This window comes from Prorops nasuta, unplaced genomic scaffold (assembly GCF_024137725.1).
Source record: "Prorops nasuta isolate Cenicafe-Biocafe unplaced genomic scaffold, Cenicafe_Pnas_1.2 PNAS00018, whole genome shotgun sequence".
Lineage (NCBI taxonomy): Eukaryota > Metazoa > Arthropoda > Insecta > Hymenoptera > Bethylidae > Prorops > Prorops nasuta.
In genome coordinates this window covers 18,501-140,396 of record NW_027116815.1, presented here as the reverse complement: position 1 = coordinate 140,396, position 121,896 = coordinate 18,501, and the positions used below count along the sequence as shown (strand labels likewise).

General features: G+C 41.6%; 14 protein-coding genes across 25 annotated transcripts in view; 7 read left to right on the top strand and 7 right to left on the bottom strand.

Moving 5' to 3' along the window:
• The first annotated feature begins 524 nt into the window (after window positions 1–524).
• LOC136779913 (uncharacterized) lies at window positions 525–5,336 on the top strand. The gene is made up of 6 exons (XM_066737856.1): window positions 525–535; window positions 2,397–2,499; window positions 2,595–2,825; window positions 2,932–3,201; window positions 3,272–3,365; window positions 3,620–5,336. The coding sequence occupies exons 1-6, from the start codon at window positions 525–527 to the stop codon at window positions 4,942–4,944; spliced, it is 2,034 nt and encodes a 677-aa protein (XP_066593953.1). The 3' UTR covers window positions 4,945–5,336.
• On the bottom strand, window positions 5,082–19,144 carry Atg17 (autophagy-related 17). 2 transcript variants are annotated; one of them, XM_066737854.1, is made up of 9 exons: window positions 17,480–19,144; window positions 17,177–17,385; window positions 12,124–12,412; window positions 11,110–12,046; window positions 10,821–11,029; window positions 10,110–10,722; window positions 8,681–9,400; window positions 7,606–8,586; window positions 5,082–7,524 (listed from the first exon to the last, which is right to left on the bottom strand). In XM_066737854.1, the coding sequence occupies exons 1-9, from the start codon at window positions 17,545–17,547 to the stop codon at window positions 7,393–7,395; spliced, it is 4,158 nt and encodes a 1,385-aa protein (XP_066593951.1). In that variant the 5' UTR covers window positions 17,548–19,144; the 3' UTR covers window positions 5,082–7,392. The 2 variants fall into 2 exon arrangements, with proteins under 2 accessions (XP_066593951.1, XP_066593952.1); XM_066737855.1 differs by having other exon boundaries at window positions 10,593–10,722.
• Window positions 19,145–23,492: 4,348 nt separating this feature from the next.
• Window positions 23,493–45,272, bottom strand: jp (junctophilin). 6 transcript variants are annotated; one of them, XM_066738573.1, is made up of 12 exons: window positions 44,699–45,270; window positions 40,986–41,529; window positions 40,007–40,218; window positions 35,129–35,424; window positions 34,575–34,745; window positions 33,246–34,259; window positions 33,098–33,181; window positions 32,680–32,909; window positions 32,460–32,603; window positions 31,734–32,028; window positions 26,824–27,033; window positions 23,493–26,351 (listed from the first exon to the last, which is right to left on the bottom strand). In XM_066738573.1, exons 2-12 carry the CDS (start codon window positions 41,291–41,293, stop codon window positions 26,265–26,267), a joined length of 3,051 nt encoding a protein of 1,016 aa, XP_066594670.1. In that variant the 5' UTR covers window positions 41,294–41,529; window positions 44,699–45,270; the 3' UTR covers window positions 23,493–26,264. The 6 variants fall into 6 exon arrangements, with proteins under 6 accessions (XP_066594670.1, XP_066594667.1, XP_066594669.1 ...); XM_066738570.1 differs by having other exon boundaries at window positions 31,734–32,031; window positions 44,699–45,269; XM_066738572.1 differs by lacking the exon at window positions 44,699–45,270 and adding an exon at window positions 43,822–43,839 and having other exon boundaries at window positions 31,734–32,031.
• Window positions 45,273–46,219: 947 nt separating this feature from the next.
• On the top strand, window positions 46,220–50,487 carry LOC136780112 (uncharacterized). Its single transcript, XM_066738224.1, has 6 exons — window positions 46,220–46,231; window positions 46,311–46,395; window positions 46,460–46,539; window positions 46,746–46,822; window positions 47,528–47,924; window positions 50,421–50,487. The coding sequence occupies exons 1-6, from the start codon at window positions 46,220–46,222 to the stop codon at window positions 50,463–50,465; spliced, it is 696 nt and encodes a 231-aa protein (XP_066594321.1). The 3' UTR covers window positions 50,466–50,487.
• LOC136779994 (uncharacterized) lies at window positions 49,404–60,532 on the bottom strand. Its single transcript, XM_066737999.1, has 6 exons — window positions 60,338–60,532; window positions 52,784–53,097; window positions 52,236–52,462; window positions 51,923–52,141; window positions 51,739–51,842; window positions 49,404–51,660 (listed from the first exon to the last, which is right to left on the bottom strand). Exons 2-6 carry the CDS (start codon window positions 53,094–53,096, stop codon window positions 51,531–51,533), a joined length of 993 nt encoding a protein of 330 aa, XP_066594096.1. The 5' UTR covers window position 53,097; window positions 60,338–60,532; the 3' UTR covers window positions 49,404–51,530.
• A 735-nt stretch (window positions 60,533–61,267) lies between these two features.
• Window positions 61,268–67,177, top strand: LOC136779997 (uncharacterized). Its single transcript, XM_066738005.1, has 4 exons — window positions 61,268–61,382; window positions 63,499–63,780; window positions 63,869–64,123; window positions 64,189–67,177. The coding sequence occupies exons 2-4, from the start codon at window positions 63,556–63,558 to the stop codon at window positions 64,309–64,311; spliced, it is 603 nt and encodes a 200-aa protein (XP_066594102.1). The 5' UTR covers window positions 61,268–61,382; window positions 63,499–63,555; the 3' UTR covers window positions 64,312–67,177.
• A 799-nt stretch (window positions 67,178–67,976) lies between these two features.
• On the top strand, window positions 67,977–74,232 carry LOC136779991 (breast cancer anti-estrogen resistance protein 3 homolog). Of its 2 annotated transcripts, none has more exons than XM_066737995.1 (6): window positions 67,977–68,252; window positions 69,371–69,596; window positions 70,611–70,728; window positions 71,141–71,380; window positions 71,449–72,925; window positions 72,999–74,232. In XM_066737995.1, exons 1-6 carry the CDS (start codon window positions 68,210–68,212, stop codon window positions 73,328–73,330), a joined length of 2,436 nt encoding a protein of 811 aa, XP_066594092.1. In that variant the 5' UTR covers window positions 67,977–68,209; the 3' UTR covers window positions 73,331–74,232. The 2 variants fall into 2 exon arrangements, with proteins under 2 accessions (XP_066594092.1, XP_066594093.1); XM_066737996.1 differs by lacking the exon at window positions 67,977–68,252 and adding an exon at window positions 68,642–69,225.
• Window positions 74,233–76,245: 2,013 nt separating this feature from the next.
• LOC136779996 (beta-lactamase-like protein 2 homolog) lies at window positions 76,246–78,270 on the top strand. Its single transcript, XM_066738004.1, has 3 exons — window positions 76,246–76,452; window positions 76,546–77,179; window positions 77,274–78,270. Exons 1-3 carry the CDS (start codon window positions 76,322–76,324, stop codon window positions 77,406–77,408), a joined length of 900 nt encoding a protein of 299 aa, XP_066594101.1. The 5' UTR covers window positions 76,246–76,321; the 3' UTR covers window positions 77,409–78,270.
• On the bottom strand, window positions 77,501–90,102 carry NFAT (NFAT nuclear factor). Of its 2 annotated transcripts, none has more exons than XM_066737994.1 (7): window positions 89,219–90,102; window positions 84,303–84,592; window positions 83,385–83,715; window positions 81,906–82,424; window positions 81,355–81,822; window positions 80,668–81,273; window positions 77,501–80,587 (listed from the first exon to the last, which is right to left on the bottom strand). In XM_066737994.1, exons 1-7 carry the CDS (start codon window positions 89,352–89,354, stop codon window positions 78,849–78,851), a joined length of 4,089 nt encoding a protein of 1,362 aa, XP_066594091.1. In that variant the 5' UTR covers window positions 89,355–90,102; the 3' UTR covers window positions 77,501–78,848. The 2 variants fall into 2 exon arrangements, with proteins under 2 accessions (XP_066594091.1, XP_066594090.1); XM_066737993.1 differs by having other exon boundaries at window positions 83,358–83,715; window positions 89,219–90,101.
• Window positions 90,103–99,887: 9,785 nt separating this feature from the next.
• Window positions 99,888–106,011, bottom strand: stai (stathmin). Of its 3 annotated transcripts, none has more exons than XM_066738003.1 (6): window positions 105,713–106,011; window positions 105,167–105,213; window positions 101,859–102,214; window positions 101,647–101,787; window positions 101,401–101,541; window positions 99,888–101,315 (listed from the first exon to the last, which is right to left on the bottom strand). In XM_066738003.1, the coding sequence occupies exons 2-6, from the start codon at window positions 105,201–105,203 to the stop codon at window positions 101,214–101,216; spliced, it is 777 nt and encodes a 258-aa protein (XP_066594100.1). In that variant the 5' UTR covers window positions 105,204–105,213; window positions 105,713–106,011; the 3' UTR covers window positions 99,888–101,213. The 3 variants fall into 3 exon arrangements, with proteins under 3 accessions (XP_066594100.1, XP_066594098.1, XP_066594099.1); XM_066738001.1 differs by lacking the exons at window positions 105,167–105,213; window positions 105,713–106,011 and adding exons at window positions 102,711–102,800; window positions 103,645–103,932; XM_066738002.1 differs by lacking the exons at window positions 105,167–105,213; window positions 105,713–106,011 and adding an exon at window positions 103,645–103,932.
• A 1,062-nt stretch (window positions 106,012–107,073) lies between these two features.
• On the top strand, window positions 107,074–111,036 carry l(3)77CDf (phosphatidylserine synthase 1 homolog l(3)77CDf). Its single transcript, XM_066737998.1, has 5 exons — window positions 107,074–107,692; window positions 107,770–108,594; window positions 108,672–108,894; window positions 109,014–109,086; window positions 109,301–111,036. The coding sequence occupies exons 1-5, from the start codon at window positions 107,436–107,438 to the stop codon at window positions 109,354–109,356; spliced, it is 1,434 nt and encodes a 477-aa protein (XP_066594095.1). The 5' UTR covers window positions 107,074–107,435; the 3' UTR covers window positions 109,357–111,036.
• Window positions 111,037–111,092: 56 nt separating this feature from the next.
• On the bottom strand, window positions 111,093–115,347 carry LOC136779992 (zinc finger protein 341-like). The gene is made up of 9 exons (XM_066737997.1): window positions 115,051–115,347; window positions 114,859–114,933; window positions 114,507–114,780; window positions 114,155–114,428; window positions 113,871–114,065; window positions 113,212–113,775; window positions 112,851–113,120; window positions 112,576–112,788; window positions 111,093–112,508 (listed from the first exon to the last, which is right to left on the bottom strand). Exons 1-9 carry the CDS (start codon window positions 115,079–115,081, stop codon window positions 112,344–112,346), a joined length of 2,061 nt encoding a protein of 686 aa, XP_066594094.1. The 5' UTR covers window positions 115,082–115,347; the 3' UTR covers window positions 111,093–112,343.
• A 323-nt stretch (window positions 115,348–115,670) lies between these two features.
• fs(2)ltoPP43 (female sterile (2) ltoPP43) lies at window positions 115,671–117,088 on the top strand. Its single transcript, XM_066738080.1, has 3 exons — window positions 115,671–115,957; window positions 116,029–116,286; window positions 116,367–117,088. The coding sequence occupies exons 1-3, from the start codon at window positions 115,796–115,798 to the stop codon at window positions 116,946–116,948; spliced, it is 1,002 nt and encodes a 333-aa protein (XP_066594177.1). The 5' UTR covers window positions 115,671–115,795; the 3' UTR covers window positions 116,949–117,088.
• A 40-nt stretch (window positions 117,089–117,128) lies between these two features.
• Window positions 117,129–121,896, bottom strand: part of ush (Zinc finger protein ush) — a 5,963-nt gene continuing 1,195 nt past the window's right edge. For both annotated transcript variants that reach the window (XM_066738079.1, XM_066738078.1), the window contains 5 exons: window positions 121,506–121,896; window positions 120,044–121,319; window positions 119,695–119,956; window positions 119,330–119,563; window positions 117,129–119,242 (listed from right to left, as the gene is read on the bottom strand). The exon at window positions 121,506–121,896 is cut by the window's right edge and continues 57 nt beyond it. In XM_066738079.1, coding sequence (XP_066594176.1) covers window positions 118,832–119,242; window positions 119,330–119,563; window positions 119,695–119,956; window positions 120,044–121,319; window positions 121,506–121,896 — 2,574 coding nt within the window. In that variant the 3' untranslated portion in view covers window positions 117,129–118,831. The remainder of the gene's footprint in view (window positions 119,243–119,329; window positions 119,564–119,694; window positions 119,957–120,043; window positions 121,320–121,505) is intronic.

Genomic DNA, 121,896 nt, shown 5'->3' with positions numbered 1-121,896 from the left:
AGCGAGTATCATAGCGTGGATACGTGGATGTTACCCTATTTGCGAGGGAGGCTCTCTCCTATTGGCCGAAGCTAGCCCCTCCCAAAGGCGTTACCAGCAAATACCAGACGGGATATGCTCGAGTCAGAATTGCTCCTCACGCTCAACTAGTTCCCTTCGGGCACGCTCCCCAGTCAGAGTCAGTTTACCTGTCCGTCTGCAGGGAAGTGGACGCACACGTTCGTCCCTGTCCCTCGTTCGTGCCACTAATCACGCGATTCTATGCTAAATTACGTCGCTTTATAATTATTTCTTACATCGAGTATTACAATTTTTCTCGTTTTAATTGGTACAAAGTGTCGTTCAACGAGGGAGCACGATAAATGAGCGCGTAATATGAAGATAGCTGCTGGATACGTCGTGAAGAAAAAGTGCAGTGATTGAGATATCGCAAGAGAATAGATCATCGTCGAAGCGATCGTGTACCGTCAGGAAATTGCTTCGTTCTCGAAGCATCGTCCAGCATCATTTACCAAGCATCGACTATGGTGGTACTGTAAGTATGATATAATCAGAGTAGCGATAAGAAGCTTTTGGAGTTGCCAACTTGTCAAATCTGACCCGGGAAATAATTATCGCATCGCGTTCCCGCTCATTGACGAAACAACTTCAGTGATCGACGCAAGTCAAGGGGGAGATATTTGCCTAATTTATCTAATCAGTGGGCGTTCTGCGGGTCTCTGATTGGCCTATGGGCGTTATCAGGAGACTCTATTGGACGAATATCGAATTCGAGTTGCGCGCTTCTCTCTAAAACTTCTCACTCTCCCCAAAAGCAACGCTCTACTTTTCAAAATCATAAAGAATGCCACGCATGAATCGTACACAGAGTTTCGCTTAAATCTTAACAGGCTTAATTTCGTCGACAATTCGGTGGTTACAATAAACTTAATGGACTACGTATATACATAATTGAATTCCGCATATAATTTGCACGTATTTACAATAATACAATTCAACAGCAAATTCTGCTTCGTTACGAGTTCTTATCGAGATTTTCGTTTGGTTCGAGCATACTTATATACATATACAGGGATATCGCGAGAAATTCGCTGTTCGATCCGAGAGGCCAGCGAACATCTGGGAGAATCGAATCTCCGGTTTGCAGGATTAACTTGCTTAGAATTGCTCGGTGTTAATCGCAGTCGGAGATCCAAAGAAGAGGAAGTGAGAGAAACCGGAGATTTGTTTAGTATCCAGGGTAGCTTTGGTGATATGTCAGCTAGCGCGTTCTTATCGGTTTAATATCTGTACAATATATATAGTAGGGGGACGAAGAGCTCTTTCCTCTTTTACAGCTTAGCCCTCTCTTTCCAAACAGGCATTCTTTTCCTCCTCTCTTTTAATCGAGAAGAAGACTCGAGTCCCTCGCGTGAATCAGAAAAGGGCGCTAGCGAGCGTTCGTCTTGGAACGAGAAATCTCGACGGCGCATCGTCCGCCGATGTATCATCTTACGGGGTCCCAAAGGCGATGACTTTATCGTCGATCCGCGTAATCATTCACCAAAGCTTACACACTCCGCTCTCTCACCGCCTCTACTTTCTTCTCAGGCGAAAGAAACCCAGTGTAAAAAGCCTACCAATTCCTCTTTACCCATAACAACTGGATAACGCATAAATTCACGCTGAAAACCAACTTCGGCCTTACTCCTCGCGTACTTGCTCTTACTCTTACTCATTTAACTTTATTCCATAGCGTCGTTGCGCCTGAGGAACGATTAATAGTAACCGTAAGGAATAGTAGTCAAGTTGATCGTATATGTACTCGGTGCACAGGAACAGCAAGCTGGCATAAATCCTCTTTCAAGTGTACACCTCTCTCTCTCTCTCTCTTTCTCTCTCTTGCTCACTCGCTCTCTCGGATATACTAGCACGTGCGAAATCCGTTTCTGCCTCGCGTGCAAAATTGGCTCTGATCGAGAGTCCTGCTTGGATGTCTTATTCCTCGTGGCTTTTCAGCGCCGGGTCATCGTCCAAGATCGATCTGGCGTTTTCGCGATCCTCGCGAAGAAGAATTCCGGAAAGTCGGTGGTGTGTGCGAGAGAACGCGGCCCTTGTCAGGGCCACCCACGGACTCTCATAAGTATGGTGTGCGAGGTAAGGCACGGCACACGGCTATGCTCGCACCATAAATCGGGATTTTATCTCGGCTGGTGCGTCCTCGTGTGGCTCGTGCTGCTGCTGAGAGGCCACGATTGCGCAATGCTAAATTGACCGAGTCCATTTGGATTCGAGCGGAATTCAATTTCGAGGATTCTCCGTTGGCTCTGGTCCCTCCCTCGTAGCCTTTGGAAAATCTTCTGTTCTTCCACACTCTGGATACACCAGTTGAGAACGCTCCGTTGTATTGCTTGCAGGAGTCGCGTGGGGTCGCCGACGATGTCAGCGACAGTTGCCGGCAACCAGCAACAGCAGCATCCTCATCAGGAGTGGGACATTAACGATTCCAACGTACCAAGGGTAAGAGTAATTACAATAGTGGCTGGTAGCTCGTAGGTCTTTTCTGCAAACCTGAAAGGATTATTATTAACAAATGTACCTTGATTCGATCGTAGATCGTGGAATATGATCCTTGGTGCGAATGGGCGGACGGTCACGTGAGGAGGGTCTACGGTGCCGACTGCGAGGAGGCGAGGAGACACGCCTCAGGATGGGCCATGCGAAATACTAACAATCACAATGTCAGCATACTTAAAAAATCCTGCTTAGGCGTCCTGGTTTGTTCCCAGGAATGTATCCTACCTGGCGGCAACAAGGTTCATCTTCGGCCTGCTATTTGCGATAAGGTCTGAAAAATTTAAAAGAATGAGAGAAGCGTCGTAACGTCATTTGTACGATATACGATAAAATGTGATTAGTCCAATCTATAAGATTTTTACTTTACCACTTTAGGCCAGGAAGAAACAGCAAGGTAAACCTTGCCCCAATCGCCAATGCAATGGACGACTGGAAATTTTATCCTGTCGTGGACATTGCGGTTATCCAGTTACGCATTTTTGGCGCCACACTGATCACGCGATTTTCTTCCAAGCGAAAGGACAGCACGATCATCCGAGACCGGAAGCTAAATCTACTTCCGAGGCTAGAAGGAGCGTCGGTACTGGTAGGCGAGTCAGAGGGATTGCGGTTTTACTTGCTAGCGAAGCTGCGCTTGGCTCAAAGGTAAGTTTTACAATCCGTCCGTTACCGATAAATTCGACAAATTTGTAACCAAATACTTACGGGTTTCCAGTTGAACTCCTTGAGAGGTACGAAACGACCAAATTCTGAATCTCTCCAAGTGTCGAGTAGAAATTCGCAGCCACCACCTCTAATTTCCGACAAAGGTACATGTAGAACACTTGCTAACCTAAAAATCCAACACTGTTATTGGCGGCAGGTGAAAAGCGGCTGCTGCGTTATTCGCAGACCGAGCAACGGTCGGTAAAATATACGTGTAGTTGAGTATTTATACGCTCGTGGCGCCACACGCTAGACGAGCTAAACGGTTGCGATGACGTCGAGCAATGTTGCCCCCTTCTACAGTGCTAAATTCGAATGTAGACATCATTGGCAATAATGTATTTTCCGTTCATTTTAGGATATTCCTGTTCGTGTCCGCCCTTTGAGTGCATCTGTGGACTCGAGACAAGTTTACCGTCTTACCAGCAGACATCGTCAATGTACAATCATCAAACATCATCGTCGAACGAGCCCTCTTATTGGCTACAAGAGACCATGGGACCTCAGGAGAGCACTCTCGGCTATTGTCTTCCAAATCAAGTCCCTCAAGAAGCCTCTTATCCCGATTTTCCCCCGTTCAGCAATGAACTCTTCCAGCCAGAAGAGATTTTTCAGTTGGACCAACCTATCAGGCCAGATTTTCCAATAAATTCCCAAGATTCTGCCCGTTCTCCTTCGTCCCTGCTGGATCTGGGAAGTGGGACTATCAAATACGAGGTGAAGCAACAGAATCAACAGGATCAGCAGCAGGGTTACTGGAACCAATTTCTCAGCGAAGATTCCAGCAGTAGTCACCTGAGCATCGCCCAAGACGAGAGGCTGCAATTTCCAGCGTTCGAGCCTGACAAGAACGCCAACGATTTCTCAGGGCGAAGAAACTCGTCGTCGAATTACGTACCTAGCAGCAGAGAGATGCCCCTGAATCAATCGATCAACGAATCGATGAGCTACGATGGCTATCAGAGACCATCTCAGGAGAGCAGCATGAGGAACAATCAGGAGCAACATCCCTATTGGACCCACGAACATCGGAACGACAGATTGCAATTTTCTGCTTTCGAAAGTCAGAAAGCCGAAGAAAGTATCTTAAGCTCGAGGAGAGGTGGCGTCACAGCTGGTGAGGTTAACTGTCAGGCCTCGTTACTGGATTACCAGAAAACGAAGAATTTAGCTGGAGCTTTGAATGACGTGATTCGTTCTAGTCGCAGTCCGATTTCGGAGAGCAAGCAATCGTACGATTTTGACGGTTATCAGCAGATATTCGACCACGTGGATCCTAAAAATGCTTACGTGCATGAGAATAATCCTGAGGCGTCTGAAAGATTATTCTCGAATCAAGGTACCATCGTTGAGTCAGCGACTGACCAACAACAAGTGCAAGCTAGTCCAGAATCCTTTTTCTACCCGAGCAATGATCGCTGTCATTATACGTGCGAGGTTCTAGACACTAGACTACCGCAGATCAATATAAGCAGTTCTAGCCAAGAATCAGCAACAACGGCAGCAGCAACAGCAGCACCGACTAGTATTAACAGTTACGAGATGGGAGATTTGGATATGCCTCCGTTCGTGGATTACACTCTGGTCGGCATGCTCTGTAGCGCTACGGACGAAGGCAATAATTCTGTTCTCCTACCGAACTGTCCTCAGGCCTCGCAAACCTATGTTCCTCATCACCATTAGACGCTAATTAAACTGCTCGTTAATTTTCGTTTTGTACAATAAGCAAAGAAATATATGTATAGCATTATATAGTTGCACCTCGAGAAACGTTGCGATAAACTCATTGATATCTATCTTCTTACACGCGTAGTACTAAGTATGTTATATATATGCTTTATTTTATATTCGTAACAGATTTTCTCACAATCACAATTTTATCTCTTATGTATATATTCAGTAATTGTATATCTATGCATTACACTTTCTTGATTACACGCGCAATATCTGTGATGTTCATTTATCCGCATTATTAAGCTAAGTATTAATTTTATAGCGAACTTACAAAATATAGTACATAGTGTATATATCATATACACATATATAATACGCGAAATAAAAGGTATAAGAACCCATTCAGGTAAATCACAGCTCCTCTCCCTTTCAACGAGTGTTTTTTTTTTCTAATATATTACGGAACTCTTTCTTAATCAAAGAAAATTCATCGCGCTTTATCGTGCACGAAAATGAGAAGATTTTTATACGCTAATCGATATAATTTTCAAACTCGCATTATGCCAAAAGGTAAGGTGAACTTTGTCAACCTTGTCTCACACGTAAAACAAACACATCTTAAATTCTACTTAATGAGCTAGGTGAAAAAGGGTGAATCTATGTTAAATACATATGCATATGTATTTGACCGGTCTACGACTAATCGAACTTTGCTCTCGTGCATCGAATCGATCATTGTCTCTCGGCTCAGCTAAACCAAAGCATTTTACTAAATACGTCATTATGCATTAACAGGCACGTTGTTTTGATATTCAGATTCGTTATTTCTTCTCTATCTCTCTTGAATCCGTTCGACGGGTCAACAAAGTAAACAAAAGATTTACGTTATCCGGTAAGTAAAGTGCGATATCGTGCCTTCGATAGGATCTTGCAGCGTGCTATGAAGGTGACCTCCAGCTTTTCAGCCTCAGTCTGTTCAAAGCAAATATGAGTATGAAAAATTGTTTAGCGTGACGAAAAATGGAAATCGGAGATACATTGGTGTATACTGACAGAATTGATCTCTTAAAAAAGAAATTAATACGATAAGCTCTCCCGCACGCTCCCACAGGGATGTACTTCGTCGATAAAAATGATTTTTACTTCGATAGCCGAAGATCAAGAGTTAAATGGATTCAACGTCGATTCACTTAATTCGCAAGAGGGCGAAAGAGCCTTGTAGCTTGAATCAATGTTGAATCGTTTGTGTTGCTCGTATAGTATATATATATATATATATATATATATATATACATATAAGCTTCTCGCAAAACATCTCTCGTCCATCGTGTGTGCAAGCACTTTTGCTTCCCTTATCATTTATCTCTTCCTCTACGATGGATAATCGAACGCAACTTGCCATCGGGCAAGATCGATAATCCCTTAAATACAATTGGGAGTTTCTACCATCACAGCTACTAGGGGGTGAAGAAGATACAATTCTTCGCGAAGATACAAAATAACAGTACGCTACTTAGGAGTCTACATCATATTCAAAGACTATATATAGGCGATTTTCCTCCTGCGTCGAGGAACAATTCATTCGTATGGTATATAAGTAAGTTCTATAATCATAGTAATTAATAATAACAATATATCATAACCGTAGGACGTCAGTTAACGAATTCGGGTAACTCTCCCTCATCGAAAAAAAGGAAACGAGATTGACACCGTCTCAGCTTGCTTGAGCGTTCTATATATATATATATATATATATATTATAATCGTTGTTGTCTCGTGGTTCGCCTCGTGACGCGTTACCAGCAAAAAGAGAGAAGCGCGAAGAGTTTTACTCGACGCAAAACGCATTAATGCATCGACTGACGAGGCAAACAAAAAAAAATACAAAAATAAAAAAAACGAAAAATAAAATCATAGACTGAACAAACATTCTCACATTTGACTCATGACTCATAAAATTGTCTCTAGAAAGTGATCCATCGCAGGATTCACGCATCTTCTTCTCTCTTTCGGTCAATAACAACAACAACAACATAAAAACAGTCAAACAAGTTAAGAAACAAGGAATAAGTGTCGCTACGTTTCTCACAGCTCGCTACAGCATTTGACAAATATGCTTCCTACATCTTTTGTAAAGATTAGTCGTATCACAATAAAACGCCAGCGCATCCTTTCGTCTCTCTCTTTCTTTCTTTTGTAACCTTCGAAAAGATTCACGGAATTATTCTACGCTAGTCGAATCGACGCAAAGGATGCGTTACAAATTCTGGCAGGTTTTGGCCTCCATCCGAAAAGCCGGCCATTCGTGGAGACATACAAGCAGTTTGAAATTGGAGCCCCACCGATGTAAGCAAAGTACTCATATTCGAGTAATTCTGATACCACAGACTAACAGTTTTACTCTCACTTTCTTTATCGCCCTCTTTCTCCCCATTACATAAACAGAGACGAAGACATTCACTCGTCGATTCGTTTATTGCCTATTCTTCCCGGCACATTCCACAGATGAGGTCCTCGCCAGTGTCCCAATGGTTTCACGCGAATTCTGTAGAATTTTGTGCCTAGTGGTACGTTGTAGCGATTCTCGGACTAAAAACAATGCAAAAACACGATTACTATATACATACTTTTCATCAAACAATCTTTACACCAAGAAAAATGTACAGTTACCTTTTTAGCATGACAGAACTGTTTCTCGGTAACCTCGCCGACGAATTGCAACTGCGACGGGGTGCCATCGTCCTTGACTTTGATCTTGAAAGCAGCGAGGCATTCCGAATTGAGAAAATGCAAGAAGTCGGATTTCAGATTGATGGTAAAGTTACGGTACGCGCCGTTCCAGGTTACAAGGACAGTGTCACCAAGGTCGCAGGAATTGGTCACTGTGGTACCACGGTGGATGCCGGAAGAGGAAGTGGAGGAGGAGGAAGAGGACCTCATCACTGAGGTGGACGGTTCCTCGGACGAGGAGTCTGGGATGACCGCGACTGAGGCGCACATATCCCTGTCGACGGTGCTCTTTGCATTCGTGTTCAGTAGATGAGTGATCATCTTCAGCTTGGTCTTCAAATGGATATCGGCCGCTTTCAACGACTTCACTCTGGCGTCCGAAGCATCTTTGCTCTCTCGAAGCGACTGCACCTCCTCCATCAGTCTTTTATTGTCGTTCTCGAGGATCTCGAGCTTCCTCGCCATGTCGATAGGATCGGCCTTGATCTCGAGGCGTACCTTCTTCGACTCGGACGCCTCAACGTCGGACGTTACCTCCTCGCCAATTCCTATAGCCAAGCTTGCCTCGCTTTGGCTAAAGTACAACGCTTCGTCCTCCGACTCCTCGTGAATTGTCGATTTCTCCATATCAGGACGAGTAAGGTCCTCCGAGTGCTCCATGAACTCCTTGATACTCTTCTTGTACCTCTCGCATTCCTCCAGCAGCGTCGTTTCCCTCACGATACACTCCTCCACTTGAACCTCTTTGTCCCCGACCAATCGCATAACCCTGCTCATCTCAGCCTCCATCTTCTCGCTCCATTTCTGCCTCTCCTCCTCCACCGCACGACGAACAGCCTCAGTTTTCTCCTCGTTCATCTCCCACATCAATTTAGCCAGAAAAGTCTCTTGCTTCGAGGCATCTGCCACGTTACTGGATCTCTGATGAAAATCAATACAATTGTTATATATATATATATAGATGTACATTGAGAAAATTGGATCAAACAAAAACCCTTCATCGCTTCACACTTACCTCCACCGTCTGTTCAAAAGGAAAATCACCAGGACTTTTCTCCAAGGTCGAAGCAGTCATCAATTTAAATTTCCTCCTGAGAGTCTCCAATTCTGTTTTATATTCCTGCTGAAGCCTCGCCGTAGCTTCCATCGCCATCTTATCAGCAGCCTCCATCACCAGTTTATTATGATTACGTTGGTACTCGGCTACGTTGTCCTCCAGAAAGTCGATCTTGTTTTTACTAGATATCAATTTACTGGACAGTCCTCTAACCTCCTCCGACAACTTTTGATTTTGTTTGTGGACGTCGCGCATTTGTTGCTCCAGCTCTTCCATTTCCGACACGGTGTTATCCAGTCTGTAGCCAAGTGACGTAATCGTAAGCTCGTACTCCGACAATTTAACGTCCTTCTCGTCCAAGGACCTCTTCATCGCGTTCATCTCGTTCTCTCGATTGAGCAAGAGCGTCTTCATATCTTTCATTTCTCTCTGGTGATCAACGCTGAGCTCGTGTTCCTTTTCCTGAAGGCAACGATCGCACTCGTTGGAGTACAGTGACAGGGCTTGGCCAACGCGTTCGATGATCTCCGAGAGACCACTCCTATCCTCGTTCGAGCGATCCTTCAGCACAGCCAACTCCTCCCTCAGGGAAATCAACGCCTCGTAAACCACAGTCTTCATCGTCTTCAGGATCGACTGCAACCTCTCTACCTCCTCTCGAGCACTGCTCAGGTTCTCCTAAAAATTTCATTAGATCATTAGTAATCCTATTGACAAGTAATTACAAAACGATTATCGTCGTTTGATGCGTGTGAGTTTAACAGAGTAAAATGGTGAGAGAGACAGAGAAAAATGGAGGTGGGAGTTAAAGAAAAGAAAATAGAGAATTTTTCAGAGGTACTGGATGCAGGATGAGGAAACGAGTGCGACGGCAGCTATCCTGAAAATAAATGAAAAACGCAACGATGTTTCCCAAATTAAAGAATATTTTGTAATTAACATTACAAGCTTCGTTGACTGAAATCAAAGGGGGATAGAGCAAAGGTATATACATGTACCTACATTCAAGGTCTTCAGGATTCAATACAATTAGTACATAAGAAGTTAACTCGAAGAAGAAATGTAAAATAATAAGGATATAAACGTAAAGAAACTCTGAATACAAGAGAAAATTTTCCACGCATGTGAGCACACATTCTGTACATGTAAATACAATGATGGAAGGTTTCAGGATCTGATCCGATCGGTACATAAGAAAAACTAACCCGAAGAGCGGATGGAAAATAATTAGGGTACAAGTGTAAGGAAGCTCTAGATAAAAAATAGAATGTTTGTGTGTAAGTGTGCACGCGTTTTGTACGTGTAGAGATAAAGATGTGGGAAGTAGTGGAACGGTTACGGCTACGACTACATAATCAGTTAGCGAGAGCTGCGAGTCGTCCAGTACCTGAAGCAAGGACACGATTGCCTGATGCTGCTGGCCATCGGCCTGATGCTCGCTGAGGCTGCTCGGCAGGGACTCGTCCAGATAAAATTCGGTACACATAAAGTCCGTAGGACCAAATCCCATTGATGGACTACTACCACCACTACTGGCGCGTTGCTGCTGGCCGTCGCACGTCGCGCCTTGTGGCGCGTTGGAGAAAGGATGGCTAGGACTGGAGGGATTCGGGGCTTGGAACGCGTCATTGGACGGATGACTATTCGCCACTGATCGAACCCCGGACTCTCCTCCGGACTCAGCGCATTCGGTCAGTGGACTCAAGTGTGAGGGTCTCTCGCCACCGGAAGTCTGACTGGGAAAATGATATGAGCCGGGCTCGCTCGATGCGATGGACGAGTGACTCGTTAGATCGGTCATTTTCGAGTTTAGCGATGATACGTTAGTAGACGCTGAAGAAGCAGAGGACACGCTTTGCGAGCCACCAACCTCCATGTCCTTACGACGCGACTCTTTTGCAGAATTGTAGACGATTTTACTCTCTGTCGAGTCGCCTTCCACGATGGCCACGATGGCCACGATGTCTCGTTGCTGTGTTTCTACCTTGGCCACGTACTCTCTGAAATAATTATAATATTAGTGTTGTGTCTAATTAGTTGAATGAGTGAATTATGTATAGTTTTAGGATACAAGGGTAGTAGTGAAAGTGCGTCCAACCTATCAGTCAACATGGTAGTTTCCTGCTCCTTCAAAGGAACTTCCATGGTCATAGAATTAGCCTCTTTGGAGTATTTGTCCTCGTTTCCCACTCCTGACAAATTATTCGATAAAAAGAACCGAGTTATCCCATCTAAATCAGGAATAGACAAGGCGGAAGCTAATTCTGGTAATTCTTCCTTCAACAATTGTATATCCTTCACGGTTAACTGCAAGCAAATAACAAGTGTTACAATAACACCTTGAAGAGTACAATATTTAAAAAGAAAATTAAAAGCCAAGAAAATACTTGTGGCAAATCAGTGTCGAAAACAGAAGGTGCTTCGATGGCGAATGGTGGTGGTACGTCGTTCAGTCCAGGGAACATAGTAGTGAGAAAGTGGTTCTGGAATTTTTCGTCGAACTCTCTCCTTCTCGAGAGTTCCTCGCTGTGAATAAGCATCAATCGACAGGCTAAATTTCTGGCCCACGAGAGGAAGGCCTCCGAGAAGATTCTTCTCCTGACCACCTCTGCAACGGCAGTGAGATATATCTGAGGTGCCAGGTGAACCTGATGGAGGATCTCCAAGTGTCTCTTGAGTCTCCTCAGGCCCTCGTAATACATGAAGAGTTTCGAGTCCATCTCCACCATTCTGTTCTCCACGTGAGTTATCCACTTGAGTCTGTGATAGATGTTGGCTGAGAGTTCCTCTTTGGCCTTGGCGCATCTTCTACGTATGTCCCTGAGATGATTGTGGTTCTCCAGCATTACCTGGAGCTGACGCCTGTGCGAATCGCAGAGATCCGGTAACACACTGGCGTCCCCAAGATTATTGGCACGAATTTGGTTCTGGACGAACCCTTGGGCCAGCTCCCCTTGCTCCTGCACCAGCTTCTTCATCTGTACCATCAGCAGCTCCAAAGCTGAGAGTCTCTCCCCCAGTCCCTTCACCTCCTTCATATCAGCCATTTTTGCAGTCTCCAGAGTGAAATTAACCTCCCCAACCAGAGCATTCACGGTCTCCTCGTCGAACTGCTCCAGAGCTCGATTGCAGAACTCTGCCATTTGCTCGAGCGAGCCTCGATTGTCCCTCGTCGATATCCAACGTAACAAATTCAGCTGTTCGTTGCTGGTCTCTGCTGGTACCTCTGATCGACTCTCCTTCTCGGACATGACTCCTTCCGCGTATGGGAGCAGAGCTGGCAGAATTGGAATTTTCGAGAGGTTCGCCAGGTCTATTTGGAAGCTGAAATCAATATTTTTTTGTAATCAACAAAGCTCTACTATTTTTTATTATTCTTTTGTTCAAGTGTTTTTACTCACTGTCCAAGGAGGTCTAGGTAGTGCTGACGTTCTCTCAGGTAGTAACGAATGCCATCCTGGAGGTACTGAGATCTGGCCTCGAAGGTTTGCGTGATGTCCTCGAGGTTCGCTATCACCGCAGCCCAGCCCTGCTGCTGAAGGTGCTGATCGTGCACCAGTTTCTCGCAGATTCGAGTCTGCTCTCTTGCCATGGCGCAACATTGTTGGGCTAATTGGGCTCGCAGGGAAACAGTGGCGTAGCTCGCTGGCATCGACAGGGAGTTGTCTATTTGGTACTGGAGATCCACGTCTGATAATTTATTAATTTGTTATTAGTGTTGAAGCTGGTAATTATTTTATTTGTGAAAATTTCTATTTTCTAATATTGTTGCTCTAACGTATATTTTACTAATTTCGGTACACTCTGATCAAAGATTTTTTAATTGATAAATACGTTAATTATAATGATAAAAATTTATTTATATAACGAATTATAATTGACTAAAATGTATTTCACTCTTTAGTGGCATACACTGAGAAAAAAATGATTTAATTTAAATAAATACTTTTATGGACACGAGAATCGAGATACGTACTCAGTTTTAATAAATAATTAATCGAATCAAATTAAATTAAATTTAATTAATTAAACTCATGAATATTAAGTAAAAAACCATTAACATGAAACGAGTATTCGTATCAATTATACATCTCGAAGTACGAATCCTCAAAAATAAATATTTAAATTAAAAAATTATTTCGCTTGGTGAATGAAATCATCCAAACATTCTCTTTTTCTACATTTGCAAAATCTACAAATTTCTAAATAAAAATAACTCTAAAAATACACTCCACTTACATCGACGCAGAACAAAATAACGTGGCCCACACGAAAGATTAAAATCTCGAAGATAATTAACATAATTAATACAAAAAAAAATCTGCAATAAATCGCCCCCTTAAAATGGTAAAAATGTGAAAAAATTGTCGTTTCGCATGCATATTCCGCGCAAAGAAAATTGCGATCGGATGCGCAATAGGGTCTCGTCGGTCATGCCGACGACCGAGTGACCTCGTCGATTTGCAAACCGCGACTCGACCGACTCCGACTCTATACACCACCCCCCTCCTATTATATTCCTACTTCTCCACTCGTTAGCCAACTTTCGTGCAACGCTCGATCATCGAGAGTGTTGCCTTACACGCTTTGCATTTTTCACCACATTTGCTCGAGATTATATCGATTCGTGAGTGAATCCTCAAAAATAAACGTCATCGAGTTAAATTCTTTTCCAGGCACGTTTTACGACGTGCGACGATAATTAATTTTTACGCGCTGGTCGTTAATCACGCGGTTACAAACACGAATAAAAGATATATATATATATAAGTACATATAATAAAAAAATTCCAATATTCTAAAACTTTTTTTTCTAATCTTTCGAATCTTTAACAAAATTCGTGAGAATCGAAGGACCGCGCCCATTCGACTCTGCTCGCTCGTTCACTTGCAACTTTCACGAAGAGCTAGATAATCGCTAAACGGTTCCGCTCCCACTTTACTCGACTCTCGAGAAATTCTACCAAACTCGCTCGATATAGCTATATATATATATATATATATATATATATTCACACAGGACAAATTAATGTTAACGGAGATTAACGAAATCTCGTGGTAAGAAAAAACATTACAATTTGCCTAATTTGTGCTATATATATATCGCATTACACACGTATTATGTATTTACAGTACTGGTTTACGATATCCCACTCTTTTTTTTTCTGGATAAGCAGACTTCTCCGAAACCAACAAAGATAATTACAATTTGTTCCGAGATAACTTTCGATACGACTAATTTGCCTGCCTCTAGTGTCAGATTAAAGCAATGTCGTTCACCTTTTCCCAACTGGGAAAGAAACAAAGAAATAATGTCTGTTTTGCATAGTTCTCTCGATCTCATTTGCGAATTGGCACGATTATTATTATTCGGTGGAGGAAATTTGAAAGCCATGTACTGTTGTTTAATAATCGTGCAATCTGATTTAATATAGCCAAGGAGAACAACGAGTTTCGACCTCGTTCGCGGAATAATCAGAATGGCCGAGTAGGTTATTGTAAAATCTGGTAGGAGAACGTGTAGGGGTATTTTGTACGAGCTTTGGTCGTGGTAAGGAAGATTCGAACAGCTGGAGGGACCAGAAACGATGTAACGTGTGGATGTTCGTATTTAGAGTTACAATTCGGTATGATGAGTAGGGTTGCTACCTTTTGGAAAGTTGTGTAAAGAAAATTTGAAGATTTATGGAGAAACACAAAGTTAATGATATGAATCGAGTGTTAATTATGTTGCTTTGTTTTCTACAGAATTAAGTGATTTTTTTGGTTTTGGTAGTCGTGAAGCTTAAAGTATACTTGTTGTGGATAATGTAATATACTTCATTACAAAGTACCAGTAGCTAGCCTATACTGATAATTATATACACATGTGCATTTTTGAAGAAACTAAATTTAATAAAAAATTAATGAAACACTTGTTATGTTTCTTTATGTTACATAAAAATAAACAATTTTTTGTATTTAATATTCGTAAAGTGTAAAGTATGCTTGTTCAAAATTATACAAAGTACAAATGGTCGACCCTATACCAATAACAATATAAACATGTGCATTTTTGAAGAAACTAAATTTAATCCTAAACGAATGAAGCAATTGTTATATTTCTCTATATTACACAAAAATAAATAATTTTCCACATTAAATATTCATAAAGTGTAAAGTATGCTTGTTCCAAATTATGCAAAATACAAATAATCGACCCTAAAACGATAACAATAATAAATTAATTACTCGTTACATTCCTCCATATTACACAAAAATAAACAATTTTCCACATTAAACATTCACAAAGTATAAAGTATACTAGCTCCAAATTACATAAATTGCTCCATTACAAACCATGCTAACAACAATGTACAAATATGCATTAAAAAAAAAAGAACAATATTTAATCAAAAATAAATAAAACCCTCGTTACGTTCCTCCGTACAACACAAAAATAACCAATTCCCCACATGAAATATTCGCAAAGTGTAAAGTGCACTAGTGTTCAAAGTAATAAAAAATAGTCGAAGAATACAAATGGAGCAACCCTATAGACAACTATATATACACAATCTACATAGAGTACGCATGGATTTTCTCGAGCAGTGCACGATAGTGTCGCAAAGAGTGCAACAGCTTAAAGTGTAGCAAGCGATTGCAGCAACTCGTTGGCTTTAAATTAAAGCCAAAGGCATCGTCCCTCGTCGCTGTAGACTCATTCCGCCAGTTGCATATTCTCAGAGCCGCCTGGCTAAATCGATCCATTCCAAGAAGAACGAAATCGCTATTTTTACAATTAGACACTCGCTCGGTCCTTTCGCTACTCTCTCTGGCGAATTTTCACCTTACACACACACACATACAAATATTCGATAGAATTACAGGTCGAGCAGGAGCGAGCGAGCAAAAAGCAAAATATCGGCGTTACATAACGGTATTGGCAAACATATAGCACAGCTATGAATACACGAATACTAGTTCGCATTCCACTTCCCTGTATCATTGAGATATCGTTATTACGGTCGCAGACTCGTGCAATTTTTCGCCTGCAATTTTATCGGCGGACGCAGCGCATACAACGATGGAGAGATAAAAAAAAATACAGTCGATAGGCGCAAGCACACTTTGACCCGAAAACGATCGAGGAAGCCGTACACAGTGTATCGCTTGCGTACAATCGCCAAATACATAATGTGGTAAATATAGAGGTCAGCTTTGTCAGTAACGCTTACTACTTGCTTGTGATTTTCTTTTCTTTTTTTTTCAATATTGATCGTGTCGAAATATTGCCAATTGTGACTGGCTGAGAAACTCGCTTCTTATCTGTGAAAACTTGTATCGCTTATATAGGTGACATCTCGCGTACTTGAAGAAAAATGATCGTACTCCGATATTACGGTTATCAGCCGAGAATTTCGCAAGAACACGGAGGTGAGAAAGCGACTGATGCAACTTCACGCTAGCGAATTATAATCGTTTGGCTGTTTGATAAAAGTTGGAGCAAGACTTTTGATGGAGCAAAGTACTGCGCGCGTCCAGATAAGAGACGACGTGGTTTTTGCAGACTGGCGGCAGTCCGTCTAGAAAATCGCTGGATTACGCGATTTATCCAGTCATCCATTGAAATCTGCACGAATTTGCGAAATAACCGTCATTCGGCGACTCTCTCAAATTTTGAATTCAGCGCCGCGGGGATTGAGAAGGTTTTCCTTTGTTTTGGTTAAATTGTACTTTTAGGGGGTTTTAAGGTCGTATTTAAGTTAAATTTGGGGGGGGGGGGGTTGAGTTCGGAAAAGATATCTGCATTTGTAATATTGATGCGTTAGTTGATTAAATAATTTCAAGATATATTGATTCGAAATAAAATTAGGTATAGTTTGGTACGACATTGCGGCGTGAAAGTTAGTAGTGTCTCGACTTTTTTTCTTAAATTACTGGTCCAAGAGATATACTACTGTGCCACTTGATAGTTTTTAGGGGGGGGGGGCTTGGAACTCCTAAAAAAACCCTTAGGTACGGCCCTACCATTGACTGACATCTGGTGGCCAGAAATGATAACATTCAAATAGTGCCCTTCGGCGTATGTTTATATTATTAGTAATTTGTATTTTTTTGTAAATAATCATGGAAGATGCAGCTATTCATTCACGTAATGTGTTTACAAAAATTAGAAACCTATCCGTTTGTTTATTTTTCTTGGCCTAGTGCATCTTTGCATCTACTATTTTTTATCGAAATTATGCAAGCTCTGTCCACAGGTAATATTTCAATATTATAAGACATTTTAGTACTTCATCCTAATTATGCGAGATTTTGCGATGACAAATACGTGGAAATATTGAAGTAATGTATCTTCAAGTTTTTGTTTTTTGTAGCTTTTTAAGTACTTGAAAGTAATAAAATATATAGATGATTACAGGATGATAGACAGTTAGGTTAGGTCCGGCATTAGAATCGAGAAAAACCTACCGGAACCATAATCGACGCCAGGCTCTGGAGGATTCGGGCTCTCGATAGACGCCTTGCTGAAGAGATAGATAGGATTGGTGTCCGTTCCAGCGGAGTAAATGCAAACCCTCGAATTTGGTTCCAAAGTTTCACCCCCGCTCATCAGCAGAACTTGGTGCTCCGCTTGCATACCACACTCCCTCTCGATGGCCTCTTTTAGCTCAGCCACGCTGCCAAATAACCCAGAGATAATTTTTCAAGAACTGTGTTTATGTGTATATATATACAGAGAGAGAGAGAGAGAGCGCGCGAAGCATCACTTACCTTTGCAGAGCCAATTTGATATCAAAAGTGATAGTAGTTCCTTTGTCGACGTTGAATACGTAGAGCATCTTCGCTCGAAAAAAACACCTGGTCGTCGACAAAAGGTGGCCGCTGTCGATGGTGCTTTATTCCGCGCAAGAATGGGCATTCGTTACCCGTTCGACTTGTTACTTAGCCGCCGCTGCTGCTGCTGCTTCAACGCGAGGGATAGCTATCACAGTCAGCTGAACTGGGGCCGTACCCCACGTTTTGGATATCTCGCGAGGCCGGCCCCCGTTCCTCTATACCTCATCTATCAACGATGCTATCCTTCCTTCCCCCTCCAGTCCAACCCTATTCTCTTCAAGTCCTTTTCCCAAACACGGATTTCCGAATGACAGTGTCATGCAGAACTTTTCCTAAATTAACCTCTTTATATCAACTGTGCCTCACGCACGTTCCTTTTTTCTCGTTTCGTTTCACTCGTTTAGGCAACAACAAACCAAACGAGTGTGCGTATGTATATATATATATATATATATTAGTTTGTGCTTCTGTTAGTAAACAACGCTACTCGTAAAAGACTCGAGTTACTATTATCGTATGAGATCACCTAACCTATTACTTTGGTTAGGGACAATGTTTCACAGCCAGAGTTCCAAGGAACAATTATTCGAACGATATTTCTTGCACTTTTACTGGCCCTGTAGGCCTGTTCGGACGGGAAAGATAGCAAATGTGTGTCTGAAAGGGAAAAGATCCACGATTGCTACCTGAGTCTTCCTTTTCTCCCTCGTTTACCAGCTGCGTGCTAACCGGTAGAAACAAAGGCCGCGTCGTACAATTTAGCTGGTTTCGCCTGATCGTTGTTACTCTCTGCAGCTTTAAAACTGCCGAGCAGAAAGGCGATCGATTGTTGTTCTCTCCCTTCGTCGACAATCCTGCGCTGAGTTTATCACCCTTGGCTACGAAATCGTTTCCTATTTTAGCCGAGGAGCAGAACGATTCTCATAAATAAAGCGATTCGCTCGAGATGAAGAGTGGGTTGTGTTGTGAGATAGAGACAGGTAGGCTATACCGCGACGAATCCAATCAGCTGCTCGCCAAAACAATGCACTCGCGCACTCGGCAAACTTCGTTCGGCTCTCTCTCCCCCAAGCCCACCTCCTCTATCTCTATCTCGCTCGCTCTTTTGTCTATCCTCTCCCTGCCGTCTAACAGTTTCCCTCTCTCTCTTTCTCTCAACTCAGTCGTCTCGTTGTTACGTTTTAGTTTCTCGTCATAATGAGAAAAATTGCAGCGAGACGCACAAATGGCTAGAATGCCTGGAAAGCTCCGTTGCCAAGGCGTCCTAGTCCCGTGTATACGGTACACGTATATGCAGTGTATATCCTGTAGAAGGGGACTGATCCTTCGAACGATCACAACAAACAATGCTGCGCCTCTCAGTTCCAGCGCATGCGCACAGCTACAAGAACAAAGAGATTCCCACTTTCCCCTCGATTATCTCAAAAATATCAAATCAACTGGGATAGTAATCAAGGTACGTGATAAATTGTCACTGATTGGTCTTGTTTCAAAGAGTCTCTGCGAGGTGGTGCACCGTGTTTAAAAAGTACAGTGTCAATTAGCTCGGTGCTGCACTCTTCCTCGACATTTTGCTCCGTTTCTGTGTGTACGAGTCGCGCGGCCAGCTGTTTACTGACTGATTGCAAGGCGACTAGTGCGGCTGCTCGTGCTCGCTCGGCTCACTGCGAAACCGACGAAAGTAGCCGAGTAGTGCCGAAGTCTGGTTCTAGCTTGAGCAGTGCCGAATGTATTGGGGCCCCTGTGAGGTTTAAAGAGCTCCCTCAGTTTACAACACACATAATCAAGCTGCGTAGCTGTTCCCTTCAGGACTGTACCTAGATGGGGCCCTCGCCTACAAAATTCTCTCCTTCTCAAGATAAAAATCATCGTTTTATCTCTTTTGTATTTCCTATCTTATTTCATAACCTGTACCAACTACAATTTTCCAATCAACATAATCTCTACTTGAGACAATTGAGATTTGTCGAAATTTACATACTGCTACTTGCTAATCTCTCACTCTTTGTACTATATACGTCCTTCAAACATTACAACTAGCTCAAATTGCCAATAAATAAAAAAGCACGTTGCACCGTGTCATTGTATTGACAATGCTACGACAAATCAGCTGATCTTTCACAACTCAGTATCAATATAGAGTCAGCAATATTCTCGCCCTGCAGGTTGTTATTATTTTTCTACGCCGTGTTTCCAGATTATTTCATTAATGTTAATGAGGCACGAGTTGTGCAGCAGTATGAATACTTTGTAACAAAAAATTATGAGCAATAGAATAATACTGATTTTCCAGCTTAGAGATAGCGTGTCGAATTAATAGCGCTACCAAGAAAATTGGCGCATGCGTATAATTTATACCGCACGTTCTACAACTATAAGCCATCTGCCATTGTTCCCTTCCGCGTATATAATAGGTACAATATCTCGGCGACCGAGATCGCCTAACAAGTTCTAACACGCGCAAAGCGCGAGGGGAAGAAAAACAAATTTTTCTCATAATGGCAATTTGGAGATGACGAAATCATAGCGTATGCGTGTTACTACACGTTCGTAAGCGTCAGACGCAATTACGCTTCCTAGAAAAAAATGACATTTTGTGACTGCGTATTGGTACAAGCTACACCACAAAGTGTGCCTGGAAAATATTTACAATCGCACAAATGTTTACTCGTTTTGTTTACCTGTTGGCGAATCACGCGAGTCCATTTGAAAGTCATGCCACGCATCTTTGTAGTTTACTTCTTTCGGATGGTACCGATTGGTAAAATCTACGTGCAAATCCAAACAATATTAGAATACAATAACTACCAAGTGATTGGCAGAATGTTAATTTGGTCTGTGACTAATAAGCAGGATAAGAATAAGATCTAACGAGGAGTGGGGGGAGGGGCAGTAGTAGACAGACACAGTGTTTACTACGTCGTTGCTCGATTATATGTATAGTTCAGCCATACTAGACCAAATCCAATACGATGCAGCGCAGTAGTGTACGTAAACAACTACTGCAATGTAATATAGTGTACGTGTGCGTACACGTGGCCGTTGCAACGGTGTGGTAAAAGAAAAAACTGTAGAGCGTGTAGCATTAGTATACACAGTGAGTTTTCCTCCGCTGAGCGAAGCTACGGAGAAAAAGACGTCGAGAAGAGGGGGAAACTCCGCTGCGCGCACAAAAGAGGGGGGGGGGCTCTACGCCGCATCGGGAGACACCTTGTCGCCCAATTAGCACGTTTTCTTATTATCCACGTTAATTTAATACCTGCCGTTGCCTGCTTGCGTCTCTCGACACATCAATGCGTCAGGTGCACACACATTCGTGATTCATTCTATGATTTCATCAGCATAACGCGATTCTCTCGCAAATCACGTCCCATCTACAGCCTTTACACTAGATACGACAAGAGCAGAGCCCTGTGCCATAAACGCGAAAGATCTTGCGTATCTTGCGTGATGCAAGCTTTCCGGTAGCTAACGCGTTTTTATTCGATTATTGCGCACGACGTATATTTTGACCCCGTTAGATAAAGCCAACGCGTGTAAATTCTTAGAGGGGGGAGTTACTGAAAATAGCCCTTTCAAAATCCTATTGATTTTGAAAGCCGAGCGAGGAAGAAAGGGGGAGAGTTTATCGTGAAGCTTTGAGAAGCACCAGTAGGCAGTGTTTACATATTGGTGCGTTGTAAACAAAGAGAATGTTAGTTTGCGTAGGAAACAGCCATAGCAACGCGAGATCTGTTTCGAAGGGGGGGGGGGGGGGACGGACCAGCGAGAGAACTCTGCTGAGGTAATGTGTAATAAAGGTACGGATACACGGCGCGTAAAATGCACGCGCCGTGTGCCCGCACCTCAACACAACGCTAGGTGTCTCGGTGATCACGTTGGAGCACGTTCAGACTCCAGTAACTATATTCCATATCTAGATACAGTAGGCAGCATTTGCGTCCATGCGAGTGGCGCGTGAACGTCCCGAGGTCATCGGCAGCACACGCACGTGTTTGCTTTCGATCGGACGGAACGATACAGAATTGAGTACAGGCTCTCAAGACCCTTAAATCCTCTGGTGAAATTGTAATAGGTATACCAATACCTACGAGTTCTTCACAGCTTATTTCGTAAATACTGTGTTCTCTCTTGTTGTAAACGATTGTTTACCGAAAAGCTCGTTTATGAGAAGTGGCGCATGATGTAACGACGTGCGAGATTTCTGAGTTCGACGACATCCGGTCGTCTCCATTAAAGAGAGCAAAAGTCTGTAGTATAAAGAAAGAAGGAAACAACAACAACCGAGTGATAAGAGATAAGAGGGAGGCCTGTGCAGAGTGTTCCACGATGAGACTGTGTATGAAAGCAAATAGTAGACTCAATAGAGGGAAGCTCCGAGAAATGTCGAGACGCAAAATTTGCTTATCGATGCTAAATTGAAATGAATGAATGCCTGGATGACGCGATAGATAACAGTGCTGACAACAATTTAGATTCGCGATTAGAGTAATCGTTGTTGACAAATATTTAGCGGGGATATTAAGCGTGACGACGAATTAATATGGAGGACACTCAGTTTTCTATTTTCTATTTCTGTGTGTAGAAGGAGCTCTGCACCTGTTCCGTAAACCTATGGCGTTGTATGTATTTTTGGACACGCGATATAAATAGTAATATAGCATAGTCATTATACGCGTGTATTCACTCCATGCATTTCAACACAAACTTAATAAAGTGAGAATGTATAGTTGTGCATATCAAGAGGGAAGACAGCGTCGCGATGGCAAGTACAAAACACACACACACACACACATGTATATACGCCGTCAAGGCGTTACCTAACCTATAAACCAAGTTTTATCGTCCCAATTTTTGAATCGATTTATCTCGGTGAACATGAAATGACATGATTATATACTAAAGTTTACTCTTAAAAACGTTTTGAGAAAGCTTTCCAACGAGTCTTTGAACGTGAAAAACAATGTTTTTCATTAAATGCGCACCACCAGCGCTATCTGTAGCTATGTTGTGTCATTTTGAGCGAACTTGTTTCGTTTATATCAGGACCGTATCTACGTTAAATTTTTGGGGTAGTTTTGAACCCCCAAAAGCCCCCTCAGATACGCGACCATGATGTACGTACATAGTTACACATTTTCGCTCCGTTATGTTTGTGTTGAAATGCACGAGGCGAGACCAGAGAGCGCTCAAAGCTAAACAATTGTCTTTGCTTAAAAAGAAAAAATAAGAAGCGAACCACGATAAATCCGAGAAACACATGTCGTAGATAAAAAAATATTTACTCGGGAATCATTGAAATGCTAAAAATAAGTTTGGGATTTCTTTCGCGAACAGCTTTTATCGATTATTGTATGTTTTGCGTCTTGCGATAAATCATGCAGTTGCACGGGGTAAATCCATTCTTGGTTTTATCTTGAATGTCAAAGAGTCCCTTCTAATAATTGATGAACTACGTTAAATATACATGTTTACTCAAATTACAATGGATCTAGGAAAAGAGCAGTGTTTCTTTTGCATTTGTTTTTTTTTCATTTATGATTCAAGTTTATTCAATCGCTGCTTTAGCAAATCAACAATGACAGTGGGCTGTGCTTCAGCTCTTGTACAATGTACAAAAATTTCCCCACCAATATCCACTTTCAATTACGTCGGTACAATGATGACGATGATGGTAAAATGGTAATAATGGTAATAATCAATAATAGCAATAATGATATTAATATACAATAATAACGAGATATACTAACTGTTATAATAGTCAAGAGATAACAAGTAAAATATACATATGGTAGAATGTATTATTATTATGTGTATATGTAGTATTTATATATAATAATCTTTTATACGGTGCACATATGTAAATACAAATATATATAATAAATATATTTATATGTACATATTCTTTTTGTTCATATATATAGATTTATAATATAGCGAGCAAATAGCAAAATCAAGTTTCTTTATTTACTGAATCGATTGATAAACTTATCAGTACAGAGTAAGTTTTCATTTGACTCATGATATGGATTTCGTGAGAAAAATTAATAACGACTTATGCCTAGGTCAACTGGTCTTATATTTTTCACGCATCAGCACTTTTCTTCTTCTTCCACTATATCATCGTATCCTCTTCTTCGTCTTCTGTTTCTGCTACTTAATGCTTGGTATCAAATTCTACTGTTGCTTTCTTTCTGGTATAAGATAATTAATATACTATGCACTACAGTATACGTATATTTATATAGATATTATATGTCGGAGAAAGGATACAAGATACTGTTACGAATTACGAGTGATAGCGGACGAGAAAGGTAAATATTTGAGTGTCCGATCAAGGTCACTCCACGTGGCACGTGCATGTATAAACGAAGATGGATTTTCAGGCTCGTCGAAGCACGAGGGTAATGTTGTGTGTCTGTATGTGTGTGTGTGTGAGAGAGAGATGATAAAAAAAAATGTGTTAACGGATCCGTCGAAGGACGAGGCGTTTAATGTGACGGAAGGAGTCGGAAGAAGGGAGATTTATCGCCATCAATCGTGTGGAACCTTTCCGACATAAATATATAGTCAAGTAATTATCAGCAGTTTATATATATGTACACTTTTTATGCATTCGGCGATAGTAAACGTACGTGCGCGAGCGCAAATTCAATAATTGCGTATATCAATTAATATACGTACACACACGAATGCAAATTGTGAGTCGCGCGATACAATTCTCGACGCATTGTTATGGTAAACATTCGTTAGTATCTCTCTCTCTCTCTCTCTCTCTTTCTCTTTCTCTTTCTCTTTCTCTTTCTCTTTCTCTTTCTCTTTCTCTTTCATAACCCTGTCACCCTTTGACAAAAACGCGCGTGTTACCGAGCCTTATAATATTCATGTTCCCATTTTAAACTGGAAAATCCCGTTCTCGCTTGAGTTTCTCGTTAATAACTTATGTCAACGACATAGAAAATTTCCTAATTCGAGCTTGTTCCTTTTTTCTCCCAACGCTGGTTCCCCTGCGGGTGAACAACCGACTTGGATAATATATCGTTATTTTATAGACACTTGAAAAACCGCTGCTTTACAATATTTTGACAAAAAGTTTCCTTGGAGCAAAAACGTTGCGTCGAAAAGGATGAAACTATGCGTTCGGTCAGCTTTACACTTATTTACAAATTAGCTATAGATTATATCAAGGTGGCTCTCTTGCCTTCATTTAAAAATACAATTGTTTCGGTGCAAATGCGTCGAGTCCCGATTAAACGAGAAATCACAATTTTTCTTTCTTTTGGCGACGTGCGATTTTGATCGAAAATCTTGCGTAGATCAGTGCGGCTCGCACAATGCAACTTACTAGATACAATGACACATAGATCCCAATATGGGTCGATGATGAAAAATCGCAACACGTCCAACGTTCAAATATGTATAATTAGTCATTACAGCCATCGACGGTTATTCTATGCACTCGTCGATAAGTGATAATAACGGTAAATAGTAGTGATAGTAGTAACAGTAGTAGTAGTGATAATAGTAGCGGTAATAGTACAATAATAGTAGTAGTAGTATAAGTAGTAAAAATACAATTTCATCCAATACATAAAAACCGTCGATCCAGCAAGTCGACGTTAATTTCCCTTGCGATTTACATGATCGAATTTGCTGAGATTCGTCGTTGAAAGAAGTGAAAGAAAAAAGGATTTCAGATCTCCGACGATTCGACAAAAAGTTGGTTTTATTCGATATTAATATGTATATATATATATATATATATATATATATATAATATGTATAGTATATATAATATAGAGTAGCACCTAAGCGTTAAAAACACGTGTACGTCTCGACTAGAATCGAAAAGCTAACAGCTCTTAAATAGTAGGTAAGTTTTTGGTTTCTGGTCAAGGCAATGTGTCGAGATATATGGTATATTATATATAGTATACTATATTTTAAAGTAGCACCAACGACGATGACCCTCCTAGCCTCGGCAAAGCTCGATGCACGCGTCTTGAACGGTGAATCCGACGATTTGCGAACGAGTCGATAAATAAATAAAATAGAAATAAAAAAGTAGAGGAGAGGGAAAACTAATGTTACAGATACACGTATACTATATATGTATATATACGCATCGTGTATCATACTTATCAGATTAGATTGCTGTGTGCGCATCCGCCAGTTCCAACTGGATTCCTTCTCTACTCTTAAAAGTAGTGTCTATATACGTATATAGTCTTATGAAAAGATTTTCGTGTAAAAATAAGTATGGTACACAGACATCCCAAAGAATTAAGGTACACGCTCGTCTAACGATAAAAATGGCTGATGGGATACGTCCAATCCCATTCCAGTAAAGAGAACTTGTTCTTCCTCCCTAGTGGATTGATATATTTTTTTTCACAGAGTTTCTCCCCCCCCCCCCTCCCCCTTGTAGAAATCCCTGTGCACACAGGTGTTCGTTCGAATAACTGCGAATGAAACGGCGCCTCGTCGATAATTAAATTCGCAATCGAGGAGCGAGTTGTCCTTGAAGCTTCCGGGGGTTTCGCCGCGTCCGAAGAAAGCCGTTTTCAGCGGTTTCCAAGCTGCAACGATCTCCTGCACCACGCGAATATCTTCGCAATTTAGCACTGGCACGGTAAGTGGTCTCTGCGTGACCGACCCTTTCTGGCCACGCTCAGGTCACGTCCAGCACGAGTCCGTGAAGCCGATTGGTGGCCGACTGCTACGTCAACAGTTTGAAGAACATCAGGGCCAAGGATATGTTGATGAAGAGCACGAGCATAACCAGTTGTTGCCGGGAAAACCACTCCTGAGGAAGCAATTTTTACTATAGAATCTTATCATCGACGCGTGGGCGGAGCCATTATACAGGATGTACAGGGTGCGACAGTGAATTTTGCAAAACTTTGAGAGTGAATGCAGAACATTATTGTAAACATATTTTGTTAGCAAACTTTTGCTCTCCCGTTTGATCCTAGCTTAAAAAAATGAAAAAACGAGATTCGAGTATTCCACGACTTATTTTGGAGATAAAAATAAAATTCGTCAAAGATATATCTGTGCTGATCAAAACGCAGAAAACGTAAATCATTATTTTAATTATTCCATAAATTGCTTTCCACCAATCAGGGATCGAGTGGGAGAGAAAAAATTTGTTAACAAAAAATGTTCACAATGATATTCTACACAAAGCTGTAAACTTTCGCCAAACATCACAGTCGCGCCCTGTATAGTCACGTGACCACCTCGTTATATCTATATACACGTGTATATATACTCACTCTGACTTGTGGACTAACAAGATAAAGCAAAGGATTTGCCCTGAGTCTCTCGCTCTCGTCTATTTGTCGTCGAATTTCCTCCCTCCTCATGCTGCTAAGGACACTGACTTCCTCCCTGGATAGTGGTGCCGTTGCGGTCAAGTGAATAGGCTGCGCCACATCCGGTAGCGACTTCTTTCGTTGGAGGGGCATCGCCGTTACCGGTAAGGCCTGCATTCAAGAATAATACACGGAACAGAAAAAGCAAAGAGAGAGATTTCGTACACTAAGGGACTGGCATAAGACGAGGAGGGACGGGTGAGGAGAACGGAAAAACGAAAAGGGACAAAAAAAATAGAGAAAGAGAAAGAGAGAGATAGATACATATTACATAGCCTTGAAATTGGACCAGTTCCAAGAAAATCTCAAGCCGCTCCGTAATCGAGCATAAGACGTATACATTTATATATATATATATATATATATATATACATAAGTATACATAAGAACGCAGCTATCTCGTTGCGCGTAAAAGCAAGCTTGTTTATACAGTGCAAAGTATATATTACGAGTTTTGGAAATGTCTACCTCAACAGGGGGGGCGACTATCCAGGATTCGGAGGCCCTTCTGGCCATGAGCGCTGGACTGCAAAGAAGCGCCTCCTCCTCCTCCTCCTCGTTCGGTTGAAACCAAAACATTTCTCGTATCGATTCGATTCCACAGAAAACCAAAAAAAGAAACTTTGTTCGATCCCTCTGGCTTACGGACGAGCTTCTTCCTGTCGAGGAAGCTACACCGCAGACTGAGAACGGCCCTGGTCTCCGCGTACTTCGGTGCACGACCGAAATAGACGGACGACACCCCCTCCCCCCTCCTGCTCGATCCCCCCTCTAACTCCCCCTACAATGAGTAACTTTAATGCGACGCTTTAGCACTCGACCAGTGCACAAGTATATATATATATATATGTATATATATCAGTAAATTATTTAAATACCTCCGGTTCGTATATTATATTATTATGATTAATTATATATATATATATATATACACGAAGCGTCTCTTCAACAATACAAAAGCTACAATAATTTCGACAAAGTACCCGCGTTCGCAACTACTCGAATAAAGCGAAATTCGAAATTGGTCGCGTGAGTCAGGCGTTTGGCACGCGCATAAACGTGCCGAGGTTTTTCTCGCGCGAGTGCAGAATATCGCGAGCCTCGAGGTATTCGCGCCAAGAGGGTGGGACCTCGCGCCCTTGTGGCCGAAGAATTTTTCCTCCGAAGCCGCATGGTCCCTCGAAAATAAGACGAAGCCTCCGCGTCCCACCACGTCGGAATCGATTCAATTTGTCTCTCGACCCTGCTTCGCTCTCCCGCGCACTTCCTTCTTTCCATCTTTCTCTGTCCCCTTGGCATAACCTCAAATTCCAATTATCTTGCTTTTCTTTGTTGCGCAAAGCCACATTTTTGGCGTTTATCCCGATGCGCGGGCCAGACTCACCCCCCCACCCCCCCCCCTAAACCTTGCTGGTACCAAAGAATATTTATCTCGAAATTATTGGAGGAGACCGGATAAAAAATACCATTATCCCCCTTGTAATTGGCACATTTTAATCGGCCATCTCGTAACGGATACATTGTAACATTCATATTACATATATAGAGTTGCTTTCTTAGTAACGATTAATTTTAACATTATCAGAGACGGTCCTCTCGATAAACCCTGAAAATCGTACAGGACCATCGTGAAATATCCTAGTGGCTCGTTTTTCTCTTTAGTCGTTGAAATTACTTATCAGTATATAGTATACTATAGTGTGAAATTGTTATTTTTTTTAATTTGTTCTTTTGGGATTGAGAGTAACGTGGGTATGGACGTTGCAGAGTGGTTTTGATCGAAACGTTGGTTCTCCAAACATAATTTTATTCCTATAGTGATTTTTAATTTTTGCGATGTTCTTTGAATTCTTATGCAAGAGTTTTTTTTGAGAAAAATGAGATTTTTTGGTTAATTTAATTTTGAAAATCTTCATTTAGGGTGAAATCGTCATATAATGTCTTCTAGTTCAGAGGAATTCTTATATCGACATTGCAAAACGGTAGCACTTGCAAGTTGAGTTATGAAAAAACAAGCTATTTAAAGAAAAATTTAAATTTCCCTAAGGAATTTCGAGTCCTCGGAGAAGAATCTTTCGAAGGAAATTTGAAAATAGCGTTATTTTCGAGAACACGTACATATATTTCGAGCAAAACTATTCCGTAACATCAATATTCATCCTCTTATTAAAAGAACCTGAAGAAGTGGTCGCGTGAGAAATATTCACCCTGTACTCGATACATTTTACAAGAAAGGCCATACGTGACGCCTTCTGCATGAACAAATCGTATATAGACAAAGGTACACATATATATACCATTATATTCCAATGGATAATATTCGTTGATCAACAACGTGTAATATATATAAGAATAATAAATGCACCACGGATTCATTTCAAACTCCTTAAATATAACATCCTCGTGTACTTCGACATCTGTATAATAAGCTCAATAAATTTAGGCCTTTGTCAAGGATCCCACGTTAAATTTGTTTAAAAAATCACTTTTCTCCCCCCTCTCCATTCCTGCAAGAAATCCACGAGTTTCAAGTTTTATCGGAGGACGAGGACACTCGAGGTATCCGCCATTGGTCCGTAAAGTTTTTCACAGACGGATTGAGAAGCACTCGTCGTCAGCATATATATATATATATATATATATTCCTCCATTGTAAATATATCTTACGTTATTAAAGAACGCAACTACGTCATAATAGAAGCATGCGTTAATTAGAAAAATAATATTATACGTGTAATAATATAGTATACATATCTGCGATTAAAATACAAGAGGAAGGCGGCGTGGAGCTGGAGGATCAAACTTTCTCGACGGTTCAACGTAAGAGACTGATAGTTTATACAGGTGGAGGGTTTGTTAAAAATAAATAAGGGGGGGGGGGGGAGGTTTGGGAACGAGTTTTGCAAAAGGAAGAATATAATAGACGAGAGATGCTGAAGAGATTGGAAAAAAGAAGATAGCTTGAGATTGGCAAGAATGAACGGTCCCCGCCTCCACACCGCACCACCTTACAGCTAAATTAGTTGGAAATTTTTTCAACGTTCGTGTAACGATGCTTTAACAATTATCATTGAATTTCTGTGCGCGTCTATATCGTCTCTATATCATGTATATATATATATATATATATATATATATAGTATATGTACATAAAGATTAAAACAGTTATACACTTGTGCATATTGTATAATATATATATATAACAGTTTATGATCTAACTCATGAAAATTTGGCTGCACAATCGATAGCACTACTAGTCGTTTGCAATGTTTCTTTGACAATTCGTGAAAAAGCCTTTCTTAAACTCTTATACAATGTTAATTTGTTAACCGGACGGGCGAGCCTGTTGCTGTGCGATGGCTTAAATTTTAATCATGCTTCCTCTATCACCTATACAGTACAAGATTCGTACAACGTCCTGTGGACGTTCTTTAAACATTTTAACACACTTTTCCACACCTCTCTCTCTCTCTCTCTCTCTCTCTCTCGCGCGCATATAATGAAAATACAATTAGAACTACCATCCGTGAAACGGAGGAATTAGTATTGGAGGGCATTTAGTTACTTTTTGCGAAGGAACTGTGCGACATTATTGTTCGTTAAGTGGTCTGCGTGGTATATCGTGTGGAATAGTTGCAGCACGATGAGATTATCATATATATATATATAACAATAATTAAGAAACTACGGAATTTTGCAACTGGAACTGCGTGCGCTGAGGTCGTTAACATTGAAAGATATACCACGAGTGAATTAACAGGTAATTCCGCAGTCGATCGTTCGTACATCGATTTCGTAACTCGCTGGTTATCGTTACAATCGTACTCTATCTACAGCGTTTCCTTATATAGAAAAATAAGTCTTTCTCGGAGATGCAAAAAGGCGAGAAAAGGCTTTGCAAAATTTTCCTCGGTTTTTCATTGGCACGTGCACACTTTGTATATAGTTACACACACATGGAACGAGTCACTCCAGATTTTTCTACAACGACCCTGGAAGACTCTGATCTTCCAACGTGCGAAATAAAGACGTTTGCGAATGGTTCTTTTGTTTATCCCCCCCCCCTCTCTCTCTTTCTCTCTCCCTCTCTTAAGCCAGAAGAGAACGCCTCCTTCCTCATAGCGATCCAACGTTTGCGGTAAAAGCGGTTCTTCGACTGTGTTACGTGTTACATGTTACATCACCTATAGTTAGCGCTTTTTAATACTTATACTCATAGGGTTGCGCGGGCCTTTGATGTTGCGACGAAGGCGGGGACCGTCCGGCTTGCGTCCTGGGATGGCATGCACAGAACACAGCACAAAACGCCACACAGTTACACAGAGAGACAGACAAAATTGGCGATAGAAGAGAAAAAAGGGGGGGGGGGGGGAGGTGATTCTGGGATGGTGCGTGACAATGTTCAGTTTCATCGTCCAACGATAATGAAAAAGATTTCATATATATGTGTCTATATATATGTTTAAAGGATTTACAGGATTGTTCAGCAGAATTTTCGACGTAGCTCGTTGCTACACTGCAAATTACATGGTTACACTACTACTGCAATACTGCTCCAGAAGTCAACTGAGAGGAAATACTAAGGATTCGTATTGCCAAGTCCAAGATAACTTTGTTCTGGTATTGGGGATGTTTCAAGGTACGTGGGACGTTCCCCGTAGATGCTGGGGATGTTCGGACGTGCGATTCGTGTGACGGAAGGGGCGCGCTGTGCCAGATAGAAAAATGAATTGGAAGGTGAGGAGAAGAGAAGACAGAGTTAGAGTCAGAGTTAGAATTGGATCTAGCGTCGTGGTTGGGAGGAAACTCACCTTGGAGACTCCAGCTGATCCTCCTCCCCCTCCACCTCCACCTCCTCCTGCACCACCCCCTCCTCCCCCCACTGCACCACTACCACTACGAGCCGAGGCCACGTAGAGACTCTCCGTTCGTTTAGGTTGACCTTGACTCGGTAGTATATCCTGACCCAGTCCACGGTTCTTCAAAAGAGCGTTCTCGAATTGACTGGAAGTCGGTGGCTGATAAGTCGGTGTTGCTGCTCCACTACCCACCACTGAACCGTTCAGTGGCGTTCCTGTTCTCATCAGACTGGGACCTCTCATTGATCTACTGTGAGGAAAATTTAGTTTTTCAAGTAGTGTGTTTTTGGCTTGGTTTCTTTTTATATGTGTAGGGTGGAATAGTTATGTATATATAGTCAAAATTTAAGGGTTTGTATACAGAATGTCATTGTTAACCATTCTTTCTTATTTAATTTTCCCACTCCCAATTAATCCCAGATTTTTTAATGGAAATTTGTAGAATAATTTAAATAACGATTGTACGCTTTGTTAATAAATTAAAGAGACTTTGATGAACTTATCTTAGTATTTTTAATAAGTTCAGGAATCAAGTTTTGTTTTTGTCATTTTTCTCTTCATCATTGAGAGTCGTATTGCAAGTTTTAAATGTTCATCTTTAAAGTTTTGCACAATCACTATCACACCCTGTACATACACACATATTATATATATGTAAAATACGAGGAATCGTCTTACTTGTCGGCCGGACCAACTTCAGTCGCTGGATTAACCGTAGTTTTATCCACCGATGGTTGTCTCGAACCCGTTAAACGATTGTGGGCTCTGGCATAACGATCCACCGAACTGTCCCTGCTCGGAGGCCTCTTGTAATGATCCAACCTTCAGCACAAATCACTCTTATATTATTACTATTCTACTTGTACCATTTAACAAATTATATATATAACTATCCCACCTGTCGTTCAGAGTTTGACCAATGACAGTAGTGGGTCGATCCTGAGGACTCAAAACTCGACTGTTTCTTCGTATACCCGAGGCACTGGAAGGTCTCTGACCACCATCCGACGCTCCATCGGTTTGATATTGCTCCGGAGGCTGACCTTGACTCTGACCTTGGCCATAAACCTGACCAGGAGGATATTGGTTGATTTGTGGCGGGACGTACTGATTCGACGGTACTGTCGTCTGTAGAAAAAATAATAACTCTTAAAAAAACACTCTGCACTCGATACAATATAACGTATGACATAGGAGAGATAACTATATACATATGTGAAGATCTACACGCTAACTGGACGCACAGAGTTAATGTTAATAAAGGGGGTGAGGGTGGTTATCAGCACGGGTGAGATTTCGACTATTAAAATTCTTACGCCATAAAGCTGTGCTCCAAATTGATTGATTTGCGCGAGGGTCATTGGCCCGTATAAAGAAGCCCCGGGTATCGGAGGCATGATCTAGAAAGAGAGAATCCTCATTGTTTGGGGCGAGACGATCACGAGAGAAATGAGTGTGGTGTACCTGCTGAGGCAGATAGGCTTGGTTCTGAAATTGCCCCTGGTATCCCTGTGGAGGAATATTTGGTTGTTGTTGAGGTTGCTGTTGCTGCAAGCTGGAATATTGATCATTGATCGAGGGATTCTGTGGCTGCTGATAAGGTTGACCATACATCTGGCCAGGATATTGATTCTGATACTGATTGGGTAGGCTGTTGCTGTACTGAGGACCGGTCTGCAGAAGATTAGCCGAAGGTGGGACGTTCTGAGGATACGGTGGGGACGTCATCTGCTGATAAGGATTCTGATTGGGCAGGCTCTGGTTGTTCTGGACAGGCTTCATGCTGGCTCTTCTGATGGACTGCATGAGGTTGCTGGCTACGTTGCTGGGTGTCGACGTGACAATCGTGTTGGCCAAGGTCGAGCTGCTCTCAAGGCTCGTGCTGACTGGACTCTTCATGGGCGTCGAACTGGAGGACTGGTCCGGTTGATTGACGCTCTTATGGAGGATGCCCTTGGCCGGTAAACTGTCCTGGGGAGGAGGAACGTACTTTGGAATCTCGCGGTTCCTCAGCCTCTCCAGACCAGGCTGCTTGAAGTCCGGAGCGAATTGTTTGGCCGTTTGCTGGGCCAGGTCCGAGTCGTCCCTGGCGTGTTGAGCAGCGATGTCTGCCAGTTCAGCTTTACCCCGAGCTGTGGCCGTCCTCGAGATCGCTATGTCGGCCTTCTGCAGGGCTATTTTACTGGCTCTCTGAGCCGCGTTCACCGAGGCTTCTATCCTCTCCCGAAATTTCGCGGACCTTATCAGGAACAAATGTTTCTTCTTCTGGCTGGTTATCAGCACGTTGTTCTTGTACTTCCCCTCCTCCTTGGTACCATCCCTGAAGGTCGTCACTCCGTAACCGTACTTCCGGTTGTTGAACCATTCACCCTCGTACTTCAGTCCGTCGCTGCGCTCGGAAATACCGAAACCTGCTCGCTTATCGTTCTTCCACTCGCCGAGGTAGGTCTCGGTCACAGAGGCGTCCATTTGTTCATCCTGAAGACACAGTTCATTGTTAAGGAGGTGTAAGTAAAAATCGTTTCTTTAAAAAACTTATTTTTAATATAAAGAGAATTAGTAAGATTTTAAGAACAGATTTTTTTCATGTTTCAAAATTGAATTTACTCTTCATGTTCTTGGGTTTGTTTTAGGTGTTATTAATAATGTTGTAATTATGATTAATTTAATTAATTTTCAATCAGAAATTTACCAAGTGTCAAAGGATTTTTTGATTTTATTAATTTCTACTTTGTTTTCTCATTGTTCTCTTTGGTTAATATTTCTCTCTCTGAACACTTTCTTGAATTTTACCTCGATGACGAAGGACGCGTTGCTATCGGTATGCACAGAAGCTGAAGCCTGACTCTGCGAGCTCTCCGTAGACATCCACGAGGCGGAGCTTGCATTGCTCCTAATACTGCCACCACCGGTCCCACGTTTCTCCAGATCACCGGTGCTCCGTTGTTTTCGAATTTTTAAGCCCTGCACACCAAAAATTCTCTATTAAATTATAGGAAGCGTGCGGCAAATACAGGTACAGTGGGATGAGAGAGTGCAACAGTGCACATGTATTTTTCTAGCAGATATATATACAGTTATACAGACTCTCGGTTCGCTATCATATTATTACTATATAAAGTTCTTTAAAAAAAACATCGGTTTCCTATCGATACAAAAAATACAGAGAAAAGAAAAATTGCAGTGGTGGATAAGCATTTATACGAGCACTGTCCACCAATCAATTTAATAATTTATATAAAATATCCAGCAGACATATATACAGTTATACACTTTCTCGCTTCGCCGTCACAATATCGGTACGCAGAGCCCCAAAAAAGAGAAGCAAATCCATCAAAGTCCCCTACCGACAGAATGCCCTTTTTGAGCGTCTTCTCGGTAAGACTTTTCCTCCTGGCCGGAGGGTCGTCACTGCGAGCTTTGAGGACGAATCCACCACGGCTGTCGTCGACCCTTCGGTCCCTCCTGTCGGTCGGTTCAGGCGTCGGTGCGGCTGCAGCACCACCATCGGCGCTCCTCAACGAAGTCAACGATGCCCTTATTTGTTTCGTCGGCTTGTAGTGGCTGGCCAGGCCAAAGGGGGCGCTGGCCCTCACGCCGTAACCGTGTCTCATCCCCCGAAGCCATTGACCTTGATAAGTACCTGCAAAAATTCAATTCCGATCATCGTTCCTGTCCGGAGCGCGCGCTTCGATCATAATAATAATAACGGTGTCTCCAGCGAAAAATTTTAAATATGCTCGAACGTTCATCCGAGAAGCTCGCATTTGAATCAAAAGATTCACGCGCCCACGGGTAGCTTTCGCTATTCAGGTCACCTCTTGCTCGTCTCTTGGAAACGGCTCGTCACAAAAACTCCGTCCACGTCCCTCGGACTCCCCCCCCCCCCCCTCCTCCTCTTCCCCTCCTTCTCGTGACTTTGCTAACCGTACGAGACCCCGACCGAGTCAACGAGATTCGTGTGTACCTTGTTACTCTGCGACTCTTTGAGAACCCCTGCATGGGTAGAGTTTTTTATATACATACATATATATATATAGCTACATTGGATTACTTCTATATAGTTCTTGTATGTTTTTTTCTTCAGCTTTATCCCCCTCCCCCATCTCTATCGTACAAACACACACACACACACACACGCATCATACAAGCTACGTCAGAGTGTGGGTTGATCGGCGCACGGTCCTCTTCTTTCGCTACAGCTACATGGCACTGGCTGATCTTCTCGAAATAGCGCGGCCAACTTCCAAGATGTTGGTTAGCTGCACGTGCATTGAGAATGAAATTTGTGTTGGTGAGAATTGGCCATGCGAGTGTATTTCGGTCCGCAGCTTCCACCAGATCGCCTCCGACAATCCCAGAGACCTGTCGTCTGTCCGATTTCTCTTTCCCAATTGTCTTTTTTTGCAAATCGCTGCACCAATCATTTCTTTCTTTTTTATTTGCTTTTTCTTCTCAATTCAATTTTCCTATGATGTAGTTCGACAGTCTCTCTTCATTTTGTGTGTATATATATATATATATATGTAAATATAGGTATTTCTGGTTATTAAATTCCGTCCACGAGGACGCTAGTAAAGAGTCGAGAGCCTCGCAACTCCCCAGAATCGAGGCTACGGCATAGCCGAGCAAATTTATGACTGACGCTACGACCAAGATTTTTTTCAATCCTGTACAACACTTTAGAGTAGTGTTTATAGTGTACGATTGTTCAGAGTGATTCACTATGCACAGTAGAAAATAATTTATGAAAAAATTAAGATTTTTGTCAATTCTATATAACGCTTTAGAGTTGTGTTTATAGTGTACGATTGTTCAAAGTGATTCACTATGCACAGTGCAAAATAATCGACTGTAGCTCAGAGTGATTCACTATGCACCGTGGAAAATAATTGACTGTAGTGCATAGTGATTCACTATATACCATAGAAAATAATTTATATTAAAAATAAGATGTTTGTCAATTGTTTTTAACGTTCTAAAATAGAATTTACAGTGTACAATTGTTCAGACCAATTCACAATGCATAATTGAAAATAATTGACAATAAAATTAAGATTTTTGTCAATTATATTTAACCCACTAGAATAGTATTTATAGTATACAATTGTTCAGAGCGATTCACTGTGCATAATTGAAAATAATTGACAATAAAATTAAGATTTTTGTCAATTATATTTAACCCACTAGAATAGTATTTACAGTATACAATTGTTCAGATTGATTCACTATGCATAATTGATAGTAATTGACAATAAAATAAAGAATATTATAGTTTGCAGATAAAAAAAGGTTTTTCCAGCAGACTGAACAAAATTTGCTCGATTAATATATCATTTTGTCCATGAATACATACATTGAGATTATACACACTTAATTTTAACAAGTAATAATTGGAATCAAATCAAATTTATCCCCACAAATTAAACTCGCTCCAATACCAATTAAATAACTATCAACCACGAATAAATATTCATTGAAATAAATTAAATATTTCAATACCCTTATCCAAAGAAACATTAATTAGAACTAAAAAAATTCTTTTTCTCAACGTACAAGTAATTCCTAGTGATTTCACTGTGCAAAGTAGAAAATGACTAACGATACGACCAAGATTTTCGCAAAACGTGCACCACGCTCCAGAATAGCATTAACGTACACATATATATAATACAATCGCGTCGTGAGTGTTTTCACCATGCACAGCGGAAAGTTTGCCGTCCCTCGGGACGTTAAAATTTCGAGTGATTGATAGACGCGCGGCTATAAAATTCGGCATCTGTCCGAGATTAAAGCGAGCAGGGATTCCTATGGCTCGAGCATCGACGGTATTTAACTATTTATAAATAAATGCGTCGGCCGCGTGCCACGGCTCAAATGGAATGGAGTTTGAAGTGCGGCTTAACTCTCGAGATGCCGCGTGGATAAGCGAAAAGGCTCGGTTGCTTTCTCGGGCGTGAAATTATTCTGTATGAGAAAGAAAAGAAAAGAAAAGAAAAAAGAAATTCGATACAAAAATATCAATTATTGGATTAAATGGAAAAATCTTGTAAAAGGAGCGTAGAGGGGGGGGGGGGGTAGGGTACTCGTTATCCCGTAATTAATCACCGTGTTTACACAGTGCGCAAGAACGCTGACACCAATGGGAGGCTGAATAATTCAAAGTCGATTGGAGGCAGAGGAAATTTCGAATGACCTTGACCCGCAGTGAATATATATACATACGCTATAGGGAGGCCGCGTTGTCACGCGTTTCTCGGTACCTTTGTCTCTCTCTCACACACGCGTATACGTGTGTGCTTTTAATTTGCACGCAGCACGCGAGTTTTTTCCTTTTCTTCATTATCGCCTCTCTCTCTCTTTGCCCTGCCACCGTATATATATATATATATATCTATCGATCAAGCATATCGCTCGGCTACCCGAAGAGCTTCCCATTATCCTCGCCCAGTTTGTCCCTCAATTATTTCACTTCGGAGAGCAAACAATACCACTAACCCTTTCCACGTAATTTCTAAAGAGAGTGAGAAGATAATTATCCCCCTGGATACTGACCCAATTAAATATTTTTTATGCTTATCACACACACACACACCCGTATACTCGATTCTATGGAACAGAACACTGAAGAAGCAGACAGAGGGGTGGAGGGTTGATACAAAAGACTTGGCAAAATATCACGATACATTTAGGATATCCACGAGTTCGGTGGCGAATGCTATTTTCACGTGCAATGCGATATAAATGGCAAGCTATAGATGTGTGACGTCATATCCGTGTTAGTCATATTTCTCGTCGATCGACTTTCGAGTGAAAGAAGGAAGAGGATGAGGAGGAGTGTGTCGAGGGACTTTCGGGGTTTTATTCGGCGATTCTTTGATCTCTCAGAGGAATCGTCTCTTATCTCTCTTCGGCGGGGTTCGTTGTTTGATGGAGGGGGGGGGGGGGGTGGTAGCCGGTTACAACGGACGAGATAAACCGCTGGGTGAAAACTGATGGAGTTGTATTTTTCTTGGACTTTACAGACTCGTGAAAGTAAATGCGTCTCGGGAAGTACGTCGAGGAGATGGATAGATGGATGGATGGATGAACGAGGGGCGGAGGGATTCCGAAGGTCGCATCGATTTTCAGAAACGTCGCAATTGCTCTCTACTCCATCTGTTCCTACCTCCTAACAAGTGTATCGCAGACTTTGCTCCGGAAATCGTTCACAATTTTCCGACGGTTTTTTTATAAATGAGTTTGTTTGTCTTTTACTGTATTGTCAGTGTACGTCCAGGAGACGTAGTAGTATAGCAGTTTACTATACCAGGTGTACCATGTAAAATATGTTCTAATTTTGATCTTTATTCCATTTGTTTTTATCTCATAAAAAAGTTTATCATAAACTTTGCTCCGGAACTCATTCAGAATTTTTCTTGATTTATTCTTATCATTATCAGCATACGTTCCGGAGACATAGCCAATTTGAAGACTACTGGATCACGTGTACCTCGCACGAGACGTCGTAATTTGTCTCTTTGCTCCATTTGTTGCTATCTCATAAAAAGTGTATCATAAATTTTGCCCCGGAACTCACTCAGAATTTTCTTATGATTATCAGCATACATTCCGGAGACGAGCCAATTTGGGGATCACTGAAGCAGGTGTATCTCACACGAGACGTCCTAATTTTTCTCTTCATTCCATTTGTTCCTATCTCATAAAAAAATGTATCATAAACTTTGCTCGGAAACTTATTCAGAATTTTCCCTGATTTTTCTCATCATTATCAACATGCGTCCCAAAGACATAACCATGTCATTCAAAGTCCTCTGGACCAAGTGTACATCATACGAAACGTCATAATTCCTCACTTTACTCCATTTGTTCCTATCTCCTAACAAGTGTATCACAGACTTTCTTCCGAAACTCATTCAGAACTTTCCTTGATTTTCCTCTTCATTATCAGCATAAGTCCCTGAACAGTAGCCATCTTGAAATCCATTGGACCAAATATCCTCGTACATTGCAGCAGAGATGCCAGTAATTTCTCTTTTACAACCAATTTGAACCCAAAGACAATCCCGTATTACATGGATATAAATTCGCCGCAATAGCTCTCTCTCTCTGCTCATCATCCCTTCCAATCTCCCAATACACTTATCCCAAATCTTGTCCCGTAACTCATTAAAAAATCCCCTCCATTTTTCTAAAATAAATATAAAAATTAATTTTTATCTTACCACTATCAGCATACGTCTCGGAGCCGTAGCCATCTTGAAGTCCACTGGCCCAGGTACCCTCGTACCTCGCAGTGGACGTTGTCGACTGTCTAACACCATAACGTCCTTTGAATCCCTGAGTCCATTCCCCACGATAGAGCCAGCGGCCTCGAGTCTCCATCCCAAGACCATGTCTTTTGCCATTTTGCCATTGTCCCTCGTAGGCAGCACCACTGAAAATTTCATCTCGTTATCCTTGAACCCGCTAACCTCCTTCGATCGCTGGAATCAAGTGTACTGTGTACGTGTGCATGGCGGACCAGGAAAAGATACAGACGCCGTCCCGTAGGAGAACCCTCGGAAACCTTGGCCCAATTAGACGAAAATGGCTAGGAGCTCTCTCGTTGGCCTAGATACGACGCGTTACTTGCTCAACTGTGATCTTACAGTACTACCGTGCAACGGAAGAAAGTCGCATTATCAGCGAGAAACACTTGATCGAAAAAATCTCAATTTATTGCAATGATAAAACTTTTCCCATACGAACAAGATTTTCAAAATACATCAGGATACTTTGTACTAGAAATTTAACAATTTTAGAGGTAATTTAATTTTCCGGAGCGTTATCACTGACAAGGATTTCCTCCATTATGAAATAACATTAGATATATCATATACAAAGCATTTTCTAAAAACTATGTTGTTCGAATCTTTTTTCTGAACAAAGAATAATAAAAGTGTATGCATATATATATATAATAAAAAAAAGAGTGAACCAAAGAAATTTGCACATCCGCAAAGAATCCTCTCGGCAAAAATTGAAAATCAATGTCAGGAGTCCCTGAGCTGGTTCATCCTGGTGACCGGGACACGTTGTCCTTGCACTCCGTGACCCAGTTTTCCCAGTGGAGAAATATCCCAGGCTTGTGCTTAGGCGTACGTGAAGATGTCAAGGTCGACGGATAGGGGAGGATTTTTTGCGGGTCCAGCGCGAGCTTACCTCGGCCAAGTGTAGATTCCGGAGACTTCGAAGCCGTAGTGCCAGCTTCCGGAATAGGCGCCTTGTCCTTTGGGACCAGTGCAGACCCCGTGACCATGGGCCTTGCCGTCTTCCCAGCCCCCGCAGTAGGTGCCACCGTCGTCGAAATCGAATCTTCCGCCGTTCACGTGGGCCCGGTTGGAGGCTGAGCCTGAACTTCCGGCGGTACCGGAAGTGCCGGCAGCTTCGGAGGATCGATTGAGGCCGCTGCTTTGGGGCATCTGGGCCCCACCGGCTACACCGTTCGGGGCCTGTTGTTGTTGAGACATTCTCACTGGCTAACACTGTCCCTTCAACCGGCTCTTCTTCTTGCCCTTGCCCTCTTCCTTCTTCTCTTCCTCTTCTTCTTCTTCTTCGCCTTCCTCTTCCTCCTCGTGGTTGTCGTCTTCGTCTTCGTCTTCGTCGTCGTTCGTCGTCTTGCTCGCTCGTCACCAGCAACGGCTGCCTCCGCGTTTCCTCATTCTCCTGCAGGTCCTCTTCAGCTACTCTTCTCAACCCCGATTTCCTGCAAGTTCAAATCCAACGCTTCATACACCGCTCTATCCCTCCGTTCGACTCATCCTCCACTTGTTATATCCCCCTCCCTCTGTACTCTCCCAATACACCACCAAACTAACAAAGATAAACGAAAACAATCCCGGAAGCCTCCGCGCGGTCCCACCGTGCTACCAGTTGCTTGACCTTGAAACAGGAAAATCAATGCGAGAGGTACGGATCGCGGCTGAGGATGTACTAACCGAAGAAAAGGAATTTTGGGACGCAGCATCCGGGGGGAAACCGACAGTTTTCTGTTTTAGAAATAAATCATCCATGGTATTAGCGTATAATCTCGCGAGACTCTTTACTCCACGATGAAAACTTTCCATGGAAATTCTCCGAGCTTCTTACACACTGTCACCAGCTACTCCTATGGTTTTTCATTCTTGCCGTGTTCAATTTCCAATCGGTTCGCCACTTTACTCTCATTTTCATTTTTCCCCCTCCCTTTGCTTCCCTCTCGCACACACATACACACTCTATTCACACCAAGCTCCTACCACGCACAAAACTCTCGGTTCCTTGCACAGTAAAAATGCTCGCGATATTCAACACTGCAAAATCACTCTTGTTCCTTTGCAACGACACGTTCGAATTAAATAATTATTTCCATGTACGATAATTAATCTCAATATTAAAATCACTGTATACGTGTAATCGGCGTGTAAGTGTGGAACGGCAAGTTAAAAAAAAATATCTCGTACGTATTAATTCCAATATTAAAATCACAGTGCGCGCGCGTGTGTGTGCAAAGAGTGTAACAACACACTATATTCATAATTATGTGGAAAATCACTGCACCCCCCCCCCCCCCTCCCTTGGTTCACCATAGCATAATTGCGTCACGCGAGAAAAGAAACAGAGTTTTCGTGATGTAGGTCGCAGCTACAGGAGTTTGGTGGAGGCTGCTGAGGAAGGCAGAGGCAAGCAGCAGCAGCTTCCCTCGAACACGTCGAAACTCGAAGGTGACGGTTTCGCCGTCCGTCTGACGGCGTTACGCAACGCTTCTATAAGCATCCGTGATCCGCTCGGAATGTTTCTCTCTCTCGCGTTTCACTCTTCGATCCCGAGAGTTACCGCGAAATTTTCATTCTCCGATTCGAAGCTGTAAAAACTGTGCTTTTACTCCTCTTTCGCATTGTCAGCTATATACATATATATAATGACACAGTGGAGAGTATTTTGGTAAACCGCAATATATATATATATATATATATGCAATTTGAAAAGCACATCGAGGTTTTTGTCATTGAATCTTTGGGGATTTCCGGGGTCGAACGCGGAAATTCGAAGGAGGTCGCGTTTGGTGCTTTGCTCTGGGGCCCTCTGCCAGAGTGCTCCGGCGTCACCGGCTACATCTCTCTCTCTCTCTCTCTCTCTCTCTCTCACACACACACACACACACACACAAATACACGCGTGCACGTCCAAGATCCTCTAGACTCGTGGCGATACCTTAGCTAGCTGGCTAGGAGCTTCTATTTTTATCATGGGGTGGCAAATTGTTCCCCACGCAGGCAGCCACGAGGCAGCCGCACCGTTCGCCAATACGACCGAGTTCAAATCATTTATAAATAGTAGGAGTTCGCCGCGTGAAAATCGCCCCTGATACTGGATACAACTAGACCGTTCGCTCGACACGAGCCTCCGTTCACCGTGAAAACAACGAAACTCGAGGGAGCGGAGCTTCCTGGAACGTGTCTGGAACGCGTCGTTGAGAGTTCGATGCGTCCATGTGCCGCGGAGCGACCGGAAGTGCATCGCTGATTCAGGGATGCCGGGGAAAACTTGCTCGCTCCGACGTCTGACATTAAAATCCCGGCGGGGGCTGGAATTCCTCGAAAGCGCCCGCGCGTGTCTGTGTTTATTGAGGGAAAACCAAATCTGGATCCTCAACGAGTTACACACAGCCGCATTATTAAAATAAACTTTTCACGGATCTCTCCCCGATCCTGAATAGGTGACACAAACTGCTCCAACACGTTGCAAAAGTTGTGTCTCGCGGAGAGACGAGGAGCTACGCCTGAATTTATAATCGAGAAATGTTCCGAAGCTATTTCGGCCAAGTTGTTGAATGAGATGAGTCAACGCGTTGTGGACCGACGCTGGGAGATGGCTATAGAGCGAGGGGGGGGGGGGGGGAGGAGGAGGTGGAGGCACGAGAAACTAGCGAGATTTTCCACCCTCGAGCTCGAACCCGAGTTCTCGTTTTCCACGCGTCAGTTACACTCGCTGTTCTCTGCGTGTGCCAAAATCCTACTTTTCTCTCAAATATCGCCAAATCGGGCCATGGATGTCCCCCACTCGATCATTCCGATGTCACGTTACTCGCGAAAGTTACTCGGACGCAGCGAAACCACCAGCTGTCGAGCACCACTTGATCGATACTCCACAGAGGCTCTCGCGAGAATTTCCAAGAAAGAGAGAGAGAAAAGAATAACAGAGCGAGAAGATAAACACTATAAACGAGAGCTTCATAGAACTCTGTAATAACACAGGCTTCGCGTGCTCGGTCGAGTCTAATTCCCTATACACATATATAGGCCACAACAAACATTTCAAACACGTTGCTACCACGCAATATTTTTCTACACTGCACACACACGCACACGTAAAATACACACACATACACGCGTGTAACCTACTGACCCCCAGTTTCAGCACAGTCTCGTGATATTTTAATCGTAATCGCTGTACTTTCGTACAACTCGATTAATTGATTTTTTTTCACGATCATAGTGCTACGGTGAATCAATTATCGTGGCATATGTGGCGTGTACACAGTAAATGCAGGTATTGGTGAACGCGAGGCAGCACTTCCGGCCGAATCGATTTTCGTGCACGTGCAGAGATGCGTGAGCGTGCGTGAGGGCACACGCAGCACCGTGTTGCGTACGCGAGGCACATTCCTCCAGTTTAGCCGGTAGGAAATTCGCGTAGAGTTGAAAATCGTATGCGGATCGAAAGCGATGGGAGGGGGGAGAAGGGGGAGACAGGAAGTAGCACTCTCGCGCACACGAATTTGCGAATGGCGCAGCTGGACCTGCACACACTCTCACTTTACCCCTTTTTATATAGAGATACACACGCATACACACACACAGCTAACTCGAATAGCGAAAATGAAGATGCTGTACCATCGAACTGGATCCAGATGAACTTAATTCTATTCTTCCTCGAGATTCTATCGACCAGGACACCTCGGAGCTTGCTATACTGCTGCTGCTGATCGTTTATTGGTCCAAGTATACTCTCTCTCTACGTTCCAACCTCTCACTCGTCGTCGTCGTCGTTGTCGTCGATGTTGGAATTCGTTCGTTGCTGTTTTACGCTTCGTGCTTGATTCTTGCCAATGATGATGATGATGATTTTAATGCTGAATTAAAAGTGTTAGGATGATGATGATGGTGATTGTGGTCAGTAGTGGTTATGATTATGTTTAGTGCTAAGAATACGGTGAATGATCAGGATGAATGACGGTGAATGAAGATGGTGATGAAGATGATGATGATGGTGGTGGAAGTGATAACGACGACGATAAGCTTTTGGTGAAGTGTCTGGTTGGTTGGCCACCGCGAGCTTCCGTTTCGACGCGACACCGTGCGAAAGAACCGAACCGGGAGGGACGAACGAGCGTCAGGGTGGTGGCATGATTGCGACTACCGCCTGGCGCCTCCACCGTCCGTCGACGTCGGCGCTGCCCTCGCCAAGTCGCCAAGTCGCCACAGACACGACGCCGAAACATCCGAGCATCCCTTCCTCGCCGATCGACACATGCGCCTTTTATCCGGAGAAATCTCTCTCTCTCTCTCTCTCTCTCTCTCTCTCTCTCTCTCTCTCTGATTTGCATTTTTTAATCTAGTTGCCTTTAAACAAAATAAACGTACAAGGGCTAATAAATTTAATTATTTTAATATAAACTTGTATTGTTCTTTGTCCCTTGAATTTTCACTACAGTTTTCTTTAATATACAAAATTTTATAGTTTTAACTAAATTCTTATTCTTTACCTTGTATTTATTAATGTATTTGTTCCTAAAAACAATAGACATAGAAATAATAATTTTAATAGTTTTTATATAATTGTTTTTTCTCTACCTTGGATTTTCAACTCTAAAATTACTCTAAAAAAAAATAAACACAGGAATAGTAAATTTAACAGTGATAAAATGAATAAAAAAGCCGACAAGGAAAACGTGTGATTATAGTGTTACAGTATATTTCTCTGTACAAACGATCACGAACGTCCATCAGTTATACAAGATTCCTTCCATTTCGGTAAACGCTAGCCTTGCCGATAGGTGTTTTAGAAAATCCACTCCAATTTTTTCTCCTCTGCTCAGCAGTTACGAGATAACATCACCGGAAGATGCGAGAACTATTACCGACGGTTACTCTTCGACTCTGTAGGTAATATAATTCTAAACATATCACGCTACTAGTAGAGAACGTAAACACAGACACTCTCCGAACTCCGTGACATTGTGGATAAAGTAGGAAAACACTGAAAAGCGTATTCCCTCGACTCGCAGTATCGAAGCTCGACAAGACCGACCTTGAAAATTTTTATCATCGGCGCATTAACGCAGTGGGAGAAAAATAATTGCTCCTATAAGATTAAACGTATTACGACATGATCGCATGCAGTATAGATAATATATGCTTTGGATTGTGCCAACTCGATTGAATAAATTCTCACTCGCGATTATTTTCGATAATGCGCTAAATAAGATTTTATTTATTGGCGAAGGAGTCAGTGTCAGCGGGTAGTTCCGAAGAAGATTTCGGCGAGTTCGCGAGCATGAAGCAGCGCAAGAGTTCACGCGAAGCGAACAGTGGGATAAAAGCGGATAAGTTGCTTCCACTGTAGTGACACAGTATTTTTAATGCTCTTCGCAGTATTTCTCAAGTGCGATAGAAAACTTGCTTTTTTTCACCTGGATGTTCAATATATATGTATGTACGATAAAGAGAAGAAGGTGATTGTTTATTAGAATTATTATTATATATATATATATATATAGACAAAAAAGAAGAAAATCCAGAAGCTGCAAATAGAGTCGAGAGTCGAAGGCCTCTAGGTCTCGGATTACCTTGAGTTCGATCACCATCGCACACCGTTACCTCCACCAGCCAGCGTGCATCGGGTTTCAACCGGTAATACAATTATTATACTTTCCTTTAGGAAATTGATTTCCCATTCGAGCCTCTCTCAGTACAACCTACAATGTCCCTTGAAAAACAACGTCAAGTGCAGTCTTCGTACGTGTTTTGTTTTTTATACACACACATATATGTGTAATACACCTGCATAAATTCGAAAATCCCTTCCTGTAATCTTCTCCCGTAAAGTCAATAATAACAATGATAATAGTCTAGAGAAACGAACAGTGTCGTTTGAGTCTAACTATATATATATATATGTATATACGTACGTAAGCCTCGATAACGAGGAGAGGTCAGAATTTCACAAGATTTCTCGAGCAACTCTTTTATTTACACTTTTCTCTCTTTTCCCACCTATACTCCCCCTCCGTTCGGACGAACATTAATTTAATTAAGTGAGAATGTACACTAGTGCATACGCGTACTATCGGCACTATGTATACAGTGATAAAAAAATAATTTGATTAAAAGAAATTTTGCTTGGTTCATTCGCAATAAAATTCTTTACTCTGTTGCAATAAATATTGCATCCCGTAGAATTGAATTTTTTCGCTTTAAATTCGAGTGGATTCTGCTAAAATAATTATGCATAAAAACAAAGTGAAATTATTTATCGCAAATGTCGAAGAACAAAGTTTGTTTCAATTAAATAATTTTTTTTATTTCTTCACTCATATTTTTTCACTCCGTATGATCTCTCTCGTGTACGCATTCAGTTACACATTCTCACTTGCGTCATGTTTGTGTTGGATTTCGTTATGCGAGCTATATTTGTTAATAAGATGGAACAATTTTTTTTAGAGGGAGTGGCACCAGCGGAGATATGGATCTCTTGAGTTTGAGTATTACGTCGATGGGTTTGGAGGTGAAGAAGAAGAAGGAGCTGGAGAAGAATTTTTCCTCCGAGAGAAAGGATGTGTTTGAAAAAGTGCCAATTATCAGTTTGGACGAGGTTGCCTGGCACGACACTGCCGACGACTGCTGGTTGGTTATCTACGATTACGTCTACGATTGCACGCAGTTCTTGAAGAATCATCCCGGGGGTCAAGACGTTCTGCTGGAGTACGCGGGAAGGGACGCTACGCTTGCCTTCATCGGCACTGGACACTCCAAAGCTGCCAGGAAGATTCTACAAACTTACCTCATTGGCGAACTTCCTACCTCGGAGAGAATCTTTCGGGCACCTGGTGGCGTCAAGGTCGAAGATTTCTAATCTCTTGTCTTTTTTTAATATTTATCGATTACGTCTACGAGTGCACGCAGTTGTTGAAGAATCGCTTTCATAATCGCTGGATGCTCCAAAGTGGTTAGGAAGATTTTACTATCTGACCTCGTTGGTGAACTTTCACCTTGGAGAGAATCTTTCGTGCACCTGGTGGCGTCAAGGTCGAAGATTTTCAGCTTCTTGTTTTTTCTATTATTTATACGATTACGTCTACGAGTGCACGCAGTTGTTGAAGAATCGCTTTCATAGTCAGTGGACACTCCAAAGCTGCCAGGAAGATTTTACAATCTTACCTAATTGGTGAACTTTTTACCTTGAAGAGAATCTTTCGTGCATCTGGTAGCGTCAAGGTCGAAGATTTTTAGCTTCTTATTTTTCTTATTATCTACGAGTGCACGCAGTTCTTGAAGAACCATTCCGGATGTCAAGACGTTCTCCTGGAGTACTCGAGAAGGGACGCTGTACTCATCTTCGTAGGCACTGGACCTTCCAAAGCTGCCAGGAAGGTTTTCCAATCTTGCTTCATCGGTGAACTTCCTACTTCCGAAAGAATATTTCATGAACCTTGTGGAGTCAAGGTCGAAGATTTATAATCTATCATTTTTTCCCCTCTTATCAACAAACGCGATTTTTCTCATTGGCTACTTTGTGCAATCTGCTATGTTTAGTAGATTTCTTCATTCACCCACTTTTGAAAGAGTCTCTCGTGCACCTGGTGGCATTAAAATCGAGGATTTCTACTTTTGATTTTAGTCTTAATTATACTATTATTATTCTGCTTTTTTCTCTTTTATCATTATTGTTACGTCACACCAATCTTTCGAATTTAATCAACGAGCGCGATTTTTCTCCTCGACTACTTTGTGCAATCTGCTATTTTTAGTAAATTTCTTCAACCACCCACGCTGGAAAGAGTCTCTCGTGCACCTGTTGGCGTCAAAGTCGAGGATTTCCACTTTTTTTCTGCTCTTATTTATATTACCATTATTATTGTTGCTACGCTAGACCAATCTTTGGAATTTGATCAACGAACGTGATTTTTCTCCTCGGCCACTTTGTGCAAACTACAATTTTTAGTCGATCTCTTCGACTACCCACCTCGAAGAAAGAACCTTTCGTGCACCTGATGGCAACTTCTGAGAGTCGAGGACTCGCAATCTTTTATTTTTCTTTGTCCCACTCGTATTATTATTATTATCGTAACACCACATTAACCTTTCGAATTTAATCAACGAACGAAGGCGACTTTTCTCCTTGGCTACTTTGTGCGATTGAATTATTATATCTGCTCGATTTTAAGCTTGTCAGCTTACGAGCAACAAAGTTAGACCTCTCGGATAACCTGCTGTCCGACTGATAATTAAACCGTGGTCTCTCTAATTATTATAATTACTCGTGGTTTCTAAGTGTGTGTTCGTGCGTTCGCGTGGATATCGAAAGAAAAAGAAGAAGAATACAGTAAGCTTTTATTTGGTTGGTCCTCTAAACATTTATGTTATACACAACACGTATAATACGGCGTAATAGTATATACTTTAGCTCGATCGTGATACTCGATTATAATATATCATATATATATATATATATTTGCATCTTCGATCACCGTCGCGGAGTCGATTTCTGCTCTCGCATAATCGGCTTACATACAAAAATACACGTCTTATACACTCGCTTTATCATCGACGCTCCTCCTATCTTCCTTAAATAAATTCTTTTACAGACCGCGCGTGCATTACTTATACTCTCGACTTCGCATTTGATAAGTTTATTTAGAAAAAAAGCGAGCTTTTTTCTCCTTCGCCAATTTATGAAATTTATAGTTATCGAATTTAATCGAGCAACCGCCTATACATTATATATATATGCACGATTTTATCGACTCGTCTGAAAACTTTGCAGCAATGTTTATTTTATTTTATGCGATTCATTGGCCGGTAATTAGTCCAAGCCAATTATAGTCAACAATGCGTTTCGTGTGTATATATATGTAGAGTATTACAGAAGAGTCGTCGAAAACTTGTCTTACTTGGCTCTCGAGCGATCTTAAACGTTCGGTCTCTGTATTTACAAAAGCTTTTTAGAAGTTTCGCGCTCCTGGCAGTCCTGGCTTTTCGTCTCTTTCCAGATTGTTCCATGATTCAATGCGCAACCACTTTGCATCATCATTATTTTACGTTATTATTCTACTTTTATATATCCGTTTACCTAAAAATAGATCTATACTCCTTGTTTCGTCGTTTATGCGATCAATCCTGTGCGTTTAGACGTAAAGTGTGTTATTCGAGGTCCTTGCTTACGGATCCTCGGCTTTATTAAACGCATATATAAGTGTAATAGTCTTATCTGTACAATTTGTTTCCACTTACGTCGAGTTTCATAAAATAAACTAGTCGTTTGACAATGTACCATGTGGATAGAACATTTTCTTCACTTTATCCACAATTCCATCTAGATCCATTTTTTTTGCAGGATGCTTTCAACTCGACAAGATGCAGAGGATTTCTTACAATCTGATTCGATACAATTCTGCTGATCGAATAACGGGACGTTCGAGTTTTCTTTTTTTTTTTGTTTTTACAATTAAATTATTTTCGTTAGACTGCACTCTTGCAACTCTCTCCCTCTCTTTCTTTCACACACACACACATGTGCTCCTCTGGATTACGTCAAAATTACAATTAATCTAAAACTGCAGAGGTGACGCTCTACATCACTATAATATATATCTATAGGTGGTCCTTTATAATATTCATTATGTACTATAACCACCACTACGTGATACGTTTCAACATTGACATTTAAAATATACACTCTACCTCTTTTGCACGATTAAGCTAATCGACAAAAATTTCCTCTTCTTTTTATATATATACTACATTACATTTGATTTTTCTTAAAGTATTCGTATCGCACAATAAATCTATCGCTTTAGTTTCATCCAGGAAATCGTTTTTTGTTCGTTATATATATATATATATATATATATATATATTCTTCCACAATTACAGTAATTTCTTACCGTTACAACTAAACTGATTCAGGAAGAGAGATAGAGAGAGAGAAATTGTGCAGTGTACACAATGAAATGTTTACAGTACAATCTAGCTAGAATTATATCGTTGGTAAGCTTTCTTTAAAACATATACATATATATATTTAGAGATAAAGATATTATAGCAACGATACACGAGCTATAGATCATTCATTCGTATTAAACGTTCGTGAGAAAAATAAAGCTTTCGCACAGGTGAAGTATATTGGTAAAGGAAAATTCGTCTGACTATACATCTTCTCCTCCCCTTTCTACGTTTTAGAAATCTGACTTTTAGGTGCAAGCTGTGACGAAGCGCGGAGATCGCGCAGCAAGGAACTTTTGGCCGTAAAAAATTCTTTCCTTCGCAATGTTCAATAATACATAAACAGTAGAATGCAGCAAAAGCAAAAATCATGGAAATTCTTCAGCATTGACGGAAGAAGAGTTATACCCTCGATCAGCAACGAGGGGAAAAAGAACAGCGATATGCTATATATATATCGCAAAACAGGATGAGAATCATATCGATCTTCCAGCTATCTCGTTTACATCAAATTGCAGAAAGCCACACCGTGCTCGATTGCAGACTGAAGAGCTGTGGTCTCCATGCAGAAAGCTCCATCCTCGTACATCGTTGCTATTCGTTGCTGTTGTGCTCGTGTTTCGCTCTGTGACCTGTGATAAATAAAATAAAAATAAATAAATGTTTAAATTCCAAGTAATAATCGATCGGCAAAAATTAAATAACTCGACCTTGAAGTCCTCAAACGTGGCAGCGACCTGATCTGCTGTTGCTGACGTTGTTGCTGCTGTTGCTGCTGAGGGTGGTAGGAAGATTGAGGGTTGCCACGATAAAGCTTTATAAGATAGAAAATTAGAGTCGTTGTATAGAAATATAAATAAAGAAGCAATTTTTTTTTTCTAAAATTGTTTATACTTGTTGCTGGTAGCGTTGTTCGCCAGAAATTGCTAGTTCGGCCAGGTAATCGCGCAATTCCGTTTGGCTAAGCAAATCTCGACGGATCTGGTGGGAGCTCGTTGCGGCTGACATCGTGTTCGAGCCAGAGTCTGACCAAGGTGGTGGTGGTGTGTGCGATCGCGAGAGCATCGCGTATTTGTGCCACAAATACTCGTCGTACGTCGGTGGTAGACCGGACTGTGGAAAAAAGTTTTTTAAGTGAAAAAATCAATAATTAGTCAGACGTATCATAAAATGCATTAAAAAATCATTTTGAGCAGGGTGATCTGACCTGCCAGGTTTTCGCAATTGCCACGTCGTAAGTGGGGGGTGGGGAGGTCATCGAGGGAATGGCGTAGACGTGTGGCGAGTTTCGATTTGGCAAATAATTTTGACAATTGCTGGATGTTTCGTTGCGACAAGTTGCTGGTGCATGTGGTGTTTCAGGAATAATGGCGTAGATGGCCTCTGGCACCGAATTTTCTACAACTCCACCACCCAGGATACTCGAACCCGAATCTGTAAATAATCGTTGCAGTTTTGGGAGCAAATCATAAAAAAAGACTCGTACTGTATAGTTTATGAGTATAGACAAATATTAATATTCATAGAAAAATTTTATAAATTTATATAATCGATTAAGTATTTCAACTCTCATATAATATTTAATTGTAAATGGTAATTTGTTATCGCATTAATTAAAACTTAATTAAACGAAGAAAATGGGTTTAAAGAAATCTAGATTTATATTTGAGATACTATAATAAAATTGCATGTTGTTTCGTATGATAATTAATTCTTCTCTCGTATATCTATATATGTATATGCATATGTACTCACCTATATAAGTATAATGAGACTCGGGTCTCTCGGCGCTTCGAGCTCTCCGCGAGTGCTTCGAGCGTCTCTCTTGCTTGGTGCTCTTCGTCGCTGGCCTCGACTGCTCCACGACGGAGCTGCTGCTGCCCATTTCAGGACTCGTTCTGTTCTTCGGGCCCCTCGCATCCTCCTGCTGCTGCTTTTTCGAGCTCCTTGCTTTGGACGATTTTGGAATGAAAATCGTGAGTTTTCTAGTCGACAGGGAGCCTCCTCGAGATTTTTGAAGATCCACCACTACGCCGCAGCCACACACTGGGGTGTTCTCCTTAGGCATTCTACAAGAGTAACATATATATATATATATATATATATATACATAATAAAATCATGTAATTAATATTTACTACGAAATAGGGTAGAAATTAGATTGGACCAGTAAAAACATTATCGAGTGATTGCCATTAAAGGACCATTACAGGCTATAGTTATTAATAGACCGTGGCACACGAGGTCGATAACGTACGTCGCGGACACGTTTGGTAGAATGCATGTCGCGCACCTGCACCGACACGTTTCGACCAATCAATTTAATCCCCGTACAGAGCTCGCACTACCAATCTGTCAACGATTTAAAGTCAACATATTCTGCAGAAACACGAGAAGTGATAAATGGTCCTTGCTAGTAGTAATATCAACCATATACGAGACAAGCACAGGGAATCTCCAACGCGACAATTAAATTAAGTATCTTCTGCTGGAGGGAACTGTGGAATGGTCTCGGTGGGATCTTTCTTGCATTATGGTTTAAAATTGCACGACAATGACAAATGATCCTTTCTACACCGCAGTGTACGAGACACTTTCAGTTGTAAATAGAAAACCAAGCAGAGAATTGCAATGTGAAAATTAAATTAATTATCCCCCAGCCGAGAGAGTTGGGAACTGGTCACCGAGGAATATTTCCTTCCTCTTGTGTTTCAAATCAAATTGTCTGGCTGTTTTCAGTAAATCAAAAATTTCCCCTTTGCACATCTTCTATCAATTTTGCACAATTTTATTTTCCACAAAAATCATTCATATATCCCTATTAATCGTATATCCTCGTCGAAACTCTCTCCTTCCTCCCCTCCACCCAAATGCATTTTCAAACTCCGCGAGAACCCAGCATAATCTCAAGGAGCTCTCGGTGAGGTACAGCTAGGTTGCTCAGGATAAACGATATTAATTTATGAAAGTTACTGTTTTGCCTCGCGAAGATTATATTCAGTCAGAGTTTCCCGGCTTTGAATTTCAATAGCTATATATAGCGTTTGTTAATCGAGGAGAATATTTTCAGGAGTACGAGTAAACGCGTCGAAATTTTTGCGAGTGGGAAAGCTCATCGGTTTAATTCAGCAGAGAGCTAATGGGAGTATCGGGATGGAGCGATTTGGAGTTATAAACAAGCGTTCGGTGAAAGGGGTGGGGGTGGGGGGGGGGGCGACCAGAAGAAGGATGAAAGGTGACCTAGTTGGCGAAGGGTGGTTCGTGGTGGGCCATCTCCGGTGTCACTGGATCCTGCCCCGGCGTGACCCGGTTTTACCTGGTCCCCCTCCTCTCATACTCTCTCTCTCTCTCTCTCTCTCTATATATATATATATATATTTACAAAACCACAGTATATCAAACCCTCCCCCACCCTTCGAGCATTTAACACTAGCAGCACCGATTGAGCCAGCGTCCCGTTGAAATTTTTAAGTAGAAAAGGACACGTGTGGCCCTCCATCCCCCCTCCCGATACATAACCGAAGCGTTAATGGTCGAGTCGAAGTAGCTCGAAATGAAATTATTCAGAAATTATGCGAGGCAAGTGCGGAGGTTCCTCGAGGCTTAATTACTGACATAAAGCTTTGTAGCCCTGCCTCATCAGCAGCTTTATTTCCCCCAAAGAATTTCTCACGTAGTGTAACAGTAATTTTATACCTATACGTACGGTATATGCAGGAGGCTAGAGCAGCCTGCAATTGCATTATTCATTAGAGCCTGTAAAACCCTCTGATGAAATTATTCATGACGCGAGTAATATCTTTGACGAAGTTGCATAAGTGCATTGTGAAATTTCGGTACGCTTATCCCCTCTTTCTGGTAAATCTTGTAGGGACGTCGGTGCAGCCCTCTCCGGGAGCTGTATATATATATATATATATATATATATATGTACATAGTATAGTACAGTATACCAGTAGTACAACCAAAGCGAAGCCTCCAATTTCCAGGAGAATTTCACTGCAAACACCGAGTCAAGCAGCAATCACTCCTGAGTGACGTGGAACTTGCTGCATGCCTTCTTAGCGATTATCCTTGGCTCTAATGAAATTTCTCCGGTGAAAGGTGCCTTGCTTTCCTTTTTTTCAACACTCTCACTCTTTAAACGCAGCGCTTTATAATTTATCTTTATTCCGACTCTCTCGGCGAGGTCCATGGTTGTGAAAAGTTCGCGCGGAAGCTTACGGGGGGTGAGGGGGGGGGGGTGGCTTCATTGCTAGGAAAAGTTGCCTCTTTCACCATGACTAATCAAAAGGGATCGTGTCGGATTAGGAACATTGGATGATGAAAAGAGAGGTCCTGCGAGAATACTTATGGCTCGCTTCGGGAAGAGTCCTTTCATACAACTTTCAAGCGTCCCACGCGGCGTGGAAGCTAATATTTCAGGATTCTCTGCATTGAAATCTTTGTCGAAGCTATTAATTAAATGTCGAGCTGGTAACTATGTATATTATTCGTGTTTCTTGCGAAATTGGCTCCTTCTGAAAATTCGCCTTAAAGAAATAGAGGGAGTGGGGGGGGGGGGGGGGGTGGCAGTGTGTACTTGGGATAATCTTGCGAGGGCACGATGAGTGGTGTAAACTTTCTTTCTGGTAATAGGAGAGGACACGAGTAGAATCCGAGAGGGTGCATCCGTTTCTTTTTCTTCCATTAAATACAACACTATATACGTATATATATATATAGCATTGTGTTTATCTCGTTCTCTTTCTCTCTCTCTCTCCTTTGTCCAGCCAAGTAGAAAACTTGGCATCGAAAACTCGTACAATCCTTCGCCTTCACAACATGTCCATTTCTAATTCCGAGAGCTTCGAGAAACTTACCGGGATAAATAAAAATCAATTCTTAGAAGTCTTTCATTCACTTATCAGAGCGATATAACACGGTATACAAAACTGATTTGCTCGACCTCGTTTCCACTCCGAACTTTTTACCTCTTAATCTTTTTCTTGAACGTTAATTTATCGCTTCTCCAAAAATATCGCAACGAAAAGGTAATGTATCAAACGTGAAATTGATAATGCGTAATAATAATATATATATAGTACTGTTATATAATTATGAAGTAACGTAAATCTTTCGAAACGATATCTTTGAGAAACCAGTGTAAGAAATTTGCCCCCCATAATCCCCCCCCCCCCTCTGTATATATATATATATATATATATATATATATATATATGCAACCATATCAATTTCCTTTATTAAATTGTGCAAGCTAAATTTCCATCAAAACAATTTCGTATCAGATTCAATTAAGTCACACGTGTGTAAGAGTATAGTACGCGAGCATTTTATCTTAATCTTTTCGCGAACGTTAATTTATCGTTTGTCCAAAAATATCATAATGACAAAATAGTATAATAAATACAAAAACTTGATACATTGCACAATAATATTACACAGTTATACGACAATGAAATAACGAAAATTTTTCGAGACGATATTTTTTAGAAAGCAATATAAACCATTTATCCCCCACAGGTCCCTCCTGTATGTACTATATATATATATATATATATATATATATATATATATGCATTCATAGCAATTTCTCTTGTTAAATTGTGCAAGCAAAGTTCCCATCAAGCCACTCTGCTACCATATTCCATTAATACACACCCATATATTTATATATACGTGTATATTATAAATTTGAAAGAAAACAGGAAAGGGATGGAGCGAGTTTGGAAAGTAGGGTCGTTATATCAGGAGTGGAGTGGTTGACTTTGAGATTTGACTCGGAGCCAATTGAACCGATGAATTTCAGAGTGTTTCTACGAAGCGGATTATTCCAGTGAAAATTTCTCAAGGGGTAGAAAGAAGTCGAGAGATAAGATTAAGTTGGGATAAGATATAATAGGGGAGGAGAAGAGCCTAGTATAGATACAAGGGGAAAGGGAAGGTGGTGTACGGGCGAGTCGAAGTGGTATAGGCGTATATATGAACCGACGGGGGAAGTGCATACGCGGACGAACCGATATGAGAGGTCGCGGTGAGCGTGGTGCGCGATGTGCTGTGTGCCAATAGTGGGATAGCGGATGGAGTGGTGATGCCAGTGCTGGTATTGGGCTGAGAAGGTGGACGGACGGTTGGTCGTGGGGGAGGGGGGGGGGGGAGAGGGAGGAAATCTGAAATTGGGTCTGCACCCGGCTGCTGACGCGGTGTGCACATGCGGGAAGGGGAAAGTCGGAGCCCTCGCGAAACCAGGTCGCCGCTAGGTCACTGAGCTCCATCACCGGCAAACAAACTCTCTTTTGCTACGCCTGCGAATTTTCCACTACTCACTCACCGCTAATTCTTATATCCCAAACTCTTAATTGCAGCGAGAGTGCTGTTCATCGCTGGCTGCCCATGCATGTCTGTAATCACTCGTCCGTTCAATTCAATTAGTTTTATTTTTTATATATATTTGTTTGTTTTATATATATATAGGTATTTACTGGAATCTCTCTGGCCGAGAGCGCAATGAAAAAACTGTTATTATTATGTTTCCCAGTTATAATACCACGAGATTTCTAGCTGCCAGAAAATCCCTCCAGATTGAATTCGGTGATGGTGAAAAGAGAGCTGCTCGGAGGATCTTGTGCATGCCGATAAAATTGAATTGACGAGACGAAGAATAGACAGAGGAGTCACTTGTTCCATTCTAGGGATAAATCGACGTTTTAGAAATCCATTTAGGCGATGGAAAGACGTTCTCGTTGCAAATGCATCGTAGTAGTGTGTTCCCTTAATTTTCATACTTTAGTTTGCCACTTTTCTAGCCTCCCACGAAGTTTACCTTGTTTTCTCCTTTCGTGCATGATTATTACTTTGGAAAGTTGACGATGATGCGTAGATTTTCAAGTTTCGAAGCTTTGTTTAATTTTGTGGAGCTGGCCAGTATAATAATTGGGATACTCTCATTTTTTTCTAATTCGTGCATGATTATCACTTTGAAAAGTTGGCAATAGTGTGATATTTTCGACTATAGAAGCTTCGTTTAATCTGGTAGGACTAGCTAGTATAATGATTAGGATACTTTCATTCTATTCTCTATTCATGCCTACATGATTATCACTTTGGATAGTTGGCAATAATGTAAACATTTTCAAGTTTTAGAAGTTTTATTGAATTTTGCCGAGCTGACCAGTATAATAATCAGCATATTTTCATTTCCCTTGATATATCCAAAGTTGTTATTATTACACCTTCGTCTCCCCCCTACGTATGTATACATAAAGGTATCTAGACCTTGCAATGTCTGGCATGACGTTGATTTTTCTCCTTTTCTGACTCTCGCTTTGATTATATTCAGAATTCCAGCACCCTAGCAGAGTTATGCCGGATTCGAGCCAAGTACGCTTCTTGGGAATTCCTGTCCTCGCTAGGAAAATCATTTGCCGGATGAGACTTTGGTAGAAATGGCGAAACGAACGTAGAAATTTCTTGAGGGTAAAAATAAATTTGTTGGTAAAAAGAGGAGCAAAGGCTCGAGGCAGCCTCATTAAAACGTAGAAGAGCCAGTGCGGTACTTTGAAAAAGCCTCTGTCACCTGTGTGTGTGTGTGTGTGTGTGTCGTGCACGTATACGTTCGAGCAGACGCAACCGAGTCTCGTCATTTTTTCGACCGAACGATGAGACTGCACGACGTAAGAATAATGACGCGTAAACAGAATTAAGTCAGAAGGATCGAGATGTAAAAGGAAAAAAAATTAATTGATTTTTCGAGAATTTTACAGGACTCCAAGCTTTCGATATATTTCTTATTCCAATAACGGATGCCATCGATCCAAAGTATTCACGAGAGATATACTGATTTCTCGGATACTGTAATTTGTTGCCACGTGTAAAACATTCCCCTCCCCCTCTTGAAATGAAAATTATGGCAATTGAAATTTCTCGAGTTTTCTAAATAAATGGAGAACACAAAAGTGCGCGTGGAAGGAATACGAGTGAAAATATCAGATTATTTACCGACTTTTGAAGCTTTCTGATTTAAAACCCCCCTCTACACAGGATGGCATCACTACGTGCCTAATTAGTACTGCTTTTTCAAGAACAAGAGGAAGCTACTACCCTCTTATACTGCAAACGTGGCAGCGACGAAATGAAAGTGGTTAAGGATAGAAACTGCAGCTTCTCCCTCTTTCATTTTTACGGAGAATTGAAAGAGAGCGCGAGTAAAGGGAATAATAATAAGGAGAAGCTAAAAGAGACAGGTTTTCAAGGGATGCAACTTTATGTATAGCCAGACGTAGGAGTCGTGAATTATTTCTGCTGTTAATTCGCAATAATCCCTGCAGACTTTACGATTCACCAGTTCGAACTCCGATCGACAATTTGACCTTTCTCCTCTCGCAGCCCTTTTCCACTCCTCGTCAATTTCTGTGTCTCCTGTTTGCTCATACCATTAGTCCAAGCTGTGAAAAGTTTTCGGAACCAATTTGCTTCTTATCGAATTATGAAACGGTAGAGAATGAAGGGAATGGAAAGGAAAAAAGAAAGCATCGCGGGGATGAAAGTTGAAAACATCGGAGCTCTCGGGGTTGTCTGATATTATTTCATCAGTAGTATAACTCGGTTATAGGCGCGTAACTAACTTTGCCTTCTCGCGGAGCAAAAGCGTACAAGTTTTTTATACAGAGAATTGGCCAGGAATTTCTCATCTGTATAAATCCCCTGGTATGGATTTGAGTCTGAGGGGAATCTCTCTTATTATGCCAGAGCCCGCGACCACGCGAAAGCAGAAAACTCGGCCTGACGCGAGCAAGTAGAAAATTCTCAATTTGGCGAATTCTTCGTGTCCCCTCCTTCGGAAGCAAGAGGAAAATCTGAAACTTTCGTATTTTCTTGTTTCTCGCCAGCATCCGTCACAAAGTTTCTGCCAGTTTCGCTTACATCCGTCTGTCTATACTCGCTTTTTCCCCTTGCAATTATTTATCCAATCTTCCAATCGATATACATATCTCTGTCATAAATCTGTCCGATAAATATCCAACCTCCGGATTCTTTCCGACAGCTCCGTTCTATTTTGGTTTTCAATGAGAGTTATACTGGATTAAAGCTACTACATATGTATATACATATATATATATATATCAATCCAGGCTGGATTTTCCTCGCAAACTAAGCGCTAATGAAAGCCAGTGGTGATTGGATTGCCATCGATTGGCAAAAATATTTGTTATGGTACGACAATGCTTGGATAAACCAAGGGTTTATTATTGTTATGGGGTGAATAAAGCAGGGGGATGAAATTTGGATTTTCATCCAGGCTGTGTTTACCTTGCGATAGTGCAGAAGGGTGATCCTTGAGCACATGGACCCGATCGATCGACACTTTCTAATTAACTCGGGGCTTTTAATTGATAATTTTAAGGATAATTAGGACGATGATCCTGCGTGCGTACGCACGTGAACTCGCAGGACCGAGTGGGTGAACCGAGCTTTGTTCGAATGAGACGGGTCGAGTCGAGCCGAGTCGAGTCGAGGCTCGTGACTGAGGAGGCTGTGTGACTGCTGAGGGAAGCCAACCCCCTCCGAAGCCCCTCTCGTGGCAACTTTGCAAGAGCTCACCGAACGTGCTGGGTGGGGGCCCTGAATCAAGGGTAGGGGACTCGAAATAGCAAAAGAAAAACGTAGTTTGGCGACAGGAAGGAAGCTTCTTCAGGAAATGACAATAAAGACAAAAGCACGCAAGAACAGAGCTTATTCAACTAGAGGGAAAATTGACAAATATCTCGAATACTCCAAAATCCAACTTCTTTCTCTCTTTAATCGAATAACGATAATCTTACGTATATACGGTAATAAATAATGTTTAAGATAATCAAATTTTATCAACATACATATATATATATATATACAGTGTATAGGATTAAAGAATTGATTATATATTTCATCCTCCAAAATTGAACCAATTTTGCTATATATATATATATATATATATATGTCTACCATAAATAACTAATTATCCTATCACAATAGAAAATAAAGCATCGGAAGCTTTTCTTAGTCGGTGCAATGATCAAGCGTATTTCATAATGCAGCAGCCAAGTAAAGCTTAATAAGGAAAGGGATATAAGAGTTTGAGTGGTTTTGGCGCAGGTCCATCGAGAGGAGGAAAGTGTGAATGGCTGTGAGAGAGGGAATGAGGCAAGGGGTGGGTGGCAGGTTGGGTTGCCTCTAACTGAACGGAGAACCGATCGAGGGCGCTACAACATGTGCAACATGGCCGCTGGAGTCTGTCACAGTGTGGCGTCGTGAGTCATCTAGCCCTCAGGATTTCCTCTTTTCATCTTGGTCGAGCGATCCTTACGAGAGACTCGCAGTGAGTAAAAAACACCATTTACCATTTTTTCCATTCGTCGTTGTGGTTTTCAACAGTTTCGAGACGGCAGCTGGCCGAGAACGAATAATTCCAGTGATAAAAGTTAGGAGCGGCTGATGCGTAAGTGGAAAAGGTGAAGCGTAGACGGACCAGGCCGGCTCGCGGTTAACATTGACGATCAATAGAACGATGGCGTCTGCTGTGTTTTGACTGGATGGTGTGCGTCTGCATGTACATGTGTCGTTCCGATAACTAATTCTCGTATCTCGTAGATGGTGGAAAAAGTATGTCGGAGAAAACTCGTTCTTATACTACTGGCTCTCGAAAATCGCGCTATATCCCTTGGAATTCGCAAAAACGCATTTCCGGAGAGTCAAACTTTGCAGGATTGCTCGATAAATAAAAACTTGCATGGCTTTTTCTTGAATTGACATTTTCTATATGCTTTTGTAATAACAGTGAATTGTTTGACAAATCCACAAGTTTTTATGTACGTTCAACAGGATATTTAGTAAATTATGAGGAAAATTCTTATGAATCTAGAATATTAGAGAAACGATAGCTTTTTCTAATTTTTTGTTTCTTCTTTTTATTAAATTCACTCAGACTCTAAATAAATAATTTGCACTGTTTATTGGTGATTCGCTATAGTTTTTCTTATCCAGTGTTTATCGATCGAGGGTCAAAGGGGCATTTTTTTTCTTCGTGTATATATATATATATATATATATATATATAGTAGAGTCGAGCGGAAGTGCCCATTCTTCGAAGGCAGCCAGCTTTGCTCAATGGTTTAGAATTTCTCATCGTTACGAAGCTTCGAGCCACGTACCTCCCACACCATCCTGCAGCTTTTCGAGCTTTTTTTCCGGATAAGATATTTGATTCCCCTCGCAAACACATCTCTCGATTACGAGATCCGGCTTTTCCAATGGGCGAAATTGACAAGAAAAAGTAGTTCGGGAAGAAAAATAGTCAGGCAGTGAGAATAGAGTATATATATGTATATATATATATATATCTTGATAATAGCTTTAAAAATTCCTTTTGCAACAAACTATGAGAATTTACGAAACAAGAAGAGGACCATTTTTCATGAAATTGCGCGCTCAATCCAAAAAGGTTAATCAAACTTCTGCCAGGATTAGGTAGTCCTGGAAATTTCAGGCCAGAAAGCTTTTTAAAACCAAGAGGTCCCCTTGTGCAATGACGCGACAGGTTGGAAGCGAGAAATAAATCTTCCACGCGGCGTAACACATCCGTCCTGGATCCTGATATCGATTAATCACGCAGCAGCAGCTTTCCAATAATTCCTCGGGAAAATGGGAAAAATAGGGTTTCCCTCGGCTCATCGAGAGACCCTAAAGTAAAGCTCGAGGGTCTGACCAAATACGAATTTTTCTCCTGCTTTTTGAGAAAAAATCTATGCAAAGAAACTCACCAGAGTGTTTCACTTAGCAATTACCACCAGGCTCTTATTTTTTCTAAATATCAATTACCAGTGATGAATAGAGCCAAGAGAGCGTTAGAGCGAGTGTATAGAAAAATTAGGACAAAGATGGCTGACTTATTAACACATCGTACTACTGAACAGAGACACTGATTCATCGGATCAGCCCATTTCTCGCGAGTTTTTCGGTTGAACAGCAATCGAATCACAACTGTGTTCGCCTTTATTGGTACACTATATACATATATATATATATATATATATATATATATATATATATAAACCGTAGCCCGAACGCTTTATTCGAGCAACAGAATGGTTTGTGCACGAGTGTATTATAGAAATAAACATGAGTGGGAGGAAAGGGGGAGGGGATGAGAGAAGCGAAGAGGGAAGAGAGATTCTGGAAATAAGAGAAGCGTTTGTGCCCATTTGCAAATGGGAATCCGGTCAGTAGGTCAACGACAGGCCAGCCCTCTTCGCTCCTCGTCCTGATGGGGCCATCGAGCTGCGGCTCCCTCCTTCTGCTGGTGTATCCGCTTTATGCATACGTGAATTTCAGTATTTAGCTCACCTGAGAAATGCACTCCAAGCAAATTTTATGATAAAAAAACTCGTTTCATCGATCAGTCCAATTTCTTTATGAAACGGTTTTCATCCGAGCAGATCACGGGGAAGAAGAGGTTTTTCAAGCTGGCGCCGTTCAAGCTCCGTTTCTCCAAGATGAAGTCTCGTAGCAGCGGGAGCAAAGGCAGTCGGGACAACAGCGTGGAGAACGACTCTGAGCCGATAAATCCGGCAGGTTTACAGGGGATCGAGTCGGTGCAATCGTTGACTAGTTCCACTGTACCGGAGACACCGAGCTCGGAATCCAACTGCCTGGCTATCAGGGATGAAACGAGTATTCCTAGCTCCCCACCTCCCTCGTACGAGCACGTTTTGGAAGAGGTTGGTTTATTAATTAACTGGGACGAGTCGTACGTAGAAATTACATCAAGGTACATAAACGTTACATTTCTGATTGCTGATTTTTCAGACTCGTTTGGAACAAAACGAGGATTCGCGCGAGGATGAGGACGAGGAGGAGGAGGAGGAGGAGGAGGAGGAGGAGGACCAGAGACGACCGGACAGGGTAGTCAACGGTGGACAAGCGGGGGGAGGGGGGGAGAGAGTTCCTGCGAAAGGACCAGAGATTTTGCACAAATCCAGCAAAGAATTTTACAGAGCTGTGGCTAAACAGTGGGGCATCACTTGTAAAATGAGCGATCACTGTAGATGTCTCGACTGTCAGGTAATTATATATATACAAGGTGTCCCTTAAAAAACGATTACTAATCATTTTGTCCATCGTCCCAGAGCCACTATTTCGACTGCGAGTACGAGCGAGAGGAAAATGGCAAGACTGACGGTGGCCTCGGAGCAGGAACCCCAATGTTCATCTCGGAAGTGATGCATGGCACCGCTTGCGCTTTGCTTTAAACAATCGCGAAGCGAAGGGTCTATTTGCGCACAAATCGGAAGAGACGCACGCGTTGTTCGAATGACAATTTTCCATCGCTCTCGTTTCGAGATGGTCTCGCGTGAGGCAACTCCCTGAGAAAGAAACGACGAGTGGAGAACGAAATATAATGCGAGCTATATATATTTATACTTTACGGAGCGTCGTCGCCTAAATAACGGCCAATACCGGAAATCGTCGATAGGCGAGCAGGAGAGAAAGCATTTTCCAGGATTTAGCTGGAAAATTGGAGAAATTTCTTCGTACTCGAAATGTCATCGAAGGGAACTGTCTGTACTTCCGGTTTGACCTTTATTCGAGAGACACCCTGTATAATATTGCATTTATCGTACCACGGTACTATCTATTTGTGTATAACGACGTAACGCTAACATCCCTTGACTACGTATAATGTACGTTATTTTACCGTTGGGGCTTTGGGAGTTTTTCGTGCTGCACAATTCTTTTCGGATCGGTTTACTATATATATTATATATATATATATATATATATATATATATATATATATATATATAGCCCTTGCTGCTCCTTAAACAGTGTGTACTTTGCGTTGCGAAAGCGCATGGACGTTTTTCTCTCGACCGACCCAACTTCTTCCGCGGGATCGCCGGTCTACCGGAAATCCACTCGCGAACCATTCAGTCTCGTGGCGAACGCCGCAGCTTCTTCTACTTACATTTCCAAGGACACTGTGTGCATATATATAGACATATATGTATACCGTATAAGTTTTATACATTTCACCCTCTCCAAATGTCCAGAGACCATCGTTGCAACGACGAATCATGGCGCGAGCGAAATGCAAGAAAAAAAAATATCGAAAGACAAAAATAAAGATGGCCGTGAAATGAGCCGTTGTACAATCGAATTTAACGACCCTCTTCCGCCCTCCGTATATTTCTCTCGCATAAAAAAGTATCGATCGACCAAGCTGCGTATCTATGCGTGTGTGCGTAAGTGTGTGTGTGTGTGTGTTCCCAACGAAGGAAGTCGGAAGTGGATCGAAACGTCGATAGAATAGAAGCGGTAGGGGAACCGAGCTGAGTAATAAAGGAAAAAAAAGAAAAATTAAAAAAAAAGCACGGCTTTTACCCGTCTATAGAAAACGAGACGATATCCTTATCAGACGCCTAATAGACAAACGGCGATATAAATGTTACGTGTGCTCTAATAACAGTGCCTACCTGTTTTCACACCCGCTAGTTCAATTAAACGATCCACGCCCGTAGCGCGACTGATCCAAACTCCCCGAGAGCAAAAAGTGTTGTAAAGAAAAAAAAGGAAACTTTTGAAACTGTCAAAAGATACACCGAGTTAAAAGCTTCACCGACGCGAATCTATGTAACACGACAGAGAAAAATGCAGTCAATAATTCTATTATTATATATTACTATACTCGTATATGTGTAGGTATACGTATATCTATACTATATCCACTTTGAGAAAAATAGCGCGTGTCCCATTTCGAGCAACCGCGCAAATATTTAATATTAGACGAAAAATGAGAAAAGGTTATTTTCAGTGAATTTTTTATTCGGTGTAATAAGAGAATAAAGATAGAGAGAGCGAGGAACAGGAGGAAGCTATCCCTTTCCCATGTTGTCCCGTGAGAAGTAGATAGGAGAGAGCGCGCGTTTAGATAAAAATAAATCAACGATTAAGCTATAGTGATTTTCCGCGAAGCAAGTTCGAGGAAATCGAACTCTCGAAACACATGAAAGTATTATAGGTCAATCGTCGAGCATTCGCTTTACGTAAGGCGGGTTGTGTGTGTCGTATCGTAAACAACCCGCATTACGAACGATCGCGACGCGTACATTATTATTAATTTTAGGCTAACTCGATGTAACCTTGTATTTATGAACGGCTGGTCGTAAAGTCGGAGAGCAGAAGAATTTATTCGTCTCTTCCCGAGGTTAGATTGATCGACGCGATGCTACGCTCCAATCTCGCGTCGATTCCACGAAGAAAACAACATGGAGGAATTAAGAGTCGGCTCGGAAATCAATCGTCCGAAAGATTCAAGCGAAACATAATATTGTACCTGCCTAATTGTCCTTTCACAAAACTCATTTTTGTACTCGTTGGTAATGTGTATAGATGAGACACGAGGCACGTACATAATACGTCTCTTGTGTACAGTTGTACCACACTTTCATTGGTTCCCAATGCCAAATAAACACTACTCTTTTTCGAACGAATACGTCGGATGGCGGTTGACGCGCGAGACGTAAATACCGCTGTGCTTACCGTGAAATCTTGCATACCAGAGTGGAACAGAGAGTAGAGCGTTATACTTTTTTAGCCTTCTGTGTCTATAGTTCCACTTTTGGGTTATAGTGAAGAAATTAACGCAATAAATATGATGTAATATTAAAACGAAAGGAAACGTCAACAAGCGCGTGAGAACGCTTCTGCTTATCGTGAATTGAAACCAAAACAAAACATCAGCTTTTGTCCCGGCGCGTTCGTCAATTCTCAGAATTTACCTAGGCTGGGATTACTGAGCGCGCGGAGTGGCACCCCGCAGGCACACGGTGGCTACAGGCTGGTGAGAGGAACACGACGCGACTGACAGTCGAAACGTGTTCCACTCAACGTTCAACACGAGTCAAGCGCGTCACTCCACGCGCCGTGTAATTCCAGCCTAAACGCGCTGTTTTGCAACTCGATGATATTATACTCCAGGCGTGTGTAAACTTTCCTATATAATGAGATTCTTTATTTTTAAGAGCTCGTGTACCGATTTGTAGAACGTACCAATTTTCAACTTTGTTGCGTATTTTAATGGATAATAAAATACCTGTAGAGCAGTAATACTAAACCTCATTACGAAGATTTTTCTATACCAGATATTTTGTGAAGCCACGCTGTAAAACCAGAGCCGATTGTATATGACTTCGCTATGCAAATTCTATCACGTGTAGTAAACAACTGCAATATAATAATATCGAGAGCATTTTTGGTAAATGCTGATCGAGGTTTAACGATCTTGTAGAACGACCAGCACGCTTCGTGCTCGCATTTGTCATGTACATAATATCTATTCTGTGTATGTACGGTGTAATAACAAGGCAGCAAAATAATCCGACGAAACGATGTTGTATAGCGAGTATGCGATTGTAAGACTCGATGTAACATAATGAGAAAAAAAAACACACAAAAAAAACCAGCACCAATAAAGAAGGCCTAAGTCAGAGAAGGATGATTTTATAAATTATTTGTATCGATGAGATGTGTAAATTGGAATATGTATAAAACATGAACTATAAGCTTGCATTGAGAGGTAAGGATGCAACAGGTGGCTTTTATATGAGAGAGAAAGAGAGAGGGATAATGTAGAAGAGCCTGTATAGCAGCCGAGACAGGCGACCTTGAGCAAGCCATTATTTTTTTTTCTCTTTCTCTCTCTCTCATTCTTCGAGCTAAAATGTTACACAGGCGTTTAGATGACGTCAGAGACTTGGGATCACGTGCACCGTTATAGAATAGCCGGTGCCTGAGAATGCAAGAGGAAAGCAACGCGAAGTAGCGTGGAATAAGAGAAAGAGAGAAGGAGGTACTAGAGTCATGGAGAGACTGACTCGGCTCTAAACGCTACTCGACGACACTGAACAGTCTCGACTCGGCTCGACTGGACTCGACTCGGTTCGGCTCGACTCGCTCTTTTGCTCGTTAGTACTGCCATGCTCTCTCGCTTCAACTCCAGTAGCTCGGTCAGCAGCAGCACGGTGTCAGTCGTCAACGCATAATGACGAGGTTCTCTCGTTCCATCGCTTATCGCACTCCATCGCCAAACCACGAAAAAACTCTGAAGCAAAAGCACCGGGTTGTCGGAGGCATGCCGCCAACGAGAAAATGGGAAAAACGGCCAGCAAACTCAAATCTCGTCGAAGCCAAAGTTAGTTGGACCAATTATATTATCAGACATAATTCTGTGCTAGTTGACACTTGTGCGGTTTTTTTTTTAAGCATTGGCTATATTTGTATATGCTGTAATGATAAGCGATCAAGAAAGACACAGTGTAGGTGCGTGTATCGTGGTCGATGTCGTAATAGGCCATACCTGCCAGGAGAGAAAAGTTGAAAGAGCGCGAGAGAAACCGGCTTTGGTTTGTTCGGATTTCGAGCGATCTTTAGAAAGAGGGGGGAGGTAACGGACGATAACGATAGTGAGATAACGCGATAGCTCTAAAATGTTCAATTACTAATGTAATGCGCGGGGATTTAAGCAACATTTTGATTTATTCAACGAGAATATTAAAAGTAGGAATTTATTGGAAAAATATTCGAATAGCGATTTTCTCGCGTGTATATATTTATCATTGGAATAGAGGACGAGCGCAACGCGAGTTATCACGTTGCGCTGGCAACGTGCGCACACCTGCACACTCCAGCACTCTGTGACCCACGCATACACACAGTCTTTCGGTACTTGGAATCTGTTCGATCGGCCTTGCTTGGTACAGAGAAATAATAGTGTAAACGAAAGGAATAAATCTTTTCTATCGCTGTATCTCGCTTACATACCTATGCCAATTGAGACCAGGTTATAGATTGTATGGGTTCACTTATCATGGGTATACATCAGGTATACTACATAGTATTGCATGTATATAAAAAAACGTAGTATATTAGAAAGTGCAGAAAGGCGCCGTAAACACCGAAGCGAAATAATTTTACTGCAGGATGAAAATGCTTTTGCAGAGAGTCACTCTGGAAACTCTCATTCAAGATGTTCACATGGTGTTGGCGAAAGGGCCTTTGGAGAGGTGGGAAGGGCTTTTTGACGGTACTTAAGAATGCGGAACTATATAATAGGGCCGCCGGAGGGTAGCTGGCTCGAGGGAGGGCTTCTTTAGGTTATTGTGCAGGTCAGAATATGCTAAATAGCCTGGCACACGCACGCACGCACACACACGCATACACACAGATTGCCGTGGAAGGAATACTTTTATGACTGCTTCTGGCTAAAAGAAAATACAATTAAAAATTTATATTGCTCCCGTGTTCATTCAGGTATAGCATGGAGTTTTCGATTTCCGTCAATGGGCACTCTGCACAATCTGAGCGCCAGTGGCCGACGACGAAAAAAAGATGGCATCTCTTCATCGGTCTCTTGCAAGGATCTTCGTCCAAACCGGCATACGATTTATCTCCAACCAGAGATTATCATTCACAATAAGGAGCCTTGCCTCATCGTTACACCACCTTCACCCGACGATCTCACTCGAAGGAATCAATGGTAAGAAAACCTACATAACCTGTACAAACACAAACCCATTTATATACGTACCATCGAACGACTATAATACTCATTATCGCAATTTTACCAACAAATAAAGTTAACAGAGACGATTTTCGTCGTGAGAATGATCAATGCAGTGGCAGTGGAACGTTCATCCATCACGATTAAAATGTGCGAACAATGCAAAACACACGGTACTACGAGCGATACGGCACGATTATTGAGCGAGCCTACGCGCATGCGCATCAGTCCCCAACAGTTCCCTCTGCGTGGAGAATCAAACCTCCACCCCCTTCCCGAGCAGATCAATAACCCCCATATTGACACGCCATGACCCCATGCAACATCTTTTGCCGACTTTACCACTTTTTATACAACTGTCGCCGTGTCGAATAGACGGAAAAATTCCCGGTGAAATAGCGTCTCGTGAAACGATCGGTTTTTGCACCGTCGGTTACTGCGAAGACTCTCGAGTGTTGCCTATACAGTCAAAGATTTGTTTTGGTTCTCGATAACGGAGAAGCTGGTTTGTTTGCTCGCGCGAGAAACGTGCAGGGATCTATTATAACGTGTACGGACTGGAATGAAATGGGATGGGCGGTTGGGGTGGGGTTGCGGCGAGCGTGCTACGGCCCTGGAACGCGGAGCAGAGCAGCAGAGTTCTTCCTCTTGAGCCACACACCAGTGTAGTGTTTTGTTAGTGGGGTGTGCGCCCGCGCTCTCCGTCAACAGTCAACATTGGCCAACGCGAGAGAGTGCGAGGAACGTACACAGAGGACAAGGACAAAGAAAAGCAAGCCTCGATACGGGCGCTGCTAGTGCATGAGTTTTGTGCTGCATTCCGTAAGTCGAGATAGACGCGCGAAGAGCAAATTTTCGTGGCAACTGCCTTTGACGTATCCACGACAGCCTCGGGACTCGCCGGCCGGCCGGCACGTGCGCCGATACAGCCGCCTCATGCATCCTCCAACGCTCGAAACTCTCTAAAGCCCAGCAATTATTTCCCAACAGCAGCTCCAGCTCCACTGTATCCTCCGAGGATCGGGAAGATCCTCTTTACGACGCCTCCACCCAGGCTGGGACCCCCGAGAGGACGCTCAAAACTGACCTCGACTCGACAAAATCGATGGTAAGAGTCAAAATGTACTTGGCATGCTATTCTTCAGTGAATTTTTCGTCTTTGAAAATGACACCCAAATGACTCATTTACGACCACTTTAAGTTTAATGAATTGGAGAGGCACACGGATGTTGTGTCTATATTGTATATATACTGCATGTGTATATAGTATACGTGTAGCCTATGTACTGTATACTTATTGCGCGTACGTAGTTATATTTCACTGCTTGATATTTCAATAAGCAGTACTCTTTAGCGCTCACTTGATAATTTTCTTCGAGCGACGTTAATGGGACAATTCTCTCAACAAGATAATGACGCTTGGGAGAGCGCGAGTACTCTCTCTCTCTCCCTCTCTCTCTCTCTCTCTCTCTCTAAAGTCGTTGGTGGAACAGCGCGACACTGATTGGTCTTCTTTGCAGGAAGCACCGGAGGATACAAGCCGTAAATTATTGGAAAGGGAACTGAGATTTTTGGATCCACGAGACTTACGCTCGCACGCCTGGTATCATGGGAGTACACTGAGGGGCGGGAGAAAGGGCGCGGAGGCTCGAGTACCCGACGATGGAGATTTTCTTGTACGAGACTGTGCATCCCAGCCTGGTAATTACGTGCTCACGGTGCGATGGAAGAGCCAGCCACTGCACTTTGTCATCAACAGGGTGAGATTTTCGAGGAGGATTACTCTCCACAGAGATGGAAAAAACGTTAACGAAGACATTTGTTTTAGGTGGTGCTTCAGCCGGATACTGTATACGAGAGGGCCCAGTATCAATTCGAAGACGAGGCCTTCGACACGGTAGCCGATTTAATAACATTCTATGCGGGCAGTGGTAGACCCATAAGTCAAGCCAGTGGTGCAAGAATCGTTACCCCTAAGCCAAGATCAGTGCCACTGAGCTGCGCAGCTAGTACAGCCACAGGGATACGTCATTGTTCCAGCCCCTCGTCTACCTCGATAAACACAGGCTCCCCTCCGAGACTGCCGAGAAAGCAGCAGCGGAGTCATTCTTTGACCGCATCCCAGCAAGAACAACAGCCAGCCAATCACAATTCATCGTCCCAGCTCTTGAAACAATCGAGCACCCTTCCCAGGGTACCACCGATTCCAAATCAACCTGCTTCCTCCTGCCTCTCCCTGGGCAGGCAAAAGATCAGCAGGGTCATTTCAGATCCAGCACTGAAGCAGCAGCAACCATTGCCACCATCTCCGCCTCCCCCGCCCCCACCACCACCACCAGTATCGCAAAATTCTGGATCAGCACCTCCAAAACCTCCCAGAGTGCCTTACGTGCCGAGTCAGTCTCTGCAGAAACCACAAAAGCACCATCACCATCCCCATCATCATCATCATCATCAGGCTTACCAAGCATCTGGTAGCGACAGTGGGAACGGCTCTGGCGACAGCGAGTTCGAGACGAATAATTCCAGTGGCACCAGCAGCAGCAATCCCTCCACTTCTCTTCCCATCAAAGGTGTGGTGATACGCAGTCATTACAGCGATATTCAGGATGAGGGTATGAATGGTGCAGCTGCTGCTGTCAGGAATGAGCAGCTCGTAGCAGGAGCACCATCTTTTGAGGTAACGACGGTCCTCGATGTGGAGGGATTCAACACGCTCTTGTTGCCAGCTGGTGACCATCGTCCCCTGGATCCTACGGCTCTACGTGGTGTTTCTGGAATGTTGCATGACTCTGCTCCAAGGGTTTTAGCCTCCCACCTCACTAGGATAGATCTTGAGTTGGCTCTTCAAGCCAGACCTAGTGGTGGTCGCAATGGCCTCAGTGGAATAGAGCTGGTAACCCTTCCTCATGGTCGACAAGCCAGAATGGATCTGATCGAAAGATCAGAGTGTATAAAATTACTGGTGGCTGTAACCATTTTGGCAGGTGCCACTGCCATGGAGAGAGCTGCCACTATCAGCAAATGGATCAAAGTTGCCATAGATACGAAAACTGCCTTGGGTAATCTCTACGGCTTCTGTGGTGTTATGCTGGGCCTGTGCCTGCCTCAAATCCAACGACTGGCCAACACGTGGCATTTCCTGAGACAGAAATATACCGACGAAGCCTTCAATTTCGAAGCTAAGCTGAGGCCTACCTTGCGAGCCATGAACGAGTGCACCAATCCGCAGGCCCCTAATACTACCTTACCACACTTGTTGCCAATTGCCCTGCTGGGGGAGCGAGGTCCCGAGGACGTTTCAGGTATATACTCCGTAGGATAATCTTGTACACTCTCAGTACCAGCTGTAAAGCCTCTCATAAAATTGAATTTCAGGAAACACGTCATCCTCTGGTCTGGCAGCGGCCATTCTTTCACCATGGGAAAATTCGGCGTCCGACTGTGGACTCTCCATTCTCTGGTCACATCTGGAAGCATCCAGAAAATTAGCCGAGAGCCTACCACTGTTTCGCAGAAACGCTGAAATAGCCTTGGAAGGCAGTAGAAGCGACGAATTATTGTCGGATGCCTTTAGAACGGAATTTCACATTAAGTTTCTGTGGGGAAGTCGTGGCGCAAACGTCGCCGCTCCAGAGAGGCATCTAAAATTCATCCAAGTGCTAGATGCAATGTACGATAAATGCGCGGCCAGCGAAGTGTCCGCGTAATTCCAGACCAAAGCTTTATGTATTTAGAAATGATTTATGTGATAACCACTCGAACGCGATAGTATCCAAATCGTACGATAAATCGTAGTTAACCTAAAACACGACATCTTCCAATTTTTCGGCTATCGATTATAGCCCTTGTTCGACATAGCCTCTCTTCGGCATTGTAGCTTTACTACGCGAAAATTCAACTCATCCGTCGTCGGACCAATTTTCTTATGCGTTTACGCAGTGCAGAGTAGACTTAAGCCTACGGCACACTATGCTGGATTTCGTGGTAGAATGCTTGCTAGATTTGTGAGGACCAATGAGATTATTATATTTAATTCACAACTGAATCATCATTGGTCTTCACAATTCTAGCAAGCATTCTAGCACGAAATCCAGCATAGTGTGCCGTAGGCTTTATACGAGAAGCGCGGATTCTGTCACGTTCGAAAAACATAACCTACACGAGCGATGTAACGAAGCTTTCGGTGTTCGCGTCAACCGCGAGCCCTAGAACCGCGAGAGAAGGCATTATGATGTCTTGCGGTAAGAAATCAAAAATTCACCCCTTTTGCTGTGACTCCCGTATTATACGTATTTAAATACGAGTACTAGTAGAAGAATTTAGAATTGTGTATCTGTCGTTATAGAGCAGCAGCAGCAGCAGCTACAGCATTTAAAACCCCATTGCGTAAAAAACCTCTTGTTATCATTCCAAGTTCTGATATATTGTCTGACAATACGAGAGACTGGAACTACTATATAAAACAACGATCAGTTGAAGCCAGATATACACCGTGTACTTAATTTTTACATTATACACGACAGCATATAATTCGGCCAACATTATTATACATATATTGTAAATGTTGTTCATGTTTGTTTATACTTATACAGTAATATACGATATACAAGACAGACAAGAAGCTATTTATTTTTATTATATTTGTATTCCTTGTGTTGAGTTATCAATCGAGTATGAAGTCGTCAGCTGTACGACGCACGTGTTATATTACCATCTCATTGGCAAAACTATGAAGGTACTAAGTAGCTCGAGGGAGCGTAAGGTGGCGCAAAGTTCTCTTTTATGCCATAAAAAGAAGTTAAATTGGTGGGAGAGAAGAGGTTGGCCGCCATCTTGAGTGTACGTATATATAGGATATATCCGATATATCTACCAACAATCAAGATGGAGGTCAGGTTTTTTTTCCCGTCACTTTGGCTTCACTCCCGCGGACGTAAGGCTGCTCTTAAACGCTATGTTATGATTGGTTAATTCAGTTAATTAGACCAATCATGACGCATTTTTTAAACAATGCTATCCTAATGCTAAGGTTTCTGAACTCGGTCCCTGCCGTAGCTTACTAAATTTGGAATGCTGACCACTGATTGGTTATAAGAATGCAGATAGCCAAACAGCAGTCACAATTTCAAATTCAAAACGATTCCAGCATGGAAACCTTCAGATTGGTATGTACTATTCATCACGCATCTTATTGAGCAAACGCACGTTACGTCATTGGCGCGGTCCTATATTACAACTAATCAGGTGCAATTGTTCAGTAAGCTGCTCCAATGAACGGCCCGCGTTCCGGATGCTCCTATTGTCTACCGACAGTTACACTTCAGTTTTCGAAATTTAACGTACGGATTATCGATGAATTACGCGTCGTGTTTTATCGTAATCACAGAATAAATCATTAATTATCCGCCATTAAAAATAATTATTACTTTCGTTATTAAAATTATACAATTTATCGGATTTTATTACACTTAAATAGATTGTGTTGCTCAATTTTGTAAAATACAGTATAAGATCAGGATGCATTGTGTGATCAAAATAAAAGTATTTGCCTACGAAAGAATTCGTATAATAAAAGTTAAACTTGTAAACATTATTCGTGCGCGGCGCGAGTGTTATATCTGTGTAGTGTTTGGGTGCATGCAGCGGTCAAGGGCACAGCTTCAAGGGCTCTCATAGCCTGTAAGTTATATTATCTTATTTTATAGTTTGAATAAACTTCAAACTAATTCAAAATAATTGAATTTAATAACGTGATAATCTTTTTTCTTTATTACAGTAGGCAACCTCACTTTGGGGTATAAGTGCATCTTTCGAACAACTGCGTCGTGAGTGCTATTTGAAATAAAGTATATTTGAGTCACGTAGTGAAATTTAAAAAAATGTAGTCGCGTAACACGCGTAGTGCCGTGTATCGCGTTGTGTTTCGCGTCGTGTAATATCGTTTTAAAATTAATTTATTGCGAGTGAATAACGGAAGTGCTTTTATCGTAATCTTCATCATCATCATCATTGTCCGCATCATCGCATCATAAAGGTGAATCATCGATGGATTTCGCCGAATGAGTGAGTCCCACGGGTAAAACCGTGGAAAATATTTTTACTAACAAAAGAATGACCGAAAACCTATCAGTAGGTTACAGTCGGTCCTCCTTCTGTTAAAATCATTTCTTGTTTTTATCTTACATGTTTTTCGGCTTCTTCAATACGATAAAATTTACTTTGCGTGTGTTTTTCTTTCAAGTGTAGCTTTCTGATGTAGGTAGGCCCTTCAGAATAGCGTTTTAAGCAGGCGTTATAGCTTTCGGTATAAGGCTGTGTTTTTTCTCAGGTTTTTCATTGCGAGCATATCTATTATTCCTATTTTTCTTTCAGCTTTGGCTTTCCGATATGGGTAGGCCCCTTAGTTTTGTACATTACGTAGGCATTATAATTTTCGGTTTTAAGTAGGGTTTCTTTCAATTTCGAATATGTTCTGACCAAAGTGTTGGGAGAAAAAAAGTTGGCCGCCATCTTGGTTGTAAGTAGATTGCCTATATCTGCTTACAATGAAGATGACGGCCAACTTCTTTTCTCCCACCACTTTGGCTTCGCTCTCGCGGCCATATGTTGCACGTGGGCAAAACAAACCGAGAGGTTATGTACGCGGTTCCTCGATCGTTCTAACCACACGCGCAGCTGATAATTATATTTGTAACGATATGACTTCGATGTCTTCCACCATTCCTTTGCTTTCCAAGCTCTCGAGTAAAGTCATTCGAATCTTGGGTTGTAATCCTGGCCCTATGACATTGCAAGGTACGAATACTTACTTGGTGGGTACTGGGGATAGGTGAGTGACAAGCAATACCTAACCTTACATTCTACAGTAATGCACGATTCTGTAATAATAATTAACGCTGAAATCGATATTTCCATACTTCAGACGGATTCTGATAGATACCGGTGATACTGATACGGCCGATAAATATATAAAACTGTTGAGTCAGGTGTTGACAGAAGAAAAAGCTACTATACAGCACGTAATTATTACGCATTGGCACCACGATCATATAGGAGGGGTAAATTCTGTTCAAAAATTACTCGAAAATATCTCTGCGAAACCAGCAACAGTGTGGAAATTGCCAAGGGCTGCATCTGATGATAATGCTCGCGACAGTGAGAATTCCGTAGAGTGGCAAGCCCTGACAAATGGCCAATTACTAGAGGTGGAGGGTGCAAGCTTGAAAATCGAGTATACCCCTGGACATACCACTGATCACGCTTGTCTTGTCCTCCAAGACGACGAAATTTTATTCAGTGGCGATTGTATACTCGGGGCAGGTACTGCAGTTTTCGAAGATCTTCACGATTACCTTATATCGCTGAAGAAAATATTAACTATTGCTCCAAAGATAATCTATCCGGGACACGGACCAGTTCTCAACGATCCCATTCCACAAATCGAGTATTACATTAGGCATCGTCAGGAAAGAGAAAGAGAAATCTTACAAGTATTGGAGAAACATGGGCCGGCAGAAACGTTGTCCGAGATTGATATAGTGCAACACATATACCGCGTAAATTTTCTTTTGCTCTTTTTGTCGAACGTCTTTTTAACGATAGGTGTGAGTGTTTGTACATAATCATTTAACAGTAACATATATTTATCAGGATACACCGAAAGCCTTGTGGCCTGCCGCGGCATCAAATGTTCAGCATCATCTTGAAAAGTTACGAAAAGAAGAAAAGGTGAAGGGCTATAAAGGGAAATGGAGCATCGTACAAACATTGGAGTCTAACCTGTAATGTTGATTAATTTTTGTAAAAAGTTTAAAAAGCTTTCTATGCCTATTCTATCACTCTCACTCCTGATTATCCTAAAAGAGAATACGCGGGTATCAATATGGTGAAACATTTATTCGCTTTACAGAAATAACGATCATACATATGCACAGAATTTTTCCAAACTTAAAACTTACCGACGTGCGCACAACATGCAGCACTCTCTTTGTTACAGATATAATTCGATGACAAAGTACATACGAGACATTACAACGGTTTATTCGACACCTCATGATCCTACTACTTGGAAAGTTTTCCCTTTCTGTTTCTTTTTGTTCCTTAAACGATCGTGTATAACTTTCATCGGATACAATGATATAGATTTGATAAAAAATATATATTCTGCTACAAGGATAAATCACGACGATAGGTGTGTGTGCATCTGTCCTTACATTTTCATATAAAATTCGTTTGCTACACAAACTTGGCGAGTATCGGTACTCTAAAATAATTAGCACCTTGGTATTTTAAACATAGAGGATATACGCGAGATATCCCGATAAAATTCGATCTTTTCTCTCTCTAATAAGCTCACTTTTCCACTTATCTCTTAACCTTCCGCTTCTCTCTTTGGGTAAGTAAATATATACTATATATTTGTATATATATATATTTTGTTTCTATACTCGTATATATCTAATATAGTATATGCTATTCTTCGTACTGACACATATAACCATATGTGTATAATAATATAATCTCGCCGTTTCGCTGCGCTCATTTATTAAACGTCGATAACATTAACATAATCACATAGCTCTGTTATTAGCAGCACTAATTAACATGAAAATTATTAAACAATATACGAAATATATTATAATTAAAATATCATCATAGAAACGAAGTCAAACAACAAGATGATCCATTGTTCATAATGAAATCAAGTCAAGGAAGGATATATAATCAATACAGAAGGTACAATAGGCATTTAGTCGGCTACACTCAATTTCCACAGCTCTAGTTCAGAGTATATCATTCTGAGTGGGGTCAGTACATTGTGCAACTGTGTTTTTCCCGCTAACACACGTTTACGCGTTTCAAGGCACCTGTTCGCGCGCTGACACCGAAGACATAAATTAATGAATTATCACATTGCAATAACTTGTCAAAGCAAACGTAGATACGAGAGAGAATCTTTAGTGATGGCGCGATGTTTTTCCGTCCTCCTCACTTCACCCTTCAACAATCATATTCTCTCTCCTTCGTTCCGCCGTATTTCCGCTGTAGCTCCACTTTTTACGAGTCAATCAAGAGAATAAGAGACTGGAGGAGAATACGGCCGGACGAACGAGCGAGCGTAAAATGAACGGACTTGGTCGTACGTAGCACTCTCAGAGCAAATTGAAATTAAGCTAATAATCAGTGGCGTGAGATTAGAAGATTCTCTCGAATTTATTCCGAGTACTACATGAGGAAACCCCCCTGAGGATCGAAGCAGCTCGGATTTATATAGCTGAGTAAATCGTGATCGGACATTGAAGTCAGCTCTTGGGGTAGCATAACTCCGTTGTCCTCGGGTTTCCTGATGGTGGTGCCCGCCGTCGCAGGAGTACCGTTGGTCATCGGTGGTTGTATCGTTTGCCTATTAGATTGAACCACCGGCATCGAGACCGGCGGAGATTTGCTAGTAACTTGCTCGACGATGTTCCCTTGACTCGCCGGTGATTTCGGCAAAATGCCCTCCATCGCGCTATTCATGAGCTGCGCGCTCTGTGTCGCCACACTGTTCAATATGTTCTTCGTCGCTATGATGGCGTGTGCCGTTGTGGTCGTGATGGGCCGGTTGTTGATGATGTCCTGGGTGGCATTCGTGATGACGTTGTTGATGGCTTGCTCGGCTGCCGTGGTTAGCCTCTGTTGCGAGGGTTCCTGAGCAGCACCGCTTGCCAAGGCCGAACTTGCTTCAGCGACAAATCCAGCCGGTTGGCTCAGCATCGAGCCAATATCTTGTTGTACCGCGTGTTGCATAGCCTGGGCAGCCTGCGCTTGCTGCACAGCCTGTTGAACAGCTTGCACTTGCTGAACGACCTCGTGAGTGGCCTGCTGCACCGCCTGCTGCACCACTTCCTGGGTCGCTTGTTGTACGGCCTGCTGAACCGCAGGTACCGCCTGAACCTGCTGAACAGCTTGTACCTGCTGCACTGCCTGTTGTACCACTTGGGCGTGTTGTACAACTTGCTGAACAACCTGTTGTTGCGCTTGTTGCACAGCTTGAACAGCCTGTTGCTGTGCTTGTGCTACCACTTGCTCAACCTGTTGTTGCGCTTGCGCAACAACCTGTTCCACTTGCTGCACTTGCTGCTGCATCACCGCTACGTCCTGTTGTGCCAATGCTTGAATTTGTTGAATATGCTCGGCAGTCGTAGCAATGTTATCCGAAGTCACGCTCAACGAGGTACATGGAGACACGGACACCGAGCTTGTACCAGCGGACTCGGACAAGCTCGGTAGCATCGATGCGCTTATGCTGGTCAATAAACTCTCGTTGCTCGTGGCTTCCGATACTACGGATGCCGAGGACGATATGGCAGATACAGCGGCAACGCTTACAGGTAATGACGCCGAGAGGCTTGGTACAGAGGACGAAGCTGGCATCAGAGCTTCCAAGAGCATAGCCTTCACGGGAATGGGTGGGCTTGTTCTTGTGGTTTGTGGACTCGGTATTCTTTCGTGCTCTGGCACTGTCGTCACGTGACCCATCATGGGACTGGAATTGGCGCTAACGTTACGCATAGGTGACACCATTTGATGAGTTTCAGCAGCCGCAGAATTGACCAGTGCCTCCAGCTTCACGGCGGCTTGAGTTACCGAATCTAAAATACCATTTGGCGATGACTGCTGTTGTTGTTGTGGTTGTTGCTGCTGCTGTTGTTGCTGTTGCTGCTGTCTTCCATTAGCGATTATTGAGTTTCGTTGCTGTATCACACCTACGAATCCAGTATCCTGTACCTCTGGCTCCTTCGAAGGAGTGTTTTCAATGTGATTGAGGTATTTCTCGATACTGTGTCCGCTCTGCGCTGGAAGGGGTTGGCCAGCTGGGGTCGTCGTAAAATTCGTTAGATTGCTGAATTCCGCTTGCTGACTGATCTTCATGCGTAGGTCAACAACACCTGCGCCAGATATGCTGCCATTTGGAGTTGTCTCTGTCGGTAACATAGAAGTAGTATCTTTATTAGAGGGTTCGCATCGACAATTCTAAGTTGAGATTGATCGTGAAAAGTACCGAAGGCATTTTGGTGAACCGCCGCTGCAATCGACAGAGGATGCTGGTTGCGCATCATGTCCACCACTCCAAGCAAGCTAACGGCCTCTTGTACCGGAGAACCGTTCGCTGCTACAGGTACCGTGCACATCAAGTTGGATGGATTTGCGTCAAGCGAATTCTCGTTTACCAGTTGCTGTAGTGGACTCGCAACGCTCGGACCATTGGCCGTCGGTGTTGGCATACTTTGCAGACTATTGTCGCTCAACATGCTGCTCTGACTGTTCTCGTCCAACACCTCGGTCTTTAGATTGTCCGGCATTATTAGCTGAAGATTGGATGAGGAGCGCCGAGTCAGAAGGGGGTTTGTTGCTACTAGAGCTGGTGGTGGGGGCATCATGACGTCATTGGATGAATTTTGACAATTAGCAGATTGTGCGGCGGCTGCGGCTGCCCACATCATGGCAGGCGTCACTTGGGCGCTCACCGTGGATGGGGGAGGGCTGGGGTCGCTCTTGAGAGCATCGGCTACTTGAACAGCCTGTTGCTGCTGCTGTTGTTGTTGCTGCTGCGACTGCATACTAGCCAAAAAGGTCGATGTCCCCGTGGCAGTTTGCGAAATCAAGGCTGAAAAATTATAAACGGTTGTCATACCGAACTGAGATGGGATTGCTTAAGAAATTTTACAAATATATTATGGTATCTCACTGTTGCTCGTTACACCGGTGGTCAGAGGCACCGCCGTGGGGGACGAGCTTAAGCAATTGGCCTCGTTGCTCGTGGACGTCAAGGGTGGTGTAATGGACTCTACTTTACCAACTGAGGGTTCCGGTGGACTCGACGCTGCTGTGTAAAGAAAGATGTGAGGCTCGCTGGTTTTGCCAGATGACACTGCGTACAATTTGACCGACACAGTTTCCGTAGGGGCGAGATCTTGTCTTCTGTAGGCAGGTACCACGCAGACCAAATGCGTTTGCTGAAGAAACTCTTTGTCGGGCAAAACCGCACATTCCCAGTGGGGCTCGAGGCTGCTCGACAGATCCTCGTTGTCCAATTGAAAGACTATTCGAGTGTCCTTGAGGAAATTTTTACCCAGGATAAATAATTCGAGACCACCCGTACATGGGCAAGACGTCAAGGACTTCTTACAGATTTCCGGGATTCCTGGTGGTTGAGCTGTTCGAGACAAAACGAGAAATAGATTGTTTTTTTGTTTCTGTCGAAATTAAAGCATTTCTATGAACTGGAAGAATACTCACTACACACTATAGGCTGAGAGCAAACTTGAAGTGTTTCGGTGGTACCATCCGGATGAGAGATGGTCGTGCGGAAAACCATTCTACATCGAGTTGATTTCTTTTTGCTACGACCTTGAAGAACCCCAGCCTCCTGGGGGAATCTATGCTCAACGTCGACGTTACGTTCCTTCAGGATACCGACGCAGTCGCAAGTGACCAGCATCTCTTTGGACGGGTCCATGTCAACTTCGATAACGATCGTTCCGTCGATCTTCCTCTCGATGCAAGGGGTTGAATTCTTGCCGCTGACTCGGCAAGCTTGATAGAACATGTGAGGTGCGACTCGACCAAGATCCGTCCCTATGAATACCTGAAGAGTAGACGGTTTGTCATAACCAACCAGTCGAACAATCGGGAATCCATTGCCCGTTCTATCCTTGACCGCTCCTCGGGAACCTTCCGTCTGGTAGCGCGCCCTGTGCTGCTGCTCCGGCTGGCAAATGATTTGCAGTTGCGTCTTTCCGTCCACCGATGAGCTACCTACGCGCCCAACGGACAGAAAAACAAGCACGATTAGTAATGCGTACTCGATGGCCCGCCATCTGGACGAGGATGCGTCGAAACATCGCGAAACCCCGTTTACTCGATCGGTAAAACAACGGTTTCCCCGCGAAACCTCGTGAATTTTTCTAAAATTGGCCTTGATTGCTCGCGACACGCCAGGCCGCTTTTATATACGCTTCCATAAATTGCGCAGTTAATTGCACACAATTTGTCGGCAAACATAAATATCATTAATGGGATTAGAGTTAATGCGATACACCGCGGTGACTGAAGGAATCGCAAGCCCGCCTAGCGATAACTAAATTCACGACCTTGTAAATCTCTCGACGCTTCCTCTTTCTCCTTTACTACACTGTTAACGATTCTCTCTCGCTTTGAAAACATCTCTCTGTATACACGCTGAGTGACATTGAATGCGCATGCGTTGCGTACGCTCGCTCGCTCGTACCGGGAAATTTCGCCTGACCCAATTCCGAGGATCGTACCATAACCTCATTGCGTTTGCGAGTCGTGCTTGTGCCTGCTTGCTTCTTCATCGACCGATTTCATTTCATAAACAAAGAGAGAGAGAGATAAGATATCGCTCACTTCTTAAATTTCGTCTTGAGGTAATTTGTCCGGAACTCGCTCGAGCATTTTCATCGTCAAACATGAGAGAGCAGTTTCGTTTGACGTGTTTTGTGTATGGCCTGGATTAATTTCGAGATAAAAATATCGCAATTGCTTTTTTCAAAGAGAATTGGTGAGAGATTTGAGCCGGAATTCGTAGTCTAAACTTATACTTAAGTTCAAGCTTGAGACCGGTAAAATCTATAATCTATGTTACATATCTTATGGGTTTCAAGATGTTCTTAAGCTTAAGTTTCGAATATGAATTCCGGCCTTAGAACGTAAAGGAGAGAAACTTACAGAGTTGGGATGTGAGAGTTACCGGACCTTGGTGAGGAAGAGCAGTCCTTTTTGCGAGGACGCCCATGGCTGGTCTAGGTCTAGTAATGCCAACGACTCTTCCAACCGCAGCCCCTACAGCAGTAGCACCGTTTCCCGCTCTGCTATTGGTTATGCCTGCGATCGGTACGCCACCATTGGTCGTTGCTCTGGACGAGCTTTTACCCTCCGCCGCCGCTGCTGCTGCCACTATTGCGTGTCCACCACCACCACCACCACCGACTTGCACTTCGGGAAACGAAAAGTTCGCATCCTCCGACTCCAACTTGATGTCCATCTTCCTCCTCTTGGAATCTTCCTCGCCGACGCCGTTCCAAGCCTGTAACACGACGATTGATCATTACGTATTTCTCGCGTCTCATTGAACTAGTCAATTTAACGAATCAGAGCACCCACCGAGTTCAACCGCCTTCGTCTCGGGTAAACGGCGTCTCGCCGTGGCTGTATTAACTATATTATTGCAAAAATCACCTCATGCTTCTTTATACAATTATCGTTTAGGTTTGTTTACAATCCTTCTCTTATTTCTGCATCAACTTACTGGTGTACTACTAACGAACATCTTCCACCCCCCCCCCTCTCCAGAGTGCTACCGATAGACGCGATAAAGAGCAAAACGCCATTTCACGACGATCATTGCTGATAATGATTGAGACGTCGCTTAGCTGTGCAATCGATAACCCGTGTGGCTATACATAAATATAAATATTAGCTGGTACGGATATTACCGAGAAAAGGAATGAAACGCAAATGTTTTTCTATAGCCCGAAGACGATATAATCCTCGCTCGGATGCTCAGACTGTTGGTTTCGTATAGTAGTACACAAAAGTGTTTTCAGCGAAAAAGACAACAGAAAGAAAGAAAGCAATGAATAACAAGGGATATATATATATAGAAATAATTACGTTAGCGTCGCTGAGTTGTTGCTGCTGTTGTTGTTGCTGTTGCTGCAGTTGATGCTGGCGTTCCTCGAAACCGAGGCCCGAGTCGTTGGAATTGTCGCAACAGGCGTCTTGAGACGAATTTGCTCTTGAAACGTGTTCATCCGGACTTCGACCGGCCACGGAAGAAAGTGGAACTCTTGCTGCCTGAGTGATTCTTCTCGTAGCTGAATGTGCGCGATTGCTGTTCGACGGTACCCTTGCCACCGATGATCCTGTCACCGTTGACGATTCAACTGCACCCGCATTGCTACCTGCGTGATTAAAGTGGTTGTAAATTGCGAGACTAGTTCAAGGTCACTCGGGACGTTGCGACAACAGACATTCCCGTTGATAAAAAATCATATTTCTTTTATTACCATTATAATAATTAGCATAATAAATAGCAATTATAATGAGATCGTCGATGAGGAGAATGGCACGGATTCGTAAATAAGATAGCCGATGGAGAGTGATTTTTCAGTTCGGGAGGTTATCCACTGGCCACGTGACACATGATCAACAAGCAGAACGACAATAAGAACTCGCGTTATTGGTGTATAGCGAATTAACTCTGGGATGAATCGTGGGGAATTGTAAAATGACAGGGCAGGAGAATCGAGAGAATTTGGGATTATTGGATTACGCATACAGCGCAGCGTCGTACCTATATAATTCGGAAGAGGAAGATTCGGTGGTTATTCTTAAACCTTGGTTAGGTTAGCGTTTGCTTGGCGAGACTCGCGTCGCGCCTAGGCGGCCAATGACGAGGCTGCTCAAAGTCCAGCTGAAATACTCGGACAGCGGGAAATACACAACACGGACGCTGCGTTATTAATATAAAATTAATGCAATATTCGAGACTCCTATGGGGAAAAACCGAACCACTCGTTCCAGTACCCAAAAACAGATGGCGCCAGTGTGCAAAAAAATCTCAAACAATCCCCGATCTTCCTTAAAGATTATCTATCGTATACATCGATGCTTCGGTTGAATTTCTAACCTCCAAACCAGAGTGATGGCAAGAATAGGAGGTCGTTTGACAAAACTCGAAAGCGCATCCTCTGTTATCTGACGCAAACAAGAGTATAAGAAAAAACAAACAAGGTCGTAAAACCAGTTCCTCAGAAGCGTGTAGTGTATTGGAAAAGCCGTGATGAGTGGGATGGATGATTCTTCGGTGGTTTTGCCCATTTTTTCCGTTGCTATCAGGTGAATGCCGTTTAGGGGGGGGGGGGTAGTGCCTTAGGAAATATCTATATATAGAACGTGAGCAGCAGCAGTGGCAGGAGCAGCAGTGGCAACTTTGGACGGTATAATTGCGAGGGGTGGGACGCGTGGGCGTGCGTGTACAGGGTGTGGAGGCAGGAGGCCAGCAAAGGGGGTGAGAAATGGTCGAGCTGGCGAGCAAGGAGGGCAAGGCGGTGAAATGGTCTGCGGCTGCACACATCGAGACAGGTGCAGTGTATCTGTGTGCGTGCTTGCGAGGAAAATCACGGGACGATGTCAACGACCCACGCGCGTCGACACTCTTCGCTTCCAATCTCGTTTGTTCGCGATTCAGGATCTTTCTCCCCCCCCCCCCCCTCCCTCTCTCTCTCTCTCGATTGATACCGCCGCAGTGCGATTTCTGCGCATCATCACTGCTGCTGCTGCTTCACGCTCTGCAATTAACTCTCTCAATTTAGACTCTCAAAGTATTTACCTCCGTCCATCTATCTATAGTTATACCTGGAGCGCGCATTTACGAGTGTGCTCTCGATAACAGGATCGATAAACATCGTTACTATTACATTGTAAACAGAGCAGCGCTCGCGCTAACTACGACGCCTCTCCAAGTCTCAAGGATATCGTTACCGGCCGAGGCCTCTCCCCCACCCATTCGCATCGATCAAACCGATAAGGATCGCTCTAGGGTAGTTTCTCAAATATCCCCCCTACCTCCACCACTGTCCCTCGATGGATTCAGCAATTTTTCTCATTTTCTTTTATGATTGGTCCTCTCAACACACAAATATATATATATATATATATTACATTTACGATGGCGTGTTGATAGCCTACTTAACTCGAGTCTACAAGAGATAATAGGATAGAAAAAGAGAATTCATAAATATATAAATATATATATATATATATTTATATAACGAAGAATCTAAAAATACAAGTAATTTTTGGTTATTTTCGCTCTGCTCGAAAAATTCTTTGCTTACTAGTAGAATCAGTCGTGTTGCGATAAGCAAAGCTAGTAGGAGCTATTTGAAAATCGATAAATTGATTAGCGGTTGGTCTGTAAATGTGGATGAAGAGAGAGAGAGAGAGTTGTAGAGTGCTCTTACGCGTATATTGAAATCCACAAGCGTACATCGTTCTGCGTGATTCTAAGCTGGATAACGGAATAAATTTTAGATATATAAGCAGAACGCTACAAGATGGAAGGTGGATAAAAATTAATCTTGATTCTCGATAAATAATAATGGTCGATCGTCTCTGCTTCAGAGTCGAAAAGAATTTCGATGGAGATCGATATTACATACTTGAAATTTATTCTTCACTCGCACACAGGTGCTACTGATAACTCTGCTCGAGTTAAACATTGCTGAAATATATTATATTACGTAAGGGAAAGCCAGTTATATCGATACAAGATTTTTCGACAGTTGCGTCAACAAATATAAGTTTAACCGTTTCCTCCACCAAGCAGCCTCGCGTTACACGCCTTAAAATCCACCTTCGATCTTGACAAATCTCCCTTTCTCAGTGTGCTGCTGCTGGGCTTGAAATTATTCCAAGATGTTGCAAGCCCCGTGAACTTGACAAGCTCCTCCGGGGAACCGGAATATCTCTGCTTATAAGTGAAAGCGACCAGTGCCCTACACTGTTGCAGTCTCTCGGCGCTTCGAATAATTCCACATTGAAGATACAAGAGATTTTTTTTCATAAAGATATAGATTGACCTGAAATCTTGCAGCAATTCGCTCGAAACTTTGTCGAATCGAATGGTACGTTGAAAACGTGAATTAATCGAGGAAATTAGTAAAAAAGTTTTAATATGTTACCTTGTGGGATTTGGTCAATCTTATGCTCGTGTTCGAGTATAAAATTATAAAATACAGTTAAAACTGCAGAGTTCGTAGAATGGGATATACAGAGTAAAATAAACTATTTACATTTACTTCTTATCGAGCCAGTAATTAAGTAATTGACGAAGGCTTAGAAAAAATTTTAATTCTATGTACCTTGTATTCGATTGAGTATTCAAGAAAAATATTTACCTGCCTATTAATATGATTTTCGGTGTATCGCGTTGCAATTAAGGATATCACGCATTATAAGTTTATTTATAATATTTTTTAATGTTAGAAAAAAAATCGCAGGCACCTCAAGTGCCCCTACTTGATACATCCCTAAACGTTTGAGTCTCCTTAAATGAGAGAGAGAGAATATTCAGCTCACTGATACACGGTAGAATCACACCGGGACACGAAGAAAATTTCAAAATACTTGTACTTGACACTACCAACCATTCTGGATCAATCCAGTTGTGTGTTTAAAGTGCATAAATGAAAACCTATGGAAAAATGTGTACCTAACGATTGCTATATACATATGCACGTTAATCTCGTATATCGAAAGAAGAGCCGGCGTTGGTAGCAATCGACGCAATCGCATAATTGCATTGCCGATATTATTTAATGACAGACTTTGATGCACAACGGTCACGTGAAATTCATACATTGTGTGCACCAACTAGCAGAAACCTTCACTCGTCTTCTCCATTTTCAATTCTTCTGTAACTGCATTTATCGACTCTTGCCACTTTTTAACGATTTACGCGTCATCGCAGGTTATTATCAATTTATCAAAGATTTTTTCATCTCTTTGTATAACACCTGTAAGAAAACAATATCTCGTCAATTATGTATACAGTATTAGATATTATGATAATTGCATAAACACGAGAAATCTAATTCAACGAACGTTCCTCTTCTGCAGAACGAAATACTCACGTGTAAACAGTGTATTATTATCCACACATAATAGAGTGGATTTCTTAAGAAGCAGAAACTAAATAACGCGTTTGCACAAGACGATGAATATTGGTCAAAAAAATCGAGTAGGGATTCTGGAAACTGTTGTACAGTTCGACTTTACGCAAGCAAGCAAGCGTGGAAATGATTCTACCCTCGGAGAGGTAAAAATGAGCGCGAACTTTCTCCGATTGCTCGTCAGATTTTTCGATAGATATACACACGTATTATAAACGCAGTGGTGTAATTCGCGAGGCGATTGGCCCGCGTGCCAAGTGGAGTATTTTCTCGATAGTGTTTTTTGCGTAGCAGAACAGTTCGCTGGTCAAATTACGGAGAGCGCACGGAGAAGGCCAGCAGAGCAGAGAAACTCGGTAATGCCGGGGGCGAAATCACTTTGGTGAAAGCGCGCAAGGGGAGGAATGTTGTGAGACGTGAAACTCGTGGTTGGAAGGTAAATAGGGGGAGGGGGGAAGGGTGAAGAAAAACAAGGAAAATTTTGATGATTGATTTTTATAGAGTCGATAATAATCCACTGTGTGTTCTTTCCGGAGATCCTTAGCAAAAACATCCTTAAGAAAGCGTACGCAGGGGGGGGGGGGATGTTATGGAACGTAAACTAGGTTGGTAGAAAATAATGGGAGAGAGGGAAAGAAAAGCGCGGGAAATTCTGATGGAGCAGTTTTTAGAATGGTGATAATAATCGCTAATATGATCTTAAGGAAGAAGCTTGGGAAGAACGTCGATCAGGGTCTGTGCAAGAGGAGGAATATTATGGGAGGTGGGACTCGTGGTTAGCAGGAAAATAAGTAGAGGGGAGGGGATGAAAAAAGCGCGGGAAATCCTGATGAAGGATTGAGCGATTGTTACCGTGGCGATAATAATCCACAACGTTCTTCCCGGAGCACCTTAGCAACAGCATCCCTAAGGATTCCTGTCCCGGATCCGTGCCGTTAGCAGTGGTCCTCCTCAATTCCTGCCTCCGCTTCTCAAAGTCTGGTGCCATGAGGCTCCGCGACACCACTGTGACCCCCCACTACCCCCACCACCACCACAACCACGACCAATACTGTTTTTGCAACACTTGGTGTATTAACACGTCGAAGAATCGCAATCCTACGGTTTGAAGCAATTTGCAACGCTCGTAGTACAAACTGGAGGGTCCAACGTTTCACGCGACTCCTCGCTGCTAGCCATCACACACAGTGGCTTCCGTCGCACTCTTGCAATGCCGAAAGCTCCGCAGTCACTTTATACCGTCGCTGGTTTGCGGGCAGCGAATTTTCCACATGGCGTATTAATTTTGAGGCGAAGACGATGGGACGATCGAAGACAGAAGAGAATTTCCTAACAGTCACTGGCTGCGTGGGAGTCTTGCAAAATTTGATAACTGCTTAATTTCTCAATAGAGGCCCGAAGGCGCGTGAGTTTCCTCCGTTGTCACACGGTGCTTCTGGCGCGCGATGCTTTGCTGTCGGGTGAGAGATTCAGAGCGTAGGGAGGGGAAATAAGAAGAATTTTAAGTGGGGTTGAAAGATAATATGGAGGAACATCGAAGAGAAACGGAAGAGAAAAGTCAATGATAGAACTATTACTATGGATGGGATTTGGAAGGGATGGAAATGGAAATAGAGAGGGGGAATAGAGAGAGAGAGAGAGAGAGAGAGAGAGAGAGAACTAGCTGTGGTACAACCGATGTTGACGGTACGAGCGTCAGTGAATTACTGAAAAGGCGCTGCTAAGGAGAATCGCTGGCTGCTGAGCCTCTTCAGCCACCGGTTTCTCAATGCTGACTGTAAATAGCCCCCCTCCGTCTCTCGCTCTTCCCCCTTCTACTTTACATCTCAATCTCAGTCTCCCTCCTTATAGTATAAGCAAGTACATCCATCCCCACCAAATACCGCCCACGAGATTCAACGTGTCCTCGTCGAAGGTGACCAATCAGCAGCTGCTAATTATTCGCACTGGATATCTCGTCGCTATCCCCTCCCCTCTTCCCACCTCTCCCAATCTATAATCCCTCCTCCCTGTCATTATAGCATCGCGATACATTTTTCCACATCCAGGCCATCCGGCAGCTCTCGCCTCTCTGACACTCTCCGTAAGTACAGCAGAAACAGCATGAGAGCTCGCTTCATTCAATTTCTCCAGCTTCGTTTTCCACATTGTCTTCGCTCGTCTTTTTCTGTGTGCTTTTTTCTTGTTCCCCGTCTGTGCGACGGGACTCGAGCTGAATTCATAATTCAAGACGAGAGAGGGGTAAGGAGCACGCGTCCATGAAAAATGCTGACGCTCTCGATCGGTGTTTTGAAAACAAATATCTTTCGAAGCGAATGAACTCGATAAACTGATAAATGCACTCTTATATACCAATTTAGTTCCGTCAGCCGCTGCCAGGAGGCGCATTCGAGTGAGATCCGGATGAAACTGACCACGGTGAAGGAAAGATCCGACGAATTTCGGAAAATCAGCGGCCAATCAGTGATCAGAGGGGAGGGGGGTGTATACGTACTTGTTACGCGTTTATTACTATATAATATAGGTTAAAGAGGAGAGACTTGGACTCGAGTTCTGAGTATGTCCGGTATAGTGAACTTTGCTCGAGGGCGACCCTGCCGGGGAAGAGGTCCGAAAGGTCAAAGGTGAAGCGTGTGCCTTATCCGCAGAGTTAACAAGAATGTAAACATTGAGGGGGAGAGTGAGTGAGAAGAAAAAAGCTATAGAGACAAGGTGCCCCTCCTCTCTCTTTTATTCTACTGTATACCGAGCGATCCCGGTAATTCTTGCAATATGCTATATGTATCTGTATATTAGTAAGCACGGTCATTGGCCCACCGCGAGAGTCGCTGCTGATTAGACTGGCCGAGTCGAGGGAACAAAACTCGATTTTATTACTGTACTATTTATATAATTGCGAGCGTTAATAATGCCGGTGTTTCTCTATTTGATTTCATCCCCACTCTACTTCTCCCACTACCGCCCTGAAGACGACTCGGTTTTCAGGTGTCGCGCGCGCCAATGACTCGTTTAGAGGAGTCCTTGAATTTCAGAAGCGACGAGACACCGATGAGTCTGCCATGTTCGACCGCTAGAATGTATGCGCATGCGCACCAAACCCCACTCTACTCTGCCGATAAATTGACGCATCGTAATATACTGGCGATAAACGATCTTACCTGCATATATGTATACTTACCTATCTCTCTATTAGGTCTATCGATGCTTATTACATTCGTAAAACGAATCGGTAGAAAAAGAAAATACAGAAGGATCGTGTGCCGTCGGCCTCGTCACGGTTGTTGTGTTTTGATTTAGGCAACTCGAACGTATTGTCCATTGTGTAAATAAGTAAATTACTCGGGCCAAAGGGCATCTGCATTTTGGGCAGAGAGCGAGAGATAAAAACAAGCGAACTGGTGTAACCGTGCAAAAACCAAGGTCCTACGAACGTGTGGCTTACGCATAGGAAACATGCTCCGATTACACAGCGTAGTTTGATCAAACACAAGCGATAGTCTTATCGAAGGGTATATCGATGTTTAAAAGACGATTGTCGAGCTGTCCGAAATCAGACAACTGCCACGTTATATATATTACATTCTGCCTGATCCAGCAGAATTCCGTCGAAAATTTAGTCATTAGGTCTCGCTTACTCGCCGCGCGATAACAAACCAGTTTTTTCGAGTTTTCGCGTGCGAGGTGTTGCTCTTAGCTCGCGTATCATCAATCATTTTTATTTTTTCCTCCTCCTCCTCCTCCTCCTCCTCTTCGTCTTTTCCCTTCCGAGGACAATAAAATTATATTAGCGATAGCAACTGATTTGATAAGAGCTTTCGGGATAGCTGCTGTTAGGGGGAGGGGGGAGAAAGGAAGAAAAGGAAGATTTTTATGAGATGTCTGAACCGAGCCTGAGATTCTTCGTTTCTTCTCTCATCACGGGCCAATAATAATGATCGCGTTGAAACACTTGACGTTTCTAGATGTACACAACGCTCGTCTTTATTGCAATATCTGAGAACGCCAATATTTTTACACCGTTTATCTCTCTCTGGTAATAATAAACTATATTCTCTCTCTCTCTTTCTTCACTAGCGCACACCCAAACTCAGTCTATACATACAGTAAATACAAGAAGAAGAATACAGTAGAGATTGTACATTAACGTGCACATTGCACGTGATGAGCGCTTCCCGCGCGTTAAATCAAATTATAAAGCTCGCGTCTCTATGCACAATAATTATACTTGATCCTCGCTTGTTGAAGGGACAAAGAGTGCTCGTAGGGAAATGGAGCGTTAAGGTCATAAAATTCTCACTCGTCGGAAATAACAATAAGATCCACTCGATGCGGCAGTCAATGCGTGGAAAAAGCGTGATCCCATCAACAATGCCTGGTCGTCTTCCCAAAAGTCGTTTGTTTATATTGCAAGGCTAGTGTTTTTCCCGAGAAGGAGGCATAATAACTTTGAGAGCTTCACGAATAATCCGTCGCCCGGTGCTGCCCGCCTCCTCTGCTTTTAGGTTATAATCTGTCAGTATAATCCTCCGCATGAGCACTGGACGTTGACCCGTCTCTGTCCGTAGAACACGTTATGCAGCGTGCGCTTTGTGCGTTGACTGAGCGTTTCGTTTACCGGCGGATTCGTACGGGAGAATCGTTCGATTAGGCGGGATAAACACTTTGAAAGGAAGAGAAGAGGAGAGGAGAGAAAGAAAGGAAAAAAGCTGGGTTGTGCATGGGACTGTGACGTCAAGAGGGACCTTGACAATTCTCCTAGGTCCTACTTTCCAATTACGCGCGAGTAAGTGGTGAGCGAAGATGCAGACTGGAATATGGCTGGTATAAAGGGAGCTTATAACTAAAAAGAGAGAGGGAGTGTTATGTATCGCGTGGGGCAACAGGTAGCAAGCAGCAAAACAAACAGTTTTAGCAGAGAATTCGTTGAACGATGCGAGGCTAATTTAGGAGCAATCGAAGAAGCTATATAGAGAGATTAATAATGCGCGCACGTTCCGTGGATGGACGTGGTGGACTTTGGTCGAACGTTCGCTCTATTTATAGCACGTGGCGAACATGCGGCAGCTATACGTTTTCGACAGCAGCCATGTACTGCGCACGGGACCTGCGCAATGAACTGGATGCGACTACTAGAGACCCCACACGACGCCAAACCGTACTACGCTGCTATGTGACGCGCTCCGTTCCATCCTAACTCCACACTAACTTCGTGTATCGAGTTCATTCCGAATTCAAGGTATTCTCTTGGTGGTGGACCGTACCGATAATCCCATTAGGCCACTAGTACTCGCTTTCCTCAGCGGAAGAGCCACTCCAGAGCGACCAACAAACTTCGTAAAACTATCACGTATAACTATATGTACCTACGTATCCCAGATATATAGAATACTAAAGAGTTGGCGGCCGGTCCATATCTGGTTCTAGTTCGACTGATAATATCGCGTCGTACACGAAAACTTATCCGGCTCAATGACGATCGAAGAATTCTTGCGAGAGTTGGTTAGGATATTTAAGTACAACCATTTTCATTCCCAGTCGCGCGCCACTCGATCGAACCTTCCAGCGTGTGGAGGGATGGTTTGTTGTTATTGTTATTGTTATTATTATTACTGTACAGTAGGTAAACATAGATATACTACGCGTACTCGGCAATAAGATAAATTCGTCGTACGGAGCATCCATAAATTCCTCGAGCGAGCGACTTGTTGAAAATTCAGCGAATTACCATTCTTGACTATATAGCGGCGCGGAGGAGGCCGGATCGAGCATTAAAATACGCGCGCGCGCGGATATGATAATGATCGGACAGTGCGACCTTTGCGGTTAATGATCCGAGAGAATTCTTTTCAAATTCCTATTGGGACATGAAAATACTTGCACAGCTGAGAGAGCAGCCACACAGCTTCGAACCCCTCGAATTTCATCGGAGCAGAGTTGATTGCTACAAACAGCAAGATTACTGGCTGTGAAAAAGTCTGCTCGGATCACGTTTCACGCGTCACGTGTGACGTTAGAAATAATTAGGATGACTTGAGAAAAGAGTAGCTATCGGCTTTGAGCAGACATATATATATATATATATATATATATATATATATATATATGCGTAGCATATAATACAGGGACGCGACGGACCGCATCATCGGGTTGAGAAACAGCTGCGCCATGCAAGGTGAATAAAAAACCTATGTAAATCCGTCTAGTCTGAACTATATAATACTATACTGAGAATAAACATAATCCTTTGATGCTGAAAAAAAATCTTTATTTGAACAGAGTAGGCAGTTGGTATTAATACAAACAACTCGTTAAGTTCGATATAAGAATTTTATTGGAATCAAATAATTTATTTTTCCTTTCTTTATAAACCGAGCCTGCAGCTTTTCAGAGGGAGTAATTAACGGAAAGGGAAAAGCGTGAGTTGCAACACGCGCCATACGTTGACAAGACGAAAAATCACGTGCTATTGAGACATGTTTTCGGCCTGTAAATTAAGGCTCCTCGAGATCGAGCAAACGACCGTTAGAGTGGGGGGAGGGGGACTGACAAATCCGTGTTTCGTAAGGCAAGCGCAAGCATCGTTAGAATTTCCAACCTGCTCTAATCTCTCGGGGATTTATCGTATATGCATCGCTTACGAAACCTTTTCTATCAGTGACAATATTTAAACAAATGTAAATCCATAGATAGGCAGGCAGCTCTCCCAGTTTAAGCACATTTGTCACACTTTATTTTCTATTTCATTTGCTTCTCACTTGGATTTCAAGGTTGCAATGAAATTCGTCGAGCTACCACACGATAACAATACGCCTGCTGCTGAAACAGCTTGCTCGAGTGGACGAAACGCTGGAAAGTTTCTTAATTCATCGCGAGGGTGCATTGCTGGCGGCTTCGTACAACTTTGTACTCGTTGATTGGCGCGTTAGTCGGACCCTTAATTAATTGCTCGTTCGACAACAGACTGGTGGTAGTCGCACGATGGACTTTGGACGGATTTGACGAGAAAATCAACACAAACCCGTTATATTAAACCAGTACGTCCGAGTACACAGTGGGAAATTGAATCGTGTGTGGTTCGGCTAGTTTCACTCTGTAATTTAACATGGAAAATGATATACTACACTATAGTTAAAAGCACACACGATTCAATTTCCCACTGTGTACGTCGTCGAGAGCTTTCGCGACAAGATACCAGCATATAGAAACTATAACCTTTATAGTCTATACACTATACAGCTATTCTTTTTCTTCTATCTTATTGGCTGCTGTCTACCATACACAATTTGCCATGTTGTTGTCCATACACCATAGACGTTCTTGGTATAGAATGGTTTAGCGAGACTAAGCCTATAAAAGCAAGAAGTAGTAAACACAAAATAAAGAAGAATATTTGAACGCTATTCGAAACCAAAACACACCGATGTATACTTAGAATCATTATTTTGATTCGAGGAAGAAAGAGAAAAGAAGAAAAGAGAGTATTAGACGCGATGATGAACGAATTGCAACGCAGTGGGAAGAACCAGGGGGGGGGAGGGGGAAGGGGGGTTGAAATGTAAACAAACGCAAAGAACGATCTGTTTTGAAAAGCCGAATAAGCGCGGTGACGCAAATCTTGCTTCGGTCCGCGAGTGATTTAATGTGCATTCACGATTATACACAATATCGTTTATAACGTACATGCATGCGTTCACGTGAATGGTAGGTCCGGTAACAACCGGTCTGTCGAGCGGTTCAGAACCGATTCTTACTTTTCTACCACGCAAGTGTACATACTCTGTATACTTCGCTACATCGACCAATCAACTTCTTTTCTGCCGCAGTTTTCTCCAACAAACACATTTTCATAGTCCAATGAGGAGAGAATCGTGTCTTTTTCACCATTGCAATTCCATTATCGAACGATCCACCACCAGTACTGTAGTGTACGATACATGTATGTATATATATATATATATATATTAGAATATAGAGAATTTCTTTTATCTTAATAAAGTTATGTCATACATACATCTTCAAAAAGATATTATTCACTCTGTTAGCTCTGCCAGCCTTATAAAATTTGTGCTAGTGTGTCTATTCAAATCTGTGTCTGTGTGCGTGTAAGTAGTGTAAGAGAGGGGGAAGTCGCACTGTGAAGATTCGCGGCGCCAGTCATTTCTTCTCCCACCCCTCTCGCTTTGCAGTCAATCCACGTCTATAACGAGATTAAATACAGGGGCAGCACTTTTGTCAACGCTTGTACGGCGCCACATTGTAAGCAAAGACTGAGAGGATAACAGGAGAATAACCCTCTTATCTTGCAAAAATTTAACAAGATCTACCGCAATAATCTCTTCTCAATGGTAGCAGGTTATCCAGATCGGCCAGAAACAATTCAAGATTCAAGACTGAATAATAAATTATCTCATACATTGGCCAACCTGAAAATTAAAGAGATTTAGATTAATTCATTGTATGGAATATGAAGAGAGAGAGAGAAAAAAGTCAGTCTAGTGATAAATTGTTAAGATCACCGTAGCGGCAGATTGACGGTGATTGCGCTTACATTGTAAAGACCTTGAGATGCTTCTGCGTTAGAGACTCTAATATAGCTAGCGTATCGAAGAACGGGAGAAATTTTTATTTGCTAGAAATTAAGAGTACAGAGACTGCGGAGAAAAGAGAAAGAAAATTCGTGATTCTTTTTCTTGTAGTGGTTTTTGAAGCAGCGGTAACTATCATAGGTTTTTCATGCTTGCAAATCGATAATGGATGAAGCAAGCTATCGTGTACATATGTGTATATATATATATATATATATATATATATATATGGATGTGAAAAAGCTCAATGCGTTAATGACGGAAATATCACATAAGCTATTGGGCATAAAATCAATTTGATGCGTTTCACCAAGTTAAAAGCATCGATCCGCGTCTTTATCGTCATGGTAACACGTACATGTCCCTGCAATTACAAGGCGAAGCAGTGCGTTTTGCTTACATAACATAATATTATGTACGCATTTCTCAAGAGGGATTTCCTCTCCCCGTCGCATGGAGAAAATACGATGGTGTGGGCTATTCTCCTCTGATTCATCAATTCAAGTATCTTCTTTATGGTATCCACTATTGATAAAGACGTTTAACAGTCAACAACAACGAGTCTGTCAAACGAAAGCACGAAGTTCAGATCCATCAATAATCACGTGCACGCAGATATATATCTCCTCTGGCCATCATGAGCAACACTGAGCGCGTGACGTCATCCCGATGCAACTATGCCGCGCAGCATTACACTCTCACTGTGTACATATTATTTTATATACGCGAATATCGGCCTAAAATCCCCTCTTCCTCGGCTCGATTCCTTCCTTCTATTCGGTTCTCGCCAATACGCATTCACCTGTTTTGTAATATTGATACGTAGATTTAGTATGTATCAAGCATTACACGTAAAAGCACAGTACAACTTCGTTTGGAGCGCAATGGACGCAACAAGAAGATGCCTGCTCGCTATATAACCTCAAATACAATTTCATAACGCATTAGGGAAATTTCGTTGGAGGGAAAACGGATATGATATATACGCAGTTGTCACGATCGTAAATGGTTCATGTGCCTAATGACCGAACAGTATACAGTATAGAAAATATCAACTTAAAGGAAAACGTAGCGCTTTACGTTCAATTGTTGTTGATGAAAAGAATTCGTGGATGGCGGGAGAAATAAAAATAACAAAATTCTTTTCTTAGAAACACACATCAGTAGGAATACTCGCAATTATTGAAGCTGGCAATGGCATACCACCAACGTGATGTTACGAGACAATAAACTATTAACAGCTGATTCCTGCAGCAGATGCATCATTGTTTCTGTTCAATCGGTAGCATAAATTCGGCCATATTGTGTTGACATTGTGATGGAAAGTGATTAAGAGGGAATGCAGCCAGGGCTATCTCGCTGGCTACCAGGCGAACCATTTCGTAAAGTTTCTGGAACAGTAATCTGTTCTGTTCACTTACCGGCTGTGGCTCTGGAACTTTTCCCATGATGCCTCCGATTCTTCTTCTCTGATAACCGCCCCTTCAGTAACATCGTACACGATCTTCGACACTATTCTTATCACTCGACTCGATATAGCTACGCATTATTATTCACTCGTCCGAGAGCCATATGCCCTCTCTGACTACTCGACCAGAGCCTGCTTTGCGCGTTTCATTTAGTCTTTGGCGTTCGGCCATTCTACTTCCATTCTATACCTCTACTCTGCTGACGTCACAATCGCCACAGACCGTAACCGTACTCTCTACACATTTATCGAATCACTACCACTCCGACAAATGGCTCATGCAAGTATACAGTGACTGCGTGACTGCCAGATGTAGCATTGAAGTAGTTTGATGCATTTAAGAACGACACCCCCACAACGCGTCTTTGGCCCGCCAAATCGACGTTGCAGTTGCACCCCAGCATAGCCTTGATTAACGTTGATTGGGTTTCGCTTGGCTTGGTGTAAGCCAATGAAATTAAATCACTCTATAATTTGTACATATGTACTATACACCAATCGAATCTACGTTACACTATAGAGTTTTGACGTCATTTCCGGTAATGCCTCACTTCATTGACTATAGCAAAATTCCTGTTTTACCAACAGCTAGTAACGAACAATGGATATATCATCATCGTTCTATTAGTAAAAAGTAACAGCATAATGAAAATTAGAAATGTATACATAAAATGATGAAAAAACCAAACGTATAAAAGAAATTCCAATAAAACGATGAAGTTATGAAAAACTTCGTTATACCTGTAAGGTTTAATAGACGCTTTACTTCATTTTATCGGGGCTATCATTTGCACAAACATTGTTTTGTAAACACGGACAAATGAAAAATACCAAAGTTAATTAATATATCGATCGTAATACCCTCTCGCATAGTTTTCAATTTTGAAACAATATACGAAAGCTCGCTATAGAAGTCTACATACATTTATCATTATTACTTAATAATACTATATTATATGCATCGTAATGTAAGGCTGAGAAGGACAATCATAACATTATATGTATATATGTTATCTGACGTCTGCGGTATAGCTACATGAGACACATTTTGCAAAAAATTACAACATTTATGCAAAAATAGATATCCGCTGTAAGTCTTAGCTTTGAAAAACATCGCATGTTTGCAAAAAACACTTTGAACACCCTCTCTTTAGCTGAGACGAACAGCGGATTTATCGCAACACTCGGAAATGTAATTACATTCCCGTGTTATTCACATATCAGCGCCAAGTCTTTTTTTCTGCTAATTATTCTTTTAATATAGCAATTACGTAAATATCGATTCACGTTTCTTTATTTAGATATAGAGATGCTAGAATTATCATTGCAACGTGTTGGTTTATGATCCACTCCATATTTCAATTTCATTCAGCTTCGACTCTGACGACATGCTACAATTTTTTCAAAAAGTCTCGGTCGTAATATCGATTGACTATAGATAGAGGATGCAATGATCTTTTTTCCGCTCTTGATTTTTTTTTCCTTTTTTAATTATAGACTACACATTTTTGACAAACAATTGAGTCATCACAGAAGCATCTTATTATCATATTAAATTAGACTACACATTTCAGAATTTCTTTGTTTCATTAGCGCATAGATAATCGAGTACAAAAGGTTTCTTTGAAACTTTTCAAGCTTAATGTAGAGCACTATCATGTACTTGTATAAAGTGCTTACATATCCAAACATACTATACGTACAGGGTGAGGCACTTAGCACGGGCCAGAAGTATAGAGTGCGTAAGAAAAAGTTATATTGTTAACCATAAGGAGATGTCAACTTTTGTATAAGATCTTTTTAAAACGCCTTTCTATTTGCATTTAAAGTGCGATCACGCGAGAAACTAATAGCCCTTAGAATAACGCAGATAAATTTATACGTTCTAGCTCTGGGGCGTTATGAGTGCCTCACTATATCTGCAACGAAGTATACGGAATGAACATTGACACGCGTTTTGCAAATGTATACAATATCATTGTTTGGCGATGGTAAAATAGAAATTGCACGAGAGAAAAATGTATCGAGTGAAAGGCTTATTATTTTTCTCTCGTTCGCGTATTCACTATTTTATTCTTACTCTCGAATATATGTTAGTTGTGCTCAAAGATGGTGTTGCTATGATTAGAAAATATATTGTACATATATATCTAAATATATATATATATATATAATTAAGCCGTTGACAATAACAGTAAAAAAAATGGTTAATATCACACTGCATATACCTTAATACGAATAAAGTGTAACTTTATAAAATTATGTTACGTGTTAAATTTATGATCGCGAAAGAATAAAATAAATATATTAAAATCAATTTTCTTGTAGCAAGCCAATAATTCAGCATTGATATAATGAATAATATAAGCTCCACCTGTTTGTATTAGTGTCATCGAGACATCACTAGTTGATCTAAAAAAAACATTATCTTATTTTATTTAAGGCAGATCTCAAAAATACTCGCCCGATTATAAACGTTCGATTTTTATCCTTAATGTCGGTAGCAAAGTAAAAATATTAAAAATGCACATATTTCTATCTAATCGCCTGCAAGTTCCCGAATTTGCTTTTATCAGTGGTATACGAAAATGGCACAAAGCGAAATGGATTCTTAGTAAGCACGTATTGTGCAAATTTTCTTATTTGTTTAAATATTGATGTGCTTTTTTTTTCTTCTTTCCTCAATTTTCGGAATTCACTTAACGATTACATCTGCAAAAGTGGCAGTTAATTTTTGCATTACTTCTTTCGCATAATCAATTGCGGAAGTGATTGGAGATCAATTCGCGCAGCTCTAACCAGAACTAGCAGTCTCATTTCCAACAGGCAGGCCAACCTTTGCATCCTGGCCAGCCAGGGCAGCTTTGTTTTGTCTCACTATCTCAGCGCGCCTCTCCTTTAAAAAAAATTAATAAAAATAAGAAACAGATCAAATTAAATATTTTCTATTACAAAAACAATTATATGACAAAGATACTCACGTGATTACGTAATTTTTCTTTTTGCTCGCGTTCTATAGTTTCACGACGCTCACGGGCTTGGTCCAGTTTTCCTTGAATTTGTGTTTCTAGCTGTTGCACTCGTTCGGTCATTCCCTGACGAACTCTAACTACTTGCTCTTCCTACAATTTCATATCAATAAATTTCCAAAACTCTTTCTTTTTTATTTTAGATTCATGAAACGCGACATTGCACCGTCCAATGAAAACCTTTAATTCGACACTCACATGTTCCTTCAGACGTTCTAGCATCTTCTTCATGTTCTCATCGCGCTGAGCAGCTGCAGTTTTCAGTTTTTCTTCAACCGCGCATCTTACTTCTACGGTTTGTTGCTCCAATGATTGTCGGGTCTTCTCGACACTTTCCAACTGAAATTGTTAATAATCGTTTGAGAAAACAGAAGTAGTAATTTTACAATAATTGTTAAAAACAGTCCTACATGATCTTTGAGCCTGTTCTTGAGCTCAGCAATATGAGCCTCTCGTTTTTCAACGGTGCTGTTCATTTTAGATTCGAGGGATTCCCGTGTCGCAGCCATGAAAGCAGCGTGAAGCTCGTCCTTCTTGCGAGAAGCTTCCTCGATCTTATTGAGCTTGGCCGACAATGTGGCAAGCTTGTTGGCTTCCAAAGACAGTCTTCTTTCCTCAGCTGCTCGCAATTTCTCCTCCAGTGCCACATGTTGATTCGCATTCGTTTGTGGCGGGGATGGAGCCCTCTTGGCTACAGTTGGCTCTGCCAGAATCACCTCGTAGCATAAGCCACCCTTGGACTTTTCTTGGCATCTGATCTCCGTAGCTAAAAAATATAATTCAAGCATTAATATAAAACTCGATACTCCCCTTTTTCCTACACTCTAAACACTATCTAAATCAATTCCAAACTATCCAAGCAAGAAACGAACGAGAGACCTGTAATAGTTCAAAGTTCAAACGTAGACCATTACTCAAGCTATTTTAAAATCAGTCGAGGCACGAAACGTGCTCTTGCTGCCGGTGAAATAGCGAAATCTGGCTATCGCGGATGTGTGAGTACGAACCACGAGAAGGTGGATCGATCTGCCCGTGAGACGATTGCTTTCAGGCGCCGCGACGTCTAGCGTCGACACACGCACCTCTCTCTCTGCCACCCTCCAAAGCGTACTCTCTTTCCAACACAGTGTACAATAATTATAATAATCCACTCTAATAACGCAACTGCGAGTACACTTGATAGTGTACTCGAGTTGAAGCCATCGATTGAGTCTTCTAAAAATGAAACACACAGGGGGATATACAGACATAATGGTACTCACTGATGAATTTGACTTTTTTCGGTTGTTTCGTGCGAATTCTCCCCTTAACGGGCATCTTCTTCGTAGGTGCATTGTTGTCCCTTTTATGACCTTTTTTCGACAAATCATAACGGAGAGTAGAGATGAGTGCCGGTAAATCAATTGGAAATAAAGAGTAAGGGGGGTTAGGTAGGGGTAATAAAGAAAGACAGGCGGATGAGGAGAATAATTAAATAATCGATGCAACCACCAGAGAGTATCGATAGCCAATGGCGTAGCCATCTTGAGCCGCACCCTCATCGCTCAGGTACCCTTTGAAAAGCACGTGCGTACCTCGAGGTTGTAAAATCAAATGACGGTCAATGCCAGAAGGCCGCGGCGCCGCTACACCAACCGGTGCTCTCTTCTCGGCGTATCTCTACTTCTTTTACCACTTGCTTCGAATTTTCTTTTTTAACGACAAGTCAATAAAAAACTATTTTATATAAAAACGGATAAATTTGGAGGATAGTGTAGAGTGTACTTGTCTATTTTAGCAATAACTTTTTAATTCTACTTAGCAACTCGAAAGGATGTTCGCGGATTCTTTACAGAACAGAATACTCGGGAAATTGATCGAACTGCAGGTGGCTAGGGCAAGATACCTGCACCGCTTTAGTATCGATCTGATGCTTAAACTGCAGCGTAACAAAAAATACGTATGATAACTGAATAAATCATTGCGACTAGTAAAAGCTTCAAGAAAAACAATTTTACAGAGAAACTTTTGCGAAACCCAGAAGGAAACGTTGAAAAATGCAGAGTGACAGGTAAACTCTGATTTATATGGTATATATATATATATATATATATATATATATAAACGACTCTGAAGCGACAGACGTTTTCTCTGGTGATTACATCTTTCTCTTCGTATATAAAATGAAATGGGAATTGATAGATTTACCGTACTCACCTACTATTCCTAGTGGTGGTGTACAAGTGTGACAGAAGCACTGCAGCACCGTTTCGCGCATTATACCGACCAGCATGATGCTGAATGAATATTTAATAGTTTTGAGACAAGAGTGAAGCTTTGGGGAAATTAGAATGCGAAGGAAAATTTTAGATTGAAGGAAGGGAAGGAGATAGGGAGAAAGGGAAGGAGGAAGGAAGGAAGAAAGGAAAGAAGGAAGGAAGAAGCGAGCGATGGAGCTTGCAAGCTTGTGTATGTAAGGTTAAGTTGGCGGGAGCGTGGCTGGGGGGGCGGTGGCTGGAGAGCGACTGAAAGCGGGTGATCTGTGCGCTAGCCGTACGTTACACGGTGCGCCACGACGCCTGGCGTCGCTCAATATCTCCTCTTGCCGCTCCGGCGTCTCGCAATACACCCTCCTCCCCCTCCGAGATACTTCGTCCAACTTGTAACTACCCCTATGAGCGAATAACTTTGCTCATTTTGTTCACTACCTCTTCTCTGTATCAAACAAATCCCTTGAAGCGCATCGACAATGAATTCTAAAAACTGTCGACTCGAATGGAATTTGTTTTGATTCTCCAGTTTATTCACAGTGTTTGTAGAATCGAGTAGAAGACAAAAATAGGGGCAATCGATGGATGGATCGATTCCCCGAAACTCTCCTGTGAACAGTGTATACAAGAGTCCCCCCAAACAAGTCGTTGCTTGCTACGCAGATTCTTCGAAATCGCAACCGATATGTACCGCAAGTTAAAATCGCCGTGACTCGATTGTGAACGGGGAAGATTATCCTCGACATGAAGTTTGCCATTGGCCTTGCGAAACTGTATTGGCGATAGTTTGGATATAGAATGTAGTTTCATATTTCTTTTGTGTTGAAGTACCGAGTCAAGGTTGCAAGTTAAATCTCCAAGCACATAATTAGTATAATAATAATAATGAAAACTGAATCTTGGAAGGGCTGGAAAGCTGCTGAAAATAAACTGTATAGCACTATAATGTTGTATGGGTTTCTCCGGTAGAACAGGATTCCTTAAAAGTAGGCAATTTTTTCTGTGAGAGTTGAGTCTCTTTTGTGAAACGCTAGAGAAGCTGCAGCCCATTGGAGTAGTCGAGTGAAGGCTCGAGGTCGCTCACCGTCGGCCCGACCGGCCAAGACAGATGCAGTTGCAGTTTGCCACCGATTTTAGTCGAAGAATACTCTCCGTGAAATGCCAATAGAGGTCTCTAGCCTCTTCTTCGAATTTTCGCGTTAGCAACCGTCGTATCCTCTACTTTCTGCAGCTGCAACAACCGACTGCCACAACGAACTACGCTAAAACATGCTATCTGCCAGTTACTGTCTAATCCTAAATATGCTCTTTGTTTGCCTCATTAGCTCAGACTCGGTTAATATTATCCATATCCTTTTTTCTGTATGAATCTTAAAACAACAGGTAACTTCACAGATCTCTCATGATTCTCGCTTTAAAATAAGTACTATTGTTCGATATTACATTTCTTAAAACGTCTAAATACTCACGTTCGACGTTTACAGAGCTTTCGGTAGCTGTTGCCATTTTGGTAAATCTATAAGCAAAATAAGGAGAACATTTACATAAAATATTGTTAATGGAATTGTTTTCCTTCTTGTCAGTACTACGTCTTTGATTTAAGAAATTTATCGTCATGATATTTTCAATAATGATAAGAAAGATAAATTATCTGCTGGAGTAAGTAAAAAATTATAATTTAGAATTTATATAAACGATAAAGCTGTGCAAGGAAGGCTTTGCTTTACATAAATACGTTTGAGTCTGTTTGAAAGAAAACTTGTCAAAACAAAGAAATACTAAACGGTAATACTTGGACAAAGAGAATCGGAGAGCTATTGCTCCAAAAAGAAACTACATCATTGTTTAAAGAATCCTTGATTTAAATTATTTCGTTAAAGGGACAGCTAATAAATATCACATTTATCCAGACGAACGTTAAAGACCGATCAGGCGTTCTCTTTGTCCTGGCATATTATCGTGCACGTAGCGTCCCTCGCTTAAAAGTAGTAGCTGTTTTAAATTGACAAACTCACCTTTCTTTATTGAAACAAAGGAAATATGATGGACTATCCACGTAGAGATATGTTCCTGCAGAGCAAACTTATAGGATAACACAATAATTGCACAACGTTCGAGAATCTAAACTGATCTGAACAGAAAACGACTTGTTGTCTGCTTTTATCCTGATGTTTTTGTATACGCTTGTGTGCTATGATTCGCATCGCTCACAGCCTGAACGCACACACACTAGTGGACTTAGAGAAGGGTCTGAAGAAAGAAAGCATCCTTATTGGTCGAGAATCTCGATCCCGGGTGCAATTGGTCCGTTCAAATGCTCAACGTTAATGTTCGCGATCATAACAGAACGCGTTTCTTCGACTGCTCCGAGTTTAACACGCGCTCACTTCGTATTTAAATAAAAGTAGTATTGGTATCTAATATCATCTGTAAAAAGGAACAATAATAATTAACCAGCTTTTCCCTTCAATCCGCAATTTTAAAGCTCGAATATATATTGATTTTAATCTTAAATTGTTTTAAATGAAATGCAGATGTTACCGAAATATGCTTTTATACTTTTAAAGTGTAGATCATTAACAATCGAGTAATCGCATCGGGCATTCGATGTTCTACATTAACAAAGAAAAAGAACTGCTACCATTGTTTGCACGATTAACTGTTAAACTGCGTCGGATACATTGTTTGGGTGAATCATGTACTGTCTCTTTTTTTGTTCTGTTCGACCAATGGTAAACGATTCAATGCGTGGGACGACGGGACCGTTTTGAGACCTTTACAAAAGAATAAAAATCTACTCCCAATATGGTGAGACAGAGTAAACTGGTTTTCTGATTTAGCAAAGCATGTTAGCTCTCCAGAGCTTTCTTTCAAGTCAATCTGCAGTTTTGTTGCTCAACTACCTATAATATATAATAATAATAAAAAATATATAAATCACAGCAATAAAATTTTAGTTATAATTAGTACTGATAGAAAAAAAATGATTATTTACACGTAAGAAGAATTTAATAATTGAAAATATTAGACTTATTGACAATGATAATACAAAAATTATATCAGAATTATTATTTCAGCTAGTGATTCTTATTAAACGTCCTTTATGCCATAGATTGATAAATGGCCCAGATTTGAAAAATGACGAGTGTAGTGAGTGTATGTATGTACATACTCCCGTGATCTGATAATTCTAAGCTTGGTGATTTTTAATAATGTACTAGTGACATCTATGCAACTTCATATAAATTTTAAATGAATGGCAAAAAATGAATTTACCGATTAACTTTACCATCTAATTAAAAAAGATAAAGATAGAGGTCTCTCCTCAGTTCAAACGTTGTTACGTTGCTCACGCTTGACTGCACGCTACTCGCCTCACTCACTCACTCAACTGCACTCAAGTCACTCAACCAGCAGCCAGCAGCGGCAGCAGCAGGCAGCAGTCGTCGACACTGGTCGACACTCGACCGCGCTTTCAGATTCAACCGGCACAGCAGACAGATCTCTCTTAACAACGAAAAACCCAGTTCAAAGAGTTCAACTCAGCAAGATTCTATAGTGTAGCAGTGTAGCACTGGTGTGGTACCGCAAATACCGCAATCTGCATCGCAGCGTGATTTTGTAGTAGTCATGTACGTTTATCTGCAGCAGCAATGTTGCCAGTGAACAAATTGTTTCGCGTTCAACGAAAATGTAAAGAGACAAACGTATACGTCTAAAAATAATAAAGCAGTGAAAATGACGTGCAATGAAAAGACTGAGAGTGACACTCTCTGTGGAAGGCTAAAATGCAGCGAGGAAAATGAACTTACGAATAGGCGAAGCACCACCGCAACTAGTTATGAAGGGAAAAAATTTCGGCACGGGACCGACAGTTTTCCAAATATTAATGAGAGGCCCGTTGACGATATTTCCATTGAATTCTTTTATAGACCACATACTATTACACTTCTTCTTATATCTATTGGAGCAGTTATTTATTTTGCATTTGTCAGGTATGATCCGATAGTAACAGATATTGCAATAGTATCAGTCTTTCATATTAAATAATACAAAAAATATTTCTATTTAGGGATGCAACAAATGTTGAGGATAATATGTGGGCTGGAATGTTATGTGTTATATTTTTCTTTCTAATCATATCTATCTTAACATTTCCAAATGGCCCTTTTACGAGACCTCATCCAGTAGTGTGGAGGATTGTCTTTGGATGCAGTGTCCTCTATCTCATGGGATTGTTATTCATGTTATTCCAAAATTATGATACTGTTAAAAAAATATTAATTTGGATTGATCCTGGTCTAGCCTCTTTTCACATTGACATGGACAAAGAATATGGCGTTAATTGTTCTGATATTACCTTGGAAAAGATTTGGAATCAGATAGATATATATGCGTTAGCACATTTTCTAGGTTGGATGTTCAAAGCAATATTGATTCGTCATTTTGGAATTTTGTGGGCCATTAGTGTTATGTGGGAAGTTACGGAAATAGCATTTGCTCATTTATTGCCTAATTTTATTGAATGTTGGTGGGATGCTCTTATTCTCGATGTACTGGTATGCAATGGATTGGGTATATGGGTAGGGCTCAAGATATGTTCGATTCTAGAAATGAGGGAATATAAATGGGTGTCTATTCGCGATATTGAGAGCACAACTGGTAAATTAAAGAGAGCCGTGCTTCAATTTACGCCAGGGAGCTGGACATCCGTTAGGTGGCTAGATCCTACATGCACACATATGCGATTTGTTGCTCTTTGCCAGCTGGTTATTTTCTGGCAGGTATCGGAACTAAATACATTTTTCTTAAAGCATGTCTATGAATTTCCTCCATCACATCCATTCGTTGTCGCACGATTAGTACTGGTTGGAGTAATTGTGGCACCTTCCGTAAGGTAATGATTCATGTATATGTTACTTAATATTTTGTCACTTGTTTTAGATAATATTTACTTGTTTTCGTCTATTTTAGGCAATACTACATGTATGTAACTGATCCTACATGTAGTCGAGTGGGCACACAATGTTGGGTTTATGGTGCTATTATGTTAACCGAAGCTCTATTATGTATAAGACACGGGGCCGAACTTTTTGAACGTACTCAAGCTTCAAATATACTTTTCTGGCTCTTATGCCAATCTCTAGTCTCCGTACTTTGCGTATACGGCTGCGTTCTCTGGCATCAATACTTTGAGGTACAAGAAATTTTTGCATCTATACTGTAAAACCTAAATGAGACTGTAACTAACGTACGTTTCAATAATCTGAAAGTTGGTCTGTTTTGTGTGTTTTTGCATGACTCTTACCGTTACAGACTGAAAAGGTAGCTGCCACAAAGCAATCAAGCGATCAGCTGGACACCAGCGACGTTAAATTTGCCTGCAAAGGTACGTATTTATAGCATGGTGGAATTCTCTTTTCTGAACTCCCCAAATACAGCTCATTATCACCTTTTTCATATAACACATTGTTCTAAATCCATCAGAAACGCTTATGTAAAAATTTTTATTAATTATAGACAAAAGAAATCTGGCAAAATCATTCTGTATCTTTAAAAGAATAATACTGTTTTGCAATTTTAAATTTATTATTCATTTTCAGAGAATATGGAATGCCGCAATAAACCTATGGAAACAACAAAGGAAAAAGAGCTGTAGTAAGAGACTTCGCAAAGCATATCGACCGTCTTAACGGCGTATTGGTATAATTACCACGATAACCAATCGCTCTAGTCGTACAAATTTACGAATAATGTTCGTAATCTTTCGTTTTTTTATTTTTCCTTGCGTTTTTTGTCTGTTTTTTTAATAAGAGCTATACGATATCAGCGCTCGCCAAGCACGAGTGTAATTAAGTTCTCAAAGAATATTTTGTTCCTGAAAATATAAATAAGTATCGTTATCAATACTTTGGTGCAATTCTATAAATCGTAAAACGATGATTGCTACCGGTTTCTACAGTTATAATGAATTACATTTTTTTTTTCTTGTAAAAATCTTTCGTTACTTATTCCCGTTATACGGTAAAGCATTATTATTGAACGCGCAGGGAGAATTTTCGAGTCATTTGTTAATATTTCAAAAATGTTGCTAAATAATTTATCGCATTATCGAGAAATTCGACGTCCAACGCTACTGGGCAACCATGTACTCTCGTGAAACGAGACGTAGGAGGTCAATGACGTTTTCGTACAAAGCGTCTGTTGAAGAAAACAAGTCTTGTGATAAGCTAGAAAGTCCATTAAAGCACCGTTATATTATAATTGTAAAGCAATTAACCTCTTAATTATAATGACGTCGATCTTACTTTTAATGTACAAAACAGTACCTGACCATAGACGAGATAGTATAGCTCTTATAGCTGATTATATTATAGCCCCAGCCATGGCAGTTTCTGTTCCAAAGGTGATCTTAATCTAATCAAAGCTTCATATGCTAGTCTAATTTCCATGGTTTCGAATAATCTCTCCATTAAACTCAATTGCGAGATCTGCTATGATACTACGTTTCCATTAATAAACGTCAGCTCTATTATTTTCATTCAATTACTTCAAAAAAAAAAAAAGCTTTATTCTCTAAATGTAAATGAGAGGCTGACTGTCTACACGTACAAAATATTTCTTTAATGTTTTATACTGTTTTCAAAATTCCTTCGCGTAAGTTGATTTTCATGTTGCAATCTGTTGCAATTGTTAATATCTAGTGATTTACATGGAACAGTTGATTAACCAATTAATGTTATTTTTATCTCAGCATTTAATTCAAAGTGATGAGCAGTTTGACGATCTATCGAGTTGCCAAGAATCGTCAGTGCCAAATAATCAAATGGTTCATCACTTTCGAAATTTATGTCCCAATCGATAATACCGAAAGGTGTAGTGTGAGATTCAATTCGTATATGGCTAAACCCTTAGGCTGAAATGACAATGCGTAATAAGTTCAGCTATGGCTATTAATCATTTTAGTAGTTTACCAATAGCTAGGTAACTGTTCCGAAAAGTGTTAGTTTTCTAAACACATACTTGCTGAGGATGTCACGAATCCATCGTCAAATCATCGTACATTAATTTCCTCAGCCTTCTCATTAACACAACTTCAATGAAAGAATTTCCAAATAAATTCATTTAAAGTCCTCTTAATAGTATATTCGTCGATATTTAAGCTGAAAACTTTTATCTCTTTGTTGATGCGTGATATTGCTGGTATTGCCAAATCAAGGCCATCAATTTTTCTTAAAAGTTTCTCGTCCGTTTTCTACAATCCATCATCTTTAAGCTTTTACAAATCTTTTAATTCGGTGATCAAGGTCTCGTTAAAATATTTTTGTGAAATGGATCATATAAAATATTATCGCCAGTCAATAAATATATTAAGTCAGTTTAGATTATTTGCGTAACTATAATGTCATATTGATTCTATTATTTCAAGAAAAGAAAGGGGTTTTTTACTGACTATAATTTACTAGTAGCTTCCGATTCGAAGACAGACAGTAGTATATTTTTTCATAAGGCATGTTTCGCAGATATTTTCCTTTGATAAATAATTCTGTACGATTAACACATTATATTAATAATAAAAATATAAAAAATTGAAGCAATAAACATATATAAAAATCCCATAAAATCATACGTGCTTCGATTTGTTTATATCGTTCATAATATTCTATTTCCGAGAAGAGTGTAGCATAAAATCATCCGAGTATTTCAAAAGTCTAATGCAACAATAATTGAAAGAACATATTTTTTTTCGTACTTCTGCAAAAAAAATAATGAAAAGTATTTATTTGAAATTAGTGTTTTATTTTATAATGATTACCTTGCATGTCTAGCATGTTTCACATAACTGCTATAATCTATCATTAAATTTTTCGTATATTTCATGTAATCCTTCATTGTATCGCAGATATAAATATATATATTAAAAATCCTTTGGATCCTTAACGGGATCATTTATCGTGGAGGTAAATCCATTATTTATGAAAATCTGTAATTAATGCACAGCTATACATTATTAATTGATCCTGCATTAAATTACTACTTCTGTTTCTTCAGTCTCAGCAACGATTATTTTGCCATCTGGATACTCGACGTATCTTCTCCACGGTAAGCTAGTTAAAATAAGCAAGATGATACAAAGGAATAAAAAAGCGATTAGTACAGTAATACAACTCTTAAAAGATGGATCTCGTTTGTACGGCAAACCTATTTTTGGATTAGCAACATTGTAAGCTCAAAGCGCGTACATAATTGCTTTTCTATTGCACTTTGTCAGTGATCAAGCTCGAAATTGTCCCTCCATTGTAGCAGTTCTTTGAAAGCAAGCTTCTTCTCTTATTTACGATTTTAAAAGCCACGTCCTTTCAGGCTTACCTGAGAACCGATTATTAAATATCGCCATAATAATAGTAGGATCAAGAGATTTAAATTACTCATTAATATTATTTATAATACAATTATCACAGATACGTAAACTACAAAATATCGTACACTGTTATAAAATGCAATTTGCAGTTCGCCAATGATCCCATTGCACGCGCTATATTGAAATATCTATATTCTATTCTAGATAAAAGTTAAATACCGTTAAAAAATAATATATATTATCTATCAGTATATGTATATCTAAAAGTTCTATTGGTTTGTCGTTTATGTCGAGTATATGTTAGTGGTGCGTTTGATTTCTTCCTCCATAGAGTCGGACCTTACGAGTGACTCCACCGTCGTGCCAATTTCAGAATTTATCGAAATTCCCTCCAATTTAATGAAAGGCGAATTCGCGCACATATCCGGTTTGGTTGTTTCTGAGTTCAACTGAAATATATATTATTTATTTTTCCACTACGCGCGACTTTTTCTTTATTTATCGAATATGATTTACCTTTCTATGAGCATCGTCAGCCTTACTTTTCTCCAATTTCTCTTTATCCACAGATACAACCGAAGATTTTGATGACATTTGTCTCTTTGGAGTTGGCCTCCTTGGTTTAAATGATCCAGAAGCTTTTTTAGGCAATTGCGAGGTGGTGTGCTTCTTACTTTCGTTGGATTGGTCGCAATTGTGTGTCATTAATTGTTCCTTTGTCTTAAATGCCTAAAAATAATCAGAAATAATTAGTAATAAGATTAACACATAGCTCAAAACAGATAACTTACGTGAGAGCAGATGTCGCATTTTAAACAATGCTTGTTCATCTCATGATGTTTTAAAGCCTGTGCACGATGAAAATGACGATTGCAATGACTACAACTGAAGCGCTTTATATTGCTATGTGTAAGTAGATGTCGTTTTAATTTATCTGGACGCGAAAATTCACTCATACAGCCTAAATAACCCCTGAAAGGACATTTTAAACGCTTGGACAAGTCGTGTATGAGCATGTGACGACCTAGCCTATCTTTCCTCTTGAATCTGGCTGGACAGTGCTAAAAAAAAGTAAAATATGCATACTATAAAATATTATTTGTACTTGAATAATTGAAAGAAATTGATGTGAAATAAGAAAATGCTAAGTACCGGACAGAGGAAAGGTGTCTCTTCACTGTGGATCAGTTTATGGTTGGCTAAATACTGTTCAGTTTTAAAGGCCTTGCCACAATCCTCGCAGGCAAATTTCGCGGATGACGCATGAGTTTTTAAGTGTCTGCGCAGAAATCTCTCAATGAGAAAACTTTTTCCACAATGTAAGCAGGTATAGTCATGCGTCGTGGTCTCGGTGTGATGCTGCAAGGCTTCAAGATTCGAAAATGACGATTTGCAGATCGAACAGCAATAATATTTCTCTGTCGTTTTTTGTTTTTGGACGGAATGGGCATATTGGTGAAGCCCGAGATCAGATAGAGTATTAAATACTTCACCGCACACGTGACAGCGATATTCCGATCGCTTATGGCTACGAGTGTGCTCCAGAAAGTCTTCGAGCTCGGCGAACATCATACTACAACTACTTTGCACGCATTTGTACACTTTTAATGTTAAGTGCGAGACTATAAGATGGCCCTTTAGAGCTTTGTACGAGTCAAAGATTTCTTTGCAGAACTGGCAATGGTAGGTGCGGTCGATATTTCCATCGGCTGGTACCTATTGATGGAACATAAAAAAAAAATAAATCGAATCATTAATAAAGATAATGATTTTTCAAAATACTTTCACATCACTACTTGGTAGAATAGTACCTCCGGCGGTAAAGAATGAATCGCTGTACCAGGCCACACTTTATGGGACGACATATGTTTCTTTACATTCGATTTTTGTGCAAATGCACGGCCACACACGACGCACTGATACGGTTTCTCGCCAGTATGAGATCTCTCGTGTTGCTGCCAATAAAATTTCTTAGCAAACTGCTTGCTGCAGTAACTACATTTGTACTATAATATAACACAATATTGAGATTAATTGAAATTCAAAAGGCAGAAAAACAAACATTTCAAATTTGGTTTACTTAATTGTAACTGACTTTTAAGTTTTGTGTTTGGCCCACATTAATCTCTGCTTCAAAATTTGGGTCATCCATTAATAACTCATTGCAATTATTCGAACTACTTGTATTTGCATCCTGAGAAATATCATTTTGTAAGATTTGAGAAGCAGTTTTTGTTTCACTGATAGTAGGCTCTCCTTCATCACCGATAGTAGAATTTGTAAAATTATCCAAACTTTCTGTGCTCAATATGATTGGTACGCTAAATGTTGAATCAGTGGTAAAATAACTGGCACCTTCTTGATCCATACTAAAGATGGAAAATAATTATTAGTTTAATTTTATTTTCTAACATTTACATCACCTAAATTCAATCAATGACATTCACCTAAGCAGCATGTCTGTTTCCTCCAGAATGATTGGTTCTGCTAATTGGTCAGTTTGGGCAAACCCTTCTTGTGGATTATAATGGGTTTCATTTTGACCCGTGTCTTCCACATGTACTACTTGACTCTCTGTACTAACTAGAAATTGGCTTAAATCCACTGTTTGCTCTTGAGCAGTTTGATGAGTCCTTTTATGTAATACAAACATGTGCAAGGATGTAAACTGGCTCTTGCACTTTCCACACTGAAAAATATCCTCTTCATCTTGATCAATTGCTGTACATAGCAAAAAATATTATTTATAAGCAGCTTTGAAGATAAAGAATACTAACATTTTCCAAGAATTTGACTTACCCGACTGTTCAACTTCAGTTATCAGAGTCTGAGATTCTAATAGAGATTGCACAGAAGGACTATCCAGTGAAACACCTAGATTTGAAATTAAAGAATGAGTTATTTCTTCATATAGCTATCCTTTAGGTAGAAGTTTATAAAAGTAGCAATGAATTAGTTAACTCCACTTATTATTATTTCGGTGGTAATTACCTGTTAGAGCATCGAAAATAGACTGTGCCATATTTCGTGATGAACTTATCACTTCATTGTTAAAAAGAAAACTGTTGATTCGCTCTTATAGGTGGTGCAGTATAGAAATAAAGTTCAATTTTTGCGAGAAGAACATACCGCACAGTAAATATTAAATCTCGTACCGTGACAACGTTGTAGTACCTCTCTTCCACTTCCACTCTTTTCTCTTCATCACAATTCGTAAGTTCGCAGAGTTTGCATCGTAGTAAATTAGTAATCACAGTATTCATTCGCAGTCGGTCTGTCGAGTGTCGACCGTCGTCAGCAAAGTTGCTATAAGGTTGAGTTTCACCAATTCGGCTTAATCAAAAGTCTGGCTTAAGATGGTATAGTTCCTGTGACCTGAATTATACCATTTTAAGCCAGGCTTTTTTTAAATCGACCTAGTGAAACTCACCCTAATTTCGCCATTTTAAATAGTTTTATTAGCGTTGCCAACTCTGTTATTTTAAATTAAAGTAGCAAATATATAGGGATTTAAATGATTAATGTGCGCGTAAATATATATATATACATATATACAATATATAACTATATATGAGTCGATCGATATCAATCAGTTATCGATATAACTCGAAGGTCGACTATTGGTTGAGGTTGCAGAGGTCAATTATCAGTCGACATAACCTCCAAAATATATACGTTCCGTACGGCAAATGTCAAATTTCATTAATTAATGTAAAATATTATCAATCATTAAGAAATGGCAGCTGTTGTACGTGTAAAACGTAGATTTGATAGTGAACCTTTGGATACCTTGTTAATTTCTTGTAAACGTCGTAAGAGTGAAGAAGAATCCTCAAAATCAGAAAACTATGTCAAAGTAACTACAGTCGTGAAATTTGCTGGAACTATTAAGAGTCAAGTGAGCAAATTAGAGAGTTATATTAGTTCGTGTATTTGAACATAAGTGTCTAACTAATTTTTCGTTTTCAGGAAGATGATTTTACAGATCATATAGTAAAGTATTTTAATAAAGATGAGCTCATAGCTAATTATAAAAAACACTCAGCCGATACTTCGGAAAAAGCTAGAAATTTAGCTAAAGAAAGGTCTATCCAAAATAGGTACAAAGTAATAAATTCTTTTAGATCGTTAGACACATCTTTCTCTGAAGAGCCTAGCAAAACAGTCGTGGCTGTAATAGATGTAGAAGATTCATTGTCCCTCGAACCTGTTGAAATTGAAACAAAGGTAATGTCTTGTTTCACTCCTTTTTGTATGTACTTTTAATAGATTAAATAAATTTAATGAATACTTTTGTTTCCCTATAGATTGATAGTTATGTATATGATTTATATTGTACAAAAGATGTGGATAATATAGATTTAAATAATTTAGAATGTGTTGAAAGATTGGATGAACAATTAGATTTATATAGAGAACATGGAACATATTCCGATAGTGAACATGAGTCCGAGGACTCTAACTCCGAGTCCAATTGGAGGAATGATTACCCAGACTCTGATCATTCTGAAAATTTAATGTACCAAGGGGACATTAGAAGCTCAATGCAAAGAATGAAAATAAATGATTCTGATAAAAATAGTTCAGATTTATCTAGTAATAGTGATTATGATAACTTGTGCTATGATGATAGTGAGCTAGGAGTTTCAGATGATTTTGTTTATGCACTTGATGAAGAAGATGTTAACAGATATGGATACAAATATGCTAGTTACAAGGCCAGAGTGAAAAAAGAATTTTCTCAAAATAATGATGATGATGATGAGGATGACAATGATGATAATGATGATGATAATGATGATGACAATGATGATGACAATGATGATGACAATGATGGTGATGAATATGTTGATGCTGATTTTAATGATGGTGATAATTATATATGCTGATAATTATGATGATGCTAATATGAGGAAGTCTATGTATGAATGCAAATAATGGTTATAATATAATAGAGAAGAGTACCTTGAAATTTTAAATTAAAAAAAAAACTGAAATTGAAATTGAAATTTCCATCTACTATGATAAAATGTAAAAAAATAAATTATTTTTTTAAATAAAAATTTATTATATGCATGTTTATAGAGATATATCATGTGTGTAAAATTCATTTATCAGTATAAAAACCAAGGTTTGGGACTAGTCGTTCCACTCTCTAGTAAACTTATACGTTTGGCGACTCATTATCTACCTTCTAGAACAAAAAATCGTTTAACCAAAGTTACGTCTAATTTGCTACAGTTTTTATTCGTTAACAAGCCGATAAATTTATCAAAAGGTTGAAACGACCAGTCTGGCAAGCATACAAATCGTGATATTTGAAAGAGGAAGGTAACGCATTAGAGTAATAATGAAAGTAATTTGGAATTAGATCACCAAATATATAAAGCAACTTAACGAAACAACAGATGTGAGTGTCTAGGTTGTTGATTTCTCTTTCATAGTTTTTTGCTTTTTCTCGCGATTTTTTTTACGATTTTATACCATATGTAGATTTTATTGATTCTTATTAGAAGCAAGACTGCTGTGCTTATATCATAAAATTTACTTAACGATAATATCTTTCACTGTTGAAAAATCTTTTCGTGAAATCGTCGCACGAAGAAATTTCTTTTTTCTTTATTGATCTTGTATGATATGAGTAGTACACTGCGTATACATGTAACACTGGCCTTAATTCTATTTTTTACATTTATGCGCCCTCAAAAATCATTATTTGTGGTATACAAATACGCGCGAATTTTTTTGATTGTATGCACGAAGTAAGAGGTACGTCAATAAATATATATATACATATATTTATACACAATAACAATATATAAGATTTACAGCTAAAAAAAATATTTCATTTTACCAAACAATAAAAATGACAATTAAATAATCATAGCCAGAAAAATTTTTATACTGATTTTTGCAAATACATTTACCAACGCACCGATACATTCGGGATTTACGAGCGCAATAGAGAGGAGTGTCATATAATTTTTCATTTTGTATATATATATATGTATATGTATAATGCATAACATACATATGTATATATATTACATATATATTAATTGTATTATTGCAACGTTATTTAGTAGATTCACAAGCTGAGATTTGTATCATTCAGGATTGTAACTATCATTCCGCAATATGCTACTTTTCTACTGTACAACATTTTACACTCACTGCCGTTTCTTTCTTGGCTCCTTGAATAACGTCATTTATCACTAATCTACGAGATTATTGAGAGAGTCATGAGATTGCACACCTTTGTCGGGTTCGCTAAGTCAACTCTGCCACATGGGAGCTTAGTATACAAACCATTTCAAAAACCTATAAGTGACTGTATGTGGTTCCGTAATTAGTCCAACAGTCCATTGCATTTAACAATTTGTTATCTATTTTTAATGGTAAAAAAAGGCGGCAAAGGATAGTATTATCAAAGAAAAGAAAGTGAAAGTGAGAAAAAACAACGCACTTTGTAAAACAGTGCACCTTCCAAGTTCTTCGTATTTTCATTATTTACATAAATTATTCTGCTTATTAATAAGTACGGAGAAATCCCTGGATCAACAAAAATCACACAACATATTCAACTAAATCAGATAGTCGATAATAATTAATGATCAATGATCAATAATGATGATAATAATAATAATAATAATATATGCTATGTATAAACTGGCAACAATTAACAGTCCCATAGTGATTCGGCATGGAAAGGAAGTAGAGTCCGGCCGTATTTCGGGTGTATACATGGGAATTGACGTGGAAGCTCGTAAATCTAAAGTACAGACGCCTCGGTCCTGCCACCCGTTGGAGTAGGTGTATGGCTACTGGAGTTGTTATTATTGTTGTTATTATTACTCGCTTCCCCAGCATGACTGGAGCAATAGAATTTTTTGTGAGCTAAGAACGTGCTAAGATAATTGAAACTGATGTCGCACGATCGGCAGTATCGTGGCCCGGTTTTGCTGGGATCCAGACTCTCCTCCGGCGGTGGAGTGTCCTCTCGTTCTTGCTTTACCTTATTGGTAGAGACCGGGGCCAATGGCACTGGTGGACTCTTCCTCGCGTCTGTCTTTCCGTTCACCTGGGTCTCGGCTGGGACTTCCTCAGGTGTGGTAGCCGGTGCTGGTTCCGCCATTGGGATTATCGCCTCATCGTCTAGTACGCACGTTATGTAGCTTTCCTCCTGTTCATCAGATATTTCAGTAACCCGCTCAATTATCTCCATTGCAATTTTCATAGATTGCAAGCGAAGAAACGTATAATGGCTTACCTGCAGATCGGTTCCACGTTTCTCAAAGTGCATCCTGATGTGCGTTCTCATACCGCGAAGAGTGTTTCCCTTGTAGCAACAAATCTTGCACCTGAAAGCCTTAACGCCTTGATGAGAGTCCATGTGACGCTGTGCCGCACCCGCGGTCGGACTAACCGTACCGCAAACGGGACACCTCCATCCACCAGTAGGTCCGGCACCGCACGTGTGAGTGCTACCCGGTTCTATGTTTGCCTGTGAGAAATTATATATATATATAAGTAATAGGCGTCGATTGGTCCAGGGTAGGAGAGCATGATGCCCCTTCAAACAGTGTAACAGCTAAATAAATATGTAGTACATTTAAATGTAAAGTTCAAGGATACCTTGCACTTGGTGCACCGGGAATGGTGCTCCTGCGGCTCGGGTCGTTTCGGACAATAGAACGACTGATGGGCCACCAGGTTGTCCATGGATGCAAACTTTATTCCACAGGCGGCGCAAATCAGCTGAACGAGGGGTGGCGAAGGTGTACCAGTGGCTGGTGGTGGACTATTGCTCACACTAGTCTCCCTTGCTTGGCAGTAATGTTTCTTGTGCGCTACAAAATTCTCATGTCGGCAAAACACGATATTGCACTCCTTGCACCTAAAAATAATTACGGGCGATGAGCTGGTAAATAGTGAAATAACTAAGTAAAGAGAATTGGAAAGAATAGGCGCTACTGAGACGAACCTGGAGACACCTTGCTTTACCAGAACACTAGGTACAGGCGGAGGTGGAAGTTCCGCGAGTCTGAGAGCCATTTCGATAGCGGGAGGATGTGCTGCCGAGTTGATTTGCGCAGCGGCAGCAGCTGCAGCCACCGCCGCAGCAGCAACAGCGGCAGCACTGCCGCTAGATCTGATCCTTGGACTGGCACTACCCCTGGATCTGGGGCTGGACGCGAGCGGCAAAGACGATGGCATCGGCGAAGCACGATTTTCCTTCTCGTCCTGATGAAGAGGCGACCTTCGAATGCTGAGATCGAGCGGTGTCGCGACGGACGGCGAGGTTGAGCTGACCACGACGGAGGTCCCTGTCGTTGCTGCTGGCTGCATCGGTTTGTTGGCGGCTCTGAGTACGGCCGGTGGAGCCGGGGACGAGGCTGGCCCCGTGGTAGGAGTAGGTTCTTGCACAGGACTGGCAACGGTGTTCAATCCTCGCGTCATCGGCTGCAAGGAGCCGTTTGGCAATAAGAAGCACGCCGTGTCCGGCGCTGGAAGCGCTGGTGCAGCTAGTACGCTAGCTCCCCGAAAGAGGGAGTACGGCACTATTAGAATTGGATTGGTCGGTAATGCGAGACAGGGTTGTGGTGGTGGGGAGTCTCCGGGACTGGAGCTGGTCGGCGGTGACGCTTTTACCGTCGTAGTGGCATCTTTCACCACGTGCCTAGTGCTGCAGTAATGAGTTTTGTGCGCCCTGTAAGTCTTCAACGAACTGAATCTAATGTCGCAGTTCCTGCAATATCTTTCCGCTTCTTCGTTGAGCGAGCCATTGGGGGCCGACGCGGGAATCGAAGCGATCGCAGCGCCACTGTTACCGCCATTACCGTTGCCAGTTCCATTACCGCCACTGCTGCCAGTGGTGGCAGCACCGTTGCCGGTAGTTCCTGCACCACTCGCGACCGTGGATGGCGTTGTGGACGCCGGTTGCGCGGGAGAAGCTGCGTGCATTCTCATGTGTCGATTCAGTGACACCTTCTTATCGGCGCTGTAGGAACAGTGAGGACAGGCGTAGGCTTTTCTAGCTTCGAATTTTCCACACTTTTCTTCGTCCTCCTCGTTGTGGGCCTCGTCTTCCGGTCGGGGTCGGTGCGCGCAATAAAACGTTCGATGGGCTTCCAACGTACTGGCGGAACTGAATCGAATACCGCACGGAGGACAAAAGAGAGCCGCCGGTCTCGTCGCTTCCACCGTGATCGTCTCTTTACCGTCCGTTGGGAGGACGAACAATTGACCAGTGGCGATCGCTAAAAATAATTAAAGCAAATTAATCATTGTTTTCCCTGGCCAACTTATCGAACCATTTGACACTTTCACTCTCCATAACGTTTATGAAGGTTTAGAGCAGAGTATCGCTGAACGTTTACAAGCGTTATATGGACATGTCGAAAGTGTCAATCGGTATGAAAATAGTGTATTGTGAATTTATGTACCATTTTGCAGACCGACGGGGAGGGAGGAGGAGGACGACGAGGCAGAGTTGGGAGGCGAGGAGGATGAGGAGGATGAGGCAGGTTTAACGGTAAGGGAGGAAACGGCGGTGGGTCGGAGCGCCGGGTCCATCGCCAGACTAGCATTAAGTCTCAGTCTTGGTAGAGCGGAAGCAGCGGTTGCTTCCTCGTCGAGTTTCATCCTCTTGGGTTCGGAAGGCTCCAACGATGGTGAACGTTTGCACGGTTCTTCCGAACGCCTTCGAAATCCCGATTCCCTTCTGTTGCGCGAACTTGACCTATGATGATGCTGCTGATGATGGTGCTGATGATGATGATGATCCTCGTCGATCAGCGCAGTGCCGGAGTCATCGTCGATGTTCCTCGTCGGGCT

Bases quoted from the DNA above. Each gene is read 5' to 3' on its own strand.
- LOC136779913 (XM_066737856.1), top strand. The intron at 2,500-2,594 runs GTAAGAGTAATT...ATTCGATCGTAG, and splicing joins ACGATTCCAACGTACCAAGG to ATCGTGGAATATGATCCTTG. The intron at 3,366-3,619 runs GTACATGTAGAA...CGTTCATTTTAG, and splicing joins ACCTCTAATTTCCGACAAAG to GATATTCCTGTTCGTGTCCG.
- Atg17 (XM_066737854.1), bottom strand. From the start codon at position 17,547: ATGCTCTACGTATTCAACGTCGACAAAGGAACTACTATCACTTTTGAT. The intron at 17,386-17,479 runs GTAAGTGATGCT...GTTATTTGGCAG, and splicing joins ATCAAATTGGCTCTGCAAAG to CGTGGCTGAGCTAAAAGAGG. The intron at 7,525-7,605 runs GTAACTGTACAT...CATTGTTTTTAG, and splicing joins AGTTCTGTCATGCTAAAAAG to TCCGAGAATCGCTACAACGT.
- jp (XM_066738570.1), bottom strand. From the start codon at position 41,293: ATGTCTCAACAACAACAGGCCCCGAACGGTGTAGCCGGTGGGGCCCAG. The intron at 33,182-33,245 runs GTACACCACACT...CTCTCTTTCTAG, and splicing joins AAGCCTATCTGCCTCAGCAG to ATCATGCCTCCGATACCCGG. The intron at 32,910-33,097 runs GTAAGAATTTTA...TTTTTTCTACAG, and splicing joins TTGGAGCACAGCTTTATGGC to ACGACAGTACCGTCGAATCA.
- LOC136780112 (XM_066738224.1), top strand. The intron at 46,540-46,745 runs GTGATTGTTTAT...ACTTTCCTTTAG, and splicing joins TGTACGATAAAGAGAAGAAG to GAAATTGATTTCCCATTCGA. The intron at 46,823-47,527 runs GTACGTGTTTTG...AATTTTTTTTAG, and splicing joins CAACGTCAAGTGCAGTCTTC to AGGGAGTGGCACCAGCGGAG.
- LOC136779994 (XM_066737999.1), bottom strand. From the start codon at position 53,096: ATGCCTAAGGAGAACACCCCAGTGTGTGGCTGCGGCGTAGTGGTGGAT. The intron at 52,463-52,783 runs GTGAGTACATAT...GATTATTTACAG, and splicing joins GTCTCATTATACTTATATAG to ATTCGGGTTCGAGTATCCTG. The intron at 51,843-51,922 runs GTATAAACAATT...TATCTTATAAAG, and splicing joins AACAACGCTACCAGCAACAA to CTTTATCGTGGCAACCCTCA.
- LOC136779997 (XM_066738005.1), top strand. From the start codon at position 63,556: ATGAAGTCTCGTAGCAGCGGGAGCAAAGGCAGTCGGGACAACAGCGTG. The intron at 63,781-63,868 runs GTTGGTTTATTA...CTGATTTTTCAG, and splicing joins ACGAGCACGTTTTGGAAGAG to ACTCGTTTGGAACAAAACGA. The intron at 64,124-64,188 runs GTAATTATATAT...CCATCGTCCCAG, and splicing joins GTAGATGTCTCGACTGTCAG to AGCCACTATTTCGACTGCGA.
- LOC136779991 (XM_066737995.1), top strand. From the start codon at position 68,210: ATGGGAAAAACGGCCAGCAAACTCAAATCTCGTCGAAGCCAAA. The intron at 69,597-70,610 runs GTAAGAAAACCT...ATTTCCCAACAG, and splicing joins CTCACTCGAAGGAATCAATG to CAGCTCCAGCTCCACTGTAT. The intron at 71,381-71,448 runs GTGAGATTTTCG...CATTTGTTTTAG, and splicing joins TGCACTTTGTCATCAACAGG to GTGGTGCTTCAGCCGGATAC.
- LOC136779996 (XM_066738004.1), top strand. From the start codon at position 76,322: ATGACTTCGATGTCTTCCACCATTCCTTTGCTTTCCAAGCTCTCGAGT. The intron at 76,453-76,545 runs GTGAGTGACAAG...TCCATACTTCAG, and splicing joins TTGGTGGGTACTGGGGATAG to ACGGATTCTGATAGATACCG. The intron at 77,180-77,273 runs GTAAATTTTCTT...TATATTTATCAG, and splicing joins TAGTGCAACACATATACCGC to GATACACCGAAAGCCTTGTG.
- NFAT (XM_066737993.1), bottom strand. From the start codon at position 89,354: ATGGCACCAGACTTTGAGAAGCGGAGGCAGGAATTGAGGAGGACCACT. The intron at 83,716-84,302 runs GTAATTATTTCT...GTCGTGTTACAG, and splicing joins AACAACTCAGCGACGCTAAC to GCTTGGAACGGCGTCGGCGA. The intron at 80,588-80,667 runs GTACTTTTCACG...TGTTACCGACAG, and splicing joins GGTTCACCAAAATGCCTTCG to AGACAACTCCAAATGGCAGC.
- stai (XM_066738001.1), bottom strand. From the start codon at position 103,720: ATGCTGGTCGGTATAATGCGCGAAACGGTGCTGCAGTGCTTCTGTCAC. The intron at 102,801-103,644 runs GTGAGTACGGTA...TGTCGAAAAAAG, and splicing joins ACCACCACTAGGAATAGTAG to GTCATAAAAGGGACAACAAT. The intron at 101,316-101,400 runs GTGAGTATCTTT...TTTTTTTTAAAG, and splicing joins AAGAAAAATTACGTAATCAC to GAGAGGCGCGCTGAGATAGT.
- LOC136779992 (XM_066737997.1), bottom strand. From the start codon at position 115,081: ATGGCACAGTCTATTTTCGATGCTCTAACAG. The intron at 114,934-115,050 runs GTAATTACCACC...TTTCAAATCTAG, and splicing joins TATTTTCGATGCTCTAACAG to GTGTTTCACTGGATAGTCCT. The intron at 113,776-113,870 runs GTACTATTCTAC...TTCCATCAATAG, and splicing joins TTCATTCTTTACCGCCGGAG to GTACCAGCCGATGGAAATAT.